This window comes from Sceloporus occidentalis, unplaced genomic scaffold (genome assembly GCF_023333645.1).
Source record: "Sceloporus occidentalis isolate IW3139 unplaced genomic scaffold, rSceOcc1.0.p SCAF_121, whole genome shotgun sequence".
In the NCBI taxonomy this organism is placed as follows: domain Eukaryota; kingdom Metazoa; phylum Chordata; class Lepidosauria; order Squamata; family Phrynosomatidae; genus Sceloporus; species Sceloporus occidentalis.
This window is the reverse complement of record NW_028317101.1, coordinates 2,932,153-3,057,500: the sequence shown is the minus strand read 5'-3', so window position 1 is coordinate 3,057,500 and position 125,348 is coordinate 2,932,153. Positions and strand designations below refer to the sequence as shown.

The window sequence follows — 125,348 nt, the reverse complement described above, 5'->3', positions numbered from 1 at the left end:
CTCTTACATACTACCCAACCTGCCCAAAGAAGCCATGGATTCTCCTGAGGTCCATGCTGCATAGAAAGTCATGCTAATCAAACATTGGTTTAAACCTTAGTCTGAGAGTTTAATATTCAACAATTTAAATATTAAGACCAACGCATCTTTGCCATCTACCAGTTTCATAAGCTCCATTATTAGAACCATCTTGGTTGCCACCATTAGCAAGTCAGGTGAGCTCATTTAGAATTTACAATAGTATAGATCAAAATGAGCTTACCAGTTAAATACCTAGTAGAAACCTATAAGGTACAAGCTTGTTTTTTTTTCTGCATTCAGTATGGAATGTGTTGTGGCTTCCAGCCGACTGTCTTGCGTTTCTCAGATGGACAGTGTCCTGCTTATTCCAGATGGCTTGCTCACAGGGGATTAAAACTCCAACAAGCAAACTTCCAGCAAAGCAAAGGCAACATACTGTATGTGCAGAAATCATTTTGTAATTAAGCAAAACATTTTTACATTTTTGGTGGCTTGTTGCGGATACATGTTTATATTTAGACTGGGTTTTTTTGTTTTATAACACATAGATACAGTTTCCTCCCTCTGTCCCTCTTTGTCCATCATGTTAAATCCTCATGTGTTAGTGACCACATGAATTTGAGACATGCCCCTGGCTATCTGTGTCGTGCTTCGGTCTTGGAACCAGAAGTTGATATTGCAGATCTGTGGTTTGACTGGTTAAATGCACGTTGTTTACATGGAACTACTGAAAACATTTGAGCTTGTGCAGCGTGTCCTGAACTTGGCAATAGCTTTGAAGTAAATACATTTTCATGTATATGATGTGCTTTGACGGTGGCTTTCAGGAGAATTAATTACACCTGGGAGGATTAGATCTTGTGTTTTACACCCTATTAAACTAGAAGAAACCTTAGGTGATCAGAAGCATCTTCGTCCCATCACTCTCCTATCATCCCTCTGCTTCACACAGGAGTAGATGGAGATTTCAGTAATTCCAGGAATATTTCCTCTTCAGCTAGAGGGAAGACCTTTAACAGGATTCTACTAATGTCTGGCGTGTCTCAGATTTCTGCATTTTATTTAAAGCTTTTAGCTACTAGCCTAGGATACCATAAATTGATTGCACTTCTCTGAATAGCCATAAATTTAAGAAATCCCTTTGGTGCCTTCAGTACTTTTTACATATTACTTGTAATTTGATTATGGATGAGTTCCAGTATAAAGTATTCACCGACGCTTTATTTTTAGCCTATCCAATCACAGCAGGTAGAATGTATTCCTTGGCTGAGAAGCTTGCAGTCTATTCTTTAATGGGTTGATTACATTTGATTTGATTCCTCTTAATAATCTGAAAACACTGAGAAAAATGTTTTAAAATCTGACAGTTAATGAAAATAATCTTGATCCAATAACATCTCAATGCCTTCAGTAAAATCTGTCCATATGAGATGTGTAGCTTTGTCATAAAATCATTGTGTCCACTACTGCAAAGGCTGCTTAAGTACTATTGTAGGAATAAATACAAAGATCGCTTCATTTTGAAGTGTTTCTTGTTGGCAGCCTTTGATCAGCTATGTGCTTAAAGCTTCAAACACCACGGAACCTTCTTAGGATGTGCCTTTTATGAATTTCCGCACCAACGGGACTTTCTGATAATTGAGACAGAAGTGGAGTAGATGTTTTTAAGTGTTGTGTTCCTACATATGCAATGATCGTTAGTGGTGTCAGCTGTGTACTAAAATCAACCAGTTGTCCTAATTAATAGCTGTTAGGCTGCACCCATCAATCTTTACCATGAGAGGCTTCTGTACATATTTCTATTTACTGTGCTTTATAGCAGGACACACACCACTCAAAATGGACACGATTAACTTTAAACAAAGGAACAAGCCCAGAGCATTGAAACATCTATTTTTTACTCTAAATAGCTGGAGTATTGGGTAATAGTGATACAATGTGATTAAGAAATATACTTTTTCTCAACGCCTCTCTTCAGGACATTAATGTTTGGGGCTCTTTTGTGGAAACTGTTTTATAACTCCGTTGGAAACTGAAATACTGCTTACTCCTCCAAAGTTCTTAGTCATTTGCTTTGCCTGCCAAGCTCGCCATATTGGAATGCTTTCTCATCAGGAGTGTCTGATTCTGTGGCAAGTGAGCTATTCTGAGCGACGCTTCATGCCTCCCTGCGCTTCGCAATGTAATCTGTAGAGAGGGTGTTAATCTTTATATTTCACTCCATACCACGCCAGGCACTCTGATACTTTTAATGGGTGTTACTAATTGACAGAATAACTGACATAGAATCTTCCTTCTATACCACAAAGGAATGCTAAGGCTGTACATTATGAGATCCTAATGTGCAGAGATAGAATTCACAGATATATATGTCATAGCTACGATGTGAACAGTTAGTGGATTTTTTTATTATTACAGCCTGTCAACCTTATAAGTAGTGTGTGTGTGGGGGTGGTAATGTAATATTATCTATAGTATTTGTGGGTTTTTTTTAATAGATTATACTTGCATAAAATAAAATGCATAAAAATAGCTCTATATAGTGTAAATACTGAATGTACTTTAGGTTCTGCCTTTTATGTTAGTATCCTTCTGGTGAGTCTGTTGTACATCTTTATGTTTAAAATAAAGTCCAAGAAATATAACAAAGCATGGCTACTCTTTCCTTTTTACCTCCCGGTTTGTATAGCCTAATGGTATAGAGTGAACTGTGTATGGGCCACAGACAGATCAAGGAGTAAAGATCCAAAGCTGCTATAATCAAATTCACAAACTTCCATGAAGTTAACTAACTCAGTTAATTAGGGAGTCATAAGCTCTCGCTGTAATTGGGGTAAATTGTCTATATTATATTAACTGTGGCACAAAACAAGTAGTGGTCCAGAGATTATTGGCGGTATCTCAACAATTACAAGTCCTTTGCCGTTTGCACACAGTGTTCACGTTAATGTTTGCATTAGTTTTAAGAGAAATTGTGTATGAGGAATTAAAAAATAGGTCAGCGCTGACGTTAGATAGTATAGTTGTATGAGAAAAAGGGTGTGGTAATTTTAACCATAGCATATTACAAATAATATGCATGTGTATTATCTTCTTATAAACAAGTGACATATTTAGTGCAGGTGTAAGTGTGTGTGTGTGTCTGTGCACATAGAAATCTGTGCACTCCATAAAGGGACTGGGGAAGATGAGGAGACACACATCATGTTTATTTAAAGAATGTTTTGCTGTTACAATTATACCAAAAAGAATTGTACAACTTGTTTTCAAGTACACTGTGTCCTGGGATGATCAAAAAAAGAAAGGGTGTTGTGCGTTTTGGAATAAGAGAGCGAAGTCTTGGTGGTACGGAAGCGGTGCTTCTGGGGTTATCTGTCAGTGTGATGTCTGACTGTGTGTGTGATCCGCACAGCTGGGAGGCAGTTCTGTCTCGCCTTGCAATCCTCCTGTGATAGTGCAAACAGACTATCCATGGGTGACTTCAAGGAGCTGTGTGATGCCAGGATGATGCCATTTATACCTGGCATTTGAACACTGCTCTTGCTGCTAAAATGTTTGGGTTTTTTTGTGTGTGTGTACATAATTCATTCGCTTTTATCTCAAGAGTGATTTTGATTTCTTTTGATTTTTTTATACCCCAGCCAACAGAATGCATCTCGCTGTTTGCCGTATGAGCACAGACTCTGTAGGGGGAACTGTTGTATGTATATGTATAGCTGACCATGATACTTGTTAAAGATCTGGGAATCAAACCCTTAATTATAATTAAGTAATTATAATGATAAATTAGTAACTTATAGAAAGTGCCCAACTGATCAACATATACTTCTTGAGTGTTTAATCAGCTGTATTTTTTATATATGTGCCCAATTGTTGACAGGCTAATGTATGTAAAGGAAACTGTGTACATCTTTAAATGTATGGATGGTATATATGTATGAATAATTGTTTGGATCATGTGTGTATCTGCACATGTAGTGTAGCAGGCCTAAATGTTTCTCAGATAATAGACCAGTATGGCCACAGTTTTGCGAGCTAATGGAATGTGGGGTCAGTGGCAGCAGCATTTCAGACTGGACACACCACAGATGGATCCCATTAATGCTTAAACTTGCAGATAAAATACAGTCAGTATTTGTATTCTCAATAGAAAGAAGCACTCGAATTGTCATTCATCACTTTGTTTCCTTGGATTACTTGATTTGGATTACTAACACCTGACTAGCAGTTACTGCTAAACATTTTCTGGAACAATAATCCTTTCACTACGTTCATGAAGGCTGTCCAGCTCTATCATTTTCTGAATATGAAAAGTGTCTGGTTCCTATGGTACAAATAAGAGCCACAAAACCCCAATGACATCAGATTGTCGTGATAAGTGTATTAAAGAACTAACTAGTTCCCGAAGAAACTTTGTGTTGGGTATACGCACTAGCAAGAAAGTTAGTTCACTACATGCTGAATACCCGTCATACCCGTCTTAATACAGCTAATGTGTTACTGTAGGTCTCTTTGGTTAGTGTTGCTGACTAGAAGGCGTAATCTCTTAGACGCAGATGATTTAGTATTTTATAGTAATGTATTGGGAATGATCTTCCTGAAGTTCTCAATGATCCGTAAATCTGTTTCCCTTTAACAGCGGACTCTGGAGCAGTGCAACGTTTGCTTCAAGCCTATCATGGAGAGGATCCTGCGAGCTACCGGGAAAGCCTACCACCCTCACTGCTTCACGTGTGTGGTGTGCTTCCGCAGCCTGGACGGTATTCCCTTCACCGTCGATGCCTCCGGCCATATTCACTGCATTGATGACTTCCACAAGTATGTTCTTCTCAAGACCATTTCTGTTGTACCTGTTGCTTTATCTAACATTTCCAGCATACAACATTTCTTATACCCCACTGTCTGTTTTTGGAAAATAACAAGGAAGCAGACAGGAGTCTTTTTAGTGCTTTTGTCTACAAGAATAAATCTCGTAATGCATATGAAATATACAGATTGACGTAATCAATAAAAATAAGCAGCTAGTAAAAACGTTCACTGTATTACCTTAGTTTTGTGCGTGCAGGTCAAACTAGAAGTGGCCGAATAATCAAGTTGAGAGGTTTTAATGTCATGTGCAAAGCTACAGTCATTTATCTAAAGACCTGCATGGTCGGCACAACAAAGCTGCCCAATAAACACTTGGTAGAGAACGGGAGTATGTGTGTGTAGCCGATATTATGACATGCGTTATTTTTTGGACACTCTGGTAATGTGTGAAAAATGTCTATGGGCAAAAATATCATTAGAAACTTCAGCACAGGATTCCTACTGATCTTAGTACATCGTTTACATGTTCCCTCGATTACAACAGGAAATGAAAAGTGACATCTGCAAGTTTGTATCTTGTTGGTTTGCCTTCAGCCGGAATGTAATTAGAGTCCTGTGACAGATATGGCTTTAGACTGATGCTCAAAAATTCTCTCCAAACTGACAAATCCACAAAAAGCCACGTTATATGAGCCAGACATATCCCTTATATTGTCATTGTAGCGACAAGGATGTCTTCTGTTGAGTGGTGCTGCACAGTATGGCACCTATGAGATGCAGCCACTAGAATCACTTTAAATTCTATGGAAAATTTAGCACAGGTGGCATATCGGTGAAATTAAAAGCATCCCAACATGGCACCCAAGTGCCATGGAAACTATACACTTAACGCCAAAGATGACAAACAATTGTCCACAGAGCCAGCGCATGCTATGCTTTCAGGATAACTGTATGTATAAATGTGCGGACTCTACCTGTACGACTGTTAGGGCTCCTGCCGGGCCGTTAAACAATCCTATAGGATTGATTCACATTCATTGAGCACGCCAGAAAGCCAAACGAAACCACAGGCTTATGAAATGTATATCGACTAACTCGCTAAAATCATTGTTTTTCCATTAGCAGCCTGGTGTTTGGCATGTTTCCCCCCCTGGTCACATGTTTTTGGATACCCTTGCTTGAGCACAGGCATCTTAATGAAAACAAATCACTAAATAATTTTTTAAGGAAACGATACACAGAACAGCTGCCTGTTTGCAGCCTATGAGGCCTGAAGCTGAGCACCACTGGTCTCGTGGATGTCAACACTGTTTAATGCCTCCATGACCCACTGACCTATAAAACCATTCACATTAAAGATAAAGAACCTTATGATGTATAGGGAATGGGAGAATGGGGCCGTATTTTAGACACTAGACATTTGTGTGCATGCAGCACATTCGCTGTGTCAGTTGTCCGAATGTGCAGCTCTTATTTTATACCGTTGCATAAACCTGAGCTCCGTTTTCCTGGGTAACTGAAAAAAGACATCTTTAGTTGTGGCCAGGCAAATCAAAACTACTTCTCCTTAATCCAGTTATCCATAATCCATCCTGGTGTGGCGTATTTAAATCCCAAGAAGCCTCTTTGATCTTTATTTAAATGTCCTGAAGTCATTGAGTTATCGTGGGATGTGGTTTTGGTGTTTACAGGGTGTGCACAGTGTTACCCATCAGGTTTTTTTATGCAGCTAGAGCACGATTCCGAAGTTTATCCTTATAAAAAATAATAAAGGGAGTCAATTAACGCGATCCTGTTCTAACACCTTCCGAGGCCGCCCACTGCCTTTGCTCAACCTTCTTGCAGAAACCTAAAATGATGCAGGTCAGGATTAAGTTTCCACTTTTTTTTTTGATTTTAGGAAGTTTGCCCCAAGATGCTCAGTGTGTAAGGAGCCAATTATGCCTGCTCCTGGCCAGGAGGAGACTGTCCGGATTGTAGCTTTGGACCGTGACTTCCATGTGCAGTGTTACCGCTGCGAGGTTTGTATTGTCATGGCTGGAGATTGTGGTGGTTCATTTTGTATTGCATTATTTGTTTAAAAAACATTTGTTCTTTTTCTTTAAGGACTGTGGAAGCCTACTTTCTGAAGGGGACAACCAAGGTTGCTATCCTCTAGACGGACACATCCTTTGCAAGTCTTGCAACTCTGCGCGTATCCAGGCTCTGACTGCCAAGTCTAGCACCGATCTGTGAAGAAATAGTAGCTCAGTCTCAATATCATCCTCCATGCTTCTTACAACTTGTCAACCCAATGGCCACTTGTAGATCACCAGGCCTTTATACTAATCTTGATCTAGACCACTGTCCTATCCTCATTGCCATTACACCACAACTACCGGTACTTATTTTAATAAGTAGTTATATTTAAAAAAAAAAACCAAAAAAAACCCTACGGCGTTTCTTTGTGCTCTACTTGTTTAACAATGTGCCCTTATTATATAGAGACATAATGCTTATGTTCTGCAACCCATTTAGCTTACATTACAAATGATTCTCGGTTGATAAAATAGAAACAGCAATGGGCTGCTATAGGTTAGATAATTTTGGTTGTTCCCCTGCCTTAGCTACGGCCTCCCGGTACCATAAAATACACAGAAAGCCCTCTGTCATATTCAATTATGTTCAACTGAGAGAAGCAGAGTAGAGATGATTTGGTCTGGGCATTGGGGTTTTAAATGATCTATAGCTTCCATATTGAAAAATGCCTTACATTAACAGGCTAGAGGGTGTTTTTTTGCCTAGGATTTTTGGTTCTTGGCCCTTGGATCTTTGTGTTTTTCCTTCCATGGCTTTGCTCCTTTAAATAGCACATTATTTGGCTGCTGCTACTGCTGGTAATGGCATTGTATGTATGCGACGGGATATTTTTTAAAGCAAATTTATCAGTGCTGCGTAGTTAGGAATATGGAAGCACAGACACTCACCCGTTCACTGGTACACTAAGAGCACAGAGTAAACACAATTTGAAGTTCTGACTCTGATACGAGACTTAGTGGTACCAGTGTTTTAAACGAGATATGCAAATGTTAACTATGTGCCTTAGCATTACGTTGTTACTGAGTCAAGAAGATCAAAGTTCCCAGAAAGATATAATGTAACTCTAGGACAACATCCAGGAGCTCTAGTCCTGTTTAACTATTGCCTAGAGACACCAAATGCAGTGCGTTGATGGGTCACATACCGTGGTTGTCCACTAGTATTTATATTGCGCGTGATATTTGTTATATGTAAGGGCTTCTACCCGCATACCTGCCCCTCCTGGTTAATAGAGAGTAATGGGGAACGTATTGATTTTGCTCTTGGCAACGTAGGTCAAATAATTTAAAGAAAATAAATAAACTTCTACAGATAAATTCATTATTATAACGAAAGTTTCTTAGAGTAGGAAGTGTCCAATTATTGGAACTACGTGGCTAGCTAGGAATTATTCATAGAGGGAGCATTGCATGTTTGTTTCCTTATAAAGAAAAAAGTATAATATATATTTTTTGTATTCCATACTTTTTTTTAAAGTGAATTTCACCATAGTATAGGATATGTTACTTAATGATTAAACATACTGTAAGTGCCAATACATTGGAGGAGGGTACAGTTAGTGGTTTTCTAACGGGCTTGTCCCCACGCCATTTAGCTACAATCATTACTCTGCTCGTACTGTATCAGTATCCACACATCCAACTTGAGGTGCCTGCGCAGCAGTGAATGGTACTAGAGACATAGGATATAGGGAAAGGGAGAAAATACGTTTTATGGATGATAAAGGCGTTACTGGTAGACGCTACAATAGAGCTTTACTTGGAGGTAGCTGGTGACTCCAGTGTTCAACAGAACATGAGTATTAGTAAAATTAACACATTTTTCATCTGTCTGGACTTTGATGGGTTAACAAACTAGAGTTTTGTGCCACTGTTTATCTACACGTTCATATAACCACAACAGGTCAATTATCTATACTAAACCTGTTTTTCACTGACAAATATCAGCTGCCAAAAGCACAATGTTCATTTTAAGAGGCATGTACTGCACTGCACAATGCATACTTCACAATAAGGCCTTATTATTAGTCATCAATTTCATTCAAATGCAAAAATTCTCCACCCCGCCATGCACAATAACTGCGAAATGGACAATGCAGCCATTTTTATATAACAAAAGCCACGTCTGGTTACAGATGCTTCATTTCTCGCTTGTTTTCTCTCTAAACTAGCACATGGCCTGCGGCTGTCCAGCCAGTGGACTACAGAAAAGATACGTTTATATGCCTTGCATATCCGTCACTAGTCCTTCACGTCCTCTGAATAAAACCCAAATAACCAAAAGTAGGGAAAATGAAACATTAGTACAAGAGAGAGCAAGAAGCTGGCACTTAAATGACTACGGCCAAAGACAAAAAGGGCTTTACAAGAGAAACCACTTCCCAGACTTTTCATTTTTATTAGGCATTTATTAGTGAGTGATAATTTGTCACTCCCTCCCATCATTATATCTTATTCCTACAGAAAAGAGGGTTTATGGTGCAGCGCAGGTAATTTCTGGGGTATAAGATTGTGTACTTTCACATATCTTTATGTTTTTGTGGATCTGTATGTCTATAGAAAGGGAATCCAGTCCTGTCATGTGCCACATTTAGAATTCTCGGTGATGAAATAACCTTTTGCAGTAGATTGCCAGTCCTCATGCTCTACTGTACCATGTGTATTTATATCCTCATTTCCAAAGAAATTGAGACTAATGTTATTAATCGGATCGCTAGAGTTTGTTAGTTACTTCAGCGTGATTTACACGGTTATAATTCATAGTTGCTGGAAGACAATATTGTGCTGATCCATCCCACCATTTCTACCCTGTCCCGGAAGCCGATGCTATAAAGTGCCTGATTCCTTTCACTTCCCTGCCCTTCCAGTGTGTGGGTTTACCAGGTCCAAGCATTTCCCCAAAAGTGTCTTGTGTGCAGACGTTGGCCTTCATCTTTTTGATTGTATACTGAAGTGTCCTTATTGTGCCATGTAACAATCTGTTCATTCCAAACTATGAAATACTACCTGCAGGTACATGGTTACTTGTGTGTGTAACTATGTTCTTCATTATGGCATCTCCAGTGGGATTTCATACAGGAAGTTTGTTAAAAAGCAACGCACTATAGTTTCTATATGGAAAAGACAAAGCTGTGTTCCTACTTGATTTGTCCATCGTTTTAAAACATAAACTCTCTTAATATGATGGCACCAAGAAATGCCAACATTTCTTTATAATCCTGGGAAACTGTTAATTACAGGAATGCTTCTTCTACCCAGAATCAATGGTTTCTGATATTGTTTTGAGCCAATGCAGTCAGTATTTGTACACGGTTTTTCATGTAGTAGGGTCGTCTTCATTTCTCCAAATGTGAATATAGTGTGTTTCCTTACAGTTTAGCAGGCACAGTAGGGGGGACAAATACTTGAACATTACAAACCTCATTGTAGACATATTAATCCAAAGATGATCCCCGACGCCAAAGATAAAGGAAGAGTCTTGGTAGTTTTCTTGTCATTAAATCTTTTAGTGTGTTAACATGTTCAATGACAAAAGTGCATCTTTATCGGCAACGGGATGAAGATTTTGATGGTAAAGGACACTAAATGGCACCCTTATTACAATTTTCTGAAAATAATTCAGCAGTGCACATAATTACTTCAAATCTTATGTTAATCAATGGAAGAATAAAATGTACAATCTGTTCTCTTATTCCTGTTCTAATTTGATTTTATACTCAATTTTTTTTTTATCTAAAATGTGTTTTCCGATATAAAAAATATGCACATTGCTTCACATTAAAATTTCTATTTGCATTACAAGTTGTTTGTAGTGGTTTTAGAATGAGATGTGTTTTTTGTTTTTTTTTTGTTTACAAGATACAAGTGTGTTTACAAGTATGTTTTATTCAAGGAAAAAAAACCATTTCCGCACTTTATTTCTATAGGCTCCAAAATGATGTTTATTCATATAGCACCATCATATTCCAAAGTGCAGTGCAATGGTCCTCAATGCTACATTTTAAGATTATTATGAGTGGAAAGTCTTATTTAGAGTCTGGATAGTTATTCAGAAAGGACACTGCACGAGCACTGCCACCCTTAAGCAGGGGCAAGCTGCTTACCAACCTCTCCCTGAAGCTCATGGTCTCTCCACGTCTGATTATTCTTGAGTTCAGATTCTCTCAGACCACGAATGGGAGAGCCCCCTTACTCTTTCTAAAAAAGCAAAGGGGTTCTGCAAATTGTTCTGGGCCATGCAAACCTTGAAGGCAGCCCTTGACATGCGTGGATGGATACATGTATGAATGAATGAATGGATATTTATTCATTTAGGGCAAAAGGTTCTTACTGATCAGGGGTATGGAAGACGCAGACGTCCAGACAGAACAATGTGTACGACTCCACAATTTGCAAACGTCTCTCTACAAAGCTAGATTGCAATCTCAGGAGAGCAGGGCCCTCTTCTCCTTGTGTACCAGTTTATTATTGTATGTGATTTTTAATTATTTGACGGACTCTGTAACAGAGCTTCGGAGTCTGCTGGCGCTATATAATTAAATGTGATGTAAAAGCAGCCCCACACCTTTCCAACAAGCCGTGCATATATTGGGAAATAATGTCTATGGCCATAAATGCCCGAACTTGTCGTCTTTATTTTTATAACACTGTGCTACAGTAATGCAGGGAATATAATTTTGTACCGGCTCCCCTTGACAAAGATTGTTAAAATGTGGTCACCTTTAGAAATCTATGTTTGTGCTATATAAATTAATAAATAATGTCAACTATCGTGAAATCTTTCCCTCAAGTAGAGATAAAGCAGAAAGAAAACAGTAAGTTTAAGAACAAAATGTTAAACATGCCCTTTGTCCTCCGTATCTAACTGTTCATCACATAGCTTGGCAAATTCTGGGATAATGGAGAGTGAAGCTGAGCAGATGCTTCTTGTCTAAGGTCCTTGACTCCTATTCTGTATATATTTGCACAATTTACCAAGCGTTTCTTCCATCTGAAGGTCAGCTCTGGGCAATATGAAAAGCAAAGTGTATTTCCAGAGCTAGGGCAGTGTGAGTTCACATGTCCACAGTGGGGTTTTTTATGTCTGGGTTTTTATTTTGTAGGCATTGTATAAATGGAAGGTTAAACTGTCTAGTGAGATGATGATGGCATAAAGAATGTGTTACAGGCAATTCCTACAGAACAGGAAGGCTGTAGAATCATTTACTTCTTTAAAAAATAGTTTAGCAGGAAAATGCTTCTAGATTGTAAGCTCATTTGAGCAGGTCCCCCTTGCCTCTTATGTCACATTATGTTATACACTACTTATGTCCTGTTTACCCATTATTAGTATTCCATTTTCAGAATATGCGAAAATGAATACTAGAGCTGGGTGAATAAATTGAGACATATCCAAAAATATAAACATTTTGGTGACGATAGTGGCTGCTCACATGGGGTTAGCAGGAGAGTTGCAGTTTCAACTGCCTTGCTTCATTATTCATTAAAAAGGGCCAATACTAGCAAGTTTCTTAAGCAACGTCCTGAGCTAGCCCTTTTATAAAGCCGAATTCAGTGGGTGAGGATACTGAAAAAATCTCACTGATTAACCTATGCTTTTTTCAAAGTCGGTCATGATTTTCTTGCAGAAGCAGCTCACTTGAGGTTGGACCTTTACAATGTATAATGAAGTCAAGAAGTTGAAACCAAAACTTTACTGGCAACTCTCCCTTTAGTGAATAAAGCACTAATCGCATTGTAATGCTGATGGAGCCTGGCGATTCCCATCCATCATACTCCTCGCTATTGCAGGAGTAGGCAAGAAGCCAGCCAAACAACTTACAATTTTGGTCTTCCAAGTTTTTCAACATGGAAAACAGTTGTGTCAATAAGAGCATGTCCAAACCAAGTCATGCTCTATATCCAAGTCTTGCAAAGTGTCCGGTGCACGCTAAGGAATCTAGGCAGAGATTTGCAGAAAAGACACAAGCTGCGTCTCTCTGATCATTCAGTATCATCTTGCAGATCTGATCGTTGCTAATGAGGTAAATTAAAAGCTTGTCTGACCAAGGGAAATATTCTTTTGCAATCTGATAATCTTGATTGGTTGAACCCACGTGAATACTCCCATTTTCATCTATATTCAATGTTTGACCCATGACACCAAGTAACTAACTTGATTTATTTGGGTTTAAGGGGACAGTCGAATGTCCCCGACACCCCCGCTATACATATTAAGGTACTAAGAATTCTTCCAAAATGGAAAATAAAACATTCTGCAAAATCTTTTTTTTTTTCTTGCACCATGATCTGATGTCAGTGACAGAAACATACTCGCATTAATTTAATTGGAAGTACTGTCCTGCCACTGATTTGCTGCTTAGGCTGTCATCAGTGGCAAGACTACTTCCAATGAAATCAATGGGAGTATATTTCTCTCACTGACATCTTAAGCAGCCAACACGTGCACACTGGGGTCTAAACACCGCGTTCAGGAGAGCCAGCCGTGGAGGTGAGTACTCAATGTGCAGGGAGATGCATTTGGCCAAATGCATCTCCTGCAAGGCATTTAAATAGAAGCAGGGAAAAGGGCAAATATATTTTTTTAAATGGACATGTCATATCCCGGTGCTCTGTTTCTTAAAGAAGCATAGTGCCTTTTATTGTACCAGAAATCCAACCACAAAGGTGGAGGCAATTGGGGAGCTGGCCTAGGGTGCACCCAAAGGTAAATATACCCCTGGTCAAAGGAGTCAATTACAGGGTATCTCCCTCCTAGTACAAATTTCAGGCAACTGTAACAGTACCCTTTGCTGGCTGGAAAACTCCATTCTGGTGGACCCTAAATTTTATTCCAACATGCTAGAGGAAGCAGAGTAACAAATAGCTATCTGCAGATCTGAAATATACATTCTCCAGCACACATTAACCTTGATTCAAGAAAAGAATGAAACCTTGGAGAATAAGCTTGAAATGAAAAACATCATATGTTATCTATCTGAAAAACAGGAGTCACAGAAATAATCTTCTCTTATTTGGGGTCCCTGAATCGGTTTTCGGTAAACGTCTTTGGGACTTCCTTCAACACAAACATTCTAGTCTTTTATCTTCTGACTGCTATAAAATTGGAAGCCCGTCATAGAAAGAGCCTACAGAGTAGGTCCGACCCAGTCGAAGGAAAATGCTAGACCAAGAATAGTCATCTTTCATCTCCTAAACTATGCAGACAAGCAGAAGTTCCTGCATCTGTCTCAGCCAAGTGCTGGAGTTCTCCACCAAGAGGTGCAACACCAAGACAAAACCCAATGACTTGACAACCCAGACAACGCTCAGAAATTCTTAGAAGACCTGCTGACCTCACCGCAGTTGCCTGACATTATATCTGTGAGACTTACGGGTGCTCTCTCCTGGCAGTTGTGTAATGGACTGGGATGTGTTCTCAGATCAACCTGTTACTTAGGTTCTCATTTTAAGTTTTTTTTTTTTTTTATTGTCTCTATCTCTACTACTTAATTTCACTCTCCTTAATGGAGCACACTGTGAATGTTGGATCTGGTCATATCAGATCATGCCCCTATTATGATCACTCTATGATCTTCAACTAACTTACCCTTCATCCTTCGAACGGTGTATGCCACAGTCCCTATATTCAATAGCATATTTTCAAACAAGTTTATTGAGAGCATGCCTATAGTTTGAGCCTAATAATTATCAACACAAGGAAGACCTGACACTTTTGAAAACTAAGAAGATACCACAAATTCAATATACACAAGTCTCTTTTCCTACCCTTTCTCAAAATGCAATAAAAGATTACAAGTTCTTACTTTGGGGAGAAAGAGGCATATGCTTTGTGGGACATCTCATCAATCCTATATCTGGGTCTGCCAACCCATTCCCAACTATACAAAGAGCCCTCCAGCTTCCTAATAACCATATACGGCCCTGCCTTCTGGGCAAAAAACCTACAGTAATGAAACCAATCACATCCTCAACCACAACAATTACCACATCCATGTTATTCCAACAAATTTTGTCCACTATAGACTACTCAACTCTGAAATGGGACATGGCTAGTTGGCAAGGGGATGTCCAATATATAACACTCGCAGAAAGATTTTAGCAGATGCTGAAAGAGGCTACTTCCATGACATTTAATAAGCTCCTACATAGGAGATATATTACTCCAAAAGTGGCAAAACATATGGGTATTATCCCTTTAGACACTTATTTAAATACAACCTTCCAGTGGCAAATCTGTTGCATAATTTGTGGATGTATCCACAAATTCAATACTTTTGGCTTACCCTTAAGATGTACAGCAAAACCAATCTAGACTTCAACTTGGAAATCTCCCCCCTGATTTCATTCTAGGTGGATACCACCTCCCAGGGAGCACTCCTAAAAATCGGAAGAGATTGAGATAAAAAGCAAATTACCAACCAGTTAGCGTCTTGTCCCCCTTTTGATAACAGAGTCTAGTCCCTTTCTGATGACAGAGTGGACCCACGCATTAGCAAATAAAGAGCATGATTGGGAAAAATTCTATAATACATGGGAACCTTTTATTCAATTTCTAGGCATTCGGACAAGACAGAACATCCAGATGATTGCTGCAAAAGATGAGCAGGGTTCACTTCTTTGGTCAGGTGGCATACATTTTGGATGTGAGTAGCCGATGCTGGGATGCCAACAGTGCATGTCCTGAGACACCTAAGTATAGGCCTGTAACAAGACGTTAAAGGTTAATTGTTATGTTTCAAGTTTTCTGCGGCTGTTCTCCAGCACTAATAAAACACCTCTTGGACAAGTTCCAGAGGGCAGGAATGTCAGATATCCCAAAGATCTTGGATGCATTTATAACTCCTCTCCCTTTTTTTTGATCTGCGTAATGTGCTATGATATGAGTTCAGACGTGACGTCGTCCATTCTCTGGATATAGGACTTTTGAGGGTATGAAAATTGTCCTGCTTCTTTTTCTGCTCTGTTCCAGTATGGGACAAGGTAAATCAAGAATACAGCCTCGTGTTGTTATGGTCAATAACGTTTTGTTTTAGGTTCATTAAAGTGGCATTCTGTATTCTCCCCAACAGCTTTTAAATGTATCCTCCTCCATCAGCGAATGTAGTTACAGAAAAGGCTGCAATGGCAACAGTTTCCTTTTAAGTGGAATAGGAAACATAATCATTTTTTTTCATTATTGTTACAGTAATGTTATAGGAAGGTATTCATTGGTAAACCATGTACCCTTCATGAAAAATCAGATCCAGAATGAGCCAAGCATTGTATGAATGTACCAATTCAACAGATGCTGTAATTACACTATCATTCAAAACTTTTGGGTCACTTTGAAATTTATGAAAGAAAAGCACATTTTGTCCGTTAAAGTAACATAAACGGATCAGAAATACAGCATAGACGTTGTTAATGTTGTAAATGACTATTGTAGCTGGAAACAGCTGATTTTTAATGGAATATCCCAACAACTTATTGGCATTGGGGTCACTGATGAGCACAATCAAAATGTACTTATTTTACTGCATTGAATTCAGGATATGTTTGTGATCTCAGCATATACTAATTAATATATAATTTTTGGCACTGTCCAGCTGTTTCAGGCAGTGGGGATTAGTGGTCGGGTGGTGAGATCCCAACAGGCCAAGGGAGCTGTGAAATCGAAGGAGGTCTGTGCTGTTGTAGTACAAACCTCGATCCCAGCTCCCATGTGGCCACCTAACAACGCTCTGAACCCAAGCACTGCAAAGTGGCTCTTTGGGTATTTAGGTGGGCAGCCTGAGCCTGGCTCCAATCCGTCTCTGCTTCCAGGCACACACCACAACAAAGGCGTCCTTGGTTTGGACACGGGAAATGTTGTGACATTATCCGTTAACATAACCCCCTTTAACTGGATTGCAAAGAGTCATTTGGACGCTCCTTGTTCTTGTGATGGAAGATCTGAGAAACCAGTTACCCAAAGTTTATAGCTCTGAATGGTTCTGGCCTGTGTCCTTTTAGTCTCTCAAAAGGTTAGGTTGACAACGAAAGGAAAACATTTCTTCTCTGGAATATTTCTATTGCCCATGGAAAGTCAGATCATGGGGAAATGATTAAGTAAAGATCACATAGCTAACTGGGACAGCATGGCTGGACATTTCCCAGGGACCGCAAGAGTTTTGTTTAACGTGTGGGGCATGTATTCTATCATTGCATTGTTGAAGTGGGGTTTCTTAATGCTATGCTTTATCTTCTTCTTAAAATGTGTTTCAAATGAATGAATCTTTCCTTTTAATTTTTGTTTTGCCAAGAGTACACCTCACAGTCAACCATTTAACTGTGTAAACAAAAGTTCAACTTTAAATAGTGGTATTTCTTGTTATTGATTTATATAGTGCCTTCATATTCCGCAGTGCTGTACAACGGGTAAACAGGACGTAATAAGTGCATCACATAACAATTTTAATTACAGAAAAAAAGGTAAGGAAGGCCCTGCTCCAATGATCTTACAATCTAGGATTTAGAACCACAAAGTATTTTCCCGGTCAGGTATTCACCAAGGGCTATAATACAAGCTTGCACATGCATAGTAAAGTTTTTGGCTCGTATTGAGATGGTTTGTTTAATTTGTGTGTTCATTATGCCTTGAGCTTTAATGATTAACTCACCTTGTGCAGCAAGTATGTATATACACACTGGACGTGACTAACCAATTTGGACTCACTCAGAATAGTGTTGTTATGTAATAATGTGTAATCCATGGTTGTGTATAGTACACCAAGTCTTTTTTTTCCCCAATAGGAGGCAATGGGTTGAGGTTCACAATAACAGACTATTATAAAGTTAAGACTTTTGAAATCAATTCTCTTGGCAAGCAGTGCTGTAAGCGGAGGTAGATTCATGTGACTGCAGTCCATCCACAAATCCTACATTGCTAACATTACCTTTATGAAAGCTGCTCATCATTCTCCTGCCCTAATTAGTTCTAAAAAAAAACACAAAAAAAACCCCCTGACTTGTTTTCTAGTCAAATACTTGAAAAAACCCCAGCTATCTTTGGGGTTCCAAATAACAAATTAACATTATGGAGAACTTTGTGAAGCTGGCGTGTAGACCATGGTGCCATGTGCTTCCTTCTGAGCTGAAGGCCAAATGTCCCGGAGCTTAGTAGAATAGACAGCAGCCGCGGAGGCCGGGACGGGTTTAGCACAGTGCCAGACAAAAATATACCACTGGATGCTCTTCCCTCTTAAGTAGATTGTGTTTTTTATTTTTTCAATTTAGTTGTTTTTTGTGCTTGTTTATTTTTAACCAATCTGAACTAGCATTACCTGCCTGGACCTATGTGTGCTGTAGTTGGGAGATTTTCCAGAACTTGCCTGGCAGGGAGGTTAATGTTAGTGGACATTTAGTTTGGCCAGTATGGGTTTAGAAAAGTATGGGCTAGAGGGCTAGGTTTTTATGTTGTTGTTAATTCTTGTAAATTTATTTATTTTCTAATGTTTTAAATATTGCCCCCTGCTGAAGTCTGTGATCCGCATTGAGAGAGCTGTAGTGCAGGTAAGGGGGTGGGGGAGGGTGTTTGAATGAGTATGCCTGATTGAGGCAATGAATCTGTGAATGAATGAATTTGTGTGTGTGTTATAGCATGGATGTGTAAGTGCTGGAACCTAGGCATGATGGGACTGTGATTGCTGTTAGCAATCACACTCCTATCATGCCAAGTCAGCCAGTACATGCTGAAACCTGGCTAGCTGCCCCCTTGTGTATTGATGCTGCCAGCAGTATGGGGTCTGCACTTACAGCCACCCTGTACCAGCATGTACTGGCTGACTTGGGATGATAGGAGTGTGATTGCTAACAGCAATCACAGTCCCATCATGCCTAGGTTCCAGCATTTACTGGCTGCCTGGGTATAAAAAGAGTGTGTTTGCTGTTAGAAATCACACTCCTATAATGCCAAGTCATATTGTTGATTTTTTTTTGTCCAATTGTGGTGTGTTACTTTTAATAAAAGCGTGGTTACACACTAAAATTGGACAAAAAATAACGATACAATGCCCAGCCAACCAGTACATGCTGGAATCTGGGTATGCCTGAGATTGCTGTTAACAATCATAATATATAATTGTTTGTACAATTTTGGTGTGTAACTTACTTTTATTAAAAGTGTGTGGGGGGTCATTTTCAGTTTCGGCTAAGTGAACCCTGAATTTTCGGTTTTGGTCCAGAATTTTCATTTTAGTGCATCGCTAAAATAAATAGAACTAGTAAAGGTTTTGTGTCATTTACTTTATTTTAATCTCCATATCTTATTAAAGGCCATATTTTCTCACAGTGAAAAATGAGTGCGGCTCTCGCACGTATACAATTCTGATGAAGTGGCCCACTGCAGAAAAAACTTGGACACCCCTGCCCTACAGGGATGTGCTTTGAGACCAGGAGACGTGATATTAGTGGCCCTCAGATAATTCGGGACATTTCCAAAATGTTTGGTACTTTGGTATTTAAATAGTGGCTACATTTAGTCCTGGATGTCTTAATGTCACCCTCTGTACTTGAGACTTGAAATCTTGATGTTATTGTCAGTTTTGTGTATTGTCAATGTTTGTTAATTTTCTCTTTCGCTAATTGTAATAACGCTATGGAATCTGTTTGCCCTCTATAAATAAAATGTAATGTTTCATGGATCAAATCAACACTCGTTTCAAATAAGGATTATACGAGTACCGTATTTGCTCGATTATAAGACGACCCTGATTATAAGACGACCCCCCAAAATCTGAATATTAATTTAGGAAAAAAAGAAAAAGCCTGAATATAAGACGACCCTATAGGAAAAAAGTTTTACCAGTAAGTGTTAATTCATGTAAACTATTGCATTTTTTAATAAAAGCTATGATTGAGAAAAATATTTTTTTGTTTTTATTTCCTTGTATTTTCCAGCCTGCCCCCCGGTTACGCACATCTGCCCCGAGGTTTGCCACTCCAATATGGCACTGTGGCCCATGATATGCCTTTTAACCCTCTATATGCCACTGTGCCCCATGATATGCCTTTTAACCCCCTATGTGCCACTCTGCCTCCAGAAATGCCTTATACCCCTATATCCCATTCTGGCATTTAGGGGGTTAAAAGGCATATTATGGGGCAGAGTGGCATATAGGGAGGTATAAGGCATTTCAGGAGGCAGAGTGGCATTAAGGGGGTTAAAAGGCATTGTATAGAGCACTCTGCCTCCAGAAATGCCTTATACCCCTATATGCCACTCTGGCATATAGGGGGTTAAAAGACATATTATGGGGCAGAGTGGCATATAGGGAGGTATAAGGCATTTCAGGAGGCAGAGAGGCATTAAGGGGGTTAAAAGGCATTTCATAGAGCACTCTGCCTCCAGAAATGCCCTATGCCCCCATTTAACACTCCCCCACCCCACACACACTTACCGGTGCTTCCAGTTTCCTGCTGTATTGCCGGGGCAGTGGGTTGACGTCTACGCGATTCGCGTAGGTAACGTCCGCTGCAGCCGGAAGGAGGTGGAGTTGGCAGCGGGGCTTTGTCTGCGTCCTTCGCGCAGACCTTCCCCGGTTGTCAGAGATCAGAGTTCCCCGCACCGGTGCGGGGAACTCTGATCTCTGACAGTCGAGGAAGGTCTGCGCGAAGGACGCAGACAAAGCCCCGCTGCCAACTCCACCTCCTTCCGGCTGCAGCAAAAGTAAGCGGATCGCGTAGACGTAACCCGCTGCCCCGGCAATACAGCAGGAAATTAGAAGTGTTAAATGGGGGGAGACAGAAGGTTCCAGGTCCCCTGCAGCGGCGCAGGGGATCTGGATCTTAGTCTCATAGTCAGACCTCTATTTGAGGTCTGATTATAAGACGACCCCGATTAGAAGACGAGGGGTATTTTTCAGAGCATTTGCTCTGAAAAAAACCTCGTCTTATAATCGAGCAAATACGGTATATGATACATTCAAGACAAATAAATAAATATATACAATATGTTGGCAAGTCTATGTAAAGAAATAATGAGATTAAAACAAATCACACATTTAAAGTCCAAACTGACTTAACGGTGGACCCCACAGTGGAAGGGGGGCCCCTATGCTAGCACAGCCCTCCCAAATCCCATCCAGAGCTGTGCCTAATGCTAGTCCAGAGGGCTGCGCTCCCTCAGTCCCCGCACTTTGAATATGATGTCATTTCCAGGAACTCTGAGACGTAGGCAGCGTATGAGAATCCAGATGGAGCAGAGGAGCTCTCAACAGCTGGCAGACAACAAAGGTGTGGGGGTGGTCGCGTGTATGTGTAATAACTTACTTGTGTGTACACATGTGTAAATATGCTACTGTATAAGTATGTTACTGTGTGAGTGTAAGTATGTTAGTTTGTTACTGTGTGAGTGCAAATTTGTGTAAGTGTTAGTATGTTACTGTGTGTGTAAATGTCACCGTGATGAGTGTAGGAGGAGCTTGGGGCCCCCACCTTAAGTCTAGCAGGGGGGCTATTTGTTACGCCACTGAAAGTCTTGTAACAGCATCTAGCCTATAGAATATAGGACTTACTGTATTTGATGTGTAAGTACTAAGTATACACGTTTCTTTACATAGATAAACCCTACGCTCTCCCATTCACTCCCACCTTAACTTCATTCCAAAAATCTGATCAGTGTATTCTAAACACATTTTACTGTTGACAACAGCCCAAACTCTCAGCTACAAACAACTGATATTTAAACTCTCTTTGTGCAATGTAAAATATGGAAAAATACAGCTCGGATCAGCTACCCTGAGAAAAGCCAGTCGCTGTTGTTTTCCATGCTCACAAATGAATAATTTCTACATCTGACCCAGTTCCTAACACTGCCAAAGGAAAGTTTTTCCAATTTCTCCTGACACATTGTTTTAAGGTTTGCTCTATGTACTAAGTGTGTCATGCCAAAGCAAAGGAGGAGTTTTTCATCCTATGATGACCAGATGCTTAATGACTTTGACTTGATTTTCCTCCCCATAAATATACTGCATAACAAACGTTTATAAAAAAAAAATGCCCACAATGTTCTGTTTTCTCGATTTCTAGTGCATTAGACAAGGATTAGTAACCTGGGGCTGGAAAAAAGAAAAGTTGTTGGCTCTGGCTGAGTGTTTGTAGTCAGATGGCAGCTGACTCTAGACTCTGTTCTGGACTCTGCACAGCAGCACTTGCTGCAGTAAGTGCATTGAAAGAGTTAATGGCAAGTGTAGTTTTACACAACCCTTAGTTTACACTTGTGTTTAAATTGTTTTGGCAAAATGTTATTAAAGAGAAATGGTGAAACATCAATTAAAAGAAGACCAACAATTAAAAAATATTAGACCGTCAGGAAAGAAGGTGTAGCAGTAATGGGTGTCTTTTCACACAAGTGCTAATGCCGTATGAAAATGTTTACACCCTATTGATTAGTCATTAAGTACAATTTATCCTCTATTCAGTGCGACAAAGCTCAAGCTGAACTGCTTTCTTTATCCCCACGGGGAGCAGACCACAGACCGTATTTTGCTTTCTTAGTAATTACAGATATTTAATCCAGGAAAACAAGCACTTGGTTATCATGCAAACTCCTGTCTCTCGTAAGCGAATAACTGCAAAGCCATGGAATGTTCTTGTTACGTTTGCTACATCTCTGGGATGCATCCATTAAAAACACTGGCTTTTAATATTATTATTTGTACAGTAATAAAAATACCAACCATGCAACTTCATGGACACGTAGAATAAGAACCATTCTGCCCATCTAGTCTGCTTATTTTTACTGCTTTAAAGTCTTAAACCTTTAATCAGTCCTTGATCTTGTCTTACTTTAGGATAGCTTTTTTACCACCCCATGCTTGTTTAAATTCCCTTACTGTGTTAGCCTCTACCACTTCTGCAGGGAGGTTGTTCCACTTATCTATGTTACTGTCAGTAAAGTAAACTTCCTTTCATTACATGATAGGAAGAAATAAACTCCTAGGTACATATTCCTGTAGACTTGTTTGGCAGGTGTGTCTGGCAAGTACAATGAAAACACTTATGCTAATTAGAAAATCAGAAAAATAGCGAAAGTAGCAGTATTGGAATGCCAGTCTGTATATATATCTTTACTGTCTTGCTGACCAAAAATATATGTTGGTATAGCAGAGTGTTATTAAAGGAGATTGTGTGGAGCTACAATGTGATCCTCCAGTGGACACCACAGCCTGGCCACCATCTACTAAAATATATCACTCAGCTGCACATCTTATCGTCTTCTAGTGGCTTTATTAATACACATACACTATATGGACAAAAGTATTGGGACACAACTCTTAATAATTGAATTCAGGTGTTTCAATCAGACCCATTGCCACAGGTGTATAAAATCAGCCACCTAGCCACACAGTCTGCATTTACAAACATTTGTGGAAAAAATTGTTCTGAAGAGCTAAGTGAATTCCAGCGTGGTACTGTGATAAGATGCCTCCTGTGCAATAAGTCAGTTTGTGATATTTCATCCCTACTAGATATTCCACGGTCAACTGTAAGTAGTATTATAGAAAGTGGGAAAGTTTAGGAACAGCAGCAACTCAGTCATGAAACAGAAGGCCCTGTAAAGTCACAGAGCGGGGTCACCGAGTGCTGAGACGCATGGTGCATAAAAGTCCCCAACGCTCTGCTGATTCCATAGCTGAAGAGTTCCAAAAACATCCATTGGCATTAATATCAGTACAAAAACTGTGAGGTCAGAGCTTCTTGGAATGGGTTTCCATGGCCAAGCAGCTGCATGCAAGCCTCATATCACCAAGTACACTGCCAAGTGTCAGATCGAGTGGTGTAAAGCACACCGCCACTGGACTCTGGAGCAGTGGAAATGTGTTCTGTGAAGTGACAGATCATACTTCTCTGCTTGGCAGTCTGATGGATGATTCTGGGTTTGGCGGATGCCAGGAGAACATTACCTGCCTGACTGCATTCTGCCAACTGTAAAGTTTTATGGAGGAGAGATAATGGTCTGGGGATGTTTTTCAGTGCTTGGGCCCCTTACTCCCAATGAAGGGAAATCTTAATGCTTCAGCATACCTAGACATTTTGGACAATGCTATGCTTCCAACTTTGTGGGAACAGTTTGGGGAAGACCCTTTTCTATTCCAGCATGACTTGTGCAGTAAAAAAGGAATATATTGTTTTGGTATAACATGATATTACACTGTACAAAGCAAGAATCCATCGAATACCATTTCAAAAACACCTATCTAAGGCATACGTTTGGAGATTGACAAATATTGATATATTTTGCTTAGCTCGTCACCACATCGAAGTATCCAAGTTTGGTGAGTCCTATCTAATTATTCATGGTTATATTTCTTACCAAGGAGCTGAATCAGCTAAAAGAGACTCAAGTAATTTAAAGCCTTCTCTGGACTCCATTAATGAGTGCCGGGAGGGATGGCTCAACCCTAAGGTTTGGTCAGAACCTCCAAATATGTACTGCACAAAAAAAAAAAAAAGCACACAGCCTAAACTGTTGCCCCTGTGTTGCATTTGTTATCTGCTAGTCACTGTTATGTTCAATATCAATTACATGCGCAAATACCTCTGACCCCTTAGGAAAGTCACAACAATATGTTGTTATGGTCTGATGTTTCAAAGAAAAGCAGTGCAAAGACTGACAGAATACGTACATTGCTTTGTCTAACCTGGAGAGACATGAGTGGGAGGCCTGTTCCACATCAACAGTACATTTCATTTTGTCCAGAATCCTTATTTTCAGCACTAGCTCAAATCAGAAACACATAATCTATGCTGATTACTCCAGGTTCATAGTATCAAAAATGATTATAATGATTCAGTTAAGGAGGAACAAAAAGCATTGTGAATCTGCAATCTATCTTTGATGGTTCCAAATAATTATTACTTCTGCTAACAGAGAGAATGAAATCGGAGACAGGAAAGAGATACAACGCATACATTTTCCTGAATGATGTGAATCCCATAACAATAGTTTTAATTGGGACATATAATAGTTTGAAAACTAAATTAGTCATTACCAGCATTAGCCAGACTTCTCTGGTTGATAGCCCAAAGTATTTGCGGTCCATTTTGACACAACTGACAATGACAATTGTCAATAATTGATTGTGACAAAAACACACACAACGATGTTTGGTGCTGCTCCAATTGTCCGTTGGTAAGCCCTCTTCACTCATGATACATTGTAGGTTCCTAATATCACCAGATCTAAAAGACAAACCTCAGAAGGGGCACGGCCAGCCCCATTAAAGTGGTCAAGACCCATCTGTACACTGTACCCTATAGCTACCTTGCAGAACTCAGTTATAGTCTCAAGAGGTGACCACAGGGAAGCTGCTAAGACACAGATCTTCATTGATATTACAGCTTCCTGGGCTGACCAGCGGAGATCAGGGGATCCCACAAAAGCTGGACAGTGCCTGGACATGCCCTGGGAAGCTACATCCTGATTATGATTACTCAGCCTGTGTAAGACTGCCCAAAGGCCATATCTGCGAATAAAGCTAAGACAGAAGAAAAAATTGAGTTGATGGATATGGATGGCTGTCATTCTGCAAGAAGTATAATTAAATAGAACTCTCACTACTGCTCTAAAATGTTCACCGATGGATACATTTGTGCTCAAAAGTAATAATATTCTAGTGTATTTTTATGACGGTTATGCTGAAGTTTCTTCCAAGATGACAGGCCAAGTGTTCTCCATCTGAATCAAGAGAGAATATTGAATGCTTAATCATTTCCCGCTGTCCTCCTGCACACACGTCAATGTCAAAAGGAATATGGACAGTACACCGACTTAATGTTTGCTGTATGTTTCTGTAAAGCAGGACATACATATCCAAATTAGTGTCACTGTGTATGTTGAACAGTGTTTACTGTCAGATATTAGTAAACTGCATGTGTCTGGATATAGAGCGCCATTAGGGGGCTGATGGAAGCATATCACGAAACCATGCTACATGATGCATATAGTGCTACTAGATTATCACGTAGTGAATTTTCCATATCATGTTAATAGATTATTCGGTTACTAAAATACTGTCATTACATTTTTTTATACTTTATCCATACTTTGGCATTCTAAAATACATATAAAAATACATATAAAATACATTAAATACTCTTAACGAGATGTGGCCAGGCCACCTTCTTCCATTACTCCGTGGTCCAGTTCTTATGCTCATGTGCCCATTACAGGCGCTTTTGGCAGTTGGCAGGGGTCAGAATGGGCACCCTGACTAGTCTGCGGCTACGCAGCCCCATACGCAACAAACTGCAATGCAGTGTGTGTTCTGACACCTTTCTATCAGAACCAGCATTAACTTTTTCAGTAATTTGAGCTACAGTAGCTCGTCTTTTGGACCACTTTTGATATTTGATAGTACTGACCACTGCAGACCCGAACCACCCCACAAGAGCTGCAGTTTTGGAGATGCTCTGACCCAGTCATCTAGCCACCACAATTTGGTCCTGGTCAAAGTTGCTCAGATCCTTACGCTTGCCCATTTTTCCACATCAACTTTGAGGACAAAATGTTCACTTGTGCCTAATATATCCCACCCACTGTCAGTGGTCATAACGTTATGGATGATCAGTGTAAATAGCACACTAATCTCCTCATCATTCTTTCTGAGAGTCATTGAAGTTGTAGACTACAAGAGCTATTCTGTCCACAGGCTGGCCTGTGGGGCAGGGGGACAAGTGCTTTTTTCTACTTGCTGAGATGGGAATGTGCCACGAGTATGCAAAGTGGCTAGAAAAAGGCACTGGACAAGGTAAGGGGGTACGAGAGTGAGAGGGTAGGGGAGTGAGTATGTTTGTATGTGTTTATGTAAGTTAAAATGTTCATGTATGTGTAATTGCGTGTGTTAGCATGAGTGTCTATGTTTAAGTGTGTGTTAAAAGAAGTGTGTGCTAGCATGACTGTGCAAGTGTGAATATGTGTGTGCTATTGTATGTGTCAGCCTGAGCGTTTATGTGTGTATTAGTGTAAGTTTAAATGTGAGTGTAATATGTGTGCCAGAGTATATGTTATTTACAAGGGCAAGGGGCCGATGGGGCCATTCGTCTTTACCTGGCTCCCGGTGCAGATAGTGCTTACCATCCCCTGAGAACGAGAGCCCCAGTTAAGCTTGGACCATTAGAAACCCATGTGGTAGTGTTCTCTTCCATTCTGTTACACTCAAGGTAGAATTTGATGGCAGTGGGTATCTTGGTATCCACCATGTGGCATCTTCGTAGCATAGCTTGGACCTGAGACATCTCCTCCACACATTTTCTTTAATTTAAAGGAGGTTTCACAGTCTAGACGTAATCTGGATAATAACTGTCAAGCAAATGCAATCTTTTCCATCTCTTGCTTAATGTAGAGCAAAAAACGCTATCAAGATATGGACTGGCACGCAGGTGGGCCGCTGCCTGAGATCCCTCCAAACACACCAATATGCCCCTCTAGAGGTTTTTACATACTGCTGATGAGCATTTATGAGACTGACCTTCTGTGTGTACAGTTCATAGGTACCACCTGGCAGCTCAAGTGTGACCCTCACCGTATGGCACCCGGGGCAGCTGACCCTCTTGACCCAAGGAAGTTACTGTCCTAGATTAAGCTATACATTATACAGGGCCAAGTTAGCTCTTCTGGCAGGATAAATCTGCTAGGGCTGGCCATTCATAATGAAACTCTTTACTTTTAGCGAATAAAAACATTTCCTTTTTTTTTTTAAAACAAGCATCTTAGGATCGCAAAGTAAATAACACTAATAATGCTTTACTTATGGCACACCAATCCAAGCTAGCTTCAGTGCTCCAAGGATGGTGGAGACTGTAGTCCGTAAGCAACTCAAAGGATTTGACTCACTCGAGCAACTGAAGCTTCGCAGCTACTCTGACACCTTCTATGGAAATCTGCATGGAAGTTGCCGGCAACAGTCCTTACAATATCATTTTTTTCATAATTTTTCGTTCATAAACTGGGTGAGCTGTAATGGAAACGAGGGATTTTTGACCTGTGTTTCAGTGGCTTCTGTTTCACAACATTTCCTCTTTTGTTTCTAAGAATAAAGGAAAGGCCTATTGATTTCTTTTGATTCTTTCCCTTAGGGGCTGTTTAACCTCCTGGCTGCTGAACAGTTTTGTGTTCTAAAGACCTTGGGGTTAGATGCGAGTGTGTTTCTCTGTGTGCCTCTGGCTGGTCCCAAGCCCTCCTCCCCTTTTTGTCGCATTACACAGTAATCGGAGAGGGTTTGGATGAGCTCCAGGGAACAGGATGTACTTGGCAGGCAGACACGGCCTTGATGTCTGCAAAATGTCGGGAAATGCAGCCAAGAGCTGCTAACTGGGTCATTAACCTCTAGAAGAAGAGCAAGTACTCTAGTCCTGTCTCTCTTCATTTCACCAATAAAAATGCTTGGGAGTGGGGAGGAGAGAAATCAACCTGGGTTTCTAGGATCTGAAAGATGACCAAATACTCCAATCACCCCCACCTCCTCCCTGTCCCAGAAATAAGCTTACAAGTGATCCTATTAATGGCTGCTAAGTGATTCCCACAGGCGTTAATGCCATGCCTTTTTAAGGAAAGTTTCCAGGAAATACATACTCAGAAAACACGCGACCACATCTATAGATCAATTGGGCAGAGCGTTAATATACATTCCCTTCCTTCCTTTTTTCTTTCTTCATTGCTATATGACTATTGCAAACTGGCTTTTGGTTTTATAATAGCCACTCTAGAATGTTATAGCACAGTATTTATTTAGAGCAGTTCTATGGCTGTATTTTTAGAAGGGACATTTTACGCCAAAAGAAGTGCTGCTATTTTTAAAATAGGCAGTCTCTATGGCTACTATCTTTTTGTGTTCATAGTTACAATCTTGTTTACAATCTAACAAGGTGATTAAATGATGGGTATATATTTCACTTAAAGGAGCACTCATGCCTATTTGGTCAAATATATAAATAAAGATCCCCACATGCTGGCAGTTATGTGTGTCCACCCTGTCATATGGTGTATACAATATGGGCTTCATGTACAATCACACATATTGTATATATATTTGCTAAGTTTCAGACATTTCAGAAACATATTTGGTATGTATTACTTTTATTGTTTCCTTTGGAATATACAGAGTAATAATACCGTAAATGGCGACATTTTATCTTTTTGTTTGGGTTTGTATCATTATATCATGAGGTTTGCCTTTAACTAGACACTAATGGATCTTATCTTAAAAAGTAAAGGTTGTGTTGAGTGTCAAGATATGGAAATGGATAAACAAGATCTTATACAACAATAGCTGATGGCTTATGTACCAGGTGTTGTAAACCCAAGGATTGGAAAGGAAGACGTTGTTCATTTCAGGAGGTAGTAATGTTAAGTTCTTTTATGAGATGGCAAATTTGTCAGCCAGGTGGATGAGAATAGTGACCAGTTTAGTGGCCCTAGGTTGATTGGCCCTAGAAATGGAATACATCCAGGACTTAAAGGCCAGCAGCCAATGCAACAAAGCATCAGAGAAAGCAAGCAGGGTGCTGGGTTGTTTAGTGAGAGTAGCACAGGGAGGTGGTTCTGTCACATTACAGATCTCTGGTCAGATCTCACCGAAAGCATTGTGTACAGTTCTGGAGACCCCATTCTTTAGAACGACATTGACAACCTGGAGTTTAGAGGAAAGCTACCAAATTCCTGATACTTCGCTACTAGCTATGACCATTTTGTATCATTAGTGATTTACCACTGTTATCTATGCATCTGTCTGTGTTTTCAAAATAGAATGAGGGTGTCAGCAGAGCTAAATAAGAGGAGGACTAGTTACACACAGGCTGTTTACAGCGACTGACCACAATGCTGGATTAAGACCATCTAGGAACACAAAATTTGGTGCTTTTCCAGCAAAAAAAAGCCCAAAGGCACCATAGGCATATGCCTAGTGAATAATCTGACCGTGTCATACACAGTGATGTAGCAATCTATAGTGAACACAATTTCTTAAAGTTTGCCCATTCTAATTCTTTCTTACTAAAGAGGAGACATTGACCTCACGTGTGTGTGTCGTACGAACCCAGGTGTTGATTCAGTAGGTTTATCAAACACACTTGCCTTTATTTTCCGCTAGAATTCTACCTCCTCACAGGTTCACAATCTAACCTTTTAACCAGAACCCAGCCAGTGTGTCTTTGAACAAAACGTCATGTAGAGCAGACGGATAGTACAGATAACAATAAAGAAGTGTTCAGGAGTAGAACATATTATCCTCACTCATGTCTACAGCCTTGATGTCTGGACTTAAAAGAAATCCATGCTTTGTTGCCAGCAAAGCCAGGTATGCTAAGTTTCAGCAGTGCCTGGTGCCATTAGGCTGGCATATTAATGACCTTGAGGATGTCATACATTTCACTCAACTACCCTTAAATTAATACCGATGCACTGAATTAGTCAGGATGAGTCCAGTGTTTTGTATTTCTAAACCTTATACAGAAAATGGGTTACCGTGCATATTATATATCTGTCCATTTTGTTCTCTCTGTTGCATCATGAAATCTCTTTTTTATATAACGGTGGACTGTTTGTGATTCATCATCTTAAACAGGGCTCAAATTCTTAATAAGCAAGATCAGAGTAAAGAAAGTCAAGGTGAATATTAGTCAACCAATACATTCATTAGGTAATGAGTAAAGGAAATGTTTGTATTCTGACAATGAAGTAAAACTATCCATCTTGCCAGGAAGAAAGTTATTAACCAAACTTGGACTCCAGCCTTCCAATGATTTTTTTCAGTCCTTCAAGGGTAAACTTCAGGAGATATGTGCAATGAGCACCCTCTAGTGGTGAGATATAAAATACATTTTAAAAAAGCGTGTGGGGTGTGTGAAGCACAATTGTTTTTCCTAATATTGCTAATCATGTGACCTATGTCTGCTTCTTTTCTTCTAAAAGCTACTGTTTTATCTCCGTGTAAATGTAATCTGACTGTGCTGTTAGTAAGGCCCAGGCATTTTGCTATTTACAACAAAGTCATATGACTGTTGGGTGGTTTTCTCTCTCTTTTTGTTTTGTTTTTTTACATCAGAGTGGTAATATGTAATATGTTTACAGTCTACAGTAAAACTATGTCTGAAGAAAGTACCTCAATGTCCCAAAAGCTTCAATAAATAATGTCCTCTCTGTCATTAAAAGTATTATTTCTACTCCACTTTTTAATTCGAAAGTACCTCGACTCCTGGTATATCGGAGGGGAATACAAAGAACTAAACACAAGCAGTCTGTATATACTACTTTCGCCTGGCAGTGAATTTGTTAACAGATGTGTAGGTGAGGTGGAAAATAACATGACTTTTTTTTTTATTTTCCCTTTCTTCTTTTTTTAGTAATCTGGGACATAGCAGATGTCAACATAGATCCAGCCGATACCATGCAGGGTGTGTAAATAAGGCATAACAAGCACAGCTCACAGCTAGGACATACTTTGCCTCTGGCACTATTACCTCAAATTACCTGTCCTAGAAACACCTGGATTCATTTCCACATAATAAAAGCTCGGCCGTTTCTGTTGGCACAGAGATACTCCGAAGTATCCCAGGAGCATGCGTTTCCTCTTTTCTAAACTACTGTCCAAGCATTATGGGTCATTAACAAGCAGCGGAAGAAAAACAAGGAAAATAAAGTAATCCAAACTGCTTAAAAAAAGATTTTAGAATATTGTATTCCGTTCTCCTAGGAATGTATTCTTTCCAACATTACAAATTGCCAATGGAGGGGCGCTTTTGTTTTAGTGTTTGTGCAGTGTGTAGGGGCAGGACTTTTTATGGCACTTTAGGACCTATTGATAGCTTAAGGATGTGTCTAAGGCGGTTAGAAGAATAATACATTTTAATTACACAAATTCATTTATAAACCCGTCCAATGTTCATCCACATGATTGTAACATTTCGAGTTGCAGAACATTATACTCACTAAACATTATAAGCGCCTAGAAAAGAGGTCCCTGGTGAATCCGACATAATATGTAATATGTATAAGCATTATACGGGATTTGCAGCAGCCGTTAGGTTGTTAAGCAGTTTGGAAAATGTTATATACAACCTGCTAGGCGAATTGGGCTTATGTGGAAGAGATATGAAGCTCAGCAGTATACTCCAGTGAAAGTCTTAACATATATGAGACAAAATGATCTATATGTGGAAATTTGAAGTTATTTTTTGTGATGTTATTTGTTCTCAGAAGTAGTCACTAGAAAAATATTTCAAAAATCCAGTAAAGAATCAGGAGAATGTTTTCTAGCTGTTTCTGGTTCAAGGCACCTGCTGCGAGAATGCCACCATCTCACACCTGCAAGAAAGGGAATTCCCCAGTTTATATTTTCTTAATCCTTTTAACATAAGACTTGTAGAAACCTGCCCCTAGGCATACTCGCTACTTTTTAAACTGTCGGATGCCTTTTATGGACTCTGGGGTGTGCTTTGAGTCAACGAATGTCAATCGTTTGCACTGTGCCGCTCTCTGGTGTTACCACTGAAGAACTGTAAATGAACCAAAGGGATTATACAGAAATAACTAGCCCAGTTTTGCTTGTGGAAAAAATCCTGTTTCTGGCACATTGTACATAATTTACCATTACCCAGGAATAGTGCAAGCTGTGGAAGGTTAACTGGTAAGAGACTGCTTCATTACAAAACAGATATGCAGAAATGGTGGAGATCAGATGGTGATAGACATGGATGATGCTTATACCACAACATTTTAACATTAAACAAAGAAGAAGGCCAATTCACACCATCCACCCCATACTACTCAGGCTACAAATATATAGGTTCTGCAGTTAGAGAACCTAAGATGGTCCACCAAAATATAGCATCTATAGGTGAAAAACGAATGATCCACTGGAACCACTATTTTAGATAATGCAGGTAATGAAAGAAGTTAAACAAGCTTGTCCATAAAGGATTGTGTTGTCCAGATGTCTGATATAGCAAGGGGAGGGCTGATATCGTCTGGCCTGAGGTGCAGGTACAGCTGAGTGGCCCCCTGGCCCCTCGCCCAAACACACTAGCAAACACACACTTACTATAAGGCACACACATACACTCTCACTCTAAAACATACTCATTCCATCACATCCCTGCCTATTAATCATACCTCACTCTCTCAATCACACTTCACACTAATAATCACACCGTTACCTTCTCTGAAGTGCTTCCTTATCGTGAATGTGGAAGTGGCCACACCATTACCATTGCGTTATGTGACCCCCATTGTGCTCCTGCTAATTCAGACCAGCCCTGCTTGAAGAATTTAAGACCAGCCCAGGGGGCAATCCTGACACTGCCCTGCGCCAGCCAGCCCACCCCTGGCTATAGCAAATAAACAAAGTCACTTTTTCTTAATATCATCTTTTGATGTAAAAAGTTTCAAGGGCACTTGTTTGTGATTCCAGTAGTTATACACAGAGCTCCCTATGAAGACATGGCATAACACTGCTCTGTAACTAGGCACCTGGGGCAAGGTCAGAAGTTGCACCCCGGGCTGATGCAACTTCCAGAAGCATGGGGAGCGCAAGGGAGCCCTGGGGCATCGCCGCAAGGCAGCTCAAGTAACCCCCTTCAACTTTGTTTAAAATTGTTCATATTCCTTAAATGTATTGCGTCAAATATGAAAATGCATGAACAGATATTTCTAGAATAACCTTTGTCAATAAATAAAAAAAATTGCCTTGTGTATAAAAGTTTGAATTGTATCTTATACATCTCATCAGTTTTATAGAAAACTGTGTCATTTTGACACATCGCTCTATTTTAATTCAATAGTTTCTGGTTTGAATAAAGCACCTTTTAATTCTGTCTGGTAAATGCTTAATGGAAGAGACAGACAGGGTGGAAAAAGGCGCTCACAGTGATTCAGAAAAAGAGAAACATACACCGACATAATCTGTTTAATCTTCTTAATTGTTTATACTTTGGATTCATTTCAGCGTTCCGGATGACAGTTCATGAAATCTGCTGCACGTATGCTATTCATTTAATAATTAAATCGGAGTGTACAGTGAAATAGTAGAAATATCTGTCTTCCAGAGCCATTCTCATTGATTGTTGCCTTTGTTACATGATTAGTAGGGAAAGTATGGAGTGCTCTGGGCTTAGCTCTCCTAGCATAGAGAGATAAACGTTTCAGGAATCGGTTTTTCTACCTTCAAAGCCACGATCATTCTAAAGCGTTGCTTTAGAGCACCAAAAAAAGTCCTGAAATCAGTGTATTAATGCTGTTTCAATAGTAATATTTTTAGAATGAAGTAAATGGGCATTTCTTTTGGGACCACAAGTCATCTGCTTCCCCTCAATAATGTGATGGCCTCAGTCACTGGAACTGTTTGCTTTTCTTGTATTATAGAACCTACATAGAAAATGTGAGAAACGTATGCATCAGCAAGTTTAATGTGCACTAGAATGCATGTTTAAAAAGGGCATTATGTTGTAAAGTCTTAAAAAGGACATTTTGTCCGAGTCACTAGCCGGTTAGACTGTTTTATTTGTTGTGGAGTAACTTTTCAAAGTTTGCACCAGTAATTATTATTATCTTTTATTTATATAGCGCCAACAGTTTACGCAGCGCTTATGCTTTTTATACATAATACCCATTGTATCAAATCTCAGAAATAAGGGCTATTTTTTTTTTAAAACCTTACGTACATAGATAAAGAATTTAATTTTGTAAAGATTAAAACAACGGAAACTTTTAGAAAACAATAATTTTTTATTGATTTACATAAAAAACTACATAGCCAGTACAGAGGGCAAAAATAATATACACTAAATGGACAAAAGTATTGGGACACCTGACCACTACACCAACGGGGACTTTGATGACTTTGCATTCTAAATAGACATAAGTATGTAGCCGGACCCCCCCCTTTGCAGCTATAACAGCTTCCACTCTTCTGGGAAGGCTTTCCACAAGATTGTGGAGTGTTTCTGTGGGGATTTTTGCCCGTCCCCCTCAGCATACCAAGACATTTTTTAAATGTGTTTTTTTTCCACAAAAGTGAAGCTATATATTATGTTTACGGCTGTAATCAGGGAATGTTGTCATTAGCCTGAATAGGTGGCAACAACTTGCCATGGTTCTTGCGATATTATTTACTAATTCAAAATTGAATTAATTGTACTTTGATTTAGCTCATCCATCATCTGTGTAGGAAGCAACAGTGAAATCCAGTGCTTACACATCAGATATGCCAAGGGTTAAAGGCAAGGGTCATTTTACTTTTACTGAGATTACGCAAACCTGATTCTACAAATATCATCAAAGGTTGATCATAATGTACTGGCTGTGTCAGGTAAGCTGTTAGGGTAAGGTAAATCATGAAGTCACCATTGGACTACATATTTCAGTTATTTCACCTCATCTTATGGTCAGTGACCAATCAGCAAGACCCTCAACCCTGAGAGGAAGTCTCATGTTTACACCCAATTGCACAAGACTTCCAGTGTGGGGGATTCACTGATGGTTCCTGCAGACTACCATGAGAGGCTGATCCCTTCACTCGGGGCCATCAAGCTTTTTAACCAAAATCCAACTATATTCATGAAATCATAGTACATCAAATTCTTGAAACCACCCAAGAAATAATATGAAAGAGCCAGTAAACTTTACTTTTAACAGTTAAGAAAATGTATAAACAATTATATCAAAGTAAGGTTTGCACAATCATTATCTTATTTCTTGAGTTAAAGAGACACCGGCATTGTCTACGTGGTGTCGGATCTGTACTGTTGACAAAAGAAAGTAGGTGGTCAAAAGCAAAGTGAGGCTGTTTTATTAACTCAAATACTTAAGATTAGGCAAATATATTTTTCATTATAGTAAGGCTTATTTAATTGTTTCTGCCAGCAGACTCTGTAGCTGACTCTGAATCCTACTGCGGCATGTTTTAGCCAGCAATATGCACTCAAGTAATACAATTATGGCTGTGGCACTACACACATAAAACAAAGGTAATAATACTGTAGTGCTTTGTACTGCTGTACGTTTGCATCTGAGGTAAAGAAGACATTGCGATTTACAACCGTCGCTATACATAATGAATTATAATCCCCAGTAAATGTCACCATTTGGAAGGGCTCGGTTTGCCTTGTTAAATTTGCAAAAAGACTACAAACATTTTGCTCTAACTATGCTCAGTTCCACTTCAAAACAGAGCTCACCTTGGTTGGCCCTTCATAATGTATAGCAAATCATTTAGCACACTGCTCCCCACCTGCAAACTCAAGGGTTAATGAATAAACCCCTTTTTCTGTAAACTTTTCAGGGAAAATGTTTATGAGCTAAATGTAACGTTTTTTTTTTTTATCAGAAGTTTTAAACGGAACAAGTACTTAAGTTACCTTCCAAAGTACATATTTTTTCTTGTTCTGATATGAAATGCCGATGGGTGGTAATGAGGTTTAACAGCTGATCAGAGAACATTTCTGCCTTTCACAGAACACAACAAGAGTGAGATAATAGAACGGAGAGCCGTTTATTGCTCAAAGAAGAAAATAACCCACTACAATACCTTTATTTATTTATTTGCCTTTCACAAAACCAACAGGACAGACTGATGCATTATATATATATATACATATATATATATAGAGAGAGAGAAAGAAAACGGACTGGCTTTTTAGCCTCATTAAATAAAGATGCTTATGGTCAACATATGGTTGAATGTCTGCTGACGCATTATAAGAACCTAGTCTCTCATTGAATACACTGAAGGGATACACAAAATGCGTTATGTTTTATGCACTAAAACAGAAATGGGCGCGCAGCTAATTTTATGTAGCTTCCAGGCAACGGATAAACCACTTGCTTTGGTGCTTTTTCTCAGCTCAAATTTAGAAAACTAAAGGCACAATTTTTACAGATGTGTTTACAAAGATACAAGGGGTTCTGATATACATCTCCCGGGAAACCATCCTAATCTCAAAAATGTAATAACTTTTCATTTCTGGCTATCCTTTTGCAGAAATCAAACTTACGGCACTGGATCAAAGTGTCATATTGTGGAAAACAGCTGTTGATTTTGTAAAGTGTTATAGTTTATTATGTTATCATTACACAGTATTGAAATATGTCATTATTCCTTTTTGTTCTAATAATTAGCAGCTTCTAAACAGTGAGGAGTGGTGCATACTATGCACTATTTAGTAGCACTTTGTGTGGACCTATGGTGGCTCTATGGGGTCTATTCACTAAAAGGAAAGTTGTGTTGCAGCTCTTTGACTTCACTATACATTATAAAGAGTAACCCCAGTGAGCTTCTGCGGCAGGAAGCGCTTGGCTGGCTCAGTTTAATGTATACTTAGAAGAATAAAACGGGGAGACTGATTGGTTCCTATCTGTTTTCAAATCCTATAGTTAAATCCATAAGATTCTTCAAACTCATCCCACTTATGGGTTATACAAAACCAGCTTAGCCCATGTTGCGGGAGGAAGTCCTGCCAATTCCCACGTTAGTGAATAAACACATTTTCACCCATTTCAGGAAACATGCAAAGGGTGGTTTGTGTGTCTAGCCTCTGCTAGTCATGGATGGAGCTGTTTTACACCATTGTAGTTCCTTTTTTTCTTTTCACAGTAGTTGCTAACAGGTTTGTTATTGTTTTATTATACTAGTATCATTTCTCTTGTTCATAACCTGTAAATAGATTCTGATGCCAGATCTTGCTAGAACTGGTTCCTCTCAGCGTGCGTCGGAGATCATTTTAAGGCATATTTTACATCACATTTCATACTCCATTGACCATTACAATATGTGAAGCAGGTAAAACGGAATCATGCCATGGTGGCTTCCAGAAAACCACAGAGAGAAATAAAACTGGTTCCTGTAAATCCATTCTTCTGCATTCAAATGTAATATTGTATAACCAAGGTAAAGTGTTTCAGCCTCTTCTTTGATTCTGTGGAACTATTTCAATATTACCTTGGTAACACAAGTTACAGCAAGTTCATATTCAAGTCTCTGTCTGCTGAGAGAAGGTTGCTAGAAACCCTGTTCCTTTTTTAAGGTTTTGAAATTATTTCCAAGTAAAAGGGAAGATTTGTGCCTTCATTGTCTGTCTCAAATAGAGGCTTATGTAATTTTTCTATGGGCAGTGTATTGTATGCCATGATGAACCATGGCCAAATGTGCATGCACATCTGCTCGTTGAAGACCTCATCCCAAATCCACGGATATTAATATGGAGCCGATGGCCCATGTTGCTGCTACAGCAGTATCCACTCTTCTGGAGGGCTGGATGTTGGAACTTTGCTATGGGGATTAATTTGTTTATGGACATTACTTTGTAATGCTAAAGCTGGAAAGGGTCTTCCTTAAACTATTGCCACACATTTTGCTGCATAGAATTACCTATAATGTTTTTGCATGTCCCTTCACTCGAACCAAGGGGCTTACCCCAAACCATGAGACATGGCCCCAGACCCGGACCTGTATTCCTCCAGTTGGCATTGTGTAGTCAGACAGGTAATGTTCTCCTGGCTTCAAACCCACAGCCACATTTTTAGACTGCCAGATGGTGGTGGTGATTCAGGACATTGTTACATTGTTACAGAGTCTAATGGCAGTGAACATACACTTCAAACGACCCTTCACATGACACTCATATGCTTATGTACATCAGCCATGGAAAACTAATGAACAGTTCTTGTACAGTACTTACAGTGCTTGTACAGTGGGTATAGCTTATCAACACAAAACTGGTCGACTTAACATGAAACAATAAGTGGAAGCTTATAGAGTGATTTATAAAAACATAATTGGCATACTGACACCCATATCAATCCCAATATCAATAGGCTTGTGCTGTCCAACATATGCATGCACTTATTACAATGCACATAAAGTCAGGGGCATAACTAGAAAGCACAGGACCCCGGTGCACAAATTGCCCTGGGGCCCCCAACTTCACTAAGCAACATGTCCCACAGTGCCAACTTTTCCCCCAAGCATCTTATCAGTGCCATTCTTACCTCTAGCTTGTCAGTGCTCCCAAACAGCTTATCTGTGAAATCTTTGCCCCAAACAGCTTGTCTGTGCCTTCTTTGCCCCCCAAAAGCTTGTCTGTGCTTTATTTGTCCTTAAACAGATTGTCTGTCCCATCATTGCCCCAAACAGCTTGTCTGTGCCTTCTTTGCCCCCTCGCACATACAAACATATGTAAACACACACATATTTACACATGCTAACACACACCCACTTTCACACCCCCTATATGTGTATACATGCATCCATGTTCACTCACAAACACAACACATACACATTTATTATAACATACAAACACTTACACACTCATGCTAACATATATCTCACACCACTTATACATACACATTTATGTAAACACACACTTTTCCACATACACATTCATGCTCAAATACACTTCTACATACACATTCATCCTCACATACATACAAACATACATACCCCCTCCAATCTCCTGTTCATTGCTGGATATTTTCTAAAACGTCACCTATAAAAAATTTAACTTTTTTTCTGCATCTTTCACAACCTCACATCTGAACTCTCCCTCTGTATAAAAAAATAAATAAATTCTAATTGTCCAAGTGACTTTTCTGTCACTTTTGACCTTGGTTATTATATTGTCTCTTGAATTCAACACTCTGTTTGATCCCATCACTTTGCTTAGATCAGTCATAATCTATGACATACCGTATTTGCTCGATTATAAGACGACCCTGATTATAAGACGACCCCCCAAAATCTAAATATTAAGGAAAAAAACAAAAAGCCTGAATATAAGACTACCCTATAGGAAAAAAAGTTTTACTAGTAAATATTAATGCATGTAAACAATTTTTTCATATCTAATAAAAGCTATGATTGAGAAAAATATATATTTTTTTTATTTCCTTTTATTTGCCAACCTGCCCCCCCCAGTTATGCACATCTGCCCCCAGGGTTGCCACTCTGCCCCCAGAAATGCCTTATACCCCCTATTTGCCACTCTGCCCCATGATGTGCCTTTTAACCCTCTATATGCCAGAGTGGCATATAGGGGGGTTAAAAGGCATATCATGGGGCAGAGTGGCATATAGGGGGTTAAAAGGCATTTCTGGAGGTATATATATAACTGCTAACAACAATCACACTCCTATCAAGTCAAGGCAGCCAATACATGCTGGAACCTGGGGATGATAGGAGTGTGAGTACAGCCCTCCTATGCCATGCTACCACCACCACCCACCTTACACATCCATGCTATCACACACACTCATTCACAAACATTTAAATAATCATTTATTCCATTAATCACACATACTTCACACATTAATCACAAAAACCCTCCCCCACCCCCTTACCTGAACTGCAGATCTCCCACTAGAAGACTTCTGCAGGGGCCCGGCTGTGCAAGCAACTTCTCTGGCCCCGCCCCCAGAGGAAGGAGGGGGGAGGCAGAATTATGTGACACTCTTCTAGCTTCCTGTTCTCCTGCTGCTAGAAGAAGAGACGCTGCTCGCAACCAAAGTACCGGTAAGCAGCCTGGCAACCTAATCGAGGTCTGATTAGAAGACGACCTCGATTGTAAGACGAGGGGTATTTTTCAGAGCATTTGCTCTGAAAAAAACCTCGTCTTATAATCGAGCAAATACGGTAATATATAAAAAAAATGAAATTTCCATTGGTTTCAAATCAAGCAAACGCTTGCAAACTTACGTTTATGCATATTCCTGTTATATATTCATTGTTAATTCCAAATAACTAAAAACAACCTCCAACATATCTACAAGATTTTATTCTTGCTCCAACAACCACGTAGAACACTTAACATGTCTCAATCACTCTAACCTTCAATAATAATAACAACTCTAATCTTTATCTGACATATTCAACCAGTCCAGACAATGTATTTTTCACAATGCACAAATTCTCTACACATTCTACTTTTCTTGACTAAGACAAGACTTATAATAACCTTGCTATAGGTTGATCACATTATATAGACATTTTATAACTTTGTGTATCAGCTTACCAGCCGCCCCAGTAAGGCTTCCGACACCACTTATTTCATTTGTTGAAACACTGTCACATTTAAACGTTTTCCCCATTATGTAACAAGATAGTAATGGTTTTATACATAAATATCTAGTTATTATTTTATGTAACACTACAAAAGAAAAACCTACTCAGAAAATAAAGATTTCCAAATAACTATTCACAACAACACATTCTTATTACAGATCATCATATCTGATAATGACAAAATGTTGGCCATCAAGTTGTTTACTTGGACATACAAAACTTTAAAGGCTTTAACAGCATGAGCTACAGAACCTATGATACTTGATATTGAAATGAAATATGGGAAACATCTGGGCTTAACTTAGTGAGCGGGAAGTGAGGAATGATAATCATTTACTGGTGGATCCAAAAAATGTTGGATAAATTACTGCTGAAATTTGGAATACATCACTGGGATTTTGTTTTCCAGTGTATTTTCATCAGAAAATTCCCCAGACCATAAAACCAACAAAATATGTTTTATTGTTAAGTGCATGGGAATTGTTGGACTATTAGCGTATTAAGGATTTTCAGTGTAAAGAAATAAATTCACTAATGGCTGAGTTGGCCCACAAATAGCCTCAAAACCTTTCATCTTGTGTTCTTCACTAATGAGTTTGAAGGGCCAACATAACGCTTCTCATGGGGAGCTCACTAGGTTGACTCCCTACCTCTGAAAGCCCAGAAACAACATATTTCTTAGAACATTTAATTCTAACATTAAATCTAGGAAAACAATCAAACTGTATCACAAATCTAAAACAATTACAATTGATAAGGGGGGGTCAAGGCAATGTATGATGGTTTCATTAAATCTTTTGCAGGTAGGTATAGACTATTCAGGTACATGTGATAAATTTGGACTCTATGTATGATAATCATAATCTACCAGTTTAAACATTGGATGAGTGATTTTTCACAAACCAAAAAAGGAGGGAACTACTTTCATTGCCTTGATCTTCCATATCAATAATAATTTATTAAGGTTTATGACAAAGGTTACCTTTTAAGGAATATATTCTTCTAATTCTATTTTATTCTATTATTCTTTTTATTTTTATTCTTTTTTCTATTTCTCTTGTTGGGATTTAATTCATGCTGTGTCAACTACTAAATAGTGACTCATTTTCTGTGTCTCCGTACCACAGACCCTGCAAGTGCATTAAAACTGCACTGAGAAAGAAGCAGGTCACTGGAACAGCCACTCAATAGAAGATGTAGATATTAATAGAGTAAAGGAATTTAAACATGCATTGATAAGCAGAAGGTTATTCCTGAATATACAACAAGTTAAATGACCAAATAAGGTTTGAACTTTTTATAAAAAAATGTTGGAAAAAGTAGGCAGAGTAGACGGGCCAAATGGTTCTTATCGGATATCAAATAATATGGGAGTATTTCCTTGAGCTGTCTGCCTCACAGGAAACGTGGAAGCAACTCTGGCACTCGATAATACAGTCTCCATTGAAATCAGTGGGAACTGAACTCAGAGTAACTTGCAGAAGCTGAGTGCTGTTCTATAAAAGGTGAATTTGCCAAACACATCTCTTTATCCTAACAAGTTTACTCGCGTACCAAGAGTTAGCTTCAAGTCTAGCATTGAGAAAATGTCTATGAGACCTTGGGGTTTGTTAGCTAAAGGGAGAGTTTACAGGAGAGTTGTGTTTTTCCTGCCAACTCTCCCTTTAGTGAATAAACCCTTTGTGTGTTGATCAGTTATCAGCTATAGTATTACAGGTAATAAGGAAAAAAGACACACGCACATTTTAGAAGGCAGTGATACAATATTAATCATGGGTGAAGATCAGTTGCATAAAGGAAGCGAAGAGATGCAAGAAATCAAAAAGGCACCGTCTAATCTAGATAGTTTCACTAAGGATGATGTGAATTGTAGTCCAACCGGACAACAACTGCTGCTTAAAACTGATAAAGTCTCTAGTGGCTTGAAACCAACAATGCAAAAATATGCATAAGCGTCAGAAGTTTTATGAGTTTTTAAAGTTTATGTACTTGTGGACTAGCAGCAGAATGAGAGAAAATGATATAGTGCACTCAAATGAAATGTCTGTGATACATCCCCACTAGAAATCATTTCTACTACAGAGAAAATCACTTAACCACACAAAGGCTGAGCATTCCTTTTATAAGTACTTTCCATCATATGATAACTGCTATAACTGTCCAGTTTTATTCACGACATGACTACATTGCTATTGCTTCAACGAGACAAGGTAGTAGGTGTTTTAAACGTGAATAGAAGTCAAATGACATCAGCAGGAAAGGGACAGAAGTATTGCGCCAGAAACCATGACAACCCTTGTTATAAGCCCATCCGAGGAACTTTTCAACTCAAGAATATCTATTTACATATAATTTGGACAAGGACACTTACATATGCACAATAACTTTAATTGTGCTGTGCAAACTAAGAATGTTAAGAATGACTGGCGTTCTTTACTTGCTTTTGTTGGTAAGTCTCTGTAAAAATAAATGCTTTGAATAGAGTTAAGTGACTGAACAGAGATAAGAGTTTCAGGGAAAACACACAATAACAATCTCTGACCACCGTTTTAGTTCCTTATTATTGGTGATATTTGTTGTAAAAAGAAAAGTTAAAAAAATAACTGTTTCTATAGTCTTGAAAAGACGCTTTCGCTCCCTGCTGCTGGCTTGCGTTCTGAGTTTGGATGGATTTTAAATCAGAAAAATTGATAAAGTTAATAATTATACACAAAGCAAGTGTTGTGTAAGCCAGATGGTATGAGCCAAGACAGAAAAAGCTGAAGTCATCTGTCGTGCTGGGAAAGACTTCGTTCTCATCCTGTATGGATGGAGGGGCTGACTCAGCTTTGGACCCTTCGATGTTTCATGAGTTGGGCCTAAACCTGACTCAAGCAAATCCAGACTCATCCAGCTATAATGAAAACTTTTACAACCTAACAGTTAGTTCATGGAGGGTCTCTATCTAGTTACTCTAGTGGCACTTAACATCAGCTGGATGGCCTTGGGAGCTCTAGATTCCCCTACTAGCTTGCTTTTCACAGACATAAATGGGAACTTCCCAGGTCAGGCTACCAGGACTTCTCCTTTTTAGGGGAAGTGGCTTAGTGAGGGAGCCGTAGCCCTGCCATATGAGTTGCACAGAGGAACTTAAGCAGGCAGGGGGTCGGAGAGGTGGTGGTCGTGGGCAAACACTGCCCCTTCTGTCCTGAAGAAGGTGACCTGGAGAAGGAGGGCTTCACCCGGAGACTCAAACCTGGGGAGTTCTGGTTATTTCCCAGGCTGTCTGAGAGCTTCTGAATTTTAGACCTAACAATGTAAAAAAAGCTAAAAGATACTTTTCACCCGTGTTTCTGGACTCCAACCACTGGGTGACGTGCTCACCTGCTGTACAGTACTACCATCCTGATGGTTGATAATAATGGCATGTAAAGTATGGCATGTTCACTCTGGGATTAATACAATGCTACAAAACTAATGAGGAATCTGATTATTCCTGAGTAGCTTAAGAACTGAGTTTAAGAGTATATATATATATATATATTTATAATTTTAGATTTAAACACTTACATTTCAATGTCTGAACTGAGGCAGAATAAAGTTTCATAACTTTTCATGCAATTTTTCAATAAATGCCGAGATCCTAAAATATTAACAAGCAGAAGGTGGGTGGAATATACAAGGAAAGCCATATGTTATAAGTGAAGAGACATTTGTACTGTGCGTGTGAGATTTGCTGACAAAAAAAAAACTTCTATTGACATTATTTAAATGTTCATATGGTGTCAAAATAAAAAGGTCAAAATATGTGTAGATTGGCAACATATTACACCCACAGCTCATCTTCTGTAATCCTGCTTAATATTACTGACATGGAAGGCACACAGAATATGAAGAAACGACAAGATAATGGCAGTAATATTTCTGCAATTGCTTCAAAGAATCTGCAGAGCACTCGAAAATTTCTTGTAAAACATCCTCTAGATTGTAAGCTTGTACAGACCTTTAACTGTTACAGCAGGGAGACCAGTGGTCTCTGCCGGCCAAGTTATCCCCTGACAGCAAACCTATAGAATTCCACTCCTGTTATCTCCGCAGCATGGCAGGGGTTAACGGGAGCAGAAATCCATAGGTTCGCAGTCAGGCGTTAAAAAGCTTGTGCGAGTGAGCCTATTGGTCGCCTGCAGGGTCCTCCTCTGGCATCAACCAATTGATTGATGCCAGAGGAGGACCCTGCAGGCGACCAATAGAGTCCTTCGCACGGCCCCTTAACCCCTGATGGCGAACCTACGGATTTCCGCTTCCGTCAACCCCTGCCGTGCTGTGGAGACAAGGTAGGCTAGATGGGGACGGGACCAGGGAGATCAGTAGACGAAGACGAAGATTCTTCATGTTGTGATTCTTCGTCTTTGTGCTCGTTTTACCGCCGCTATCTTCGCTTCTTCGGGTCTCTTTGTGTTCGTTTTCATGTTCGCCTGAAGATGAATGCACAAGTCTAGTTGTCATCATACCCCAAAACGGGAGAGATCATAGGGAGAGTGTTACAACAAACTCACACCAGTTTGCTACAATACGTTCTTCTAGAGTAGCTTTTTAAGTTGTTGGGTTCTTATAATAAACTGTAGGCTTCAGAAATTATTATTCATCTGTGTCCTGTGTTGCTGCAGATCTGTCTGCATGACTCATCCCCGGCCCAGATCGTGTTCACTGACATTATGAACACGAGTGTTTCTTTCTTTAGCCAGGCTTTTGCATGCGCTCAGAGGGAATCCTTGGTTGTGTTCCAAATGTTTACTCACATTCTGCCACATAACAGAATTTAAATCAAAGAAAATTAGGCCATGTTTTTACCCAGTGCTCAAATGTTTTTGTTTATTATTTAACAGCTGCCTTATGATAGTCAGATTCAAATGTCTATCTACACTGATGGGATGGATAGTATTCAAGATATTCTTCAAAACAGGACACATTGCTGGAAACTAACCTAAAAAAGGTAGAGGCTTACAGCAGGGCCAGACTGCTGACGTAAGTGCGACCGACGGCTTTATTTGCCAGTCGCACGTCCCATTGTGTACAGCCGGTGGCCGCATGCTGCTGTGCACCGGAAGCAGAGGGGTGAGTATGGGGCGTTGTTAATGAGCTCCACACTAAGTATTTGCCCAGTGTACCAGATGGCCAGTCCAGGTATGGCTTATAGTATGATACAAATAAAAATCATTAAAACAAAAGGGAAACAAACCGAACTGGGAGTGCAATATTTTTTTCTAGCTGCCAGCTATACAAGACTACAGCCTAGAGATGGGTGGTGGACTTAAGCAATCTTTTTATTTCATTCATTTTTTGATGCAGCAAAGATTATTTAAGGAATTAGGCCGTTTACGCTGGGAGATGGAAGGAATGAGCTGGTTTCTGGTTTGTGGGTGATAAAGATGGGTTGCTCTAACATACCACAATAGCAGTCAGTAGTGCAATAATGTAAACTTGCCAACTATTCCCAGTAATTACAACACATCTATATTACATATTACTAATGTGCGATTAATAACCTTTTTACAGCTTCAGTGCTGCCGTGCATATACTATATGGCATAGATGCTGAATGTTGAACAATGTGGAGAGGCCAAGAATGAATAGCAGCACATTCTCCTGTATTAAAGTTCAGGTTTAAAAAGTTTAAAAAAGTAGCAAATTATTAAATTATTAATAAGTATAGAATAATTTTAATTACTTTTTATAATTATATAAAGTAGCAAATTATTATTAAGGATTAACACGTTACGACATACTGGTGCAGAAGAAGAGGGCCCTGCTCTTGAAAGCTTACAATCGTACCATTCTATGTTTTAGACTTAAAGGGGAACTGTCACTGTTACTAAATTCATTTATTATCTGTAGCGTTTTTGCAGTCCATATTTCAGAGATATTTCATTTAAAGGGGTATAGTTCTTGAGATCTATAGCACAGGGCGATACAGTTGAACAGCTAATCAATTACTTGTACATTCTCTTTACCCCACCCTAACAAGAGCTGCATTACCCAAATCATGAATATTGTTAAAGGAGTGATAACAATGGGAAGGAATAACTATACAGATCCTAAGAACAAGAAGTTGACATACCAGATGTTTGTGGCGTACCTGGTACGTCACCGGTTCTATTAAATCATTAATAGAATATTGGGGTTCATTCACTAAAGTAGTAGTTGATCATTTTATTTTCGGATGGTGCTACACATTATGAAGGACTAATCCCAGTGAGCTTCTTCTGCAAGAAGGACATTGCTGGCTTGGTGTATAATGAATAATTCACTCACTGGTTATGGTATATATTGTGCAGGGCCAGTTTAGCCCGTTTATCAGCAGGCTCCCTGTAACTTTCTTGATTAAACAATGAATGGCTTTACATAAGGTTAAGAGAAAGTAATCATTTGTCTTTCATTTTTTTTGGCTAAGGGCACAGTTCCATCTCTTTCTAAATCTCCAGCTGTGTTGTGTATATAGCCTCACTGCCAAAAGAAATATATTTTTTGGTGCCCTATGGTTAGGTTTTTTCAGCTCACCTGTTCTGTGTCACAGCAAATCTAACAACTGTTTCATCTATCTGCTCCGAGCTGACACATGCTTGAGTATTCATTAACTGTCTACCTGGAGTCTCTTCTAAAGATACTGAGCACTTTGCTGAAAACCAGTTGGCCGAGATACTAGAGACTCTAAAACTAGGTTGATGGACTTTCCAGAAGATGAAGTGCCATGTTCTTTCATTTATATGTGAAATGGTTGGGATGACAGGTAACGGTTATTAAGGATCAATGTCCAAATTGTCATATATAGGTGTGTGTCAGGGTTTGACATCAGAGGCCAGCAACTTTTTGAAGAGCAGCCATAAAGAATACATTTTGTATTTAAATGACTAGGGTTCCCATATACACAGTTCACTTAGGGTACCAGGGGAACCGAGGCCAGCACTGTTAACCGTGTGAAGGGAAATTAGATTTAATAACAAATATTTCAATTCAGTGACACTGTTTTTATGTTACGCATTCTGGTCCGTGTTGGCTTTTCCCTAAAATAAAACTTTTCTGTAATGTATATTTTCCATTTACTATAAATTCCCCTTTCTTGTTTAAACTCAGTGCACATATATCTGGAACTGTTTAATAAATATGCTTGATATGTTGAGCCTCCTGGTTAAATGTTGCTAAATAGCTTGCAAAACACAAACACACATGGTCTTTGCATATAATCTCAAGAATCTATATAAACAGGAACATTCTAAATAAACAGGACACTGGGTCAAACTTCCTGTTTCTTTATTATCCTTTCATATGTACACCCATCAAAGGACTTTACAGGTGCGTTAGCAGGCCATTGCGCAGAACTAGCTGAGCCAGATCCTAGGTGTGCCGAGCCTCATGTGCCAACAACAGAAATGTGCGTATTTACCAAAAAACAGATGCGAGGAAGGGGTGAAGCCAACAGCGGCTTGTCCTGTTATCCTGGGGTTTCATACAAAATTATAAGCTAATTGCACTAGTTTCCTAGAAAATAAACTTAGGTAAAGAATGTCATGCCATTTTTCTTCGCAATAAAAAATAATATCTATCCTTCAGAATGATTTTATGCGCAGCACTCTGTAGAGCCACTTTACGCATCTACCATTTTCCATGCTTCATGTTGTGTTCGGTAAGCCATCCATATGTCAATGGCATGAATGAGTAGAATGCGTGGAGGAGTTTGCTCTCTGTGCACGAGAGGAGTTTGCATCTGCGTGCATGATTAACCATAGAAAGTAGCCACGGGGGAAAGTAAATGATCAGTTTCCTAAGTGCTGCTTGTTTTGCACTTTTTATCACTCTTTCTCGTGAAACCAACCTTTTAAAACACTTCAAAGTAAAAATGCCAAGCCCTACAAAAACTATATTCATACCGCATGCACAGTACCAAGTCTCAAATTAATCTAAACTCATTTTGAATAACTGTTTACATAACACATTTAATAATAGTTTAATAACTACACAACAGGGGCATGTACTTAACAAAAACATTTGAATAAAAATAATTAACCATAACGGAGGGGTATACTAAAACACTGCTGCGGAAATAAAAAACCCGACATGATGTTTATTTTGCATGTCTTATTTTGGGTATTTTACAGGCAGACTGTAACAGGAGCAACAATACAGCTTAAGATAAAACTTTTATGGAGGTAATATCCTTGCGATCACATTTTTTTAAGCAAACGGATGCCATGCTCACCATGAGGATTTCATTCTGGGGTCATTATGGGTCTATCCACTAAACAAAGAATTGTTAGTGAAGTTCCTAGGATACTCAGAAACACTCAGCTACTCCAACTCGTGCAGCGACTTACCTATTCACAAATGGTTGAGTTGATTTAAATGCTATTAAGTTGGACATAGTCTCCTCTTTAGTTCTGTCAACTTTCTTTACTTGCCAGCTGTTGAGTTAACTGTGAGCTGGCCTTATGAGTCAAGTTAGTGGACAAGTTTGGCAATGTTATTTAGTTTAATGGAACCCTTGGCCAATTTGCCTCCTCCTCTGAGTTGTTGGAGCCCTGTTTAAAATTAACTTATTTACTTGGCTCATATATTGAGAAGACAGCTCAACACATGTATCACCTTATCAAGTTTATATCAAGAACCTGCTCTGTTACCTTGACAGTTAAAGTTTGTGTTATGATTGTCTGCAAGTATATATTTGTCTCCCATGGTGGTATTGCCTTGCATGCGAGCTTAAAGGGACATGCGGTACCACCAGTACTTTACTATACATTTTTAAACCTGCAGGATACATTTAAAAAAAGATGAGGAAAATATGAATCTCTGGAGCTGCAGCGCACTCTCTCCTTTGCAGTAAAGTAACTGCACCACTTGAAAAGCCAATGGGTGGCAGAAAAGTGCTCCCATGAATGAAATCAATGGAGATGCTTTCTTTGCATGTGCACAGCGGGTCTTCTTAAACTCCCAGGAACACCAGCATGAGCCAACAGCTGAACTGGCTGGCAGTGAGTATAACACACCTTCACTCTGCCAAGCAAATTCACCAGAAATGGCTCTGTGCAAGGTGAGTGTGTGCTAGGGTGAGTGTGATTCTTACATACCTCCCAACTTCTACCCCCGGCCAATCGGGACACCAGGGAGTGGAGCTTGGGAGTTTGAGTGTCACTTAAACTTGTAGCACTACTGTGCATGCACACAATTCTGTCCCAGACAATGGAGAATGAAATCGAGACCATGGGATTGAGGTCCTGAGTCCTGCTATCCCATCAACCACTGGATCTGCCCCTCTGTGTCAAAATTAGGAATGTCCTGCACAGAGCAGGACAATTGGGAGGCATGGTGTTAAAGTAACTGTGTATATGTGTGTGTGTTAGTTACCGTGGAGGGGGACTTGGCTTTACACATCCCCTAGGCCATATGGTGCCAGCCTTCCCCTGACACCAAAGTACGTACAATGGCTGGAGAGTCTCTTATTTCATTTTCTTTATATGAATGAACTGAAAGTTGATTGATCATTGTGATTTTATGAACCATAATCATTAACATAAAATAGCATCTAGCCTATTATTTAACATAACATATTGTTCGCTTGCATCATAATCACATCCATTCAACCACTAGAATTTTTTGCCTGTAAGTTTATTATATTGTGTTCTTGATGCTTTGGATGGTATTTAATAACATTATCCAAGAACTGGACTGTGTGTGTACATTTTGGTACAGGGAATAAAACAAGTTCAACAGAAAAGGACATCTGGCATACTATAGCTTTAAGTCTATGGTTAGCTTTTGTAGTGATTGAATAGACATATTACAAGTAGGAAAGAACATACTGTATAACGGAGTCTTGGCTTGTCAAACATAGCAGATGCACGACAATGAAATTGTGAAACAAGCTAAATAGGTTTTTCATAGGATTCTTCGAAAAAGCTGGGAATGTGTTATCTCAAGGAGAGACTGCAATAGAGTTTGGATCAGATGGTAGCAGGCGCTACTGAAAAAGAACTTTGTGTGTGCATTAATTAGCTGGGTGATAAGTTAAAGAAATGTTAAGTGGATTTCTGGATGATAACAGAACCCTTGTCTGACTCAAGTGGGCAACGTGCCTTAGGCTCTTCTTGATGCTACTGACACAACAAGAAAGCAACGGGTAATAGTAGCACAGCGTTTACAAGCATCAGCCTCAATGGAATGGAAAGTGACAAACAGTATTCATAAGATCAACCTATTTGCCCTGCTTGCCCCAAAAGCAGTGTTTCTGTAAGCTATGGTAACTTGCTCTGCTGCCATATACTAATATGCTTCTCACTAGAGAAGTTAACATTTTAAAACAGGGGTAGCAAAGGGCTTGATCTCCAGTTTATTGATCAACATTGCCCATCATCCTTAGTCTTGCATCCGATATCACAACAAGAAATGCACTTGATTTCAAGTGCTCCTTTCCTAAAACCAGCATGGTGGCAGTCTGTAGGCCATGGAATATAGTAAATGTTTGCATTTAGTACATGTATACCATTGACAATAAATACTGATACAGCCGCAGGGTGTGCACATACACAACCACGATGCTGTACACGATTCCATATAGTATTTTTTCCAAAAGAGAGAACATTCTGGTCAGGCATTTCCTAATCTATACTTGTGCTTGTGATTTTGTTAGCTTGGTGTTAAGATATACATTTATAAAGTACCTGGTGAACACCGGGTCTCAGTATACAGCCTTCAGTTTGTACTGACAGCTCGATTTATAATGACAAGATGTTTCAAAAAGCAAATTAAACTGGCAACTGATAAGATCATGTGCTTCTCAAATATTGGGGGAAAGGAAGGCTGACATTGTATGCAGAACATTGCAGAGAACAGTAATCAAGGCTAGTGTTATAAATAGACGGATCTCTGTATGGCAAGGCAGAGCCACCTGGTTATTAAAACAAGCAGGCACACAGCTGGTAAAATGTGCGTCTTTACACTGTGGATCATGATGAGAAGAAATCTGCAAGTGGAGAGTGAAAATTGATCTATGCATGCGCAGGTGTCAACTAGCAATTTCAAAAGCCCTCGCTCGTGTACTAAACATGGAAAGCGTGCTTTTCTCTGATAGAATCACTCCTTCTCCCTTGCTCTGAAGAGCAACATCTTTTTATGTATTGCCAAATAAAGTCTCTTGCCAATAAATAGGAATTTTCACTAATAAAACCTTAATGCGAAATCAATCTCTCATAAATTGCCAGCGCAGAACGTTAACCTCTGTATTGCCCAATGTTTGATGTCATCAACTTTACATTGTATGCAAATGTAGTAGCCTCTAATTCATGAGATCATTCTGCAAATAAGGATGGGACACATTATTATGTTTGGAATATCAACAGGTAACAGATCACGATGATGCTACATAAATCAATGAATGACAATCATTGTTTTTTTTCTCTTTACACATGAGATTAGTTTCCATTTAAAATAAAGTATCAAGATGTATTGAAAATTAAGATTGTATCTATTTGGCAGGTTCAAAGGCTAATAAAACCCCAAATGGCTACTCTATTTCTTTTAAGTAATGTCTTTATTGGTTTTCCAAATGTTACTATACCATCATATATTCTATGGAAGCGAATAAGCCAAATAGTGAGTTATTTTATTAGGTGCAATTATTCAGCTGTTAGAGTGTGTATTATTCTGTCTGACATGATGTTATGCACACATTATCCACACTATATCTGTACACATTGCTCCATCGTAAAGTATCTTGAAGACTATTTGCACAGAAGCTGACTTTATAGAATAGAAACCTCCAATATCTGTGGTCCCATAAGGGTTAATCTGTAGTTGCCCCATTGGTAGTGAATGTACGTTTAGTTATGTTACAGTTCATGATGGTTATACGGTATTTAGTTTTTGAAACCTACTCCTTTTTTTGCATCTACATTCATTTTCCATCCTGCATTAATAGAGTCATATCTATCACAATTCTGTCTGATGGTAACTTCACGACTGTCCTTCTCAGAAAATAAAAAGAACAAAAATAAAACACGAGTTTGTGAAAACCAAATATATTTCATTTTTATATATGTCTATTTTCTTTTGTAGCTGTAGACTCGTTTTCTTTTGAGCAGAATGAAAGGACCTTTAAACATTGCAATATAATAAATATGTGATGTGCTAAAGCTCATACCCACAGACTAGTTTAATGCCTGCATATATAAGATTTATGATGTGCAATAACCCTGTGCAAAAACAGAAGCTGCATATTGGATGTTTTGCAGTAGACTCCTCGTTACCTCATTTCACCTCTCACATACTGTACGATCTGGACCCCCTGCGGCTTTCTTTAAGTTGGATGAGCGGTTTTGATCTCCGCAGAAGTAGGTCACCATGTCATATAAGGTATCCGAGCATTAGTGCACAGCCAGCAGAGAAGAGAAAACCTGCCAGATTATAGATGATAAGCAGCCAGCTGTCTAGATGTGCAGACATAAAATATTTCATTAGATTACATTATATTTATTTATTTAGCACTAGCAGATTCCATAGCGCTGTTACAATAGGTAAAAATATTTAACAAAGACTATTTCAAATGACAACAACATTAACACACGTTAAAACATACTGGTACAGAATGACGAGGGCACTACTCTTGCGAGCTTACAATCTATTAATTTTTTTATTTACTATTGTTTACAATGTATTATTAAACACATAGCAGTCAGTTCCTCTCACAAGAGGGGGGGTCTTAACCCTTTCACTGCATACTGACAAGATTCCCTGCAATACAAAAGGGGGCAGGCTGGCTCTCTGGTTAGTTATTTTCCTTTTTCAGATATATTGCAGACAAACCTGTTTGTTGGGTTTAAAATGCTATTTCTAGTCATGTACTTTCTAGTGAGCAGACATGCAGACAATGTATTTATGAAAAGCTACAAGCACAAGGGACTTAACAAATGCATCTTTTTTTCGCAATATAGAGATGTGGTGTGGAACAGTGCACCCTAGTGGCATTTGGTTAGTACTGAGCACTTGTGACATGCCATGGATCACTGGATGTGCATGAGGTGTAGCTGGCATACAGTCTGTTGCATGATACTCCCAATTGTTGCATTGCATTAACTATAATATATGATGAAATAGTAACAGGAATAGGAAGGCAGAGATTTTTGTTAGAATAAGATGCAAAGCAGGGCACGACTAGGGAAGAAAAGTAGCCAATAAAGTCAGTGGCCCCTGGCTGGATGCAAGCAACTGCTATACCTTTGCACTCTCGCAGCATGCAGCTGTGTGTATCCAGCTTGGTCTGGACTAGCCATTTGACACGCAGAGCAAATGCCTGATGGACCACTGGCCAACAGCATTACACACTTATCTGATCTACTGTTCTTGCAGCAGATCGGGTGCTACAGTTTGCGGCAGCAGCTTCATGCCCGGTCACACACTATATTACCATAAACATGTAGCATGCGACCGCGCATATCCAGCCATAGGGCACGCTTACCTCATCAGGTGGCCACTGGCATAAAAGTGCAAGAGTCATCCCATCATCGCCGGTCCGGCCACTGCCACACACTGAAGGATCAGATCTGCTATTGGCCACTGAGTGTTTTCAATGTTTACCAGAAATCCAGTCCTTTTTAAAAATATTATATCTTATTAAATTTTGTTATTCTATTATTGCTCAAAATTAGTAAAATATATTTTCAAATGCACGTGATATCAGTGACTTACCATTTATTTAGAGGAGTGTTCCTGAAAATCTGCATTATTTTTTCCTTTTGCCATCAATGCAATTATTACAGTGGGCAGATTGGAAATATATACATCACCCTGTCAAAATGGCAAACAGTGTTGTTAACTCCCCATGGTTGAGTTGTAGATGCCAATACAAAATTGCTTATATAAACATAGAATTTGAAGGAAGATAAGAACCATTTGGCCTATCCTTTCTGCCCATTTTCCTTGCTACTACGACTCAAACCAACCGTAATCAGTACTGGATCTTGTCTTAGATTCAGGGTAGCCGTATGCCTTTCCCATGCATGTTTAATTCCTTCACTGTATTAGCCCCTACACCTTCTGCTGGGAACCGTGTTCCATATATCTACCACCCTTGTAATGGTTTCAGAAACACGAAATATTTCATAAACGAACATTTCTCATGCAAAGTAGCAAAGTGGACCGCACCACATCTATCACTTTTCATTAGTATTTTATAGAAAAGTCCCAATGCATGTAGTAGAACTGCGAGTGCCAGATGTGTATTCAATGCATCGTCTATCTGTAGGTAAAAATAATGGTAATGATGCTATGATAGTAAAGCCCTTTTTTCTGGCATATCCCGTGGTGCCTTCAATTACGGAGAGGATTAGTAATGATCGGCGGCAGGCTTCAGATGGTATTTTTCCGCTGTATTTTTCCTGTCTTACTGCAGATCTGTCTGCATGACTCATCCCCGGCCCAGTTCTTGTTCATTGACATTATGAACACAGAATGTTTTTCTCTTTTTAACTATCCAGCCAGGCCTTTGCAAGCACACTGAGGAAATCCTTGGTCATATTCCAAGTGTTTACTTCTTTTTGGACATTAACCAGGAAAAAGACAAAAAAAACACAACCCAGACTAATGTTTATCTCGGAACGCACAATTGTTTTTGTCTGTTTAACTCATGCCTACAAAAACTCATGTTTTTGTGTGAATTATTGATTTTGAGTTATGTTTCAGTGTTTTGCATCAAAAGTGGAAATAGGATGAAGCGATTGTTTGTATGTCTACATCGAAAAAAACATTGCACTGTTCATTTGTTCTCTGCAGTCAGAGAAGACTCAGTTCACATCAATGAATTCATTGTTCATTATGAATGAGCACCACCTGGTCAGTTATTCCTACAAGAAAGCTTGAGTTAGCCCTGCATAATGCATACTTATAGACAGTGGACATTTTGGCAGAGGCCAACTCGGGCAATAAGTCTGGGGAGATCTCGGCTCCTGTGCTGCATTACCAGGGGCCGATCATCCTATTGGTACTATGCTTGGGGAGATGCTATGGAAGTCTGTACCTGGCCGACACCAACCACCACTGAGTCTCAGTGCCAGGATTTGTCATCATGTCCCTGTGGTCAGCATAGGGGACATGCTGGTCATGGAAGTCACTTTTAGAGGAAGTTTCTATATATAGAGCCTGGAGGGATTGGTGTAAAGCACATAAATTCATCAGCACATATAGGACCATGTCACAAGAGAATCTCGCTGGGGCTGGTCCTTCATAATGTATACACCAGATAAAGATTTTATACCGCAACTCATAAATTAGTGAATAAATGCAAACAAGCCTAGATCTACTCTTAATGTAGAACAAGGTGAACAAATAATGGTTTCTGATTAATGAGTTAGGTTTGTTGATGAAACCTCTAACTTATCTGTGTAGGTCCTTTTACGTAGGACATGGTAGATAAATTGAACAGACTACCAGCAGAAGATGCTGACAAAGTGAGAATTTAAGACTAGACCAAGATTAAGGCTTGAATCTTTCCATCAGGAAAAAAAAATGGGCAGATAAGATGGGCTGGTTCTTATGTGCTGTCAAATACTATGTTTATATAAGTAAAGGCTAGGGCATCTAGCAATGGTAGGTTGGGTTGTACCAGGGACACGTTGTATCTGCAGCCACCACTGAAAATGAACAAGCCGCATTTGTCACTTAAAATGAAGAAACCTGGTTTGCTCCTCTAATAAAATAAAATGGACATGACTATGCCTTTAAAGGGATATCAAAATATTAAGCATATCAGTATTTTTTTGTTTTTTGCAGAGGTGGTATGTGCTATATTTAGAAACTGATTAAAATTTAAGTAGATATTTCTCCTTTTGAGTGACCATATTTGTACATCCATAAGTGAGGAAGTAGAAAATACTCTATTGCAAGGCAACGTAAACCATCACAAACTAGAACAACCCATAAACGGCAAATTATTATGCATTACTAAGCAGTGTATATTTATAATACTGATGGTTCAACAAGAAAGAAACCCAACATAAAAAGTGTGGGGAACTAGGGGAAGGAGCATTGGAACCGAGTGGTATCGGGTACCTTCTGTGGCTTAAAATGTCCTGTCTTTTTCTTTAGCTGTGAATTTGGCATCCTTTGTGGCATAGACACCAAATAACATCTACTAAATATACTAAATATAGACGTATTTATCCATATTGTGCATTAATCAGTAAAACCATCTATATGTGGTGCCATCAGCATTATAAAGATATTTTAATTTGATCTGCTCTGAGCTTAGTGCTCAGTTTACATTGTAAGGATGTAATAGTTCATTTAATCAGATATTCATTTAGAAAACGGGTATTAAAAGGAGGGGTGGATGCCAAAAATGCCCATTGCTTAAGGGTCTCTTCAGCATTCAGATTTGTCAAAGCAACTTCAAAACAGCTGAGCCTTTTGCTATTAAGGAACGTTCAAGCAGGTATGTTTATATGACATTTTCTTGGTGGTCTAGTTAAGGTGGTTAACCATCTTAAAGTTTCCAATACAACTGTATGCTATCGGCATTTTACACAAAGTAGGAGAGTCACAAAGACAATGTTCCGTGGGACTTCTGTATGCCAGAAAAAAGAGAGTGACGGTCTTAAAACACCGGTCACTTTGCTGGAAAGAGTGTGCAGCATGCTGGAGAATTCATTCTTTTTAAAAACGGGGAGCATCCCAGGGTGGGTGAAATTAAAGAAGTTTAAACAGTCACTTGCAGATAATGAAGTAAGAAGCTGCTAAGACCAGGGCCATCGTTATCTTACAGCAAAAGGGTCAGCTGGCACAGAAGGAGACTTACTTTAGGGCATAAGTCTTGTCCAGGGCCCCATTATCATTAAACATGGCCTGGGGTAAGACCTAATGCAAGTGTCAAGGAGTTATATGGCATGTTACAATAATTAACACTTAGATGGTGACTTGCTGACATGTTACCTTTCCAAAAGGGTTAAGGAGTGGGCACCAGAATTTTCTTTTTTGACATTTGCTATTTCTGCAAAGAGAATGAGCGTGAGTGCCAGTAGACGCCTCTGCTATTTAGCTTCAGCACCAGAGATTGTTGTTATTTGTTTAGCTTAATGCCACTGTTGGCTGTCACAGATGGTGGCATTCCACCCAGCCATCTGATACAAATAGAAAAGCTGCCATCCTGTATTAACCGTTTCCATGCACAAAGGAGCAGCGATATAAGCACAGGACTTTCCAGTCTCTGATTAATACGTTCCTGTAATTAAAGTTTCATTAATGCACAAAGAAATTATATTGTTTTATTTGTTACTTGTTCTGTATGTTTTTTCGGTTTTGTTATACTATAGAGATTAATTCCACGTTTATAAGGGTTTGCAAAAATTATAGCTTGCAATGTTTTAGTAATTAAAAGGATAAGAATGATTGTAGAATACTAGTCACTAAACACTTGTTTTATAGGCAAACTCAAAAGGAACAAGCTGCTTAGCTGCTTGATGTGAGATTGCCCTGAGCAGAGAAGCTATTACAGATGCTGTTAAACTTAAGAAGAAAATACAGAGTCAAAAAACATGTTAAGCTAATAAACCCTAGCAGGTCTGTTATTTTATTGTTTCCTCTGAAGGTTTAATCACATTAAAACAACACTTTTTATGAACCCTTTTCAGTTTCTATGAAAATAACCCTTTTAGCTCTTGCTTTGTGCCATGTGTCACTTAAGCATTCCCTGGAAAAAAATTACGAATTAAGCAAATGATTTAATCAATTTTGGGTGACATTTTCAGCGTTCAGTACTACTAGGAATTATGTTTCTAATGCTCTATTTTAGTTAAAGTGTTACATTTGGTAGAGCATGTGGAACAACACTTTTTATAAGTTTTTATACATTTTGCCATGGTTTTTTTTACAATGGTAAACCATGGTACAATATTTATACCCAGTGGAACATGTTTCTTAATGGTGATATGCTTTTTTTTTAATCTAACCCCAGAATCCAAGGAGAAGGTTCTATTAATGTGCTCTCCTTGTTCTCCCTGTGATGGGGGTAAGGTGCTACCTCTGGAGCAGCTTCCTTATGTTTGGGGTATGGGCAAATGTACTAAGTGTAAGTGTGTTATGCAGGCCCGCAACAAGACACAAAGCTGGATGAGTGTCATATACCCTGGACTTGATCCAAATTGTTGGAGATGCGGAGCAGAGATGGTGACATTTCTCTGTGTGTGGTTGGAGTGCGGGATGTTGCAGCCCTACTGGGTAATTGAGAGGGTGACCAGGAGTCTTCTCCCTTTCACACTATAATGTGCAGGAATCTATTTGTCTTACAAAAGCTCACTGACTAAATACCTTCTAGACACAGCCAAATGTCCATACCTATTTGCTAGAAGAAACCCTCCGTGAGATAAGGGGTTAGGAAAGTAGATGAGGTTTTGAAGGAACTGATAAACATCTCCACCAAATTTCACCCCAGTCTTAGGGTAGAATTGTCAGAGTAACAGTCTAGAGGTGAATATTCTATTCTGATTTTATGTCTGATAAAAGCTATACATCCCAGTTAGTGCTTTGTATCACAGCTGTAATCTCTGTTTGAATACAGGCCACGTAATAATTTTTCAAAAGATCAGTATTGGAACTATTGGGTTGCCGTCGTTACCAAGTCTTCTCAATCCAATATTGCAATGGCCTATTAACATTTGGTTCATTTAGAACATTCCTAGGTATGTTTCAAGCCTTTTTGTTTTATTAAATCAGATTTAGCCTTTAATCCTTAAGGTCTATTGTCTGGTTATTGAGGATAGTTCTGCTTTATGGGATATATAACTCGCATTACCCCCTGGGTGCTGTTCTGTAATACACAATATAAATAATTGGCAATGATTAATGTGCTCGATTGAGAATGGTATCACAAAGTACACCAGTTTGTTTGATATCAGGAAGTGCTGAGCAGCCTACCTCTCCTATTTAAACATTTTAGCACAAGGTTTCCTGAACAGGGCGTCCAGTTTGCTGTACACAACAGCTGCCTCCAACGTGTCACTTTTTATGTTGCTTTGGACAAAAGGTGCTGACACGACGACTTATTGAGTGTCCAATGTAAAAGGTAAATGGGACAAAGATTTTGAAGTCTGATGCAAAAAAATAAAAAGCATCAATTTAGGTTTTTTTGCCTTTGTCAGTGTACTTGGAATGTTGTGCTGACTTGTGCATATCTGATTATTACTAGAACAGAATGTTCTGCTGGTTTATGCACAGAGGGAGGGGGAGCCGCTCTGGATTATACAGTTGTGGAGCTGCTTTTGAGGAACAAGCCTTTTGCACATGGTACACGTAACAATGATTCACCCATCGTTGAAAACCTAAAGTCAGCTTAGCCAGCAAAAAAAGGAAAAGATTTATGTATATGTGTATATATATTTGTTATCATATAATCTGGCATTGTTTGGAAAAGGGCCCTAACAATGTAAATTTATTTTTTGTTTTCTAAACATATCAGGTCAAGCGAGTGCCTAATGCATTTTTTAGTCTGGAATTAATGTGGAAGTATACATTATCTAACATGAATATTTACTAACATGATATTTTAATTCTGTTCCATAATACTGTTTAGAATTATGCAGGTATGGGCAATGTCCACTAGAGGGAGTAGCAGAGGCAGTGAAACACTAGCAAGTTGGTCACCACCCCTGTATATTTTCCTCTCTGATTCATTTGCATTTCATAGAAACCTCTTTAAAAAAACAAAGACATTAAACAAATGTGTCTAGCCTATTACTAATTAAGAGAGTGCTTGTACCATTCATGCCAGTGGGGAAGCTGAAGCTAAAGCCTTGAAACCAGTCTCAAAACATTAAGCCAACGATGCTCAACGTATACGATCCTGTCAAATGCACAGAAGAAATACAATCAGGTTGTAAATGCTGCCTAAATCCCTTGTTACACTAGACATCTTGGTGGCTACACATGGAACTGCATGTAACACATAAAAAGACCTCCGGCAGTGGCCTAAAACCTTAAAAGCAGAGCAACCCAGGGGCAGTTGCCCTCCTGCACCCATTGCCACCTCCCCAGTTCATAAAAGCAGCTTTACATGTTTTCAGTCTTTTCTGCTGAGGTTATATATCCCAACATTTAACTGAAATAGCTATTTTTTAGTTAGTTTGCCTCCTCAGGAACGAGAAGACTGTAACTGCGGACTGGAGGCATCATTTGTATATATTAGTCTTTCTCTGTGTCATATCCTTGTTTTTTCACTTTCATCACCCACTTATGCTGCAGCTCTTGGTATTACTAACAAAAAGAACTTATTGAACCCGACAGAAAATGCAGGATAATTTGACCCTGTATATTATTTTCTGGGCTGCAATACCACACAGAACCAACCAATCTATGAAACAATTCATTGTCACCCAGCTTTTCACTTTGCATGAATAAGCTTTCATGTGTCTGATAATGTATCTGTTCCCTGGAATTGTTAATTTATCTCTCATTCTCTGGAACTGCAACAGTGCAGGTCTTTAGGTTCCCCTCAAGTAAGAGCAGGTATGTTTTACTGGGAAATATTCTAAGACCTAAACATTTCCTCCTGAATTTGAATTGTTAGTCATTTGGGAAGAAAGGTTTGTGTGTGTGTGTGTGTGTGTGTGTATGTGTGTTGTGTGTGTGTGTGCGTCAGAAATACAAAGACTGCAGATCCAGTTGCTTATGACACTAATGCAATTCTTAAATCCATACCTTAGTGCTAATACCGTACTTCTTACTATTATAGAAATTATAGAAATTACAAGCCTTGTGATAGCAGAAGACTGTAAGCTCTTTGACACAATTTCAGCAAAACCAGATTACCAGGTAGTTTTTTTACATTCCTCCCTTATTTGCTATGTTAAATAAAATAGGAAATAAAAGTATCTGTACATACAAAATTCACAATAATATCACACCTTGTGGCAAGTAGTTTACAAATGAATAAATATGGATTGATAAAATGATTCATCCATGGCAATCTGAGACTACACAGAACCTTAATATTAGCAAACAATTTATGGTCATCTTTTTTAAAACCACTTGCGGGTTGGAATCCACTTACCACGCTTGTGGAGGGCTGGCATGCACGTCATCTGCCATGCAGGCTAAAAGGACAATGCTATTATAACCATTAGCTGGTGAGTCACATGGAGGTAAAGTATCTTTCTCAGGTCACTCTGTAACACATCACATCAATTTATAGATACCAACCCTTGTTCAGTAACAGCAAGCCTTTAAAGTTATCTCGGATTTTATAAAAATGTAGTTGGTGTTCTCGTTTTTTCTCTACTGGTAAATTCGAAATGATTATAGAATCCACAGTAATCATTCCTTTGTGTAGGGATATGAAGGTGATGGGAGAGGTGACTTGGTATAGAACATGGAAATATAAGGCCTTTAATAGCCTGTATGGTTTGTTCCTATTGACTGCTTATTAGCAGACTTATGGGATAGGATAGATTTGTGGTCTTATTCACCAAACCATTGGTGTGCAGGTGAATATGCGCCATCTCAGCCCTTTTTGCATAAGAATCTTACCGCTTCAAGCACTTAATGTTTAACACACTACAACTCCCCTGATGCTCTGAATGGCTCTACATTAACTGTATTTGATTTTCCTTTTCCTATAACATAGCTGATAATCATTTAGAAAACACAGACAGTGACAGCAAAAATAACATTTTGGCCCTTTTTAGTTATTCATTCCTTACAATTGCTTTACATACGTTCAAAGAATTCTGTAATCCCTTTAATACTATCTTTGTCTGTACTACTTCCACTAGAAATGCAGTATTTGATAAGTCAAATCCCTGTCCATCGCCAACCATTAACCCATTTCCCTCCTGGGTACTCTACAACCATCCTACCCCATATCACGTAATACCGTTAAAACAAGGAGGATGGAAAAAGCGATAGACAGGACTTTCTTAAGGTAATTCTTTGTTAAAATGTATTAAACAGATTCTTAAAAGTCCTTAAAAGTTCATAAAATAGAGCAGCAGCCCACTTGCCAATGTTTCCTCTTCTTGATTGATAGTAGAAATTCACAAAGGGGTAGTGGTTGAGCTTCAACAAAATAAAATAGAAAAAAAGTAAAGCAGCACAATGGTGTGGTACGTTTGTATTCCAGGTATATATAAAAAGAGATGAAAATGTGGTACTCCCAATTTTTTGCCGCTATCCGAGCTCCAAAATGCACGCATGGGCAATACAATCCTCGCCTAAGGATGAAATAGCAGCAATGGTGTGGTACTCAGGTGTTGGTTAAAATCGTGGTTAAGAGTAATTTGAAGGTTGCTCTTTCCTACAGGCGTAGGTGGTATGATCCCCACCAAGGATATTGGAACAGCAGGTGTCCTTCTTGATAAAAAAAAAAAAGAAAATGGTCCCAGGAGCAATGTAAAAAGGTTTATTTATACTTTACAGAATAAAAAGTATAAAATAGTATATAACAGCACACTACGCGTTTCGCCTATACAAAGGCTTTTTCAAAGTGTTAAAGATCTTCATGCAGTACCTGCCCACAATGGAATCCAATAATTTCATGTGGAACATTACACTTAGATATGCATTTGTTGCAAAAACAGATCATCACCTCCTCCTATGTAAAAAAAATGTAACAAAGGAAACTAAGTAATTCTTTAAGCACCTTTAGATGTAAAATTGCCGACTCCTTTCATAATACTTGTCAAGTCCTTATCTTATCTCAACAAAACATATTTGCTTTAAATTGTTCTAGGTAATGTGTGTGACCTCATTTTTTCTAACCCCACTTCCACTCATGTTTATCTTGTTTAGTTTTTGACTTTATGTTTGTAATGTTTTAGCTTATGTTTTTTCATTACGAGAAAAAAAAATATAATGGTGAATTTTTCACCAGGTACCAACATATAAATAATTGATGCCAGAAGATCGGTAAGAAACCAGATTCTAAAGAGTGAATTAATCAGTTTTGGCCTTTGCATAATTTTGCACCAAAATAGCTAATGATTGAAATTCTAATATCTGATTGTTCCATATCATTAATAAAGGTGAACATAAATAAAGTAATTTTGTAGCTGAATGGCTCACGTTTATTTATGTTTTCACTTGAAAAAACAAATTATATATATATATATATATATATATATATAAATAAAACACATCAAATAATTCTTTCAGGTGTTAGGCTGATTTTAAATGACTGACTGCTTTATAATATCAAAATTACATTTTTGGAAAATGACCATTAAAAATTGAAGTGACATTATTATCTTTTATTAATATAGCACCAGTGGCGGATCTACCGGGGTCGCAGGGGTCGCGACTGCGACCGGGCCCCGGCGGCAGGGGGGCCCAAGCCAAGGGGCCGCCCGAAATCTTTTTTACGTTTTTTTTTTTTTTTTAAATAAGGCAGGGGCGTCCAACATGCGGCCCGCGGGCCAAATGCGGCCCGCGAGACCTCGAGGTGCGGCCCGCGTAAGATCGGCAGCCAGGGCAACCGATCTTACACGAGCCGCACCTCAAGCCCTGCTACTTACTTGTGGGAGGGTCTTCTGGACAGCACAGAGGAAGCGGAGTTCACGTGACTTCCTACTTCCTCTGTGCTTTAGCAGAGAAGGCAGAGGGAGGCCGCGCCCCCTGCTGAAGTCTGTGAGCGGCATCGAGGGAGCTGCAGTACAGGTAAGGGGGTGGGGAGGGTGTTTGAATGAGTGTGTGTGATTGAGGGAATGAATCTGTGAATGAATGATTATATGAATAAATGTGTGTGTGTGTGTGTTAGCATGGATGTGTAAGTGCTGGAACCTAGGCATGATGGGACTGTGATTGCTGTTAGCAATCACACTCCTATCATGCCAAGTCAGCCAGTACATGCTGAAACCTGGCCAGCTGCCCCCCTTGTGTAGTGATAATGCCAGCAGTATGGGGTCTGCACTTACAGCCACCCTGTACCAGCATGTACTGGCTGACTTGGCATGATAGGAGTGTGATTGCTAACAGCAATCACAGTCCCATAATGCCTAGGTTCCAGCATTTACTGGATGGATGTGTAAGTGCTGGAACCTAGGCATGATGGGACTGTGATTGCTGTTAGCAATCACACTCCTATCATGCCAAGTCAGCCAGTACATGCTGAAACCTGGCTAGCTGCCCCCCTTGTGTATTGATGCTGCCAGCAGTATGGGGTCTGCACATCACTTACAGCCATCCTGTACCAGCGTGTATTGACTGACTTGGCATGATAGGAGTGTGATTGCTAACAGCAATCAGTGTCCCATCATGCCTAGGTTCCAGCATTTACTGGATGGATGTGTAAGTGCTGGAACCTAGGCATGATGGGACTGTGACTACTGTTAGCAATCACACTCCTATCATGCCAAGTCAGCCAGTACATGCTGAAACCTAGCTAGCTGCCCCCCTTGTGTAGTGATGCTGCCAGCAGTATGGGGTCTGCACATCACTTACAGCCACCCTGTACCAGCATGTACTGGCTGACTTGGCATGATAGGAGTGTGATTGCTAACAGCAATCACAGCGAGCACAGTCCCATCATGCCTAGGTACCAGCATTTACTGGTTGCCTAGGCTAACAGCAATCACACTCCTATCATGCCAAGTCATATTGCTAATTTTGTCCAATTGCGTGTTACCTACTTTTATTAAACATGTGAGTTTTTATTATTATTTTTAAAGGTGGGGGTCATTTTCGGTTTTGGCTAAGTGAACCCTGAATGTTTTGGTCCAGAATTTTCATTTTAGTTCATCCCTAGAATAAATCTAGGGAATCCTGAATTTGTAGTCGCAAAACTTTCAAGGCCCAGAAATCAGTGAGAGGAAGAGTAAAGGTTTTGTGTCATTTTACTTTATTTTAATCTGCATATTTTATTAAAGGCCATATTTTTTGTCACAGTGAAAAATGAGTGCGGCCCGCGCACGTATACAATTCTGATGAAGTGGCCCACTGCAGAAAAAACTTAGACACCCCTGGATTATGCCCTTTGTACATGCGCCCCTTTTTCTTTGATTATGATTAAATATGTAAATTGAATTTGTTGAATTAGTTGAAAAAAAATTGTTGGGTAAAAATCATGTTTTTTTTGGGGGGGTGAGGGGGTGGGGGGCCCTTAACAGATTCTCGCACCCGGGCCCTGAGGCATCTAGTTACGCCCCTGTATAGCACAAACAATTTACGCAGAGCTTAATACAATACATACAGTGGGGCAAAAAAGTATTTAGTCAGCCACCAATTGTGCAAGTTCTCCCACTTACAAAGATGAGAGAGACCTGTAATTTTCACCATAGGTACACTTCAACTATGAGAGACAGAATCTCTAGAGGAGATCTGCATGGAGGAATGGTCCAAAATACCAGCAACAGTGTGTGAAAACCTTGTGAAGACAGAAAACGTTTGACCTCTGTCATTGCCAACAAAGGGTATATAACAAAGTATTGATATGAACTTTTGTTATTGACCAAATACTTATTTTCCACCATAATTTGCAAATAAATTCTTTAAAAATCAGACAATGTGATTTATGGACTTTGTTGTCTCATTCCCAGCCTGGTGCAGGTCTACAATTTTGTTTCTGGTGTCCTTTGACAGCTCTTTGCTCTTTGGCCATGGTGGGGTTTGGAGTGTGACTGTTTGAGGTTGTGGACAGGTGTCTTTTATACTGATAACAAGTTCAAACAGGTGCCATTAATACAGGTAACGAGTGGAGGACAGAGGAGACTCTTAAAGAAGATGTTACAGGTCTGTGAGAGCCAGATATCTTGCTTGTTTGTAGGTGACCAAATACTTATTTTACCGAGGAATTTACCAATGAATTCATTAGAAATCCTACAATGTGATTTCCTGTATTCTTTCCCCCCATTCTGTCTCTCATAGTTGAAGTGTACCTATGGTAAAAATGACAGGTCTCTCTCATCTTTTTAAGTGGGAGAACTTGCACAATTGGTGGCTGACTAAATACTTTTTTGCCCCACTGTATATTCAAGGGGTACGACAAGACGAGAATTGACAGACTAAGACACACCGATACATTAGGTGGAGAGAGCCCTGCTCGCAAGCTTACAATCTTGATGGAATGGGGTGAGGACAAAAATAAAGAACAGAGAAAGGGTGAGAGGTAGTGTGGTGGTTGTATCAGTGACAAGGAAGTTCTAGCAGCTAAGATGTGCGTTTTGAGATGTTTCTTGAATGTTGGGAGGGAGGGTGAAAGCTGAAGGTTTGGTGGTAGTAGGTTCCAGAGATATGGGGCAGCCCGAGTGAAATATTGTAGATGGGAAAACGAAGAGGTGAACTTAAAGATCGAGTAGGGGAGTATTTGTTTATGAGCGCAGAAATGTATGGAGGAGCAGTGTTATGGAGGACCTTATATATACATATCTTCTTTATAGACTAGACGTTACTCCTATGCCTCCAGCTGTCCCCGCCAAGGCTGCCATCCGTACTGCTGTGTGTTCGGATTTGACATTGCCTAGTAACAGAGTGTAAATGGATTGGTTGAGGGAATCAGAGATGCTCCTTGTATCTGGCCCAATAATTTCTGGTTCACCCGAGAACCTGATCTGCTAATAGGATGATGTGCTCTGGACACACATGGTTTATATTACTTTTGAATGACTAGCCAGTATTCCATGGACCTCTACCACAATTCTAACAATAATGGGGGTATTACATCATGTTTAAGTAAATTCAAATCCTAAACATTCTTAACAAAGATCACCAGACCACTATCATCATCAACGTGATTGTAAAGAAGAATTTATATCAACAGGCAGCTCTATTACTGCTGTACCAAATGAAGAAGAAAACACAGTAAATGGATATAAGGGATAATGTATTAAATTATCACAAGCAATAATATGAAGGCAAACAAGTGTTATTGTTCAAGAATAAAGTGTAGTTTTTTGTTCTCTTTTGTGGCCAATGTTACAATGGTTCATTTAATGAGAAACCTCAAGTTTTTCTTCATAGGAATAAAACTTTTTCTTCATGGTTGAATGTACTGTATGTACTGAATAAACAAGGCAAGGAATCAGAACACACCCAGCAAATATATAAAAGGGATTCAACAAAGAACAAGAGGAAAATATATATAAAAGAAAAACAAAAAGCTTTAGATGTAATGTAAGGATGTTTACTTTATTGAGAGGGTGGTAGAGTGAAACAGCCTTCTAGAAGAAGTAGTAGAGGTTAATACAATAAGATAGGCATGTGGCTATGCTAAGACATGACCATGTGCCAAAGCTTTGCAGATTGGACAGACTAGAGGGCTCAGTCTTATTTGCACTCAATACATATCCCCTAACCTTAACTGTGGGACAGAGGCAGAAGAACCACACATCTAAAAATACTACAACGAAAGACTCTAGACAAATTATTTTGTTAACTGATTTGACATTTATATATGTATTAGACTTGTGCATTGGTTTTGTTCAAAGTTTATTTGTAACTAACATTACCTGTTTCATGTGTTCTTACAAATCAACGATAATGACGGTGATCCCCGACATAACAAGCCATTTTGGCGCCATTACATGTCGTTTTGGCGCTGCTTTGATAAGGTAAAGTGGGAGGGACTGTGTATAGGATGGTACATATCAATAACTGATAGGTAGAAGTAGCCAAAAAAACAAGAGGCGGCCTCATTGATGGTAATGGCTGTGATTGATGGGTCCAACAACCTGTGGGAGTTTTACCTTACTTTTTTTTTTTTTTTTTAACTCTAGTCAGCATTTACAAGTGGAAAGGACATGCATTAGATATATATAAATGTGCTTATGCCATTTTAACTTGTCAGTAGCAGCAGTTACAGACTAATAAGAGTTGGAGTGTGAGACAGTGGCAGCTTAGCAGAGACTGAGATTAATGCTCATTGCTCACCATACTGCAAGATAATACCGTATTTGCTCGATTATAAGACGACCCTGATTATAAGACGACCCCCCAAAATCTGAATATTAATTTATAAAAAAAAGAAAAAGCCTGACTATAAGACAACCCTATAGGAAAAAAGTTTTACCAGTAAATGTTAATTCATGTAAACTATGTGAACAATTTTTTTAAATAAAAGCTATGATTGAGAAAAATACTTTGTTTTTATTTCCTTTTTTCCAACCTGCCCTCCCCAGTTATGCACATCTGCCCCCTGGCTTGCTACTCTGCCCCAGAAATGCGTTATACCCCTATATGCCACTGTGCCCCATGATATGCCTTTTAACCCTCTAAATGCCACTGTGCCCCATGATATGCCTTTTAACCCTCTAAATGCCACTGTGCCCCATGATATGCCTTTTGACCCCCCATGTGCCACTCTGCCTCCAGAATTGCCTTATACCCCTATATGCCACTCTGGCATTTAGGGGGTTAAAAAGCATATTATGGGGCAGAGTGGCATATAGGGAGGTATAAGGCATTTCAGCAGGCAGAGTGGCGTATAGAGGGTTAAAAGGCATTTCTGGAGGCAGAGTGGCATTAAGGGGGTTAAAAGGCATTTTACAGAGCACTCTGCCTCCAGAAATGCATTATGCCCCCTCCTCCAAACTTACCGGTGCTTCTGAGTCCCCTGTGCTTAGTTCGGGCAGCGTGTAGAGCTCTACTTGATTCACGTAGACAACTTCCACTTGAGCGGAATCGTGTAGAGTTCTACACGCTGCCCGGACTAAGCACCGGGGACTCAGAAGCACCAGTAAGTTGTGGGTGGGGGGGCATAACACAGGAGGATCCAGGTCCCATGCATTGCTGCGGGGGATCTGGATCTTAGTCTCATAGTCAGACCTATTTGAGGTCTGATTATAAGACGACCCCGATTATATTATATATATATATATATTATAATATAAAAGTATTTTTCAAAGCATTTGCTCTGGAAAAAACCTCGTCTTATAATTGAGCAAATATGGTAGTTTATTTCAGTTTAGAAAATGTACTGTTGTAGGGTGGGTTGGAGAAGTTGTAGTGACTACTGTTACATATTACAGTAGCAGCAGACATTTTTCCCCTCTTCCCGAGTGGTGTTTAGTTGATTAAGACAGTTGCCCATTTATGCTACTAACCAAACCAAAGTGAAACTTTCTATCATTTCATCCATCATTCTTCATCAATAAATAAATATTGGTGACAATATATAATATTGGGAAATACAGTTCTGCTCTACGGGGCTGTATGTGCCTATCATCTGCCAGTGTCTGCCTGCCCAGGCCCAAAGCCTCACTACTGCTACACTCTTTGACCGTCCTTATGCTGGGAGAATCTTTGTGTACATTTCTATAATGAGAGGTGAGTCCAGCGAGGAAATCAAATAAATTGAACGATAATTTCATCCAAAGTGATTTTGCCTGCCGTGTGCACGTCTAATATGTGTATTTCACATTTAATTCTCACTAACAGATATCTTCAGAATGCCAGTACCAATAAATAACTATTTCCCTTTTTTTTTAGATAAACTAACCATTGCTGTTTTCTCTGACTCTAATAACGTTGTAACTGCACATCTAAATGGCTATGTATAACTTTGGAAGGTATGGTTCCATGTAACCCTTTTATAGGTTGCTATGATTTATGCCCACTAGATGGGGCTAAGTAATATAAAAAGTAACAATGGATCATATCAAGACCATTTAATAGAATGAAAGGGCATTTCTGCTTTTTTTGAGAAAGGAACTGTATTAGGCTCTGATGTAATGAATATTATTTAGGTTGCATCATGTTTTTGATGGACTGACTCATTACATATGGTAACAAAATCATCTCATAATCCTAATTGTCAGTTTCATTCAAATGTATTACATAAATGGCACCAATTGTTGCAACCTTGTATGGCTACAGAGGTTATAATATATCATTTGGTTTAGGAAAAGGACTATATTTACCTAAACAATCATATTCTTTAATAAGTTCTAATTATTAACCACACTTTTCTTGTTATCCTTTTTAACACTCCAAATTATTGTTCCGTTACAAGGGGCAGCACAGACAGCGGTGGTCGAAGAGGACCATAGGAGTTGTAATTTATTAAGACGAGGTCTATTGAGGATCAATGGAATTTTGTTATATAACTGTATTGTTTAGAGGGCTGTTGAGGCTAAATATTAAAATTAGCACAGTTGATAACATTAAGTGACAACCTAGAGTGATCTAATTCCCTGTTTTACACACATCTGCCCAGCAGAGAAGGGGTCTGCTGCCATAAGACTACATCAAACCATAGCATATTTCTGAAGAGATGCTCAATCACACAGCCCCGCTTTTCTCAGTTTAATCTAGAGAATTAAAAAGACTTGGAAACACTCTGCTTTGCACACAAAGCCTCCAGTGTAAAGCCTGAAATTGCTCATCAGCAAAAGAGACCAGACATGATTTGAGATGGTTGTCTTTGAATGAAAGCAATTAACTCCGAAAGAACATGCAGTACCTCCTGCCTCATGCAGGTAAAACAGATTTGGTATCCTCAGGCACACACTTAAACTTGTTCTTGGCTATTAGCTGTTGTAAGCAGCGGACACGTACTGTCTTAGCTGTTCAGACAGAATCAGTCCACGCTCCACCGGACTGAATTCCAACAACGTTTCCAGAAGATTGCAAGGGACCAGATACTGAGTTAACCTCTTCACTACAGAAGAAACCAGACAGTTATAACTTGCATTAATTGACAGAGCTTTCTATCAGCCTCTGAATTAAGTAATATATTTGCAGGATTATATTTAAGCCCCTGAATCTCTAGTTTTAGAGTATTGCCTCTTGTCCTAGCATTTAACCTCCTACTCTTTCTTCAAGCTTCTTGTAATTCAATGTGTCTTTGCCATGGAAAGGTTGGAGAAATTAAAACATCTCTTCTTGCCAGTCTGTGCCACCTTTATAGTTGGGAAAAGGGGCAACCGCTCTCACCCCAGGTTCACTTTTGACAGCTGTCCTTGGGCCCCTTAACACCCACTATATGAGGGAGGCAACTAAGTCTCATCAGAAAGGTGAATGGGTTCTCTCTGGGTCACAGACTCTTTTTAGAGCTGTCTGCTACTATTATTGTATCGTTAAAATATAATCTTTTTGATGGGCCAATAACTCCATATATGTTGATGGCATCTTCTAGAGCAATGCAGAGCCTAGGCAGCTGCTTAATTAGCTTCCAGGGTAGTGATGCCCACACTGCTTAGCATCATGTAGAAACCATACACTGTTTGAATGAACCATGTATGGCTGATACGGTAACTCCAAACTACTGTATACTTCAACTGCCATGACTGTCAACCAGCAGAATGCCACCTGAGCATCAGGGATGTAATAGGGCTCACAAGCTGTAGTGCTAAGTGTTTTCAATTTATAGCTTAAAAGTACACCTTAACCACTCCTATTTCACAGGTAAACCAGGGAAGGCAGCTCATCCTCTGCATGCACTACTTCTCCACTTGGCTTGCCAGACAGGACTGGATTGTTAGTATGGCACTGTGGAAGAGTACACAGGGAAAACTCACTTTTGTTTGCATGAAAGTGTCATGCTTTATCCGAGGGTTTGTGGTCGCAAGAGCTACCTGTTGGAGACATCAAGTTTTAGAAGTACTTTTTTTGACGCCGCATAGAAATGCCCAAGACACATTTCCAGTTTTCTTCACTTCATTTAGCAAAAGCCAGCCAATTCACCTCACCACACGATGATGCAGAATTTTAAACTCCCTTCGGTTTAACATATCCTAGATATGTCCCCCAGACTGTAACTGTTGTAACAGGTTGCGATACTAAGTGTATTTATTAATGACAGTAATATCCCTGTGAATTTAGCAGTATAGAATCAAATAACAAGGTGTTTTTGCCAGATTTTGCCTATTTGCCCCTTCTTCTTCCACGGTCTTGCGCACATATTTCACTGCTTGTTAAGTTTTTTCTTCACTTTCAGAGACCATTTTTTGTGACATATCTTATCCATTTGCAAGTAAGAGGTAAACCAACTACACACACAATACTGTTGAAAGTAACATTAAGTTGCTTCATTGTGACTGGCTGTTTAGTGGTTTCTAAAGTCATGGGTACAACAGGGATGTGACAAATCTATATGAGATGTCAAGTTCTCCATGTCTTGTATTTCAGTGGTCGGTAAATAAGAACTAAAAATATTCAACCAGATGCCACATTCCAGTTTGAGAGTACTCTCATCCAGAACTCTCTACAGAGAGGAAAACATAAGGTGATCGATATTGTCTAAAACTCTAAGGAGACCATTATAATTAGGGCAATGATTGAAACTTAAATTTTTTTTTATTCAAAGTACATCAGACATCATTTTGCATTTGTACACTTAACACTATGTTCTTCCTTTGGATTTCTTGATTTCTTTCAACCATAAATCATTTGAATTAATCTCCACAGATTTCCCCCTGTTGCATATCTTTGAGTTTTCAGCAAATATGCAATATCCTTTGAATGATTAAGCATACAGACATTAAAGGGAAGCCTACATGCCATAGGGTATGTTGGCTCACCATATACATATTACATGCAGAGGCTGTCATCTTCTCAGGACTTGGTCTGGGGCCCTGTTTTTTAGGTTGTGCACTTTGTATATTTTTTGTGCTATGCATATTTGCATAACCAAACCTTAAAGTGACCAAACCTTAGAGTTGGGGAGCCCCCCCCCCCGCCTCACAGAGAAGGCTTTACATTGCTTGAGTGTTTCATTTGGGTTTAAGTGCCATGCAGTCCCATCATGAACTGATGGTCAGACATTCTTCTTCAGGATTTTGGGGTGGAGAGCAAAATTCATGATGCCATCAATTATGGTAAGTCTTCCATGTCCTGAAGCAGCACCAGGCCATCACATTACCACCACAGGATTTGAAATTGAACCCAACTATCAATTAAATTTGGTTAATTGATTAGTGATTAAGTAACTAAGGGGGCAGTTACCTTTTCACATAGGCCAGGTAGGTTTGGATAGCTTTTTTCCCTCTATACATGAAATCATCTCTTTAACACTACAATTTGTGTTTACTCAAGTTTTTTTTGTCTAATATTAAAATAGGTATGACAAATATGCAAACATGGAAGAAATCAGAAAGGGGAGAAATACTTTTTCACAACACTGTATGTTCTCTTTAGCATATGCAGTTTTGTGGATTTCCTTGAATTGGCCGTGATGCGTGCTTCTTTCATCATTTGATAAAACACCTGCATCTTGTACAGACAAAACAATTCAGCCTTACCCACGGTAATTTGTCACCAATGTCATTTGTCAGTAATATCTGAATATGTCAATAAAATAGCTTATCAATGATTCATCCACATCAGTCCATTCCTTTCAGTAGAAAGAGAACCTTGTGCAAGAGTTTTAATACTTGTAAGTCTACAAAGGACATTATTAACATCATAAGTTGGCAACATTCTACAGTGACTCACTGATATGATCGGGCACAAGCAACATGTCAGGTTTATGTTTGTAAATTAATGTAATAGACTAGTTTGCTTTTGCTTGTTTCACTTTAAGGCAGCAGATAATGGTAAGTATGTTTAAAAACACTCACAGTGCGTCTCCATACAGATGCCGATGTGGCTCTCCCCGAGGTAGGTGTTGAATTTTGTTTTGCCTACATCACTCTCTTTCGAACTCTGTTAATTTAGGAGACTGATTAATGTAACAATCGTTGAAGCTCACTTCAAAAAGCAATGTTCAACATCAGTGTGATATCACGAAAAAGAATTGTAACAGTCACAATTTTAGAAACTAACTTTACAGTCCCTCTTGGAATCCATAAAGAGAGAGAGTGGAGGTGACAGAATATAATTTGCAGGCTTGCTAATGTATCGCAGAGCTGTCTGGCCCCTACAATATGGATCTTCATAATGTCTGGCATATGGCTGCATTTAATACTGTCTCTGCTGAAGCTCTCTTCATTGCCACCTTGTCAGCCTTCTCAGAACGTGGGTTTCATATGGAAATATTTGCTCATATTTCTTTCAAGAGAACTGCCTTAACCATTTAAACTCAAAATTGTGCACTCAAGTCTGCTATGAAGCAATCCAAGTAAATGAGCTATGCACAAAAGATGGAATGATTGCTGCTAAGCAAGGCCACTGATATGGGGCCAGAAAAATATACCTTTTTCAACATGGCCGACAATCCATTTTACCATTTCGACATTGAAATGACCAATATAGGGCTTAGCAAAGGAATTCAGTGTGCACTTTCTTTCGTGTTATGACAAAGTTTCTTGGTATTAAGATTTAAACCAACTTACCCTCATCCTTTGTAAATATGATTTGTCACAAACATACTGAGAATACTCCATTTGTGCTTGGGACCAAACTATCATTCGCTATTAGGCTAGGTTTCCACTTGGGTTTTTGTCCTGCGTTTTTTTTCTTGATGAAAAACGCCAAGAAAACTGCCACTGCATTTTCCTGCGTTTTGGCGTTTTTTTCTGGAGTTTTTTCTGGCGTTTTAGCCTTTCTGTGGAAATTGCTTTTTTTGACCTTAGGCAGTTTTTCCAGCCTTTTTCACCCAGCTAAAAGGGATTAGGATAAATGGCAAGTATCTGCCCCCGATGTCATTTACTTGGTAGACCCCTTTGTCTCTTTTCTGTGGTTTGTAAGGCGTGCTTTATTCCGAATGTCTGCTCCTCTAGGAAGATTGGCCCCAAATGATGGTGCAAATTGTTTGCTGTTGCTTTTGGCACGCAGGATCCCGTATGTTTGTTTGTAATGGCATGTTTGTTCCAAATGGTGTAAAATTCAATATGAACCAGTCCAGGACTTTGTTTTGTGTGAAACTGTTTGTTTTCAGCCTATTTCTCGTAGGACACACAGATACTGGGTCCATCCTCTGCATTGTAACTGTGGAAAAAAAGCCATAAAAAACGCCAAGGCAATAAACCCACATGGCTTTTTCATGGCGTTTTTTCTCTCCCATAGACTTCTATTGGAGAAAAACGTCAAGATTTCCTTGAAAAAACGCCAGAGTGTCAACATGCTGCGATTTTGAAAAACTGCCACAGAGCCCAAAAAAGCAGAAAAACGCCAAAGAGGACTGAAAAAACGCCGAACAGAAAAACGCCAAGTGGATATAGCATTCTGCGATTTCCTATTGAAGAACAGCTAACATCTGGCTGCTGCGTTTTTTCACAAAAAAAACGCCAGGTGGCGCTATTGGCGTTTTTATGGGCGTTTTTAGCTAAAAAAAACCAAGTGGAAACCTAGCCTTATACTGGTGTTTTTTATTGATTCCCAAAGGCGTATTTGTTTTTCATCTCAATGTTTGAGATAACCAGATTAAACAAAGAAATGGTCTGGACTCTCATTTTCAATTTGTATCCTTGGAAAATCTCAATCTACTACCCAGTGAAAAAGTACACCAGAGGATATTCTTGCTAAGGGTGTGGTAGCGTGGGAATAAAAAACAGTCCCTGCAGCCAATCCGTGGCTGATGGAACCATAGTAGACAATGCTCCAGAATCATTTACGCATGGTTTGATTGTAGCAAGTGAGATATGGAGAAATCTGTTTATCTTGAAGGTGGACATGGTAGTTTGTTTGGCACACTTTCACATACCTACATACAAACTCATATAAACTACATGATCAGGATTCATAATGTGGAGGTCTGATGGATGAATCTGAGTTTGGTGGAGAAGGGATAATTGTCTGTTCTCGGTTTGGACTAGGCAATTAGTTCCAGTGCTTAGTAATGCTACAGCATTAAAATACATTTTAGACAACTGTATGCTAACAACTTTGTGGCACTAGTTTGAGAACAGCTATTTCCCGTTCTCCCTGTGCACAATGCAAGGTCCATAAAGACATGGTTTGATGAGTTTGGTGTGGAGGAACTTGAGCCTCACCTTAACCGTATTGAACACCTCTGGGATGAATTGGAATGCAGACCTCACAAATGCTCTTTTGGCTGAAATGACACATTCTCACAGACACTCCAAAGTCTTGTGGAAAGCCTTCACAGAAAAGTTACACTTAGAAAGGGTTAGCCAGCATCATATTAATGCCCATGTTTTTGAAAAAGGATGTCCAACACGCTCATGTAGGTGTAATGGTGAGGTGTCCACATACTTTTGAAAAGTGTATATTTAAACATACATTCACTTTAATACCATACACTTACAAATTCTCTCATCCCCTTACAAACCACTACTTTCCTGAAAAGGTTCCATCCAACTTTCCTTTAATGAATAAACCCCAATAATCTGGATGGGGAGATCACCCATGAATCCTCCTTGCAAAGAGGAGGAATTGGTCTGCCATCCCTATTAATATTCACTGGTACTGTTGGCACCATAAGTTTGGATTGAGTTCTCAAATGTTTGGAAAATGGATGTTGATAAAATATGTATTATCTTGACTTGTGTGCCACCTAGTGGCGCCTTTGAACTATACTTATATGCATTATACAGACAAAAGTATTGGAACACCTGACCATTACACCAACAGGGACTTTTATGACATTGCATTCTAAATACATAGACATTAGTATATAGTTGGTCCCCCTTTGCAGCTATAACATCCTCCACTCTTCTGTGAATTTGGAGTGTTTTTTTGTTGGAATTTTTTCCCATTTACCCAGTAGAGAATTTGTGGGGTCAGGCACTGATGTTGGATAAGAAGGACAAAAATTCCACAGAAACACTCCAAAATCTTGTAGAAAGCCTTACCAGAAGAGCGGAAGCTGTTGTAGCTGCAAAGGGGGAGCAAATACATTTGCTATGGCCTCTAGCCCCAGATCGTTTGGAGACCTAGTAATGCCCCTACTTATCTCTCCATTCTGTATAGACTTTTTCCATTCTCATGGAGAATGTCATTGGAGGAAACTTTGCACCTGTGTTAACTAAAGTAGGCCTTCTGATACTAAGAAGCTAATGCATCGCTTTTTAAACCTGTCGTAGGCTGATCTTACTGAAAGACTATTCCATTATCCAGCCATTACATTTTGATGCAATAGATATTGTTCTGCATCACAAGTGTACGATTGCTTTTGGTGTTTCTGGTGTACTGTGATATATATATATGTTCTATCTAAAAATAAACTCAATTACAATATATTTATAAATATTAGCGGACAGGGCTGTCTTTAATAATGATTGAACCCCGGGCAAGCATTGCCCTTTATCCCAAAACTTAAAAAATAACAAAAGTACTTGCCATAGTGAGTCTGCAGATTAGGAGGAGACTAGTAGTCAATGTGGTCTTCCCTCCTTTTGGCCCTAGCATGATTCTGTTTGAGATGTCCTCTTGCAACATGTGCATTGCAGGAACACAATACTATGCAGATTGCATAGCAAATGAATGGTGGGGGTTCGGCAAATGAATGGTGGGGGTTCAGCAAGTGACCTAAAACGAATGTGCAAGTCATAATCAGGGACAGACTTAGGTATTCAAGCATCCCTTTGTCCCCTCCTTTCACACCTCTTTTCCTCTCCCATGTAGTTCAGGTATAGATCAAATAAACAACACATAAAACACACCATTGCAAGTATAGATCAACTGAATAAGACATACAAACCCTGTATTTGCAGGTACAGAGTAAGTAAATAACACATGGAAAGAGCATTGTAGGTATAGCGTCATTGAATACAACTCAGCATTGAAGGTACAGATTGAATAACTAAGGTATGGAAACCCTACATTGCAGATGCAGATCACAGGTCACACACCCCGAAGGCTAGCACCCACATTGCACACATAGGACTTCTCATTTAACCCAGATTGCTCACATAGAAGTAGCCTTGGCATTCACTCATTCACAGATACTCATCCATGCACACATATAATATATTATTCATATTACCTCCCGCACCAGCTAAGCTTACTGGCAGGAATGGGTAGAGCCACTTGTAGCTCTCAGCTGTAGAGCATCATGCATTGGCCACATGACCACTGATTTTACAGCATCCTGGGCTGGTCAGGGGAGATTAGAGGGCCTCCTCAACTGGCTCATAAGCCTCACTGCCGCCTAATTGGGTAAGTGAGGCGACTACATGAGACAGCAGGAAGATGCCTGAAAATCTGAACACTTGGGACGTATGCATTGATGTCACCATATCATCAGAGAGGTTCAAGTAATTATACAAAGGTTAAAATAAAAAGCCATTTGATATCCATCAACCTTAAAGTATATGGGTGAAAAAAAACAAGAAAAAAACCCTGCAACGACTAAGGAAGAGTATTAGCCAATCAAAACATAATAAAATATACCGTATTTGCTCGATTATAAGACGAGGTTTTTTTCAGAGCAAATGCTCTGAAAAATACCCCTCGTCTTCTAATCGGGGTCGTCTTCTAATCAGACCTCAAATAGAGTCTGATTAGGAGACTAAGATCCAGATCCCCCGCACCGCTGCAGGGGACCTGGATCCTCCTGTCTCACCCCCCCCCCCCCATCATACACACACTTACACAGCGTAGACAACGTCCGCTGCAGCCGGAAGGAGGTGTGGCTAGCAGCGGGGGTTGTCTGCGTCCGTCGCGCAAACCTTCCCCGACTGTCAGAGATCAGAGTTCCCCGCACCGGTGCGGGGAACTCTGATCTCTGACAGCCGGGGAAAGTATACGCGACGGACGGATACAAACCCCCGCTGCCAACTCCACCTCCTTCCGGCTGCAGCAGAAGGCGACGTCAACCCGCTGCCCCGGCTGGAAGCACCGGTAAGAGAGGGCTGAGAGGGGAGGGGAGGGGAGAGTGTGTGTGTGTGTGTGTGTTAGTTAAATGGGGGCATAGGGCATTTCTGGAGTGGCGTTAAGGGGGCATTTAATAGAGCACTCTGCCTCCTGAAATGCCTTATACACCTATATGCCACTCTGCCCCATAATATGCATTTTAACCCCCTAAATGCCAGAGTGGCATATAGGGGTATAAGGCATTTCTGGAGGCAGAGTGCTCTATACAATGCCTTTTAACTCCCTTAATGCCACTCTGCCTCCTGAAATGCCTTATACCTCCCTATATGCCACTCTGCCCCATAATATGCATTTTAACCCCCTAAATGCCAGAATGGGATATAGGGGTATAAGGCATTTCTGGAGGCAGAGTGGCATATAGGGGTATAAGGCATTTCTGGAGGCAGAGTGGCACATAGGGGGTCAAAAGGCATACCATGGGGCACAGTGGCATATAGAGGGTTAAAAGGCATATCATGGGCCACAGTGCCATATTGGAGTGGCAAGCCTGGGGGCAGATGTGCGTAACTGGGGGACAGGTTGGAAAATACAAGAAATAAAAACAAAAAAAATATTTTTCTCAATCATAGCTTTTATTAAAAAAAATAGTTTACATGAATTAACATTTACTGGTAAAACTTTTTTCCTTTAGGGTCGTCTTATATTCAGGCTTTTTCTTTTTTTCCTAAGTTAATATTCAGATTTTGGGGGGTCGTCTTATAATCAGGGTCGTCTTATAATCGAGCAAATACGGTATATACACATATAATGTGTCGTCAGATAAGAATCCTTCGGCCCATCTAGCCTGCCCAATTTCTGAATACTTTCCTTAGTCCCTGGCCTTATCTTATATCTAGGATAGCCTTATGTCTATCTCATGCATGCTTAAACTCTTTCACTGTATTAACCTCTGCTGGAATGCTATTCCATGTATCCACTACCCTCTTAGTAAAGTAATATGCCCTGGTATAACTTTGAAACCTTTGCCCCTCTAATTTAAGACTATGTTTTCTTGTGGTAGTTTGTGTTCTTTTAAATATACTCTCCTCCTTTTTCTTATTGATTCTCTATGTGTATTTTAATGTTTTATTATATCCTGCTTGTCTCATCTTTCTTCCAAGCTATACATGTTAACATCCTCTAACCTTTCTTGGTAAGTATTATCCTATAATTCATGAGCCTGTTGAGTAGCCCTTCTCTGAACTCTCTCCTATACCTACCGATATTCTTCAGGATATACGGCAGGCATGTCCAAACTTTTTTCGAAGAGTGCCAGATTTGATGAAGTGAACATGTGCGAGGGCCGACCATTTTGCTTGACATTCTTTGAACCATTAAAATTAAATGCAAATTAACTATTTTATACAAAGTTTATTGAAAATGGCATACTTTTCATTTTGTGACTTGGATGACAAATCTAAAACAGGTGTTAAATCACTCTGCCTTTAATATAAAAAAACACATCTATATTTGGGCAACTTATCTTTGGGGCCTTATCAGTCCGTAACGCGGGCCGCAATTGGCCCTCGGGCCGGACTTTGGACATGCCTGATATACGGTCTCCAGTACTGTACACAATCTGCCAAATGAGGTCTCACCGGTGCTCTATACAACGACATGAGCACTTCTCTCTTTCTACTGCCAATACCTCTCCCTATACAACCAAGCATTCTGCTATATACCTTTAATTCTACAGAAATAATTACAACTAAATCCCTGTCATCCGATGTTGAGGTTATTATTATTTGTTTATCTAAAGCGCCATCATATTCTGCCGCTCCGTACAATGGCTAGAAATTTATCAAATATTCTATACTCTGCCCTTGGTTTTTTATGCATTAATTTGCATTTATCGACCTTAAATGCCAGTTGCCACAGCTCTGACCATTTTTCTACTTAATCTAAACATTTGCCGTTTGACTTATCTCTCGAGGAACATCAACTCTGTTGCAAATCTTTGTGTCATCAGCAAAAAGACATACCTTTCCATCAAGACATCTGCAATATCACTTATAAAAATATTAAAACAATCCTAGTGTTAGGCAGCACTCAAATTCTTGGTGCTCAAGCAGGACTCTACCAGATCTAAAACAACAAAATTAAAATAGAACAATATAACAGCACTTATATTTAGTGATGGGAAGTTCGGATCATTAAAGTGAATCGGATCATTTCGACTCGTTCACTGAAATGATCCGATTCATGATCCGAATCTTCGGATCACTCAGTGTGACTCACAGAGTTACTGTTTCCCAGTCCCTCCGTGCAGGCACACTAACGATTGGCCCCGCCCCTTTCATTAGTCAATGAAATTTGTTATGGTTAATGGGGTGTTTAGGATTAATTTAGGGGCAGTTATGGTTGATGGGGTGTTTAGGGTTAATTTTAGGGGCAGTCATGGTTGATGGGGTGTTATGGGTTAATTTAATTTAATAAAGTTAACTTAAGGTGCAGTTATGCTTAACGGGTGTTTAGGGTTAATTTAGGGGCAGTTATGCTTAATGGGGTGTTAAGGGTTAATTTTAGGGGCAGTCATGGTTGATGGGGTGTTATGGGTTAATTTAATTTAATTTAATAAAGTTAACTTAAGGTGCAGTTAGAGGTAAAGGGGAATGTAAATCCTGGGGGCAGTGATTATTAATGTATTTATTTATAAAAGTATGGTGATATTCTCTGAATCCCTGTAAGATCTGGATCCTTGTAAGATTCGAATAATTTGAATCATTGAATCATATGACTCATTTGAATCATTTGAATCATATCAATCATATGAATCACTTGAATCATTGAACGACTCTCTGACTCTATGAGTCATCGTTCCTCGCTCTAGGACAGGGGCGTCCAACATGCGGCCCGCGGGCCAAATGCGGCCCGCGGGACCTCGAGGTGCGGCCCGCGCGAGATCTGCAGCCAGGATCACAAGAGCCCTGCTGCTTACTTGTGGGAGGGGCTATTCTCTGCTCCAGTCCTGCCTCCTCTGTGGGGAGAACAAGGGAGGCCGCGCCCCCTGCTGAAGTCTGTGATCGGCATTGAGAGAGCTGTAGTGCAGGTAAGGGGGTGGGGGAGTGTGTTTGAATGAGTATGCCTGATTGAGGGAATGAATCTGTGAATGAATGAATTTATGTGTGTGTGATAGCATGGATGTGTAAGTGCTGGAACCTAGGCATGATGGGACTGTGATTGCTGTTAACAATCCCACTCCTATCATGCCAAGTCAGCCAGTATATGCTGAAACCTGGCTAGCTGCCCCCTTGTGTATTGATGCTGCCAGTAGTATGGGGTCTGCACTTACAGCCACCCTGTACCAGCATGTACTGGCTGACTTGGGATGATAGGAGTGTGATTGCTAACAGCTAACAGCAATCTGCTAACAGCAATCACAGTCCCATCATGCCTAGGTTCCAGCATTTACTGGTTGGCTCGGTATAAAAAGAGTGTGTTTGCTGTTAGCAATCAGACTCCTATCATGCCAAGTCATATTGTTGATTTTTTTTTGTCCAATTGTGGTGTTACTTTTAATAAAAGTGTGGTTACACACTAAAATTGGACAAAAAATACCGGTACAATGCCCAGCCAACCAGTACATGCTGGCATCTGGGTATGCCTGAGATTGCTGTTAACAATCATAATATATAATTTTTTGTACAATTTTGGTGTGTAACTTACTTTTATTAAAAGTGTGTGGGGGGTCATTTTCAGTTTCGGCTAAGTGAACCCTGAATTTTCGGTTTTGGTCCAGAATTTTCATTTTAGTGCATCGCTAAAATAAATAGAACTATTTTATTTTTACTTATACAGAATCCTGCATTTGTAGTCACAAAACTTTCTAGGCCCAGAAATCAGTGAGAGGAAAAGTAAAGGTTTTGTGTCATTTAATTTATTTTAATCTGCATATCTTATTAAAGGCCATATTTTCTCACAGTGAAAAATAAGTGCGGCCCGCGCACGTATACAATTCTGATGAAGTGGCCCACTGCAGAAAAAACTTGGACGCCCCTGCTCTAGGATCAGGTTACAACTGCATGATTCACAGACTGAACTGCTACAAATGAATCGTTCAGTCTACTGGACTGATTTATTCGGATCACTAAAAAGATTCGAATCAAATGAACGATTCGTTCATGATCCGGACATCACTACTTATATTGTTTCATTTAAATAGAAATATTAAAGAAAATGAGTACAGATCCACGGGGAGGGCTGAGCCAACTGAGGGCAATTTTTGTTTGGTGTCCTAGGTGAGTGTGGCTATATTGCTAACCCCTCCCTCCTAACATAAACCCTCTTACCACATCCATGTTCTATGGCAACCACTCCAAATCTTTTGGCCCTCCCACTTCACCATGTAACATGTTACTCATTTCCCACAGTGACAGCTTTGCCCCAAAACAGTTAGTGCCATCTTTGTCTCCAAACAGCTTGTTAGTGTCATCTTTGCCCCAAACAACATTACACTATATGTGTCAGTGACATCCAGAGCTTTTAAAAAGCCACTGAGCGAGAGGGGCAAAGCCGTAGTTAGCTAATTTTGCGCCCGAGGCAAGATCAGAAAATTGGACCCCCCCCCCACTATATCTTTACAGAGGTTATTTTAAGAAAAGTAGATTAATAACAAGGAAAGTCATGTTATTAGAACTACAGAGAGTTAAAAAACATAAAAGTGAAACATTTCTCCAAACCCAGTGATTTATTCCCCTTTTTGACACTGATGGTGTACCACCATAAAAAAAAGATAAAGCCTGAATATAAGACTACCCTATAAAACTTTTACGTTTTACTAGTAAATATTAATTCACATGTAAACTATTTTTTCATATTTAATAAAAACTATGATTGAGAAAAATGCATTTTTTGTTTTTATTTCCTTTTATTTGCCAACCTGCCCCCAGTTATGCATATCTGCCCCCCAGATTTGCCATATATTCCCTTATATGCCACTCTGCCCCCCCAGAAATGCATTATACCCCCTATATGCCACTCTGCCTTCAGATATGGCTTATACCTCCTATATGCCACTCTGCCCCCAGATATTCCTTTTAACCCCCTGTATGCCACTCTGCCCCAGATATGCCCTTTAACCCCCCGTATGCCACTCTGCCCCCCCAGATATGCCTTTTAACCCCCCTGGATGCCACTCTGCCCCCCAGATATTAACTTTTAACCCCGTATATGCCACTCTGCCCCAGATATTAACTTTTAACCTCCTATATGCGTCCCTGATATTAACTTTCAACCCCCTATATGCCACTGTGCCTCTCTGATAAACTTTTCACCCCCCATATGCCACTCCCGGATATTCTTTTTAACCCCTGTGATCCTATACCACAGGACTTGCTCAGTACCCAGATTACACACATAGGACTTGTCTCGGCACCTAGATTGCATTCACAGGACTTGCAAGCAACCAGATTGCAAACATTGGATTTGTCCCAGCACCCAGATTGCATCCCCCTTTGGCTATCTCCCCCTTTCTTATTCACTTACCTTGCTGAAGTCCTGTGGTGGGAGCAAGAGGTCTCTGTCTCACTGCTCCATCACGGTGCCCACTGCTTCACAGCTGAGAAACGAGATATGACATCATATTCAGACACCAAGCATCAAAAACCTGCACCGCAACCAAGACAGAGGTCTCGCACTCACCACCACCGCAGTCAGGGGTGCACCGAGCCAGGTGGTGGCTGGGAGCAGGGCCGGCCCGACACTTTGCCGCCCCAAGCCCTTTTTTTTTTTTTTTAAAGCGAAAGAGAGAGAAAGGGGCGCCGAGTGACGCCCCTCTCTCTCTCTCTCCTCTGCGGCGAGTCTCCCTGTTCGGTCTCGGTGCCGGCTTGTAATGCCGAGTGCCGGAAGATTACCTCATTTCTGGCGCTCAGCATTACAAGCCGGCACCGAGACCGAACACGGAGACTTGCCACAGGACTGCTGAAAGGTAAGTACAAGGGGGGGTAAGGGTAGATAATAGGGAGGGAGGGAGAGGAAGGGTAGATAATGGGGGGGGCGGCAGGGACGGAGGGAGAGGAAGGGTAGATGGGGGGGGCGGCATTTTAAAATTCGCCCCAGGCGGCATTTTGCCTTGGGCCGGCCCTGGCTGGGAGCAGAGGGGAGAGAGATAGGGGGAGCTGAGTGGTTGCTAAAACCTTTTTTTCAGGAACAAGCCACTCTCTCTCCTCCGCTCCCTGCCACCTGGGCGCTGTGCACCCACCCTGCAGTGGGGTACCCCACTGGTAACATGGCCTTCCTCTGAATATACTACATTGAATACAGCCCTCTGTTATCTGGCACTCAGCCACTCCCTAATCCATGAAATCACGGTTGACCAAACATATTGGGGGGGAAATGCCCCAGTATTTAGTGAAAAAAATACCTTTGCCATCAAGGGGTTAAATTGCCAACAAAACACTGATTCCTTTTTTAACATATAATTAGACATGCCTTTGTAACAAAAGTTTTCTTTCAAGCATTTTATTTTTGCTTATATCATGCGCCTGTCTCCTGAGTGCCTGCAGTGTTTGTAAAAGTCCATTTTGCTTTGGAAACAAACAAACCGAAACTACCGGAAGAAAAACTAACCCGTCCACTTTAACTACAGCCTGAATGATGTGATCCCCAGTCACTTCCTATTTGCAGTCTGGAACAAGTGATCACAAGGTCCGGGGTGTTGTTCGAGCAGCCGTGAGAGAGGCAGGGGATCTGGATACATTCTTCACGCGGAAATAAAGGGGCTGGTAAGCTTGTTTATTAACTGCTGCCTTACGTTTAATGAAGACATGTTTCCGTATTCCAGGAAACAATCGATCACAATCAGCATATGATAAAAACAAAGCAGGAAGTGCATTGAAGCAGAGCTCACAGAAAGGAAGAAAGAGCCTCCTCCTAAATCTGAGAACTTCTCGATGTGAATGCCAGGTTTTTAACCTTGTTTTTTCTTTCATTTAGTTTAGCTGTACTCCGGTGCTGAGCAATTGTAAGCTCGTTTGAGCAGGATCCTGTTGTTTCTGTAAGTAAAATTGTTATGTTATATACTACTTGTTATGTCTTGTTTACCCATTGCGCAGTGCTACGGAATATGACGGCATGAATATGGTTAATATACACACCATAATCAGTCTTTGGGCTTGTCAGAGTCAGGATAGCTTTATGCCTATCCCATGCATATTTAAAGTCCATTGCTGCATTAGCCTCTACCACTTCTGATGGGAGGCTGTTCCATTTATCTGCCACCCTTTCATAAAGTAAAAACCTTTTGATTTGTTTCATGAGAATTTACAATGTAGAAATTTTTTTAGGCCCCACCCATGTCCTAAACTTGTGACATTTGTTTCTTTATTTCATCTACAAATATCAGCCGTCTTACTTAATAGTTTTTTTTATTGCAAACCATGCCACACATTCTTCTAGGGACGCTTCTGCAAAATATATACAGGGTGCCCTATGCATTCTTACTCTTAACCCCTTCAGTCCCCTTAGGACATACCTGTACGTCCTTAATTAAAACCTGCGTCAAGAAGCCCATTATGATGTATGGGTAGGTCCTGGCTTTGTTGTATCAACAACCTGGAATCTCCACTGTTGGCAGAAGCCAGCATTGCCAGCTTGGAACCCACTGATCGCGTATACACGTCATTCAAGGAATACCCGATCACGCGATCAGGCATTCCCTTCTGGTAGCTGTATACTGGTTATTCAGCTATTGTTTTTCCTTGAAAAGTACCTAATGCATTTTTAATACTGTACTACTTGTAAGTATCTTAAGCTGGTACTTTCCTTTGCATTTTTTTGTGTTTGATGAAATATGTCGAGTGCTTTGAGTGCTTACTAAAAGCAAATACTAAAGTTGAATGTTCTAAATACTAAAGTTCATATTCGATAACTTCACTGAGTTTCACTGTAATCTTATTGTACAGATTTATTATGGCATCTATGATGGTCTTGGGAGGGAGCATCAACAGAGCCTTAATCTCATTATATGAGCTTGACTACTGTGGCCAAAGTTGTCAACGTGCTACGTAATTTCAGGGATAGCTTTTTCATCCCTAACAAAGTTGCTGTAAATTCAGAAAGATTTGAAGGTTGTGTATGTTTTTTATTTATTTTTTTACAAAATTTGAAACATTTTCTTATCTCTATGGCAACTAATAGAACGTCCCTGCTATAGGTGGTCCATTGGTTGCTATAACGATGAGCCCTATCTTCAAACTTTGTACCGGAATCATTTTTAATCATACTGATTTTTCTTCTATTTATAAACAACACGATTGGCGCGACATAAAATTGACTTCCAGAAGTCTTTATAAGCACAAGCACATTTTGGGGTACTTCTGTACATTAAATCCCTGCATGCACTCAAACATACGTGTTGCTCTCTCTGTGCTGTTCCTGGCCCTTCATTCTCAAAAACCCAGACTCAGAACAGGACCTTTATACAAAGGGAACACCTTCTGCACACAGGTTATATTTCACATCGTTATTTTAACGTCTGTCAAACACAGGTGTGGAACGTAGCTGCCCAACCCTTGCCTTGCACTGACTTTTATTTAATATGCATGTTATGGTTCTGAAAGTTGTGATAATACAAGCGCTAGATTTTAGTGCTGGATTCAATTTTCATTTTATCTCAGAAGTCGTAATTCCACTTCGGTAGGGGATGTTTTTTTAGAAACTGTTGAAGACTAGTGATCCTACCATTGTAGAGAAATTTGTTGAGTGACGGAGCAGGCTTTTTATCATCTTTGTCTTGCACAGCTACAGTGAAAAGACTGGTAGCCTTAAGTGTGCATATTGGCTAATGGCAATAATTAGAATTAGGGTAAATCATCCATCCGTCTCTCCATGAAAAGTCTTTATGTAGAGCGGACATGCTTGAAGCACAAGTACAAGGTGGTTTTTCGTTATGATGAGTGGGCAACTGTGTAATTTACCTTTTCATCATATAGTTCAGGTTGACAGGTGCTGTGCACACAATATGTTTGGCTTCCTTTTGTACTTAATGCATCACTGCAACTAAACAAATAATAAAAAACTAAGTTCAGTGTGAGCCCTAGTGGAGCAGGCATGACAGTCTCAAGACATATTAATGTTGATAGTAAGTGGGGATGTTTCCCCATAATTTCAGTTTTGCACAGTAGCTTATGTGGTATCATTCTCGTTTACAAAGCTAGATTGATCAGCAACATGAACTGACTAGCATATTCATGCTAACAGTTCTGCACAGTGGTGTACTTTAGTACAGGCCTACCCTACTGTAGGTCTGACCCAGGTAGGTGCCATGACTGCCCCTCCACTTACCTCCATGGCTATTGTCCTCACTGCTGAGCACTAGGACATGACATCATATACTTATATAGTTTGCGTTAGATGTGGGACGGTTAGAAGGAAGATTTTTGATCTCTCTAACCATCGCATTAACCTACAGGGCACTCTTCTTTTGTGGCCTAGTGGCTGCCCTAGACCATCTGGAACCAAAGCACCTCTATGTCATATCTTGGGTGTTGCATTTTAATGACTTGTGGCACAAGTGAGTTTGCTCTGGATACTGTGCTAGCTAATGGGATGGTTATAAGGGAGATCTGTCCCTGGTTGTGGTGCAGAGCAGCTGCCTGCCCCCTGGAACCACCCTTTGGCTAAGCATAGGTGGCTAAGGCGAGAATATGCCACCAATTTTAAATGTGCGTTTATTATTTTCTTCCAGGTTTGCACTATGGCCCAGACTGTTAAGGGTGAGGATCTTCGTCCTGTGGAGTTGGGAGACCAAGATCTTTCTACAACGGAGGTTAAACTAGACCCGCAGAGCACACAAGAGCCACTGGAAAAAGGACAGCTCCAGAACGCTGAATCTGTTTCTTCAAACCAGAATTTCCTGCTAAGAAAGTTCTTTGTTGCCAGGGTAAAGATTATTATGCAGAATGTTATGTTATATAAATATGTGTTTGAATATTTATTCACTTCCCCATATGTGGTGGGGAACAAAAATGATATATGCAGTTATAATCAATATATTATACATTTTCTAAAAGTGGTAGATGCTCATTGGTGATTCGCGGTCACTATGCGAAACGCAACCAGTCATTTTTGTCACTGGTGGCTCATCAAGATTCTACTACAAGTAAACTATATTTATGGATGTTAGTATGAACTGTTATAGAAAACATGCATGCAGTTTCACTAGAGATGCATTAAATATTTCATAATATTGGCATACTGCAAAACTAGCCTTCTAGACATGTTTGAGATGGGCATTGTCTCAGGTTATTTTTAAAAAATATCACTTAGCCCACCTACTTTAACTAACTTCTACCTGTTCTCTAAGAGCCCCCTTGTAGCTCCCCATCCAACCTTTTTTGATGCTCTACACCCTTACCCTAAGGAGGGAAAAACATTCTTAATACTCTGCTATGGTTACCTGTTTTCTTCAAAAGTTGGGTCTCATCTCTGTTAGTGTAGATGCTAAGAGGTTCATCCAGGTACAGACTTGTATATCACTGCTTCCTCGTGATCCTTGACTGAGTTGGCCATGCGTAAATCACATTAAAGTAGATGAGAATACATTCAACAAATCACCAGTGTAACCATGCATTATGTTAATGTTTCAGATGACCACCAGGGACATGATAACCCAGAGGTTTTTACTCTTAATTAATGGCTTGTCTAAAGATTTTGGGGGAGCAATGTTACAGATGTCTGTGCCACAACAGCCACTCAGGTGATGTGCCAATCTGTGCAATGCATTTTGGAATCATAAATGAAGCACAAGCTTTGTCTTTCTTTAATTCTTAGTTTCTGTAATAGAATTTAATATAAAATCATCATTCTAATTTTAATTCTGCTAAAAATGTTGGCACTGTAACACATACAGTATTTGTTTTTTACTTGTTTTAGGACAGAGTTTAATAATGCATGAAAGTAGTGAATTTAGAAATCAAAACTTTGGCAGTAAACATCATGACACATTACAAGTAATGCTCAGCCATAAGGTTAAAAGTTAGTAGAATAGAAAATCATTACAGTTTAATTTCAACACAAAGGTGAATGTTGCCCCAACCGTTATGATTCAATATCTTAATCATTGTGGTATATTTTGTGGCTATTTTTTTAAAGCCTAAAGTGCAGTGGTTCTGGTGAAATGTTGTGGTCAGAATGTCCTTAGTACTCTTGAGTAAGAACCACAGTAGACCACTAAGTTTCCCGTCTTCGTCCTCTGGGGTATGACCCCCAACCCCTTTTCTTTAACCCCCTGGCCGGAAGGAGTGACAGATCTCTTTGACACCTGTCCCCAAGGAGCCACTGACATTTTCAAGCGGATGGAGACCAAAAGAACAGCCCATCCCAGCAAAATAAACAGGTTCAGTGGATCATTGCAACATATGATGGTTTGAAAAAAAACATTAAATAAAAACTGTGCATGAAATCACACGTGCACATGTAAAAGGTGCCATAATTGAGGATGTAAAACTGGGGAAAATGGCATTATTTGAATAAACCCTTGGCTGGTATTATAAAAATGAATCATCCACCTGCCACTTAAAAGGCCATGGCTGAATAAAATAGCAGTCCTGATGTGTGTTTACATTACACATCCATAATATACTGTATGTGTGTGTATGTATATATATATATATATATATTTATATATATATAATTATATATAAACATGGTGTACACCTCACCACATAGAAAATGCGGAGCACACCGAATTTGGGCCTCCTTGGGGTCTTAGAAGCACCTACCTGAGCTTTAAGACCAGAAGATAGTTTTTTTTTTCCCCCTTGTCACAGGTACTTGCTCTCAGCCAAAAGGCAAAAGTGATTAGTTTTTGGCTAATGCTTAAAGAGGAAGAGGCTAACATTAAAATAGTCTACTTTGTGTGTTGGCAATTTTGTTATGTTATTATATGTGATCAGTCATAGTTGTGAGGGATTTTTTTGTGAAAAAGAGCCTGTTGTTGTTTTTAGTTATGTTATATTTTATCTCCTCCTTTATGTATTTATAAGTATGAGCATTGTGTTGAGTCAAGAAAAACTTTTTTAAATTGAATTTATGAGAGGGGTGAAAAATACTTTAATTTTGCATGTTATCTTCACAGCCAGGAGCTTTTGACCAAGCTACTGAAGATCTGAAAAACCAAGTGGTGACAAAGGAGAAGGAAACTGTAAACAGCGTCTGGCTTTTAGTTGAGTGAGTATGCTTTTCTCCGCTGTGGTTAAATGAAGCAGTATCACTGCTTATAACATCAGAGATGTCGTTGCAGACTTCAGTGATCGATCATTTCCTTGTCTACACGTGATAGAGACTGGTAAATGCTCTAGCACAATTAGCGTTTTGTGCCAACTCTGCATTGGCACTGGAATCATTTGTTTATAGGTAAATACATCCCCAGTAGGTAGCTGTTGAAGAAACATAATGACAAAAACAGTGAACCGCCATTGATGACACCTTAATCTGGAATAGAGATACATTCTGTAATTAAGGCACTGAGCAGGTGGCAGGGAACAGCTTGCAGAGGAATATATTGTACACACTATATCTGAGAATGCTTTCCTTTGTTAAAGAGGCAGACACGTTTAAGAATTCAAAATGAGTTTATGTATTATGAAGGAAATTTCACTCCATACAAGTAATGAAAAGTTTCTGTTTTCTTAAGCATGATGTACATTTTTACACACATATACCTTTAGATTTGTATATGTCTCTTGGGGTCGCCTACCACTTCTAGTCCATGGACCATCACTCTACATGTCTGTCCTGGGAATGTATGAATGCTTGGGGACTGAAAGGTTTGGAGGTCTAGGGTAGTAGTCTACTACAGATATCTAGAATAAAAAGTGAGTAGTGCGCAATAAAATTATATAGATAATATAAAATACAATTATACAAGCAAAAAAATTTAATAAATAAATGTGAATGTGCTGCTGGTACACCTCAGAACAAATCCCCACTTTGTTAAAGAAAAACTGCAAAAACATATATAGGTGACCGCGCCCCTCACACCAAGTGAGTATAAATAATGCAAATGATACCAATTCAATGTAGCTTCAAGGAAATCCGAGCAGTATGTAAAATTCAATCATAGAACCAGGGCCGGCCTTAGGGGTGTGCGACCGCACAGGGCGCCATGGTTGCAGGGGCGCCTGACCGAGACTTAGATTAAAGCATCGGTTTTTTTTTTTGTGTTTTTTTTTTAAAAACTTTATTTAACATCATTCATGTTAAATAAAGTTTAAAAAAAAAACGATGCTTTACTCTAAGTTCCGGTCAGGGGCGCCGAGCAGTTGCTCGTGAAGTTCTCGGCAACCGCTCGGCGCCCCTTACTCTCCGTGACTCCGTCGTGGTGCCGGCATTTCATGTTGAGCGCCGGACTATTCCGGCTCTCAACATGAAATGCCGGCACCGCGGCAGAGCGAGAAGACGGATGCCTCCCGCTCTCACCGCAGGACTCCGGCAACAAGGTAAGTGGGGGGGGTGTAGTTTGAAGGGGCAGAGGGGGGGGTGCAGTTTGAAGGGGCAGAGGGGGGGTGTAGTTTGAAGGGGCAGAGGGGGGGTGTAGTTTGAAGGGGCAGAGGGGGGGTGTAGTTTGAAGGGACAGGGGGGGTGTAGTTTGAATGGGACGGGGGGGTAGTTTGAAGGGGCAGAGGGGAGGGGTAGTTTGAAGGGGTAGTTTGAGGGGCGGTAGTTTGAAGGGGCAGAGAGGGGGGGTAGTGAGAGGGGGCGCCAGAGGAGTAGTCCGCACAGGGCGCCACAACGCCTAAGGCCGGCTCTGCATAGAACAAAGAGAAAAGAAAAAAACATCATAGTGTAGTTCATCAAAATAATTGTGTATATATATGTAACAGGCAAATTGGACCCTTACGTTTGGTGGGACTTTTTCAAGCCCATAAACCGCGTAGGGGGGTGAGCTGGAGGGATTGTTCGTCTCCCGAATAGATTTCACTCTCCACCGTGGAATTATTCAAAACTTTGTGATCTCGGAAAGAGAGCGAGAAATCGAGGTAACTACTCCCAAATTCTTCAAAACACAGATCCGGAGGCGAGGGTGAGATAAAGATGAATACTTTAATATATAAAATAAATAAATAATCGGACTAGCGGCAGTTTTCAAAATCACGGCGTCCCGCGTTCATCCACTGCTGCACAACCGAATGTACATCCGCAAATAAAAGTCACGTCCTCCTTCTCCTCTGTCACAACGTGCAACATACGACGCGTTTCGTGCTATACTTCCTCAGGTACGTTGGAAGATCCCTTTCTGTGCTCCTTTATATCCGTCTTTAATTAATTAGATCAGTGGTAAATTATCCACATAGATTTGTCAATTGTCCATAATTGGGTTCTTCATTATAATTAAAGTATATGCATTTAATAAATTAATTAAACAAGATCACAGTATAGAATCATATTAAAATAGTCCTTAGATATATTTAAAACAATCCTTAATTATATTTGAAACAGTTCTTAATTGTATTTTAGAATATAGGTCTTTATCATTAATACTATAAGGTAATAAATTTGTTAATATACATTATCATAAGTAGTCAATCTGTAAGATAACAACTATATAATAGATCATATGTAAACAGAATAAGAATATAAATAAATAAATATTCGCGTAATTCGCATATGTGGTATAAAATGATTATCACCATCTACATTAATTGACCATGTGGTTAGGGGCTATTTAAACATCTTGCCTTAAAAATACATTGTCTCCTGAAATGGATTTATAAAAATATAGTAAGAATTCGATAGAAAAGTACTAATATACCGATTAAAAAGCCTCAGAATCATTTGTATTTATACACTAGATAAAATAATGTATATAAAATACATTATAAAATATATGTAAAACCAAAGTATTAATATGTATATATATCATAATAAATAATTAAAAAATAATAATAATAATTTAGAGAAAATGACAAAGTTCAAAGTCATTATTCAATCCATTCGGTATAAGAGTTTTTAAATTATAAATCCATTTAATTTCAGCCTTACCTAACTGGTCTAAAAGGTTGCCCCCTCTCCAAAAGCTATTTATTCTTGCAATTCCTAAGAATTCGAGACATTTTGCATCTTTATTATGATGTGTTAAAAAATGTAAGGGTACACTATGGTTTATTGCTCCTTTTTTAATGTCTCTCATGTGTTCTATTCGGATGTGCAATTGTCTCGTAGTGCGTCCTACATACTGTAGTCCGCAAGGACATGTTAGCATATAGATCACATTTTTTGAGTGGCAAGTTAATTGTTGTTTGATGCAGTACTGCTTCTTTGTTACAAATGAAGAGAAAACCTTAACTTTGTTTCTACTGCTTTCTTTGATGGTTCTACATGCTAGACAGAGACCGCATTTCTGAAAGGCATTGTCTCCCTCCTGTATTTTTTGGTTTGAGGTTTTTAAATAACTTCTAACCAGCTGACTTTTTAGTTTTGGTGCGCCTCTAAATACTATTTTTGGATGTTGTCCCAAAAGTTCTTCCAGGTATGGGTCTGTGTTTAGTAAATGCCAGTGCCGGTTAATTACCCTTTTTATTTCCATCCCTGCTCCATTATAATTAAGGTTTAGAGGGATGTTGGTTGGTATCTGATTTGTTGGTGTTTTAGTTGCATTTGTCTGTAAGTATATCATATTTAACTGTTTTTTTTCTGCTACTTCTTGTATAGTTTTTTCTAGACTTTCAGGACTGTAACGTTTTTCTTCAAATAAGTTCTTAAGTTGTTTGGCTTGTCTCTCAAATTGTTTTTTTTCTGTGCAGCTCTTTCTCATCCTTAAAAACTGGCCCTTAGGAATATTTTCCAACCAAGGTAAATAATGACAACTATCTTTTAAAATATAGCTATTTACATCCACTGATTTAAAATAAGTTTTCGTTTTTAAGACAGAGTCTTCTATATATATTGTCAAATCCAAAAAATTAACCTCTGAGGTGCTATATTGTGTAGTTAATTGTATCCCCCATTGGTTATCATTAAGTCTGATTAAAAATGTATCCAAATCAGTTGAAGATCCAGATAAAGAACAGGTCATCTATATAGCGTTTATAGATTACTAAATTACCTTCTGGACCTAAATGTTGATGCACAAAAAGGTTTTCCCATGAAGACATAAATAAATTGGCATAACTCGGGGCAAATTTTTCTGCCCATGGCTGTGCCTCTTATTTGCAGATAAAATTGGTTGTCAAACCAAAAATAGTTATGAGTTAAAATTAAATTAATCCCCTCAAAAATAAAATCGATTTGTTCTTTTTGAAGGTCATTTCCTAAAGTCAGTAAATTTCTTGCAGCCTCACATCCTTTTTCATGTTCAATAATGGTGTAAAGGATGCTGACATCACAAGTTACTAAAATGTAATCTGGATGCCACTGTACCTTATCCAGTGACCGTAACATATCTCCTATGTCTTTTAGGTAAGATTGCTGTTTGGTTACTATAGGCTGTAATAAGAGGTCAATGTACTCGGAGAGTCTGGAGGTGATAGAGTTAATACCTGATACTATAGGTCTGCCTGGTGGGTTTTTAGTATCTTTATGTATTTTTGGCAATAAGTAGAAGATTGGGATCATTGGATTATCTATTAATATATAGTTATATTCCTTCTTCGTAAGTATACCCAAAAGCAGACCTTTATCCAATAATTTTGTAAGTTCTCCTTTAAATTTACTTGTGGGATCCATATTTAGTTTTTGATATATCTTTGTATCTTCTAATTGTCTCATTGCCTCTTCTATATATTTTTCTCTCTTTAGAATAACGATCCCTCCGCCTTTATCAGCTGGTTTTATTATTATAGAGTCATCATTACTCAAATCTTTAATAGCTTTTTTCTCCCCAATAGTTAAATTGGAGGTATATTTGTGTTTCTTCCCCAATTTTTCTATATCTGACATCACTTTATCCAAAAAAACCTCCATCCCTGGGGATTTCTGTGTTTTAGGGTAAAAATTGGATTTGGTCTTCAGATGGGTATGTTTAAAATTCGATTCATATGTGTCTTGTATGTTATCTACAGGAAACTTTAAAAAGTGTTTTTTTAGACATAAACTTCGAATATATTTATTAATATAAAACTGATCTAATTTAGTTGTTGGAGCAAACTTGAGGCCTTTGTTCAATACATTTATATGATCATTGGTAAGTATTTTATTGCTTAAGTTAAAAATCCCTGTTATTTCTACCTTTGGTTTATTCTTTTCGGGAATCTTAATTCCTCGTCCCCTTTTTCCCCTTCTTCAGTAAACCTGTGTCTTTTGTTGGGGATAGGGGGAGTATTTCTCCAGCTCCAGTCCTGATCTAAAAAAGTCCTCTGCCTAACCCTTCTAATTGGTGTATCAACCTCAGATCCAGATATCGACGGTCTTAGGCTAGGTTTCCACTTGGTTTTTTTTTGCTAAAAACGCCCATAAAAACGCCAATAGCGCCACCTGCCGTTGTTTTAGTGAAAAAACGTTGCAGCCAGATGTTAGCTGTTCTTTAATAGGAAATCGCAGAATGCCATATCCAGTTGGCGTTTTTCTGTTCGGTGTTTTTTCAGTCCTCTTTGGCGTTTTTCTGCTTTTTTGGGCTCTGTGGCAGTTTTTCAAAATCGCAGCATGTTGACACTCTGGCGTTTTTTGCAAGGAAATCTTGGCGTTTTTCTCCAATAGAAGTCTATGGGAGAGAAAAAACGCCATGAAAAAGCCATGTGGGTTTATTGCCTTGGCGTTTTTTATGGCGTTTTTTCCACAGTTACAATGCAGAGGATGGACCCAGTATCTGTGTGTCCTACGAGAAATAGGCTGGAAACAAACAGTTTCACACAAAACAAAGTTCATATTGAATTCTACACCATTTGGAACAAACATGCCATTACAAACAAACATACCCGACGCATCAACTGGATCCTGCGTGCCAAAAGCAACAGCAAACAATTTGCACCATCATTTGGGGCCAATCTTCCTAGAGGAGCAGACATTCGGAATAAAGCATGCCTTACAAACCACAGAAAAGAGACAAAAGGGTCCGCCGGGGTGTTTAAGTAGAACTCTACCAAGTAAATGACATCAGGAGGGGGCAGATACTTGCCATTTATCCTAATCCCTTTTAGCTGGGTGAAACTTCTAACTTGTAAAGGCTGGAAAAACTGCCTAAGGTCAAAAAAAGCAATTTCCACAGAAAGGCTAAAACGCCAGAAAAAACTCCAGAAAAAAACGCCAAAACGCAGGAAAATGCAGTGGCGGTTTTCTTGGCGTTTTTCATCAGGAAAAAAAACGCAGGACAAAAACCCAAGTGGAAACCTAGCCTTACAGGTGACTTTCGCATTACAGGCCGTTTTTCTATGTGGTGATGGTAATTAGTTTCATTTTGTTTTTTATCATTATATTCTACTCTACATTTATTGGGGGGACTATTCCTGTCATATTTTTCTTGGGGTCTGTACTCTTTTGAATATTGGGACTTCTGTTTATACGGGTATGTTCTATTCCTAGTATAATTATTAACCCCATAGGGTCTTTGAGTATATGTAGTATTGGATATTTTTTCAATTTGTCTATCAAAATTTCTAGTTTTTTCAAATCCAAAATTTCTCACTCTGTCATAATGATAGTCATTTTGATCTCGTATATATTTTTTCTTTTTTATAACTCCTATTTCTTGATCTACTTGTGTTACTTTCTCTTTAATTTTTATTGAAAGTTCCTCAAAGTCCTTGGTTCCTACGAACGGAGAAATTTTTTCTTGCACCGGTGCGGGGAACTCTGATTATTTATTAATTTTATATATTAAAGTATTCATCTTTATCTCACCCTCGCCTCCGGATCTGTGCTTTGAAGAATTTGGGAGTAGTTACCTCGATTTCTCGCTCTCTTTCCGAGATCACGAAGTTTTGAATAATTCCACGGTGGAGAGTGAAATCTATTCGGGAGACGAACAATTCCTCCCGCTCACCCCCCTACGCGGTTTATGGGCTTGAATAAGCCCCACCAAACGTAAGGGTCCAATTTGCCTGTTAGATATATATACACAATACACAACACTGCTCGGATTTCCTTGAAGCTACATTGAATTGGTATTTGCATTATTTATACTCACATGGTGTGAGGGGCGCGGTCACCTATATATGTTACTACAGATATCTGCTTGTTTGTGCATGTGGGACCCATGGTACCAAGTTATCACTTACCGTATTTGCTCGATTATAAGACGACCCTGATTATAAGACGACCCCCCAAAATCTGAATATTAACTTAGGAAAAAAAGAAAAAGCCTGAATATAAGACGACCCTAAAGGAAAAAAGTTTTACCAGTAAATGTTAATTCATGTAAACTATTTTTTTTAATAAAAGCTATGATTGAGAAAAATATTTTTTTTGTTTTTATTTCTTGTATTTTCCAACCTGTCCCCCAGTTACGCACATCTGCCCCCAGGCTTGCCACTCCAATATGGCACTGTGGCCCATGATATGCCTTTTAACCCTCTATATGCCACTGTGCCCCATGGTATGCCTTTTGACCCCCTATGTGCCACTCTGCCTCCAGAAATGCCTTATACCCCTATATGCCACTCTGCCTCCAGAAATGCCTTATACCCCTATATCCCATTCTGGCATTTAGGGGGTTAAAATGCATATTATGGGGCAGAGTGGCATATAGGGAGGTATAAGGCATTTCAGGAGGCAGAGTGGCATTAAGGGAGTTAAAAGGCATTGTATAGAGCACTCTGCCTCCAGAAATGCCTTATACCCCTATATGCCACTCTGGCATTTAGGGGGTTAAAATGCATATTATGGGGCAGAGTGGCATATAGGTGTATAAGGCATTTCAGGAGGCAGAGTGCTCTATTAAATGCCCCCTTAACGCCACTCCAGAAATGCCCTATGCCCCCATTTAACACACACACACACACACACACACACACCCTATACCCCCATTTAACTAACACACACACACACACTCTCCCCTCCCCTCCCCTCTCAGCCCTCTCTTACCGGTGCTTCCAGCCGGGGCAGCGGGTTGACGTCGCCTTCTGCTGCAGCCGGAAGGAGGTGGAGTTGGCAGCGGGGGTTTGTATCCGTCCGTCGCGTATACTTTCCCCGGCTGTCAGAGATCAGAGTTCCCCGCACCGGTGCGGGGAACTCTGATCTCTGACAGTCGGGGAAGGTTTGCGCGACGGACGCAGACAACCCCCGCTGCTAGCCACACCTCCTTCCGGCTGCAGCGGACGTTGTCTACGCGGATCGCGTAGACGTCAACCCGCTGCCCCGGCAATACAGCAGGAAGCACCGGTAAGTGTGTGTATGATGGGGGGGGGTGAGACAGGAGGATCCAGGTCCCCTGCAGCGGTGCGGGGGATCTGGATCTTAGTCTCCTAATCAGACTCTATTTGAGGTCTGATTAGAAGACGACCCCGATTAGAAGACGAGGGGTATTTTTCAGAGCATTTGCTCTGAAAAAAACCTCGTCTTATAATCGAGCAAATACGGTATTTTGGTAAGCTAAGATTCTTGCAATGTGTGAATCAGTGGTAAGCAGCCCTGCTAGATCTCCAGAATGGATATCTGGGATCAACACCTGTTCATGTTTGTACTTCCCGAAACCCCACTGTTATATAATCAATATAGTGAGAGTATAGGTTTCCAGTGGTGAGGGATGGCTTAGGGGTCTGCAAGTTAGATGTCACTGGGGTTTAGGAAAGGCCAATGTCATTGAGCTACTCTTGCTAGAAGGCAGTGTTGGTACCTCATAAAGCATTGGTACTGTGGGAAATCTCTGATAAATGAATTAACAGTCCCTCTTATTAGAGAAATGCACTAGGGTTGGCCTTTCATAATGCATCAAATGAATGGTCCCATGGATTAGGAAATGTAACAAAAAAGTGAGCAGGATAAAGCAGCAATTAAAAGAACTTCCGTGGAGGTGGGCTGCCTCTCCAAGTACCTTCTCTGTGTATTTTAGACATACAATAGGGGGTGCACAGTTAAAGAGGGAGATAAAATAAAACATAATAGTACAGATAGCAATATGCGACCTTCCAGTGTTCAAGGGTGTGTCACAATCTAATGGGTCCACTGGTATATTCAAAAGAAGAAAGACTATAGTGTAGTCAAATTTAATACAGCAAAGGATTAAAATTGCGCAGGATGAAAAGCATACAAAAGCTGAACACAAAACACCAGGAACACTCCCTGCTGAGGAGCATCTGCAAGACACAAAGCACCACCTTGAAGCCAGTGAAATCGACCACCAGGCCTCTGAGACGATCGGTAAAATAGACGTCTACTATCTGCACTTTCGTGTTTTATCTTCCTCAGTAACTGTGCCAGGAAATTAAGTAGTTAAGTAGGCACAGGCTCTGTGTCCAACTGATTACCAGACCACTTCTCTGCTGCCTATTTGTCGCCATCTGGTGACCAAAGATTAAATAAACAGTATACTCACAGTTAAATTCTCTGGAACATTTTATAATGTGAATCACAATTTTCAGTATGGCCTAGCTCCCATGACTAGAATAAACATCTTCGGTTGTTTTCTTCAATGGATAAGATTACTTCATCGCTCCAACGTCCTTCATGAGATTGGGATTATTCATTACAGAGGGAGTTTGCAAGAGAGTCGTGTTTTAAAGGCCAGGCCTGTCAAATCTCTCATGCCATAAGGGGTGAAGTAGCCTATATGGATAATGTATAGTTCAATCATGAAAGGGACAGTTAATTGTCCCTCATACCCCAGTAAAGAAGAACACATGTTAAAGTACTATGTGAGTGCTTTAACAAATAAAGAATTTACCTGACCTAGAAGTTGCAGTCCTGCTGCAGCAGCTGCCCTCCTGCTCTATGGTCCAACAATTCTTGCCACTGATTGGCTGCTTGAAGCAGTCAATCACTGACAGGAAGATGCTCCCATTAAAATCATTGGGTTGACTTTTCACACATGCACACAGGGGTCTCAACAGAACTTCACCCACAGGATTCGCCAAGCCAGTGCTGTGGCAGCTGACTGGAGGTGAGTATATCACATGCTACATTCAATTTGGCATTTAGCTACAGGGTGGGGAATGGGGCAGATGTATAAATAGGGATTCTGCAGAATTCCGGATGCATTTGCAAAACGGACAACACAAAAAAATGAAAGCGGCCACAAAGCTATCTTATGCAATAATGTTCATATGATAGCTTTAAGGTCACTTTCAGAAAATAACACTGATTTACCTATACATTTATTCTGGAACAACAGATCTCATACAGAACGAACTAGCAAGGAGTTGTCCACCATAATGCATGACATGGTCAAGTAAGTCGAAACTGCATCTCTCCTACAAACTCCACTTTAGGTTAAACACACAGTAACATTCAAGAAGCCTTTACCCCAAATAAATGGTAAACAGATAAGTATAACAAAGATGGGAAATAGTGATTTGTAAAGAATACTTTAATTATGATTGCCCGAGAACCTGCTTTGTAGACTATATACTTAGATTCCCCATGAATATTTTAATTGAAATTTTACATGCTATGAATATACAATTCTTTGCTCATTTCAGTTCATCCATTATTCCCTAATTACAAGGTGCGTTAGATCCTTTGATTTGCTGAAAAACTGCCTATTTTTTTTTCTTGTTTTCATGTTCTCAAGCTCTGTCAGAATCTTTCTAAATGAAGCCCTATAGTCACTAAAACTTGTGAGGTTTTACAGTTTTATTCATAATCCAGATGGGAGATATTTTTTAAACAAATTATCAGAATGAGTAATCAGTATCACCATAACGTCAGATTAAAAAGCTGTCACAAAATTAGTTTGGTTATATTTGCGAGTTTAGGATTTTGCTGCCATCTTGAGGACGTAGACAGACTCAACATTGCATAATCAGTATATACTATTTCAATAGTGAAACAACTAGATGGCTTGCTCAATGTTGTTATTGTGAATTTAGCAGAAAAGTAGCCCCCTCTCTGTTTTTTCCTAACCTGGCAAGTTTCAACCCAAGTGAAGGCCCAGCTACATGGACCAGTTATATAACAATGGAAAACACAATGGCTACATAACATGCAGTGCATATGATCTATTCCTGTCCAATACATGCTCATTAATGAGACTCAATTATGGTGGAAAGGTCCTTTTTAATTCTAGACAACCTAGTGGAAATAGTTGGAACTGCATTTACAACATACAAAGCTTTGTGGCTTATAGTCCTTTAGCCACAAGCAGCTCCAGTCTAAAGATCACCATCAGACCTAGCGTTACAAAAAGGGGTGACCAAAAGCTCTGGCCATTGAAAATGTGTAGAAGCCGGAGCGAGTTTATACATTTCCCAAGCAAAGTTCTTATATATAGATAATATAGATTTATATGAATAAGCAAGGACCAAAATGGTAAAGTGGAGAAAGAGGAGTCGGGTCTGGTATGATTTGCACTCCTCCATTCCTAATGAGGTGGACTGAACCACATGTTCACAACTATGATAAATACGTGTGGAAAATTATATGCAATGTAATTATTTATTTTCTCTTATGTTTAATGTAGCTAAATAAGAGAAGAAAAAAACAAACAAAAACTTGGCATTAATCAACAGAGCATAAAAACCTGCCTGAAATACCATATGGCAGATTTTGAAATTTCATACTACTGGTTGTAAACCAGTTTTGGTCGTTTATTTAAACCAGCTGTTGTTTTCCACAATATACAGCATGCTACAGAACTTTCAGAAATCTTTTAAATTAACAACCCATCTGAAAATGCCTGATGAATGGGTGGAGGTATCATTTAAGCAGGTTAAACGGCCTAAGAGGTCCCCTCAGAACATGTAGGAGAGGTCAGGCACAGATTCCTCTTCAACTTGTATGATTTTAATGCACCTTGTTTATTAATAAATGTGTGATAAAGTATTGTGTTTCTTTGTTTATGTGTAATTATCAATTTTCATAAATTGTACTTAAGATGTCGCACCCCTACATTTCTTTTAAGCTTAGGCCCCTAAAAAGCTACAACCACCCCTTCCTCAGACGCACGTTCATCCCAACAGAAGCGATGTAAAATGCAAGTTGCTTATGGAAACTGTACATCATATATAGTTATTCTTTCTCGATTTAGGGTTGATCACTGGAATAATGAGAAGGAGCGGGTTGTTCTCTTAACTGAGAAAAGCCTTTTTATCTGCAAATATGACTTCATCATGCTTTGCTGCCAGCAGATACAGAAGGTCCCTCTGAACTTCATAGACCGGATATGTATAGGACCGTTCTCATTCCCTCCTAAATCTCTTGATAAGTAAGTATTACATTTATTTATAAAGCGCCGGCAGATTCCGCAGCGCTGTTACAGTCAGAAGAACAATTTAGAAACACATACAATAACAAACTGGTGCAAAGGAGAAGAGGGCCCTGCTCTTGTGAGCTTATAATCTAGCCGGTGGTTGAGGGGGAAGTTGAGACGATAGGAGAGGACTGCTTGGGTGTGGATGAGTTGATCTGGTTCCGATGATGTGTTGAAGCTGTTCAGATGGCTTGATTATGGTGATGGTTGGGAGTACTGGGAAGGAATGTTGTACGCTTCCCTGAACAGGTGGGTTTTCAGAGAGGTTTTGAAAGTTGCCTTTGAGGCAGAAAGTCTGAAGGAACGGGGAAGGGAATTCTACAGGAGGGGAGCGGCGCAGGTGAAATCCTGAATACGGGAGTGGGAAGAGGTAATAACAGTAGAAGACAGCCACAGGTCGTGAGAGGAGCAAAGGGGGCAGGTAGGTAGTATGGAATATTTATGTGGTCTGATTATAGTCTAGTATTTTGGATGCCTGACCATTGTACAGCATTTTAATGATGCTGTTCTACTTAGATCTGTGAATTAAAGACAAGACTTCTAAGATCCTAATTACTTATGTAAACACAACACATAAACCTTTAACCTGTTATCATTGTAGACCAGTAGAGGTCTCTGGAGTCGCATGAAATGAGCAGATATATTGATGCTATATTCCACTATAACCAAAGACTTACAGAAAGCTGTAGCGCTGGTACAAGATCAAATCTACGCACTGAATTTATTCCTCTTTAGTCTTCTACACGCCCCTAGGCTGCCAATCCCTAGATATTTGATAAGGCTGACACTTGTAGGGTTTCTCAGTTAAAGGGTATGTTTTTTTATTATTTGTATCAGATTAAATGTATTTTTCTTATTATTTTTATTTTATTTATTTTTCAAAGCGGTTCTAGTTTTTGCATTGTATAGTGTTTTTAGACAGCTGCTTATTAGCCAATTGGGTGCATTCTAGCTCTTTTATCATAGCCTTATCTGCTAGATAAACTCCTTATCACACTGCCTTGTGTGTGTGGGGGGCAGATTGACAGAGTGTACAAGTAGGATTTAGCATTAGTGTTGCCATAAAGCATCGGCTCAGTGTGATGTTTGAGCAGGGAATGTAACCCAAAATATCACTGACAATGACGACAGCCTCCAATTCTGGAAATACACAATGTTTATAGAGCAACTTAACTAAAACCAAGTTTTTGTCAGTGCTCAGCTGAATTACCGTATACAGCACTTTATTTCATACACAAAGTCCTCCGAAAAGACGTATAGAGTCTTGATCCTGGAAATGATTACTGTTGATTATAATGTATCCACAGGCAGATAGTCCTTGAGGCTTCACCAGTGGTGGGCTTCAGATGGAATGTAGACAGGTTGGGGTGATCAAGAAATTAATACAAACAAACATTTGACTTTTCTAGGTTACTGCAATCAATAGCCAAACCGAGACAACTGTGGATACTGTGCGTTCTGTTTTTCTTACTTGGGCGTGGGGGACGCACTTTTATCTATTCATTATTTTGTATTCCTATACTGTACCACTAGTTTAGTACAGAAACCCCTCCCTGAGCAAGATAATTACATGGAAGATTGTGAATGGATACACGCAGGTATTCCAGTTACAGAGTCCCAGCAAGCCCCTGCCTGTCCCACATTCCTGGCATTGGAAAAATATTTTTTTTTTTTTATTCATGATCCCAGTAATTTCTGTAGAGCATAATATATCATTAGAATTGAGAGGATGATACTGTTTCTTTTCTCAATGTGTTCCCTACGGCACTTTTTTATTTCCACTAGTTTACCATACATTTCAATTGTATGTATTATCATTGTACAGCGCTTTGGCATATGATGGCACTATATAAAACAATAAGAATAACCATATGATCCTGCTGGTTGTCTTATTTGTTAAAAGACAGTCTGATTAGTATGGTACCATGTAAAATGTTATTGGAAACCTTAAGCTTGACAGAAAATGCAAGAAGTATCAGTAACTTTCCTGGAACATCTGCTCCCTTACGCTTGTTTTTATTTATTTATGTTATGTGGCTATGTATACATTTAGATGAAATTTGTCCGAATTATACAGTACTTGGTTGTAACTTAGCAAACAAAACTGCATAGGGTAACATAATCAGATTGTTCCAGGTCCCTGACACCTACAGCCCCTTCCTCTCTAGACCACTTACCGACTTTGGAAAGGTGGTCCGTTCTTAATCCACTGCTCCTTCGTTACTTGGCTCAGCCTAGAAGTAAAGAGGGTGGCAGGACATGCAAACCCATTCTCTAGTCTGGAGGGCCAGCAGTGCAAAACAGCATGAGAGAAATAAGAGCATTTACACATGAAGTCATGAAGAGATTAAGATATGGCAGAGGTTTGCTTTTTGTGGGTACTCCATTCGGCAGTATTCACAACTAGGGTAATTGTAGCGCAGTATGCACGTTAGCTGCCCTATTATGGTTTGTTGTGCCAGTAGATGTACTTGACTTAAAATGAACATCACAATGTATGAGATGAATAAGTATGAAAGCACAACCAAGTTTGTTCTATCTGACTTAGAATTTATAAATATAAACAGATTAGTTGATTTATATGTGATGTTCTGAAGCATAGACTTGCCAGAGGGTAATGGGGTGGGTACACTCTGCTGAGGTAGTATAGTGAACATAAAGGAAATCTTTAAAGCGATATTGTCTTCTTTAATAAACATATAATAATAATAACAAAATCAAATGACTTTATGAAGGTATAATTAACACTGCAACTGGAAATACAATATAGACATGTGGATACATGCTGAATGGATGTCAATATGATCAGTATTGTTAACAACATTTGGCCAATGTGATGACATTTTGCTGAACTATGATCCAGTCGGCTGTAGAGCTATTCTGCAGCAGATTCCTGTTTTGCAATAAACAGGTTTTAAGCATTATTTTTTCATTATACTGCTGGATATTTTATTTTTTTGACTGTTAATGAGATTTGGATTTTTCTACATGCACACAGTGATTTAAGTTCACTGCTGATGTGTCTGTTTCTTATTATTGGCATACAATAATAGGACATTATATGCATGGGACTGTTATTACTAGTACACACTTGGTTCTATATGGACATTTATTGTACAGAGGGTGTGTCATTTATTTTTGCACTTAGCTTTTTTCTTTATAACATGGGGACAGATGAAGGTAGTTGTATTTTGTTTTCCCTCTTTGTCCTATATGGAAGTTGGCTTTATAATGTTTAAGTCAATTTGGAGGCAGTTGGTGAATACATTTTTGTTTGTTTTAAAGGTTTAGTGATTTTTGTTTATTTGTTGATTTTCACCTCTGCATATTAAGGAGGTCCAACATAATGTGCACGCAATTATCTCTTTAATTTGCTAAGTCCTGTGCCAATTACCTAAAGTAGCCAAACTCTGTTTCTGATTGTTAGAATAACTGAGGATGATGGGAAATGCAGTGCAACAATAGCTGCAAACACACAGAATTGCTACTGTATCAATTCTTTACATGGTGATAGGCTTAGTGCTCAAATTAAATGTGGCCGAGACTTTGTAGAATGGCCTGGTAAGGCACGATGCACCTTGACCTGGTATTTGTATTTAGGGTCTAAGGAGTGGTCAACACCAGTTCACAAGCAAATCTGTGTTCAGGCTTCATTGAACTGTTGCTCATCTTGCTAGCACTGCCAGCTGCCAATGGCAAAATAATAATAATAATAATAAAATTATTGCTGGCATCCCACGCTGCCACAGTCCCTGGGGAAAGGTGCTGACCGCTATTGGCAATCCAGCACAAGTGCTCACTTTGCCACATTATTTTCCAAGTGATTTATTGATTCTTAATTTTGTCACATTTAACTCTAATTATTGATAGCAAACTTGCTAGTCTTTTGGTTGAAAACCTACATATTGTGTACATACAATGTATCCATCCATGAGAACTAAGTAAAGGCAATATATAGTATGTGGGCATTACAATGTGCTCTTTATTTTTTGGGCGTAAACTATTTATCTTTGTTTCTTTAAGTTGTTTAGCAACAAGCCATCTTTTTTATCCTGTACTATCTGCTGTTGGGTTTTAATACTGAGAAAATATTATTATGAAATTGTTTTCTTTTTGCAACTTGCCATTTAATTTGGTGGAACATGCTTGTTTGCTTTTTTGAGTTCTATGGTCTGGGTGGCTCACATAATGACTGTTTTGTATGTGCAGTATGTGTAACATGCTATTCTTATTAAAATATTATTTTGTGGTCTGTTCGTATTCCATGTGCCCTGCCTTGGGATTTATTTACACTTTATTAGAGCTGCAGTCTTGTAATCTCCTTAACCAGGATACAAAAAAGTGAAGCGCATATTGATCTGTCAACAGTTCAGGATTGATAGCAACTATTTAGATAACATTGTTATCCCGTGTATTGTAAGTAATTCAGAGATACATTGTTTACACCGTGGACCAACAGTTGACAAATATCAAAGTTAGGGGACTTCAAAATGGACCCAGCTTTAGTAGTGAAGAAGCAATACATCCATAAAGATCAATGTACCAAAGCACAAAAGTATGGTGTCAATGGTGAACATGTAGGAGCCATGCCTGTCCTTAGGACCTACCATGGTCTATCTGCAATATAACATTTAATGCTCAGGAAGGGTCTTAAACATGTATTATACCTTACATGACAATACAGCACAGGATTCCCATTTAATGGCCATTAAAAGCATATAATTTAAGATTTTCTGAAATTATGACAACCAAAACCCAGACAGGATTAATCTTAAGTAGTTCTTAAAAGTTAATTTAAGCAATTTTGAAAGTTCCATCTTGATGTTTATGAGTTCATTAGGTGTATTCACCAACCCATTAGTTTGCATGAGAATTGAACATTTCAAATTGCCAATTTCATTGTGCATTGTAGTGAGATAAATCGGTGAGATCACTTTGGTTGGCATTTAACAGTGCATAGTAAGTCCAGGGGGTTGAAATGTTCCTGGATTGATGAGTACACCCCAAAGTGCTCACATCTGCATCCCATTTCACTTGGTAATTTTGTTTTCTCTCATGAATATGAGACTAGTCATGTACTGAGGTATCTGCACTTGCAAACTGACATTAAGAATTCTACGCGTTATCTAAAATATGTGGGCGAAAAATAATTCCAGCCTTTGGATATAAATAAGTCTACAATGCAAGTAGCATCAAGCTGTGTTTTCAAGTCTCTTAATATAGAGGTGCTATATGTCAAGGTTAGGACCAATTAAAACTACATGGCAAGTGGCAATTTGCACAGTTTTGTGCCTGCATTATTAAAATGCAGAATAAGCAACTGTTTTCTAAAATGACAACTGTACTTAAATAGTAAAGAGAATAAAGGCAATATAGCCTTAAACCTTAAATATGTATACAGGGACCAGAAGATAGTGAGACCATACATTTATTCATTCATATCAAATAAAGATGATAGGCACTGTCTATTAATGATATATTGATTTTTCTAATAATATTCATTAAGCGCAACATACATACAAAAGTGTGTTATTTCATAGTGATTTGATCTGTTATATACCGTAAGATTGTACCCTGTCACATCATACATAATTGTCACATACGTTGAGCTACACATTATAGAGGATGAATCCTAGCACAATAGATATGATGCTGTTGAAATATAGCAGCTGCCTCTTCCTGGAATAGCTTTTCCATTCATCAAATACAAATATAAAAAAATAAGTGTTAAGCATCTCTTTCATATGTCAAAAGACTGTCGATTCTTTCAGCGATAAAATAAATTTTATTTCAATTCCATATGCAGTAGTGTTTCATAAATTATCTTTATTACATAATGTATGGGTAATTTTAGTAGAATAATAGTGTAATTCTGTAATAGAATTGAGATGAAAGTTGACTTATATTAGTCATTTATGACATTCAGTATTTTTGTGGCTTTTATAGCAATAGTTAATTCCTGAATGTAAAAAAACAGCAATATTAATGACAACACTATGTGAATAATATTGCATGTAATAAAACAATGTCAGAATAGTGTAGTATACGTACCACCTTGGTGACCATAGCCTTAGTAGTAAATGTATTAATATAGGAGTGAGCAGAAATACCAGGTATCCCCTGTCATCAGAAACAATAAGGGAATAATCATTAAGGGCACATACGGTGCGCAAACTAATCACTTTAACTAATATCAAACTGGCTGTGTTCACCATTTTAATATGGAGGGTTAGATAAGTGACAAAGTATCTTTAAGTCTTTGATAGTTTTCCAGTTTTCAAAATCCCTGAAGGCTGTCTTTTCAACGACTATGCCCTATAAAATGAGATCAGATTAGGTCCGAGGGCCATGGAAGATATATAAAGTTGATATGAAGGCCTTCCATTCCAAGACATTTAAGTATACAAATTTGTAACATAAAGGATTAACGAGATTGACATGTCCACTTTAAAAGCCTTAACCCAATAATCAACTCAGCTTGGGGAGGTAGAAATGTTATCAGATTTCGTAAATCAGACATCCAGTAGAAGTTTTGCCACAGTCTGACTATATCATTAACAAAACAACAATGTTGCATTTGCATACCGTGAATATGGAGGGTCGGTATACAACCTCATATATTTAGAAAACATGGATGGTTTCTCATACATCTCTGTAGAATACATTTTCCATAAGGCACCCTGGGTGCAGAGCTACAGGCTGTAGGCCAGTAATCAATAAACTGATGACAGGTAAGTGTATACGGTGTATGATGCATGCTGTGTATCCTGACTTAGGGATGCTGTTTATGTATTTAATGGTAGTTAAGAGGGATTTGAATGTGAGTGTCACATGAGATCATGTTCCGAATGCCGCTGCTGGGATTTCAAGTACCAAATTCCTTGGATTGTTTAATTGACCATGCCTCTGTGGCAAGGCTCCAAGAATGGCCCATGTTTCGTCGGGGTGTGGCAGGTTGAGTAATGCCCAGTGTGGTCTGATGATAGGGCCATCAAGAACAGGATTGCTAAGCATGTACTAACATTCCACACAGAGCAGCAGAAATACCTTTAGTGTTTGTATCTTTCTACTTGTCATGGTTTCGATCTTTAAGCAATAAATAAACTTTATTTTCTACTAATAAACTTTCTAACTTTCTTAGAAATCCCATTATAAATGTACAATAGATGGATGCATCTTTGTTTCCTATCCTCTTCATATGCATAATAATTTCTCTCTATAAGGGGGTATCTGCTCTATTTATAAAGGGTAAGAATACACTGTGTCACCTTTAGCCACAATCTCCAGCTTCACAGATGTAAAATCGCCTTTTCTTTCATATCCCCAAGACTATTATAGTGATTAAAATTACACTGAGAGAGTGGTAGATAAGTTGAACGGCCTCTCTGCAGAAGTTGTAAAGGTTAATACAGTAAACATGTATGATATATGGCTATCCTGAATATGAGAGAAGACCAAGGACCAATTAAGGCAGTAAAAAAAGGGGCAAACTAGAAGGGCCCAATGGTTCCTACCTGATGTCAAATTCTATGTTTTAAAAAGCAGAAGTCATGATCTATCGGTGGCTGAATAAATACATTTAGTTATGCTAAAAACTGTGAAGGAGATTGCCCCCCCTTTAGCACTCACACATTATTATACTATCTCTTCTGTCAAGATAGGAGCTGCACAATAACCCTTATCAATGTGCAGTCATTTAATTTTACAATATGATATATATAACCAGTTACCATTTTAAAAATATACATCTGCGATATCTGAGCCAATGTATATGTACGGTTCATACAGCTCCTGCAGATGTCCATTACGTGAAGTGTAATTGCCAGACTATATTGCTGTCTTAGCAGGGGTTAGTTGTATGGCGGTAGTGGTTTGGCAGGCGATTAGATGAAATAGCAGTGTCCTGGGATATGTCTACTGTGATCCTCAATGTGCCGCTTATCCCAAGTGAGGCTGTTGCCTGCTTGGCAGGTATTTGAAGCACGCGGATACCTGAACGGGAGAAGCAGTGTGCTGAATCATCATTCTTACTGCAGCACGTGTGGTGCAAATGTTTAACTCTATAGGCAACAGGGAGAAACCCTCATTAATATGAAATGCAGCTGAGCCGTCAATATTGTGCATTGTAGGATGACTGTACTTGAATAGATAGTTATTTATACAGTGTTTATAACCTACTCTATAACCAATAGTGAATAAGATAGTCCGTATCCATATACATCATGCACTAAATCTGTATTACTACTAGGTTAGTGCCTGGACTGTCTCTATCTACTGTATGAACACCATCGAGGAGCATCATTAAAATTCCACTTATTTTTAACCCTTGCATTTATTGGATTTTTTAAGTTATAAATAGTTTTATTGGCCATTTATTTCGTCAAAGGCTGGAAGACACCAAATGCCCACTTTTAAAACACCACAGGGGGTGGTGATTTTAATTGATATTGGTATCACCAGTACAATAGCACTGAGGATTATACTGTGCCATGGAGGAGTTGTTGGCTCTGATGTTATCAGGTAATGAAATTCATTATTCCAAAATATGTCAAATAGGAGGATATATGTAACTTAGAAACGCCAATGGAACCTGGTTGATTTAAGCATATTTGAGAGAAAAGCTCTCCTATGCGCTATAACTCATGTGTGGCTAGCTGTTGGTTCGCAAGTGCTACTGATATAAAGTGCAAGCATTCTATGACAAGCCATTTGCGACATTCAAAAGTGCCTGGAAATCCATTTTTTATTTAAGATAAACTGGCTTCTGTGATTTAGTTTCCCTTAAAGTAATAGTGCAACTTTTTATAATCTATTAGGTATATCTGTTGTCCGTATTTGATTAGTTGTACAATCCACTTCTGTTAGGTGCGGAGTAGTAAGTGTGGTTTGTGGTAGGACCATTCTAGCTATTATTACAAGTTTAGGCGCTAATGGTTTTTAAGCCTTAAGTTAGGTATCAAAAGAAACAAATGCAAAATAATAAATATAATAAACTCCTAGCAAGAAGATATGAGTGAGGCTGGTAGCATTATAAAGATCTGGTACCTCTGAGGGTTTATGCCTGATCATTGTGTCTCTACCTGAATAATCATATTAATTCTAATTTTCATGTAATGTAACCACAGTTGTAGAGATTTCCCTTATAATCTACACTGATTTCATCATCCGGTTTGGGCTTTAATTAACATTATACCCTAGCCATGTTCTGTATGGAGTTCCAGGTGGCTCAGATCCTAACATAATCTCCGAGACAGGCTGTGAAAAGGTTTAATATTGTGAGGGTCCTCAGGGTCAACTCATTTAGAAAGTTCAGACATGGTGATAAATGTTTAACAAATCCATGTGTTTTCAGCAAGAAAAAAAGGGAGGTGTGTAGTCCTCAAAAAGCAATTGCTTAGCAACAAGCTTAGTTAATAATATCCAATGTAGCGATAAATGTGTCTGATATTGCAGATTTAACGTCATAAAGAATTTTGAAAGAACCTGAAGTAAGACTGCCCGCTGTGTAACATGTTGGGACTGGTTGAAGAATGACATATTCCCTTTGGAATTTTGCGGGGTTCTTTATTAAAAGAAAAAAAATGGAAGCTACGGTATTTACACACCCCGGTTAAAACCAATACCGCACTTTACTTAAAATCCACAAGGACTTAATAGTTCATAAAGCAAACAAACGCTCTTTAACATTTTCCCTTCTCTCTTGTTTTACTTTGGCAGTTGTTGGACTAGTAAAAGAGGTACATTTTAGTCAGGAGCAAATTATTTGACAACTAACTCCATATTGCAATGCAGGGCCAATCTTTAATATTGATTGGACCTTGGGCAACCATTTGCTTTGGTCCTCCACTCCAACACCAAAAAACAAGGACACATGAAAACATAGCTTTTTCAGGTATAGATTAAATGAAAAAGACATACAAGCCCTGTATTTGCAGGTAGTAATAAATGAGACGTGAAACTTGGCATTGAGGGTGTAGGTCAAATAATCCATGGAAACCCTAAATTTAAGACATAGATCACAGGTCTAAAACCCCAAAGGCCAGCCCTGGCACCCAGATAGCACATACAGGACTTGTCCCAGTACTGGATTGACTCCACAGAACCTCTTCGGCATCCGGATTGGATGCACAGGACTTGACATCTTTGCCCCAATCAGCCTCCCTGTTCCATCTTTGCCCCAAACAGCCTGCCTGCGCCATATTTGCCCTCTCACTTACATATCCATTCTATCACACATACTAATTCATTCACACATGCTTATTCATACAACCCCCCCACCCATACTTGCATACTTCCACACAGGCCCACAGCATACCTCTACGTTGCTTGCTCTACGTTGCACTTCTCTTTTACCACACAGGGGAAGCAAGAACGAAGCAAAGTCATGTGACATAACGTCACTTTGGCGGTGCAAGAGATGTTGCTCGCAACGCAGAAGCAGCTGGCTCGTACGGAAGTGATTGCCGAGGCCCTGAGACCGGGCCCTAGAGTAGTGGGTCCAGTAACAGTTAAAGTGTCGGAGTCAACTTTTATTTCCAGTTCTGTGCTCTTCATAGTGCAGTCCCGAGAGTGAACGGGAGATCTCTGCTAGATGAGCACAGATCTCCTTTGTGGGCAAACATACCCATCCACATGTTGTTCTTTAGGATGGAAAGTGCCTGTATGTTCCTCTTTTCTAAGAGCTCAGAATGCTTGGTGGGTATGAGTGTTCTTTAGCCCTAAAAGTCACAAAAATGGGTTCATAAATACAAATTGGTTCATATTGTTCTAAATACTACCATACTTAATTATTTAAGACCTCTCTAATGTTGCATAGACCAAGTGGTCTGTCGCCCTAATATTAAATATTAAATGCTTTATTTCTGTCATGCTAAATGCTTCTTTCTCAGCCAGATTGTGGGGTTAACATCTGATTTTCTTTTATCACATACCCATATATTGTATATATACAGTACAGTTCAAAGGTTTGGGGTCACAATGTCTAGCAGTAACATAACAGAAAAATGTTTTTCTAATAATCAATTAGCCTTCTAAACTTGGACTAGCTAACACAATGTGACATTAGAACACAGGAGTGGTGATTGCTGATAAATATCCTCTGTACGCCTATGAATATATAAAAAATCGGCCGTTATCAGCTGCAATAGTCATTTAAAACATTTAAAGTTACTTTAATAGAAAAATGTGTGTTTCTTTCATTTCTAAGCGACCTCAAACTTTTGAATAGTGTATATGTGTAAAGTGAAAATTAAGCATTTACCACCAATTAAAGTCAACCATGCATTTCAGAGTTACACCACTAGAGGTCTTAGTGTCTTGAGAAAATGCAGCACGATTCCCTCTAATTATACATAGTTGTCAACACGTAGTCTCAAACTACATTTTAAAAAGATATTAGAATTTCTAAAAAGATTTCATTTTCATAAAACAATGATATATCATCAAATTCCTCAATTAGAACAGTTGCTGATATAGGTAAAACATGTACACATGGCTTTATAATGATAGCACATTGAAATCAATGTGTGCTTTTCCTGTAATGAAAAGCAGCCTTGGGAAATAGTGATTTTCTGAATGGTGCAAAGGTTGCTGTGAAGTTGACCTTTTCATCTGTTTGATCACAATTATATGAATATTGCTTCATTAGAAACCTACAGGTGTATTATAGGCAATGGGTGTCAAAAAAGCCAACATTTTATTTGCAATTCAAGATATCTCATAATTCTTTGAAATATTTGAGAGTGTGGCCTTCCTAGAACCATAGGGCAAGTGTCTGAGTCTTTAAATAATGGGACATATGAGTGAAATAATGGAGGAAGCACTGAAGCCTGATTTATAGGATTATCACTGCAGTGTGTTACAAGCTTCTGTGATCTCCTATGGAGTTCTTCATCCTGTCAGTGATAGCCAATCTACAGGATTATACCCTGGTCAAGCGCCAGTTTTAAACCAGGCTTTCAAACACTATGTACTGTTCCTGGAGAATGAACAGTGTGACCATAGCCTCCTATTTCTAGAGAAATAGGCCGCCAAGAGTATTTTTACTGTATAATGCGTAATCTGTTCACATACTTGGAGGCCTAACATAAAACACTGAGGGATTGCTGAGAGCCGGGCTGAGGGGACCCTGCCATTACTCACATATATGGTTATATTATGGGGCAAAAATCACCAAAATAAGGTACCCTACACATGCCCAGCAATAAACAGCGGATAGATATTGATATATTATGGTATATACAGAGGAAAAAATTAGCCACACAGAATATCCAAAGGAGTATAGCGAGATTGGGTTCGTTGTGTTTTGATCACAAAGACAAATGTGCACAAAGACAAATGTTTCCTATTAAACATGGAATTAGCTGTACCATATACATTGTTACTCTAAGACTTGTAGACCTATTTTTTTTAAGACAGACTTGATATGAGAAAATATTTGTCCACAGGGTGGTTATCAGTATGGGTTTTAGGGACCACAAAACACAAACGTGGCAAAACCTTTTTTTTTTTGAATGGACATTAATGTCCTAATTAACAGACCAGGCTGAATTCCTTCATGAATTTACAAGTGGGGAAAAATAATTTAAAAGGGACATTTGGTTATCATATGCATTGTAGTGTTCCATTTCTTTGTAAATAGATTTGTGTGGAGGACTGAACCCATGTACTGATTTATTGATGTACTGTATTAAAATATCTATACAGGCAATATGGCAGTGACAAGTAAGTCACTGGGATCATTTCAAGCAGATTTTGATTAAATGGTGCAATAACCATGGCAGCGGAGGTTGTTAAATATTCTGGAATTTAAGAAAAGGAAAATGGAGAAATAGCAATTTTACCTGCTACCTCAATAGGGAACATTAAGGCTAGTGATTTCACCATCGACCCATCTACCAGTGTTTAAAGTAGCTTGCCTGTGTAATTGTCATTTTGTCCAAATAGAGCATGGTTTAAGTCTGACATATTTGTATAGGACAAAGCTGATAGCTAGAAATTTCAGTCTTTTTTTCCACACTTGAGTCTTTTCAATGTAAAGCAGTTTGCTTAAAGGCATTCTGAGGTTCCATATTTTCAAATGAATCTATCAACCTTCAGGCAGGTCCTTCGATTTAGTAGTTCCAGCCATGCTGGTTAAAGATAACAAACAGTTAAGGGGAAGTAGGTTAAGGCTCAAAAACATGCTGGTGAAAAGCCAGGTGAGCAAAGATCACATAAAGGAGCACCTGCCTACAGGTTTGTAAGAGCCTTGGGGGCATGGATAGACTCGAGACACTGTGCAATGTCTGACACAGTGCCAGCGTTTTTTCCCTCTTGTCATGGAAAACATTTCATTTGAGGTCATTCAGCCAACAAAATACCACTTAATACCCTCTGTGATGCCAGCTCTGTCACTTTCTTTGTTTTCTCAAAGTAAACAAAGGAGTCACATTTCTAGAGGTGAGATGGGGGGCCTTCTCTTATAACAATGAAGGAGGCTTTCAGGAGATCGCTAAGTAAAGGCAGGCCGCGTACCTCCCTTTTTCTGCGTGCATACCTTCCCTACACACCCAACATTTACTGCAAGAGACTCTCCTTGTAAATCTCTCCTCTCCTTGGGGCTATGCTTTTATTTTGTGTAATTCTGTGAAAAGACTCCATAAAGGTGCAGCTATAATTAGGTTAAATATATGTGTGCATACACAGTACATGTAAGTAATTTTTTTCTTTAAGCAAGCAGCCCATGAAGTGTGATTGAAGGTACCAGAATAGGAAAGACGTAGTACTTCTCAGACTCCCCTTTAAAAGAGAGAGAGGAAAAAAATCCATTAGAGTATTAAGTTGGTCTCCCCTGGATCTTACCTGAATTACTCCCAGTATATGTGAAGTATATTTCAATCATTGTGATAGTCGTCCAAAAAGATTATATGGTATTCTAGAATTGCATGCCTAATCACTAATAGTAATGACATTGGAAGGGAATTTATTCTTGTATCCCACAAGACAGCCTCCTAGTCCCACCTTGCTCACAGCACTGTTGTGTGTGTATTCACCAAGGGGAGAGTTGACAAGAATTATTTTGCAGCTTCTTGACTGCACTATATATTACAAAGATCCAAGCCCTGTGAGCTGTATGAAAATATTGTTTGGCCCTGTGTAATCCACAGTAAGATTTCTTCAAAGTCTCCTTGCCAATTAAATCATAGATTATGCAGGACCAGCTCAGCCCTTCTTGCTAGAGAAACTTGCCAGTTTTTGGCCCTTGGTGAGAAATAGTGCTAACCTTCCTGCCAACTCTTCCTTTGCGGAACAAACCATTTTATTCCTAATTAAATGCCCAAACCTTTGGCAGAAACTATTCTTATATCAAGTAAAATTTTGCTCCATTCGTATTTTTGCCACAGGCTCAGTAGAAATTGAAAACACTTCTTGTGATTAAAGATTCAGAGGAAAGAATTAAAGTTTTACAACACCTTTTAAAGAAGTGTCTTTAGCACTTACGCTCTTACCAAAATTATACAAAAACATCTGTAGTCATGTGTGCTTACGACTGATGTGGCAGTTATGGGCTTAAGATCAATGACCTGTTCCTGCAAAAAGGCCTCAGCTTGTAAACTACACCAGGACCTCTCAGCTTCAACACGGCCACCCACTCTAGCCCGACAAGAACCTAGTCAACATCAATAAAAAATTACCTTCCAGCTCTTGATAAACTGAGCCCCTGAACATGAAGAAATAAATGCAGCAACTTACTGACAGTGGAAACCATTCCCAAATGCACATTAATAGGATTTTATCAGCTGTTTTCAAGCAGTAATTGAAAAATGCTAATAAGTAAAGCACCTGTAGGTATTCTCTACTATTGACTAAGCACTAGCTCCAGATTGTGTGACCCTGAAAATCAGACCCCTCATCCTAACAATGGAATAAATTAAAAGTAAAATAAAAATAATCTCTTCTACCAGGTATGAAAATGTTAAGCCTAATTATTTCAGTGATAATTTCCATCTGGTATTGAAGGCGTTGCAAAAAATGCATACCTTTTTATTTAAGGACAGATGGGCAAACACTGAATAGTTTGAACATAAGTAAATTTGAATAAAAGAGCACTTGTACACAAAGCTGTTAACAGTCCATTGTGCCTTATGTTTAGTGGACTAGAGCCAAGCAGTTCCATTAAACACACATACCGACGTTTCACTGAACTGGGTTTGTGTTTCCAGATACAAAGAAACCCCCCAAATACTGAAATAAAACTGTTCTCTTATAAAAGCGTGCACTGAAATCTGTGTGTGTATGCGTGTGTGTTTTTTCTCCTCCATCAAGATATATAATCTTTTAAAGAGGATTACATACAAAAATTATTAGGTTTCAACTTTCATTTATAAATGCAAATTTTTCCTTTTGGTACAATAGTTAATTTGTGCCAAGTGTCTTAAAATACAGTATAGAGTGTCTGGGTAGATGAGGTAAGGGAAGAATGTGATATTTGGTACTATTAATAAAACCACAAAATAGAGTTTAAGTTGGTCAGAAACCTAGCATAATTGTCAACTACTGGACATAATGAGAATTCCCTGAGAGGGTCTTACTTGTATAAAGAATGTTCTAACAAAGACTTTACAGGATATCTGAAAATGTGTGTTTATGTGTTCCAGGCATATAACTCTTAAATGATTTAAACATACTTTGGATATAGTAAGAAAGACTTCAAATAAATACCAACGTGTTTTGATACAGTCGTGTGAAAAAGAAAGTACACCCTCTTTGAATTCTATGGTTTTACATATCAAGACATTATAACGATCAACTATTCCTTAGCAGGTCTACACATTAGGTAACTACAACCTCAGATGAACACATAACAACGTCATGATTTATTCAACAAAAATAGAGCCAAAATGGAAAAGCAATGTGTGCTTGACAGCCTTTTTCTAATTGTGCTGTCATGATATTTAACATGCTGAGGCCTGTAGAGTCTGAGATGTAACTCTTGGGTTTTTTGCCATTCCTCTGAGCATTGTACGGTCTGACCTTGGGGTGAATTTGCTGGAACATCCACTCCTGGGAAGATTGACAACTGTCTTGAATAATCTTTCTCACTGTAGAATGATGTACTTCAAATAGTTCGGAAATCGCCTTATAACTCTTCCCAGATTGATGGGCACCAAAAATTGCTTCTCTAAGATCATTGCTGATGTCTTTCGTCCTCCAAACTGATAAAACTTTGGCTTTTATAGAGGTGGTCACAGTTGCTGATGATCAATTAACCAAGGGCATTACCAGCACATATCTGCTACTTAGCATCTTAACTCGTATTGAAGCTGTAAGTGTGTACTTAGTAGGGCTGAAACAACGAATCGATAAAATCGATAATAATCGATAACGGAAATCGTTGTCTACAATTTCCGTTATCGATTAATCGAGTGATCGATTAGTTGTTGGAGCACTCGGCTCCTTTTACTTACCTCCGCGAGCGTTCCCCGCTTCTGCTACACGCTCTGCAGTCTCCGCCTTCTTTTAGTTGCGTGACGGATGTGACGCGTTCCAGAGGTAAGTATTCTTCATGTCTGTGCGAATCGCTCTGTGCGAGTGGCTCCATTCGCACAGAGCGATTCGCGGGGGTGGGGTTTCAGGGGATGCAGGGCAGAGTGGGGGTGGGGGGGCAGGCCAGGGTAGGAGACTGAGTGCAGGGCAGAGTGGGGGTGGGGATGCAGGGCAGGGTGTGAGTGTGGGGGCAGGGCAGGAGACTGGGTGCAGGGCAGAGTGGGTGCAGGGTGTGAGTGTGGGGGCAGGGCAGAATGTGGGGGCAGGGCAGAATGTGGGGGCAGGGCTGGGTGCAGGGCAGAGTTGGAGACAGGGTGCAGGGGCACAGTGCAAAGTGCTGGGTGCAAAGTGCCAGGGCTGGGTGCAAAGTGCTGGGTGCAAAGTGCTGGGTGCAAAGTGCTGGGTGCAAAGTGCCAGGGCTGGGGCAAAGTTTCTTGAACAGTAATAGTCCACCTCTTTTCAGAATGTTTGGGGTTATTTTGTTTCATAAATATTGTGTTTGGGTTCTTGTACTTTGAAAATATTCTTTTTTATTACATCATAACAAAATAAGAATGTTAATGTAAATTTTAAGTTGTTTTTTAACATCCAGTTCATTAAATTATTTTAAATAAACGAAAAATTTGCATAGTTTTTTTTAATCCGATTAATCGAAAAAATAATCGGCCAACTAATCGATTATTAAAATAATCGTTAGTTGCAGCCCTAGTACTTAGTTCTTCATATATGACTTCTCCATTTTGGCTTTATTTTTGTTGAATTATTGACATGGTGTAATATATTGTTGTTGTTCATCTGAGGTTTTATTTACCTAAAGAACAGATGATTGTTATGTTCTGATATGTAAAACCATATAATTCAAAGAGGGTGTACTTTCTATTTAACATGACTGTCTTAAATAATGCGTTATACTGAAGAAGGTACTCTACATTTGTAGTTACTTCAATAAATATACACTATGTTTCTGACTGTAGACAGGGTCAGATACAAAGAAATGTATTTGTGGATAAATAAAAGTGGTAATTTGTGGATATTGAGCAATGATCTCATTTCCTAGGCGAGAAGGAGAGGGACTCAGAATTTATTGGGACAAACTGCGTGAGCCATCCTTCCTGTCTCGCTGGAATCCTTTATCTGGAGATCTTCCCTACACTACCTTCACAGAGCACCCTTTGAAAAACTGTTCAGAACAATTCTCAAATATTTGCCTGGTGAGTAACCCGTAAGAGAAATCTCTACTTTTCAACCTTACCTAGGGCTCTGCAATTAACAGCTGATTACTGGGCCTTACAGTCAGTTTTTAATCTACAGTTGAGGAAGGTGGCGTTTGGCCTGCTCATTCCGCAGCTACCTCCTCTTTTAAGTCTTAGTGATTTAGTGTGACATTTAACAGAAAACGGGTTTGAGGCAATGTAGGCTGCTGGGATGACTGCAACAGTCTCAGATTATTATGTAGGATATTTTACTACAGTCTGAAAGAATACTGAGCTACTTCTGATCACTAAACTGTTGGAGCCAATGCTTACTCATGTTCCAAAATGTCTTCAAGTAAGCTGGTTTAAGACAATTTTGTACTGAAATTATATAGGAATGTGGATCATTGTAGATAAATACAAACATGGAGACAGGTTTTTTTTTTGCAACCTAGTGATGTTGTCCCATCGCCTTTTTATGTATAACCAAGCAGTCAAATCAGTATGGAGCATTGTTGGGATGTATAAAAGCAAAACTATTTCTTGTCATTTCTAATCATAGCAAAGTCTTCTGAATTTCACTGGGGTGTGGGTGGGAATAAAGGATTTCCAGTCTCACTTTTATTTGTATATGTACTGCATGGAAATTTGACAAGGACAGTAAAGCTGAGTAGGTAGGTGGAAGAGGGGGCCATGATTGCTGTGTAATTAAATCACAAATATGGCCACTACAGAATGGCATTTGTACTGCTATGACAGGTGCTCTGTGGAATTCAGATCCGTAGGCTGCAGTGCGCACCCTCTGCACTATGTAGGAGGGAGACATTTTTTGCCTGAAACATGAACACCACAGCTTTAGTTAAATCTCACAAATAGAAACCAGCACATATTTAAAAAAACGCTTTAGGTCAAGAGTTTGATCTTGACGTCTAATCAAAAGCAACTACAGTGGACTTCTTTATAAGAGTTCTCCATGAAGGGTCATAATTATACCAGGTGTACAGAAATTATGTCACTAAATGTGTATAGCGTCTCGTCAACATCCTTGTCCATTATTGTTTTCCTGTCAGTTGCCACAACCCTTGCTGCAAAGATCCATATATTAGATATATTTATGTATACTTTTCTTTTCTCTCCAGTTGTCAAGCTTTAATAATCACCTTGTCGATGCCGTCCAAGCAGCACATAAGGCGGACCCAGTTCCAGGCAGAGCTAATGGAGCACTGATCCTAAACCAACCTCTTCTAATTGAGACCTATGTCGGTGTCTTGTCGTTTATTGGAAACCGGAACAAGCTTGGTTACTCATTGGCAAGAGGCAGCGTGGGATTTTAAGTAATTATGCTACCGTGATACATTCGCCAAGCGCAGTGCCTGTTACCGTTATATGTTGTTTTCTAATCACTGAGAGCCAACAGAGAGCTTTCTAGCCAGTGTCAAACTACTATTCCCATGATGCTTGGCCAGCCTGTGCACAAATTTAGCAGGGCCCAAGCAACATGGAAACTGAAGTTCCACAGCAATAAGATGAAGTCCCTGCCCTACCCTTGAGAACAGTCATCACTTTTTATTTCATGATGACTCATAATGGATTATGAGATGTACCTGTAGGCTATCTCTGCTACGGACCATTTACAGCTACTTAATGTCATCAAAAAATGCAATTACTCTTCCAGCCTATGATAAGAAAGCAGCTACAACATAATACACAGTTTAGTGTACTGGTAACATAAATACAAGACACTGGAAAAAACAATGACAACTTTGCCATTCTCATAAAGTTTTTTTCATGTTAGAGCTGTATGGAGAAAGCTACTCAATGCACATGATGCACAAGAGAGAATTGTTATTGTTGATTGATGTTTTTTATGCTTGAAACTGTGGTGTCTGAACTGAGAAATGAGCTGTTAGAGATGAAATCAGTTTTTGGGTCGACTTCCTCTGTGACTATCTGCATTAATCAGCATCTGCTCAAAACATATTCAAGCACTGAGAATAATAAAATATACAGCTTTAAAATTGGAAATCTTGTAATGTATTGATTTTAATATATTCTATCACTTTTATAAGTAAACTATAATTGTTACTCTTTTTCTCTTAAACATACACATTCAAGAGAACGCATACATACATACTTACACAATCATTCTAACACGCAAAAGGAGCAATATTCACATTGATACCTAATTGTTTCAGACCGGCATGTTCAAACTATGCCCCCCCTTGTGCTTCAAATTATTATTATTTTTTATATAGAAGGAAATGGTAAAGTAATCAAATAAAATTATACACAAGCTGATCTACGTCTCCTACTGTTAGGAGGAAATAAGGTTACATCTTCAGTAAACAAGGATTGTGTAACATGTTATGGATGTAAGGAGTCAGACCAGGATCCTATGATGCAAGTAACAGGAATATAAAATATTGCATATGTCTTCCACTTTATCTCCTCCCTCATACTTCCTTAATGTAGAAATATTTGAGTAATAAAGATTACTGCAGATAATGTTGATTAATGGTGATTGACGCAACCCTAACTTTATTATGGTTATTTCACAGGAAAAGATAGTCACAGCCCTGCCCTGAGGAGGTGGTGGGCCCCTATACACGTAAAGCTCCATCACTTTTGGCACAGTTTGCATGGATGATTCATTCCGGATTATGAAATGTTATAGATTTGTAGCTGGCTTTGCAGCGGCAGTTCTATGGGCAAACACTGTTTATCCATTGTTTGTGAAATACACATTTTGGGCTTTGGGTGGTGGTGGGTGTGCAGGTTTCAAATACTTTTTAGGTGAAAAATACAGATCTCAACTGCTATACAGTTGGAATCCAGCCAATGTAATTTAACCGATCTTATGGAAGATTACATGGTCAGATTTACATCAGGTATTTGTCTCTGAAATATAGCAAAACATAAGTCACTATGTTAGTACAAACAGGTTTTTGATGCTATGAAAAACCTAGAATATTATTTATAATGGTTATTAGCATTAATCGGGGCCTCTCGTAGGATTTCTAGCTCCTCTAGACATCCTAGGCCAATTGTGTGTTTGCAATCCCTTTATGTATGCCCTTCCTTGCTAATTGAAAGAATCTGATGGCAGTGCCCACTACCAGCTTGGTACCATAGGCAGCCATTTATTTGCCTATGTGGCTAACTGTGACATTAATTGATAAAACAACCAACTTATCTTTCTCTAAATTTTTTAACGTACAATCCAAAAGGCTATACTGTAAGAAAATACCAAAGGCATAATGGGTAGATAATGTCGGGAGGGACTCTGTTATATTTATGATCAGCTCTTGAATCTGAAGAGAAAAGATTTCCTCATGAACCATGTTCTCCAGGCATCCAAAGAATACAGATTCAAGAAGCAATAAATAGCAATTTTATGTAGGCTTTCTAGAAACTGAAAAATGATTTTTATGTATTAATATGGGAAACTCTGTTAGAGAATACTGAGTTAAAAAGGGTACTTTTTGGCCTGGCACTGGACTGCATTCAGATGATAATAGACTGGCCAACTCCAATCTCTAGAGAGATGTTCTAATGATGAGTAATAACATTTGAAAGGTAAAAACGAAATCAAGTAAATGGACTGGTCATTTGGCAATGTCCCCAGTCATATAAATGTATTAATTTTACACTAGTGAAGCAAAATGTAGTAAGAGAAATAGGTCCTCTTGCAAGCAGAAGTACTTTCTAAAATCTAAGGATGCAGTAGCACATAGTTGCTAGTATAC

At 39.2% G+C, this 125,348-nt stretch overlaps 1 protein-coding gene across 1 annotated transcript; it reads left to right on the top strand.

The window, feature by feature from the left end:
* Positions 1–4,376: 4,376 nt before the first annotated feature.
* Positions 4,377–122,936, top strand: LOC149282214 (tumor protein p63-regulated gene 1 protein-like). The gene is made up of 8 exons (XM_089498531.1): positions 4,377–4,463; positions 4,661–4,839; positions 6,731–6,851; positions 89,291–89,485; positions 91,682–91,773; positions 103,661–103,837; positions 121,467–121,620; positions 122,742–122,936. Exons 1-8 carry the CDS (start codon positions 4,377–4,379, stop codon positions 122,934–122,936), a joined length of 1,200 nt encoding a protein of 399 aa, XP_089354657.1.
* The last annotated feature ends 2,412 nt before the right edge of the window (positions 122,937–125,348 follow it).

Bases quoted from the DNA above. Each gene is read 5' to 3' on its own strand.
- LOC149282214 (XM_089498531.1), top strand. From the start codon at position 4,377: ATGACATCAGATTGTCGTGATAAGTGTATTAAAGAACTAACTAGTTCC. The intron at 4,464-4,660 runs GTTAGTTCACTA...TCCCTTTAACAG, and splicing joins GTATACGCACTAGCAAGAAA to CGGACTCTGGAGCAGTGCAA. The intron at 103,838-121,466 runs GTAAGTATTACA...CTCATTTCCTAG, and splicing joins CCTCCTAAATCTCTTGATAA to GCGAGAAGGAGAGGGACTCA.